The sequence below is a fragment of the Epinephelus lanceolatus genome, chromosome 17, assembly GCF_041903045.1.
Source record: "Epinephelus lanceolatus isolate andai-2023 chromosome 17, ASM4190304v1, whole genome shotgun sequence".
NCBI lineage: Eukaryota > Metazoa > Chordata > Actinopteri > Perciformes > Serranidae > Epinephelus > Epinephelus lanceolatus.
In genome coordinates, this window is record NC_135750.1 from 1,437,168 (window position 1) to 1,581,346 (window position 144,179).

Consider the following 144,179-nt stretch of genomic DNA (forward strand, 5'->3'; position numbering starts at 1 on the left):
AGGAGCAGGAGGACAGAGAGGAGCAGGAAGACAGAGAGGTGCAGGAGGACAGAGAGGAGCAGGAGGAGGAGGAGGACAGATTGGAGCAGGAGGAGGAGGAGGACAGATTGGAGCAGGAGGAGCAGGAGGACAGAGAGGAGCAGGAGGAGCAGGAGGACAGAGAGGAGCAGAAGGAGCAGGAGGACAGAGAGGAGCAGGAAAACAGAGAGGTGCAGGAGGAGGAGGACAGAGAGGAGGAGGAGTAAGAAGAAGGAGAACCATTATATCTAATGAGATTCGGGCCACTGTGATAGACCATGTGCTGAACCATGGTTTGAGCATGAGGGAGGCTGGTTTGAGGGTCCAGCCCAATCTCAGCCGATTCACAGTTGGTGCCATCATAAGAACATTCAGGATGGAGAACAGGTACTAGTTTATACTTTACTATAAATCTATTTGTCTTGTGTACTGTAAAACAATACAGCATTTGTGTACTATGTATTTGTGTACTGTATACATTGTGTACTGTATATACTGTGTACTGTAATACAATACTGCATTTCAATATAATACAGTGTGCTCACAGTAGTTATATTTTGCAGGACCGAAAGACAACCTCACAGTGGGGGAAAAAGACGTGTTTTCACACCAGAGCAGGAGACCCTAATTGTGTACATGGTTCGTGAAAACAATGCAATTACCCTAAGACAAATTAAACAGAAGATCCTAGCAGATAATGCAGCTTTTAATATGATCCAGAATGTCAGCCTGTCTACACTGGACCGTGTCCTCAAGAGGAATTCATTAGCTATGAAACAGGTCTACAGGGTCCCGTTCGAAAGAAACACAGACCATGTGAAGGAGCTACGGCGCGACTTTGTGCTTGTAAGTCCCATACATTACAGTAAGCACTGACATACAGGTAATGTAGCCTACCTGTGATGTACAGCAATATATTTTGTTTTCCTTTTCTACAGTGTCTTTTGACCTCTCTGTCCATACAGTAACTTGCATTCTCTCTGTTTTTGTTTCAGCGAATCCAGGAGCTTGATACGGCGAATGAACTATATGAATATATTTTCATAGATGAGGCTGGGTTTAATCTGGCCAAGAGAAGGCGCAGGGGAAGAAATATCATAGGCCAGCGGGCCATTGTTGGGGTCCCCGGCCAGCGTGGTGGGAACATAACCATGTGTGCAGCAATAAATCACCATGGTGTCCTGCACCGCCATGTACATCTTGGTGCCTATAACACAGACTTGCTGCTGGCCTTCCTTGATGACCTCCACGAACAACTTGTTCCACCAGATCACACTGATGATCCACAAAGAATTAATTATGTTGTCATCTGGGACAATGTGAGTTTCCACCAGGCTCTGCTTGTACGTCAGTGGTTCCAGGCCCACCCACATTTTACGGTGTTATTCCTCCCGCCGTACTCTCCATTCCTCAACCCCATAGAGGAGTTCTTCTCTGCTTGGAGGTGGAAGGTGTATGAGCGAAACCCCCAGACCCAGGTCCCACTCGTCCAGGCCATGGAAGAAGCCTGTGGTGACGTCAGCCTCGAGTCCATTCAGGGATTCATGCGCCACTCAAGGCGGTTCTTCCAGAGATGTCTAGATAGGGAGAACATCGCCTGTGATGTGGACGAGGCCCTCTGGCCTGACAGAAACCGAAGGCATGATGATGCTTGATCATGATGATTCCTCAATCATGTACAATAAAAAGACATTTTTGGCTGCATATTTGTGTGCTGTTTTACAGTAAGTTTGTTTTATGAAAAAAGTAGGCTACACTGAGTCATTTTTACAAAAGGAGAAATATCTTATTTTCCAGAGTCATTGTCATTCATATGGTGTGTTCCATTTTACAATAGTGTTTTCAATTTTGCACTACAATGTGCTGTAAATGCTTGGTAGTGTGCAGCAAAAGCTTAGTTGTGTGTGCTCAATGAATGGTATGTGTCATTGGAAAATACGACTGTGTGTAGCAAATGAAAACATGAGTTCCATTTTGTGAACACAATGTAGAGATTTGATGGCAAGAGTCTTCTTGCAAAGGGAGTGTCATGTTTAGCATTTTGTGTGTGCAGTTTTCAGTTTTGTGTGTGCAGTATTGAGAAAGCCGTTATTGTATTGAGAAACGTGTGTTGACAATCAAGAAAAACTGTAGGGTGAGGAGGGTTACATGACGGATGAATTCACTTCGTCTTTTGTCTTCTGATTCATATTCTCATTTCACCAAACAGCATGAACTGAGTAATGAACTAACTGTAACCTGCCCTGGGTTACATAACATCAATCATCTGTAATAATCAAATACAAAACAGAAAATGTAATAATAATAATAATGAGACGAATTTTTGAAAAGACCTGTGCAAGCATATTGTAGGCAGACCAGTGGTGTAAGGTAGATAAGACAGGCTCAAATGCACACTAGTTTCTAGTTATAGGACACACACACACACACACACACACACACACACACACACACACACACACGTTTTCCTTCTGTTCGTTGACTGATCACTGGACCTGCAGATGTGCTCATCTTGTCAGACTTGACAGTTTTTGTGCATAAACCAGTGCCTGTATCAGATCATCTGGTCACATGATCAAATAGAGACTTGACATTAGACAACATTGACGCACATATTACCCAACAATTTCCATTGCATACCTCTGTATGACAAACATACCAAATACCAAATACATACCTCAGCTACACCTGTGTTTATTAAAAAACTCACATTAAATAAATAAAAAGGTGCTATTTGCTATGCAAACCCATCTCTGTCAGAACTTACTTTTCTTTTCTTCTTTGAGTAAAATGCTTGAAATGCTTATCTTACAGAACTATAAAAACTCTGAATAAACTAAATATCTTATGCTCTGCACCCAGTTTTAATTAATCGAAAATACCCTCTTTTTTATGTTTTTACCTCTTTAGCTTTTCTCAAACTGCTTTTTTGTCTTTGTTACACAGTCACACTTAAATTTCTCACATTTTAAGGTAAAAGAGTGAAAAAAAAAAAACATAATCGTTTTAAACAGTTTTTTGCCCAAAGTTCATTTTCACGACCGTTTGCAGTTCTTTTGTCTTTTTGTGGTTACTAATCTGTTCATATTAAAAAAAGTAATGTCACGAATTTACCTTTGAAAGCTGCAACGCCCGACCTGAATGAGTTTCCCACACCAGCATGTGAAGTTTTGTCCTGTGCATACAAACAGTTTACAGTAAATGTGGTGGTGACGTCATGCAGTTGGTTTATAGTAACTCACACCTCCTCTTCTCAGGAAGAGGCAGAAAAGGGCCAAGAATAAATATGTATGACGCCCTGTTACACAGTGTGATTGTTACCAGGGCTGCAATTTCTTACTCAATGGTTATTATGCAATTTCCACTTTGCTTACATGTATGTGCCTATTTATGTTTAGAACTGCAGTCATGTGCACCCTGCCAAGAGCGTCAGGAGTGCCCCTAACAGATTTCTGGTAATTTGGTGGCCAGGCTGCTACAGGGTGAAATGGGACAGGATGCATTATTGTAGGTGCGTGCATTGAAAGATGTGATAGTCCTAGCAAATGACGTTGACTGCTTTCACAAGTCCTCAGTTCCTCTTTTGAGTAGTTGTTAATGTAGAAATCTTCCTTTTCTCAGAATGAAGCCTGTTGTCAAAGAGAACAGGTTTTATAGAGGGAACATGTTGTGTGATATCCGATATCTGCCTTTTTGATTTTGGATGAGGAGGTTTACATGACTGACGAACCATCTGTATTATTTACCAACATTTAATAGTGAAAACGACTGAGGGCCCTTTGTTGCATGTCACGCTCACCTCTGTCTTTCCTCATGTCCTTCCTTTTTACCCTCTCCTTACAAACAAAATCAGCTTGAACAGAGTTATTATTTTTAGATCTGACTGAGATACACTTGTATGTTCTTATTACACACTAAAACATCACTAACTGAATCGGTTACATAACTGTGTATAGGTTCAGAACAACACACATATTCATAAAAACAATAATAATATTAATAACAACAACAATGGTAATAATGACGAGAAGAGGAATGTTTGTAAGCATTTTCCAGATATATAGACTGATATTTCTGCACATTAACACCACCATCATCTTCTTCCTTACTTTACCTCATGTTCTTCATTCCACATATTATATCGTTAAAAATGTGTTTGTTATCAGCTATTTTCTCAAGTTTTATTCTCTGCTACATGCACAATATTGGATTTTTCCCTGGTATCCGATATGCTGATATCACAACTCATTTGGCCGATAAACAATACCGATATATCCATATATTATGGAAATTTACACAACTTTCTTCCCCGAATTTTCTGACTGAATATACCTCTTTATCTGTGTGCCTGTACTCTGATTTATCTTTATTTTTATATGTATTTTTATTTATTTACTTATGTAATACCCTGGTGTCAGACCGTGTTTGCATTGTGTAGTAATATTATCTGATTTATCTGCATTCATAAAGAACCTCTCCTTTAAGATTTGAGAAGCCCTGAGGAAAATAACAATTTGCAGCCGTTCGTTTTCTCATGGAGTTGTATTACTTTGTGGTGGATTGAGAAATTTATAAAACAGAATTTACTTTGTAGAGTTCAAGTCAAATAGGTGGTTTCTTTAGAAAGAGAAGGAGGAGAATACTGGCAAATAATAAAAGGCCTGTTGGCAGAGTCGGCCCCTAAAAAAGAGTATAATTACATATAACTATGAAAAGGAAGAGAAAAAAAAACATTTAAAACAAAACACTGCAAATTTACATATATATATATAAGATAAAGGAATACCAAACCCACAAGATGATTATTTGTACATGAATTACTCATCATATGTTCACCCTGAAGGCATATGAGAAAAACAGAGAACAAACTACATCAAAACATCCCAATACAAACTCTCAAACAACTCATGTAGAACAATCCAAGTCCAATATATCCAGTGGGACGCTCAGTACTTTACAAACACATGACTTTTCAATAAAACCTTACCATGTAAAACATTTCTGCAGGGCAAGCAACTGCGGGGTGAGTAATTATTACACAAATGGTCATTTTGTGGTGAAAGTGATCATTTAACGAAAGAAAGGAAGAGAAAAAAACAAGCAAATGAAGTAACAGCAGTCCACTGTGCGCCCTCAGTTCAAATAAATTATGTCAGAAAATGTACCTTTGACAGCTCCGAGACCACAGTGACCTGGATCACCCTGCTCCAAGTTGGGATCCAAACAGTCTACAGCAAATACGGTGGTAGTTTCCTGATCATTTACTGTACACGTTCTTCTAAAGAAAAAGGTAGGCAGGAAAGAACACATTTTACGGAAAGTTAGTCAGAGGGGCAGATTTCATCAACAGGAAAGACACATATGTACTCCTTTGATTAACATCTGCCTGTTCATATTCTCTGTGTGCAGCAGTGACAGTTTATTCCATCCGCTCATCACTTCTGTTTTTATTTCTGACGGTCATCCTACATGAGTCCAGTTTGAGTCATCCCTGCTCGCCATCAGAGCTCAACGGTCATCTGCATCTTGTCCCTAATTCTAATCTGGACGTGACCCAATCCTTTGATTTAAGACAGGTGACTCCATTCTAGGGCCCCTTGTTTTTACCAACACACACAACCTTGTCACATCAGGACGTTTGGTCATTGACTTTCTACATCAAGATATGACGTGCAAGGTACTCTGGATGCGTTGGTCACAGGAAATGTACAGTTTGCATACAGTCTCTTTCAAAATAAACATACTACGTTGGTACGACACAGTTAATTGATGTTTTTTTTTCCTTCAACAACACACACACGTGGTGGGTTCAGGAAAAAAGAACATGGTTTACAGTCATACAGGAAGTGAACACCGGCCTCCTAATTGAAGGTCAGTGGTTGTTGGATCCATCCACCACCCCTCCTGGCCATCTCACTTGGACCTCCGCTGCCTTAACTTATGTTGTTGTCCCGCTGCATTTCCTCCTGATGCTGCCAGTCGCAGTTAAATAGTAACCAATAAAACACCAAAACAATAAAAAAAAACAAACAAAAAAAAACAAATAGTATGCAATTTAGTTTATTACCTGCTGAAAATAGTTACAACAGAGAAGAGTAAACAACCTCATTAAAATGAATATGAGAGAAGATGATGTCTTTAATACGATAATTAGAGCAAAAAGAGGCACTGAGGAGACAGAGAGCAGGAAGGACCCAGACCACGACACAGACCAGCATAGAGATCTTGATGGTTCGTCTGAAGCGGTACCACAGTGGGCAGGTGATGACCAAATACCTGAAATACAAGAGACACAGCTTCAGAATTCTGCAGTCCAACAAAGGTCAGACAGAAGGAGCTCCACACATACTGGACAGACAGACAGTTACCTTTCCAGGGCGACACACACCATGAAGCCAACACTGGCCCCCACACAATAGATGTAAATTAGAGTGAAGATAGTGTCTGTTGTTGAATCCTCAGGTTGCACCACCTCAACGATCATGCAGCAGAACTGAATAAGGTCCAAAATGAGAAGGTTGATGATGTAGATCGGAGCAACATGATCATTTCTCACCTGCAGGAGAAAGGAAAGTAAACAAGCAGCTGTAAACATGTTCTGAACTCCACCTCCTCTAAAATCTCTCTCTTGTGCTGTCAGAAATATCACATACAAACTGACAAACTGGCCAATCACAATAGTAACAAGACTTATGCCTTGTTCACACTATGAGCAACACAGCTGCAGTATGGCTAGCTGCATTGCCGCCAAGTCACAATTGAAGTGTTGATCAACGCACTGGTTAAAGTAGTTGATACAGCATGAGAGCTAATAATGAAATTTTGGCTCATGGCAAGGAAGATTTTCTTTCAGATAGAACAGAACAGAGTTATGGAAGAAAAAGAGGAACCCAAAATGATGAAACAAAAACATATGATCTGTTGATGCTTCACCGTAGTATTAGAGTGCTGAAACAAATGAGGCCAGCTTGACTTTGATTTGTAGTGCATCATGCTGGTCATTTGGTGACAAGTGTCTGGCATCAGTTTATAGTTTCATAATGCTTTGTCACTGTTAGTGTGAACACAACATAAGAACCAGATTTACTGCAGCTTTTTTTTCCAGACAAAGACATGATGCATTCTGGACCAAACACATGTTGTATTTATCCAACAGATGCTCCAGACTGGACTCACAGTTTGAGTGACATGGTTGTATTTGTAAGGTGAACCTCTCTCCTTATTACACGTAAATTTCAGGGAGGATTGCGCAGATACAGGAAGGAGACATGTTACCAGGGCAACCTGGTCTCACTCTGAAGCCACTGAATACCAACGCTTGGTCAGTGACCTCTGTTGTTGGAAACTGAAAAAAAAAGACGTCCTTTCATGTTGGCATGATACCCGGCTGGACAATAACGGTGGCCGTCGGGATCGGAGGAAATGTGACGGGACAACAGCGCAAGTTAAGGGGACAGAAGACCAATTAGGGTGTTCCCTTCCTGCAAGATAAAGCCAAACCCTCTTTTTTTCTAAACCCAGCCACATGTGTTGTTGAAGGATAAAAACATCAGTTGGTGGTGTTGTACCGACGTGGTGCTTTTATTTTGAAAGAGACTGTATGCAAACTGTTCATTTCCTGTGAAAACAGAAGTGTATTTTGAAAACAGACAATGCATGTAACAGGGTGAAGTTGACACAGCATCCCAGAACATCAACAACCAACACACCCAGGGTACCTTGGACATCATATGTGGACGTGGAAAGTCCATGACCAAACATGGACCAGCTCATCCTCACTGTGACGAGGTCACAGTAAGGATGAGTTGGTCAGAGATGAACAGGAAAGTGAGCTTCATTCTCTGGGGACCATGAATATCTACAGAATTTCACACATTCTTAGTTGTTCTTAAATAAAAAACCTACTAAAACTTTTTTCCTGGAGTAATTAAGTGTAAAGTTGTGACATGAACCTCTACAGGTTAAGAGATGGATGGGATGGAGTCACGAGTGAGCTGCATGTGTTTGGAGTCCAATCAGTTTCATGTACATTTAAGTCATGCAGTGAATTATTGCTGTAAAGTTATAACAAGATCGCAGCCCCCTGACACTTGGCCCCCAACACAGATCAAGGTCCTTTACAGCCCAGACACACCAAATAAACATCAAAGAAGTAGTGTAGACACATGCAGACCACTGTGTTGTTCACAGTGACTTTGTCTTGGCTAAAATGTTGCTCTTGAACACACTGCGAAGACTACAACCAATGGCCAACTAACACATATGTCCTGTGGTGGTCTGTATTCATCATTCAAGAAGGGAAACTGGGAGACTGACAGGACAGATTCAAGACGCTACTTGGACAGTTACCACATTGACAACACAACCTGATTTTGAAAGAACAAAGGATTTTTACCATGTGCGAGTGAAAAGTAACAAAGTCCATTACAAACCATTCTGCTGATGGGCTTAATAGCTCCCTCTTGACTTTAGCTGTTTGTTTACTTTCCTCACTTTTGCTTTTTTTGTGTGTGCACCAATTAGAGGGATTTTAATTTTCAGATTTTCTCTGGTATCTCAGACGCTGATTCAACATGCCAAATTGGTTGAAAAACAGCCGTCAATAACCGACGAGCACCAACAGTGTACACACCGCAAAAACTAGAGCTACAGACAGCCAGCCTACTACGGCCCTAACAGAGTGACACATGACACAAAGCGTAAATGGATAAGTCTCAGTTGTAATGTTCATACCTGCGAATAAAGAGCGTAGATGGCCATGAGCGTTAAAGGAAGGCCGATACTTATGAATATGCATGTAAAGACTTTAATAATGAATCCTGCTTCTACACGGTAATCATTGTAGCCAAAGATGATGTTGCTGTAGTAGTCGCTGTTGTCCTGTGAAGTGTTGTTAATGTGTAAATCTTCCATTCTTCAGCGTGAAACCAGTAGTTGAAGAGATCAGGTTATAGAAAGGCAGCATGTTGTTTAATCTCTACCTGACATCGTTCAGTGACATCACCAAAGCTGTGAGCTGCAACTTCACACACACACACACACACACACACACACACACACGCACATGCATAAACATTATACCCACATTCAAATCAAATCAAATCATCTGCTGATGATGTTTGATCAAATTATACATTTTCAGATAATATAACAAGTCCTGGTGACGTACGTGCTGCTGTGAGGTCTTTACTGCAGTCACAGAACATCGTCATGTTGTTTCAGTAATTCATTGTAATGTTTAATATTAATGTACGTTGGTTTGGGATGTGTTGTCTGTCTTCTGTACTCGATGCCTCACTACTTGTTGAATGAACCTCTGCCCTCTGATTAAGGATGAGGAGGGTTACATGACGGATGAATTCACTTTATGTTTTGTGTACTGATTCATATTCTTGCATTAACTTAATAATGACCTGACTGTAACAAGTCCTGGGTTACATGATATTAATCATGAATAATCATATTGTTATTAAGTACAAGACAGAACAATGTATAATAATAATAATAATAATAATAATAATAATAATAATAATAATAATAATAATAATAATAATAATACATAAGAATAATGACAAGAATTTGTAAGAACGTCTGCATGTTGTCGTCAGACTGCACTCCTGAAGTATCTACACACAGTAGTAAGACTGTTTTATTTTTTAATTTAATTTAATTTTTAATTTTATATACTTTATTAATCCCCGAGGGGAAATTCAATTTTTTCACTCTGTTGTCAATTACACACAGGTCCGAACACACACATGCACAAACTGGACCTATACATGCACTAAGTGGAGAGATGTCAGAGTGGGCTGCCCATGACAGGCGCTCCGAGCGGTTGGGGGGTTCGGCGCCTTGCTCAGGGGCACCTCGGCAGTGCCCAGGAGGTGAACTGGCACCTCTCCAGCTACCAGTCCATGCTCCATATTTACTGTCTTTACCCAATTTTACAACATTCAAAATACTGCATAGTCTTTTTCATGTTTTTGTCTCTTTATCTTTTTTCATATTGCTTTTTTGTTCTTGTTACACAATTACACTTAATATTCTCACATTTCAAGGAAAAAGAGAAAAAAATCAAATAAAATAAAACATTAATGTTTTAGTCACAGTATTCTGTAGAGTTACAGTCCCAAACTGTACCTTTCTTACAGTTTATTCATTTTGATGACCGTTTGCAGTTCTTTTGTCCTTGTTACTAATCTATCATCTATCATTTGAGAAAGAGAGAAAAGGTCCGACATAAATATGTATGACCATTAGACTCACGCAGTTTCTTATAGATTATTTTTATTTTTATTTTTATTTGTGTTTGTGTGTGTGTGTGTGTGTGAGGGGGGGTGCCTTTTATCGACAGAACAGTGTAAAGTGTGAAAGGGGGAACATCATGCAGCAAAGCTGAGTAACAGCCAGAAATGTTTTTTGTTGTTGTTGTTTTTCACAAAATTATGATGTCACACTGAAGTTGACCTTTAACCCTTTTGCTATTTTTTTTTAAAATTTTGTCCTAATTTTCATATGAATTCTTGTGTTATGGCCCGGCATGTTTTGTGAGGTCATAGTGCCCTTGACCTTTGCCCACCAAATTCTAATTAGTTTATTCTACAGTCCCAGTGAACGTTTTTGCCAAATTTAAGTCAATTCCCTCAAGGTGTTCTTGACCAACCACTTCTATAAATAGGCTACATACCAGTAACAATATAGTACTCTCTCCTGCTACTTGTAGTCTCTGGCTCTGGTTAGCAGAAGGCTAAACTATTATCAACATTTTCTCTCCATCTCTGAAATGCTTTGCCATTACTGACACACATTTCCTTTTGTTTATCAGACTGTCTTTTAGGTGCTTTTTAACCCCCCCCCCGTCTATCTTTTTTGGGTTGCTTTGCAGTGTAGGCAGTTCGATCAAGAGAGACTCATTCTGAGAAAAAAGAATATTTATTTACACATAACTTTGAGAAATATAAAGTCTTTGGCAAGTAGACCCCAGTTTGATGTATTATTATTCCAGGAGGAGGGTAACGACGTAGTAGACAATGGGTGGTTATAGAAACATTGTGAAAGCCAGAAATATAACAAATATTGTGACTGGCTGGCACTCCGTCTCTCTTTGACTCCAGGTATTTGGTCATTGCCTGTCTGCTGTGGTACCGCTTCAGGTGGAGCATCAAGCTCGCTGTATTGGTCTCCATTATGGTCTGGGCCTTATCTTTTATCAACTCTCTTATTGCACTGCTAACATCTGACTTGCATCCACTCATTTTCTGCTCTGTCTTCCTCCTTATCCCATTTCCCTTATTCATCTTCCTCCAAGTATTATGATCATTTCCATACTTTGGTATGTGTTTCCAAATTTTGAACACTGTCAAAAAGTTTCATGAATCATCCCCGTACTGCTGACTGGCAGCAGAACAGCAGAAGTAAAAGCTGATTTATAGACATGGTATAATGAGATGTGTTGGTGGGCTGGTGTCGACAAAGTTCTCAAGAAAAGCTAGTGACACTCAGACATGAAAGAAGCAGACATTCATTGAAGTTATTATTTATAACTAGTGTCAACTTCTGTGACTGTGACAAGTACAACACGTGTGTATATAAGATCAAGAAGATATGATGCATTGACGTGTAAGTGTAAGACTCTACACATAAAATGTTTAGTTTGATGTTTTATCAATACGTAATGTTCTTTTAACTGGCCATATCAAGACACTTTTTCTTTTTTAATATTTCTTTGATGCAAATATAACAGGCATGCACATTTTAACGAGCCTACTGTATGTTTCTCAGAGCTGATTTATAGACATGGTATAATGAGATGTGTTGGTGGACCGGTGTCGACAAAGTTCTCAAGACACCATTGGCACCCAGAGAGGAAGTGTCTGGTGTGAACTTCCTTTTGGTCACATTCACTCAGTTAGTTTGTGACAAGAATAACTTGTGTGTACAAGGGCAAGAAGATACATAGATGTGTAAGACACTAGTTAGAAATGAGTCTGATGCAAATGCAACTATGTTTCTAGCAGGTGCAGCATTTGTATTCAGACACTAGCTAATCTGAACAGTATCACTGATATGCTGTTTGAACAATGGTTGGCAAGTAAAATAGACGTCCTTAAAACAAGTATTTAATCTATCCTGTGACACATCTGCATATCTTTTCATGTGCAAATCACCAAAACACCCAGCTTCATTTTCAATCCTGCTTTTTTTAAAATAAAACCTAATTGATTAAAGAAAACCTTGCTCAATGTTCCTGTTTTATAACCTCAATATCAAACTTAATCTTACACACCACTGTGTGAATAAAACACACAAACCATGTCCTCAAAGACATGCGAGATCTGATGTGTGCTGTGTAATGTAACACACATAAAAGTGATGCTTGGTGCTCACTGGATGTGATGAGAAAATGTATGGTTGATAAATACAGTGATTAACAGTCTTTATCTTTATGGACAGAGGAGAGCTGAAACAAAGGACACTGACAACAAGGTGCATTATTACTTTGACATGATGAACTATACTCCTCTTCAATATTGTGTACAATATTTTCTCAACATCATGTCAAATATTACTTTTCAGTGTCATAATCACTTGTCAATATCATGTTTTTTTTGTTTTTTTTCCCCGTTAAAGGGTTTTTGGGGAGTATTTCCTTATCCGCTGTGAGGGTCATAAGGACAGAGGGATGTCGTATGCTGTAAAGCCCTGTGAGGCAAATTGTGATTTGTGATATTGGGCTTTATTAATAAAATTGATTGATTGATTGATGTGCAATTCTATTTCTCATTGTTATATACACAATATGATGTTGATCCCTCCATTTCAGTTCAGTTTTAGTTTATTCTTGTGCATAACTTAACTTTTGTTTCTCCTTAAACACTTAATATCTTATATATTTTGAATATTCATATTAAATACACTACTGTTTAAAAAACTAGGCCCAGAGTGTGACCCTGACCCACTGGTTGTTACTGGTTTGTGAATGTTAGTGTTGTTACTGTAATTTGTGTTACTGTAGTCTGAAGCATTCTTTAGCACGAGAATTTCCTTTGGGGTAAATTAAGTTGGATTGAATTGAATTGGAAGTTTCAAGATATATTCATTGTGGTTGTTTTTCCCCTGTAATTGCACAGGACCAAACAATTTTCATTCACCTTTTTCTACTGGTAAATGTAACAGTTTTTATTTGCGACAGCTGAAGTTAGGACAGTTTCTATGTGTATAGTGTGTTTCAATGTGCTTTACGTTGCTATTACTTGAGACTAGTCGTAGAAGGGTGTTATTCATGCACAAGTTTAACTGCAGGCTCTCAGGGGTGCAGTCAGACGTGTCCATGAGACAGCAGCTGCAGTGGCAGCTCAGAGCCACAGGGCAGTTGACAGTCTGATCTGTAACCACCTGGTACAAAACTGGGATTCAGGGAAACACAAAACACCAAGAACAGTTTATCAAATCCAAATCTTTACTTAGGAGGTCAGGGGTCAAACACGTGAACGCAGTCAGCAAAGGCAGAAAAGTCCATTCACACAAACTAATCACACAAAAAGCAAAGTCCATAAATCTGAGCAGAGTCAAAAACCAAGAACTCAAACAAGAGGAAAGGACTGGGAAGCATGAACACACCAGGGCGACAGTGACAAGCTAGCATCTGACTGGGGGAAACACTGGGCTTTAAATACACAAGGGCTGATCACTAATTACACACAGGTGAGTGGAACAAGACACAGGTGAAATGCATGGGGTCATTAACAAAGGCGGGAAAACTCAGGAAGTAAAAGAAACACTAAACACAATGAGAACACATTTCAAAATAAAACAGGAAGTGGACACAAACACATGAACATAAACTTAACAGAATATCACATGGTCCACAGTGGGAAGACAGTCAGGAAGGTCAGATGTCTTGTGGTATATGTCCCTGTACGTGCAGACATGCTGGTACATTTTGCTGAAGGGTGTCTTGATGAGAGGGTTCTGGAGGGGAGCAAAAAGAACAAGGTGTGTTCATTTCTAGCACAGTATGTTGTTATTTAAATAACTTCACTGACTTTTGGTTTCACATGGAAACTGTGTGTTCCCAGGTGAAAGTCTGGAGGTTGTTTGACCCATCCATCACCCTCCCCTCCCACACTATATGGACTTTCACATTCTTTATATGACAGTAATTAACAGTGGTGTTACAAACTGCTGCTGGCTGGTGTGTCTCATACCGCTGCGAAGGGTGCCTCTGTGCGGCGGCGTCCACTTACAAAGTGGCGGTATTTGATGAGGTGGGTTGTTGCCCACTGTATCAACAACTGTCGCCACCTGGTGCGTATCATGTCAAGACACCTGATGACCAGTTTTACTCTTTCAGTGTTTTGAGATTTTCCCATGACACTTTGGTGACCAACAGGTACCTGTCTCTGTGAGAACCTCGGAAATTAACCTTGATACTGGGCAACATTATAAAGGTTTCCCTTTAACTGTGTTGCTACCGTCTTATAAAATATATACACAGACATGTCATGTATAATTCATTTCAATAGACGAAAGTTAAATTTGAACCAGAACAACCTCAATATTCAAAAAACTGTCGCACCTGCACAAAAGTAAGTAAGTAAATAAGATTTTAAAATATTTTTATTTTGTACATTTTGGGTCACCTCAGGAGAAGTCATCAAATGTCAGGCTAAAAGAATGGCATTAAGGGTGTTTTTACTGCTGTCAAATGTCAAAACTGCTCAGATTTGACATGAACAGTATGAAAGGGTTAATATTCCGAAAAGGAACAAAGCTTTGTCTGTATAATGGTACTCAAACTGGAGCATCTGATACCAGATAACTACCATCGTGGAGACAAAGTTAACTGGCATAAGAACAACTGAAAGCACAGGAGAACAAAGCTGACGGGACATTTGCAACATCAAAACACATGAATAATAGCTGCCACAAGATGTCAGCAGAGCTTCATGTTTCTTCACACTGACATCACACACGACGAGGGTTTCATCAACAAATGAGGACTTCTACTTCTTAATACTTGTTGAATGCCCCTCAGGACTTCTTGTGTTTAACGCCAACAGTGTCACTATGATCATATATGATCCTGAAGAGCCATAATACATGTGTACATGTTTCAGAGTGTGACAGTGTGGAGAAATGAAAGCAGCTCACACACCAGTGTCCATGTTGGGAAGTTTTCTCCCTCATTTACAAAATGTTACACAAACACAGGACTTTCACTCAGGAGACCACTGCTGGTGTCCTGTGTGACACTAAGAGTTAAAAGTATTTCCATCCTTTTTGTGGAAGAATATAAACCCAGTGGAACCCTTAGATCTTATCTTAAAGTACCTCAGCTGTAACTACTTCAATAAATCCGTCCAGTTCAGTTAAGTTCATAAACAACTGTGGCAGCAGCTCTTCTGTTTGTTCAAAATAGAAGAAAATAAACAAAAACACACACAGTCAACTTCAATAAAATTAGAAACACTCTGAATTAACATCAAGTGAAGTGACGCAGTATACAGTCAGGTCCATAATTATTTGGACAATGATACAGTTGTCGTCATTTTGGCTCTGTACACCACCACAATGGGTTTTAAATGAAACAATGAATACCTGCTTAAAGTGCAGACTCTCAGCTTTCATTTAAGGCTTTTTTCAAAAATGTAGTATGAACCGTGTAGGAATGACAACCATTTCTTCACACAGTCCCCCGACTTTAAGGGCTCATAAGTATTTGGACAAACTAACATAATCATCAATTAAACAGTCAGTTTTAATACTTGGTTGCAAATCCTTTACAGTCAATGACTGCCTGAAGTGTTGGACACATAGGCATCATCAGATGCTGGGTTTCTTCCCTGGTGATGCTCTGCCAGCCCTTTACTGTAGCTGTCTGCACTTCCTGCTTGTGTTTTGGGTGTTTTGCCCTCAGTTTTGGCTTCAGCAAGAGAAACGCATGCTCAGTTGGATTCAGGTCAGATGATATGACTTGGCCATTGCAGAACATTCCACTTCTTTGCCTTAAAAATGTCTTTGGTTGCTTTTGCAGTATGCTTCAGGTCACTGTCCAACTGCACTGTGAAGCATCGTCCAATGAGTTTTGAAGCATTTGGTTGAATCTGGGCAGATAATGTAGCCCCAAACACTTCAGCTTTCATCCTGCTGCTCTTGTCAGCAGTCACATCATCAATAAATACAAGAGAACCAGTTCCACTGGCAGCCATACATGGCCATGACATAACAGTACCTCCACCATGCTTCACTGATGAGGTGGTGTGCTTTGGATCATGAGCAGTTCCTTCCCTTCTTCCTTCTCTTGTCTTCCCATCATTCTGGTAGTTGATCTTTGTTTTATCTGTCCATAGTATGCTGTTCCACAACTGTACAGGCTTTTAGATGGTTTTTGACAAACTCTAATCTGGCCTTCCATTTTTAAGGCTAACCAATGGTTTGCATCTTGTGATAAACCCTCTGTATTTATTCTAGTGAAGTCTTGTCTTGCTTACAAGAGCAGCAGGATGAAAGCTGAAGTGTTTGGGGCACCATTATCTGCTCAGATTCAATTAAATGCTTCAAAACTCATTGGATGATGCTTCACAGTGCAGTTGGACATTGACCTGAAGCATACTGCAAAAGCAACCAAAGACATTTTTAACACAAAGAAGTGGAATGTTCTGCAATGGCCAAGTCATATCATCTGACCTGAATCCAACTGAGCATGCGTTTCTCTTGCTGAAGCCAAAACTGAGGGCAAAACACCCAAAACACAAGCAGGAAGTGCAGACGGCTGCAGTAAAGGGCTGGCAGAGCATCACCAGGGAAGAAACCCAGCATCTGATGATGCCTATGTGTCCAACACTTCAGGCAGTCATTGACTGTAAAGGATTTGCAACCAAGTATTAAAACTGACTGTTTAATTGATGATTATGTTAGTTTGTCCAAATACTTATGAGCCCTTAAAGTCGGGGGACTGTGTGAAGAAATGGTTGTCATTCCTACACGGTTCATACTACATTTTTGAAAAAAGCCTTAAATGAAAGCTGAGAGTCTGCACTTTAAGCAGGTATTCATTGTTTCATTTAAAACCCATTGTGGTGGTGTACAGAACCAAAATGACGACAACTGTATCATTGTCCAAATAATTGTGGACCTGACTGTATCTCAATATACTCACTCCATTCTGTCTTTCTGCACTAACTCAGGTACACATGTGGTAATGGCAGTGGCAGCAGTCATCAACCTCATACAGTACTACATGATGAAAATAAACATCATTTTTGGGCACTATACACACAATGAACATTCTCGAGCATGAACGATAACAAAATAGATGTCTGTAAAATAAACTTTCAATACTCTGAGGAAGTAGGAACACTGCAGTCCTCTCATGAATTACTCTGCTGCATATGGAAACAATCTGTAAACAATGGACGGCCTAAATCACCATCTGCAGCACATAATACACTTGGTTCTTCTGTTCAATCATACTGATGCACATCTTTCGATTGTTTTGCACAGAGATAACATTTCAAACATATTTACCTACTGGAGGAATAGCAAAATTCCCCAGAGGACAACAGGTGGGTCACAAGAAGGAAAGTTCTTCACTTCCTGTTTTCCTCTTGCAGTATTTCCTCCAGATCCTCTCTCATTTTAGGGACACCCAAAGGGACATTGTATTTTCCACTGGGCTACATTCATAACCACATTCACATCTGAAGTCTAAAAACTCAGCTGTTCTCCTGTGCCTTCAATTGATCTGTGTCTCTGCTGCACCTATATTTCCTTTGTTGAATTTGAGGCAACTTATTACAGCACTGTAACTGTGTTTCTGGTAAATCCATCTATATTGTAATTAATTTCATCTAATTCAAATTGGATATTATCTCAAATGATTTTGTTCTGTTTTTTTTTATCACTTATTGTTTTATGTGTTATTCTGATGTTTTGTTGCCTTTTTAAAGGACTGTGATTTGCCTCCTTGTTTGGGATGTGCACGCTATTTAAATAAAGCTACCATGCCTTCATGCAGTGAGTTAGCCAAAGCAAGGCATTTACAGTACAGTTTTGCAAAACCATGATATAATATTTAATCCATATTGCCAATCAGTCAACAGCTGGTGCCTAATCACTGCTCTGAATCACACCCTAAAAACAAGCCCACCTTCGACTAAAACACAAAAATAAACCTAACATTATATAAAGAAAACAAACATTATGTTGTTCAGTTTAGGATCAGTACCAAATCTAACAAAAAGCCAATTAAACACAGTTTTGGACAGATATACATGAGTTTAAACTGGATAAAACAGAAAAAAATATATATAAACTAATTAAAATGTGTATGAGGGACCAAATAAGGAATCTTGTTAAGATGTTCTTTCTGTATAACATCTGGTTTGTTTCTGTGATTAAAAAATAATAATGACAGACATCAACTTACAACTAACCAATTAATAAAACATACGCTTGTTGAAGGCATCACAGTGGACCAGAGCAAGTTTACCAAAACATTTCCCAGCAAACAGAACTCCCACAGCAGAGTCAAAGACAAAGCTTCCTTGTCTCTTTTTAAAACTTTCTTCACACATTCAAGGATCGCAGGATGAGTAATTAATAAACAAATGGTCATTTTGTGGGTAGAGTAATCTTTTAGAGTAAGACATACAGACAAAAAAAAAGTTAATTAGTAAAATTTAACCAGTGTAAACTGTACACACCTGGTTCAAGATGCTGCACAATCTTCACATTAATTCACTCAATCATCTTTAAGTCTGTTTGCAATCTGTTTTCCTTACACAAATCATTGCATTTTGTTTTATTTTAATTTATTTTTTTTATTGTTTTAAATTTTTTTTATGACTTACGTTTTTATGTTTATGTGCAGCACTTTGTTTCAGCTGTTGTTGTTTTTAAAGTGCTCTATGAATAAAGTTGAGTTGAGTTGAGTTGAGTACACTCTTCATACTGTACATACATACAGCTGCGACATATAAATGTGTGAGTGGATGCTGGCTTGGGAAAATTAAACCAAAAACAGTGTTTCTTGTTTTACATGTTTTGGAATGATCTTTAGAATGTTGCTGCACAGATGTCACAATGTCCTTGAAAGACTCATGTCACATATTGATCTAGAAAATGAATGACCTATTAACTTGTGCTTTTATCAAATTGTGTGCATTCTCAATCCAAAACAAGTGTTGCACATAAGGTGAACCACACTGCTGAAATTCCACAAGATAAAAGTAGTCCAGTAATATTTTTCCTGTGAGGGAGACATGAGTATTTCCATAAAAAACAATGTCATTTAAAATCAATCATCCTTGCCACAGTGACAGCAAAATGGTCCAACAGTTCAAACCTCTCCTCCCATTCTAAATCTTCAGCTGTCTGTATTCTACCTTCCTGCTTTAAAATGCTAAGGAGAAGACTTGTCCAACACAAAGCTGCAGAAGAAAATGAACACAACCACGTAGTGACTCTAAGCTGACACAAGCTAATAGGTCACGCTGTACTCCCTGCCAAAAAGCTTGGGTACCTCTAATACACCTAAAAAATGGAATCGATCATAAAACAAACCTTTTTTCAATAGATTTCTCATCTTTCAACAAATCAACTGTCGCAGGTCTGAAACCTGCTTGTCCTTTCCATGAGGCTATAAAAACATTGAAAACAACTTGTTGGACCTCGATACTGTACTGAGCATTAAAGATGTATTCTACATTCTGTGCAAATCTAAAAGAGGTTAACATACCAGGATAATGTTAATCTCTGCTGCCTATATTCGTGGTTGGTAGTATTTCCTTTTGGAAACAAAACAGGGAAGCATTTAGCTTTGTTGGAAGTTTCTGACAGCAGTTTCACAGGGCTTTTTCCCTCTGCTGGAGCCAGCTTGATTGTACTATCAAAATACTGATCTAACACTTCCTTACCAAGATCAACAGGCATCAGACAAGCCTTGAAACATGCAATGAGTAATGACACACAGAGGCCACAACCTTGTCTATACTCTGTTTCCTCATGAAAACATGCATCTTTCTGTAGTTTTGTGTCTTGATTGTATTGTGTCTCGCTGTGGCAATTCTGTCTTTTTTAGATAATTTGTTTCTCCTTGAAGTAATTTTTTGTCTTTTGTGGTCATTTTGTGTCACTTTGTGTCACTTTGTGTCTCCTTGCAGTTGTTTTGACCATTTAAGAATTTATGTTGTGTCTCTTTGCAGTTCAGGGAGAAGGTCAGTGAGCCTCTTGAAACCTTGGGCCCCTGGGCCTGTGCCCAGTTGGCCCTTTCAGTAATCCATCAATGAGTACACAGTACAACCTCACAGAGACCACTAGATATATTAACTTATATATGGCTACATGAATAAATCGAAAACAGAGGGTGCTACAAGAATATGTATTAGATAGTAATTTAAGACAGTAGTACACAAAAAACTTTCAGCAACTCCAATCTTTGACTAAACCATATGAACAGATTCACATGAAAGGCTGAAAGAGACTAAAGCAGAGGTTAGTTAAATTAGCCAACAACAATAAGATCCCTCACCTTCCCTCTGTAAAGAGACTAAAGCTGTCAGGTAAATGTAGTGCAGTAAAAGTACAACATGTACCTCTGAGATGTAGTGCAGTAAAAGTACATGTATCTCTGAGATGTAGTGCAGTAAAAGTACAACATGTACCTCTGAGATGTAGTGCAGTAAAAGTACATGTTCCTCTGAGATGTAGTGCAGTAAAAGTACAACATGTACCTCTGAGATGTAGTGTAGTAAAAGTATCAAGTAAATGACTCACTGGAACTCAGACAGGAAGTCGAACACTTTATTCTGAAAGGATTCACAGGAAATGCCAGTATGCAGTTGTGTGTATGAATATGAACAGTGTTGTATGGAGAGAGCTGCAGTTACTCACTCTGACCACTGGAGGAAAACTTTGGAGGGAGAATGAAGAGAAATTAAAAGTTTACACAAAAATCATCAATAAAAACAGTCGAGCAGAAAACGAATCATCTGTGGAGTCCAGAGTGTTTTCTTTAGCGCCACCCTCAGGACAAACTCACATCCTACACACATTCTCTGAACTACCATCAGCTGTGTGTGATCCTGTACACACTGAACTATCTGTTCAGCGGTGAGAAAGTTTCTCTAACAGGAGGAGACTCTCCCTCCTGCAGAGAACACAGAGACACTGAGGAACCAGGTGACAGGAGCCTGAACCCAAACCCAGGATAAAGAGGTTCAGTGAATGTGGTGTTGAAGGTGTGGAGGTGGATCAGTGTGTCAGAGGAGACTCTGAAGAAGGACAGAGTGCCAGCAGGACAGTCCACATACACTGCTACTCTACCAGAGGAGGAGGAGGAGGAGGAGGAGGAGGAGGAGGAGGAGGAGGAGGAGATGATGGATGTTCCTCTCTTATTGTGCCACACAGTGTAACCACCATCAGAGCATTTCAGACTCCAGGACTGATCATTCCTTCCAAACCCACAGTCATCACTGTCTCCTCTCCTCCTGATTCCTCTGTAACTCACTGATATATAAACTCTTCCTCGCCACTCGACCTCCCAGTAACAGTGACCAGTCAGACCAGTTCTACACAGCAGCTGAGGCCAGTGGTCAAATCTGTCTGGATGATCAGGATATGACTGATCCTCCTCCACATGTGTCACCTTCCTGTTGTTGTCAGACAGTTTGATCTTTCTGTTCACTGTGTTTGTGTCGATTGTGAGTTCACAGGAATCTGATGGAGAGAAGAAGACACAATACAGCTGCAGTTATTCATCTATCATCACTCTGATGATGACATCAGAGATTTGAATGAGTGATGTCACAGTTTGAAGATGAAATGAAAAACACACTTACACTTCCTCAGACCTGGTGTCAACCATCGGACTCCAGCAGGCTCCACCCTGAAAGGAGGAGGGGGGTCAGAGCAGCACTTCCTCTTTCACCATGGAAACATGGACATTACATCACTCTCATACACACAGCTTTGTTATTGTCTCCACATGGACTGACATGTTCATCACTTATTATTAATCAGCTGATATTGTTTTAGTTCAGTGTACCTGAGCAGGTGGTGTTTCAACAGTTTACTGTGGGTTCATCACCACCACACAACACTTGACCATTACAGTCAGCTGATCCATTGTCAATATACAAGTATTGATTATTGGAGCTTTGAAACCACCTGTTTTACTCCTGATGAGTGACCTCCTTTGTTTGTGTCATAATGACTGTTGTCTGTCACAAGTAAAGGAGACACAACCTCTGATGGAGGAGGTCGGGGTGGATGGTTGGATGGGTTAGGGTTGCTGTTCACATCCTGTCTCCTAGCAACAGTCAGCACTGGTTTTTATCATCTGTAATCTGGAGCTGAAAATATGACAGCAGTAGTAGTACAGTAGTTTCTGTGGTCAGTCCCACAACCAGTCGACTCTTCTCAGCCAGGGAACTCTCTGTCATTATTTGATATGAGCCCACAAACCAGAGGGTTGCACCACGAAGCCAGTTCAACAGAACCAGTCTCTCTTTGTCTGAGCTGACTCAACAAACCCTAAAGTCTCAGTCAGAGATAACAGACACCATGAAGGTGGTTGTCAACTGTCTGTTAACTCAGGCTTTCTTCTTCAGGCTCTGCATGTTCACATAAAACAAGTCAAATGATGCGTTCAGCGCATCAACTGAACTTGAAAAGTAAAACAGTAAAAAGCAACACTGTGGCTTCAGTTACAGCCAGAGAGGAGTGTTTGCATTAATATGACGAACTGTGTGAACTCATATGTGAATTTATTTATGTGACCTCTCTGTTTATTTCTAACGTGACAGCTGCTCTTTCTACAGCTCTGAAACTTTAAACTTGATGCAGCAGATTTAAAGCTTTTACTCAAGAACTGCATTTACTGTCCCTTAATGAAGGAGACACGGACATCACTAAAGTTTGGGGGCAAATTAAAATGAAATGAATTTGACTAATTGAATATTATCTGTGATAAATACCAAGGGAATAATTAATGTTCTATCAGCTGTAATATACCAGCAGTGTAAACAGACTTGAGCTAATCAGGAGCAAACATAAAACCTAATCCACAGTGGTAACGTTATGGTGGTCTGAAGGAATTATATCACATGTCATGTGACAGTAAACATCATCCTGATTAATAATATAGTCACCTGTCTGCTACCTGTGATTTTAAAGAAGCTTTTTTCAGAGCCAGCGTGGACAGATGGACCAGAGGACACAAATATATTCAGTAATTCAGTGAGAGCAACAACAACCTTACAGATAAAATAAAACAATGTTACTCAGATTTTCAGCATCACTGATGGACTCTAGGTTCCTGTGTTAAAATAAAGTGACCTGACAGAGACAGTAAACACTACTGTAATCACACAGCTTCGTGCGGGGACATGTCTGTAACGTTACGGCTCAACAAGTTGGATAAAGTGCATTTATAACGTTTTCCTGCAGCTGACAATCTGCATCGCTCATATATTCACAGTGATTATAGAGTGACGCTACTCAAAGGAGCAGTGAAAGGTGCTTTTTAGATGATTTTAAGGTGAAACACGGAGCATAAACTCGTCCCAACCAGGTTAGGTTTGTAGCATAAGTTACCATGGCGATCTAGCCAGGTTGAAAGAGCCTCCTTCGTAGCACAGAAAACCCTGGCTTTAGACTCAACATATCTGGTTAAGCCACTGATCTTGCTTCGTGGTACAGCCCTCTGCAGCGTGATGATGTTGATGAATGCCAACCCACCATGAACCTCCAACGTGTCAGGATACACCACTGTCCTATTATCCAATGGTGAAACAAGACAAGGCTCCAGAAACATTTCATCACCTTCCCTCCCTGTTTTGGCCCATCCTGGCTACTGTTCCCTGACTACTTGTGTCTGTATTGATGGTCTGATGTGGGACACAAACAGTTTGATGAGTCAGTGTTTATCAGCTGTGGTTGTTTGAGGTCAGCTTGGTGTGTCAGGGTCATATGAGCCAGGCTGACAGTGTGACAGAGACAAAGTTTCCAACTCTACCTCCTCTATCAGACTGAGTGTGTGTGGCTGCAGCAGGCCTCTTCATACCTGAGAGTGTCCAGTCTCCAGTGTGGATCCTTCAGTCCAGCCGACAGCAGCTTCACCCCTGAGTCTCCTGGATGATTGTAGCTCAGGTCCAGCTCTCTCAGATGGGAGGGGTTGGAGCTCAGAGCTGAGGCCAGAGAAACACAGCCTTCCTCTGTGATCAGACAGCCTGACACACTGCAAACACACAAAACAACACACATGTCACATAATGTGAGGGTGGGTACCACAGTACTGCCATACTGTCGCCTACTGTGGGGTTACATCAACATTATTACTGACTTTTTTCTAGTCCCAACCAAACACCCACTAATGTCCACCAACTATCTGACAACATTACTGATTCCTCTCTGATATTTCAAGTTCCAACAACAGAGAAAAAAACAAGATAAAACATGTTGATGGAAAGAGACTGAAACACAAAAGACAACTGGTTTGAAATCATATCAGCAGAGACAATCCTGTGATGGTTATGAGTTTATCAACTAATGTAAATCAGGATTTAAGTGGCCATCAGTTGAACATGTTGATGAATCCTGACCTGAGAGTTTCCAGTGTACAGTGTGAACTCTTCAGTCCATCAGACAGAAGCTTCACTCCTGAATCCTTCAGGTGGTTGTTACTCAGGTCCAGGTGTCTCAGACTGGAGGACTGGGAGCTGAGAACTGAGGACAGAGCTTCACAGCTTCTCTCTGAGAGGTTACAACCATTCAGCCTACAGAGACAACAATAGAGAAAAAAAAAACAAGCAATAGGTTGAAAAGACAACAGAGCATTAAAGTTATGATATATGAATCCAACTTAGGGCTGGGCGATATCGCTGAAAAATGTATCACAATATAAGTGTTTCAAATCAGTCGAAATCAATAATTATTGAATTTTTTAAAACCTATTTGAAATAAGGACCAGAAGAAAAAAATGTTAAATTTAAACACTTTTATTTTAAATGTAACCTTTCCTCAGTCATGAACAAATGAACACAGGGGAAAAAGAGGTTAACATAACCATGAAAAACAGTTAAATAAATAAATATCCTGGTTAATTATAAAATCCGAAGTACTGCCAAACTGGCAAAGTGACTTTTCCTAGACAGAGTCTACTGTATATTAACACTTAAAATAACATGTGTACAGATGTGAAGCCATGGCTGTATCTGACTGAGCCTTAATGAAAGCTGTTGTCTTGTATTTTTTTTCCTCTGAAAATATTAACCTTATAGTCAAACACAGTGTATTCAGCCTGTGTAGCTGAGGGGACGGGTCAAACTGATATGATGCTGATTTACAGGAGAATTCATATCAAATGGAGGTTAAACCATGAGCATAAACTACAGATCACCTGTAAAGCATTTAATAAATTAATCTATCATAATTAAAACAACTGAAGACTGAAAACAAACTGAAATACGGGTCTGATCACTTTTTTAATGAATTGACATCATTCCAGACAGGATGTAAGTGTGTCTGTGACTTCCTGTATGGACTGAAGGCTGCTGGAAACTGTCCGACTTCACCGCGGCTTTTTGTCACCGCCCCCCGCTGCGGCGGCCTGCTCTCGTCTACTTTCCAGGCGAGGCGCAGTTCATCTCGAACGAGCCTATTTTCTCCTTTCACTGTTTTGTTATGAGTTGCAGACACGAGGCACGACGGCGCAACCAAACATGAAACTGCTAGTGTGCGTCTCACTCAACAGGTTACAAGCAGTGAGTGAGTGAGTTTGTTCATGCAACCAAACTTGCTTAGCTGGGCTGGGAGCGCCGGGAGAGGCTGAAGCCCTCGCTGGAACTGCATCCCCCAGAATGCCTTGCGGTTCAGGACGGTGATTTTCTTCCTGTTTTATTAGACGTTTTATCGAACGTACAGTACAGGCCAAAAGTTTGGACACACCTTCTCATTCAATGCGTTTTCTTTATTTTCATGACTTTTTACATTGTAGATTCTCACTGAAGGCATCAAAACTATGAATGAACACATGTGGAGTTATGTACTTAACAAAAAAAGGTGAAGTAACTGAAAACATGTTTTATATTCTAGTTTCTTCAAAATAGCCACCCTTTGCTCTGATTACTGCTTTGCACACTCTTGGCATTCTCTCCATGAGCTTCAAGAGGTAGTCACCTGAAATGGTTTCCACTTCACAGGTGTGCCTTATCAGGGTTAATTAGTGGAATTTCTTGCTTTATCAATGGGGTTGGGACCATCAGTTGTGTTGTGCAGAAGTCAGGTTAATACACAGCCGACAGCCCTATTGGACAACTGTTAAAATTCATATTATGGCAAGAACCAATCAGCTAACTAAAGAAAAACGAGTGGCCATCATTACTTTAAGAAATTAAGGTCAGTCAGTCCGGAAAATTGCAAAAACTTTAAATGTGTCCCCAAGTGGAGTCGCAAAAACCATCAAGCGCTACAACGAAACTGGCACACATGAGGACCGACCCAGGAAAGGAAGACCAAGAGTCACCTCTGCTTCTGAGGATAAGTTCATCCGAGTCACCAGCCTCAGAAACCGCAAGTTAACAGCAGCTCAGATCAGAGACCAGATGAATGCCACACAGAGTTCTAGCAGCAGACCCATCTCTAGAACAACTGTTAAGAGGAGACTGCGCCAATCAGGCCTTCATGGTCAAATAGCTGCTAGGAAACCACTGCTAAGGAGAGGCAACAAGCAGAAGAGATTTGTTTGGGCCAAGAAACACAAGGAATGGACATTAGACCAGTGGAAATCTGTGCTTTGGTCTGATGAGTCCAAATTTGAGATCTTTGGTTCCAACCGCCGTGTCTTTGTGAGACGCAGAAAAGGTGAACGGATGGATTCCACATGCCTGGTTCCCACTGTGAAGCATGGAGGAGGAGGTGTGATGGTGTGGGGGTGTTTTGCTGGTGACACTGTTGGGGATTTATTCAAAATTGAAGGCAAACTGAACCAGCATGGCTACCACAGCATCCTGCAGCGACATGCCATCCCATCCGGTTTGCGTTTAGTTGGACGATCATTTATTTTTCAACAGGACAATGACCCCAAACACACCTCCAGGCTGTGTAAGGGCTATTTGACCAAGAAGGAGAGTGATGGAGTGCTGCGGCAGATGACCTGGCCTCCACAGTCACCGGACCTGAACCCAATCGAGATGGTTTGGGGTGAGCTGGACCGCAGAGTGAAGGCAAAGGGGCCAACAAGTGCTAAACACCTCTGGGAACTCCTTCAAGACTGTTGGAAAACCATTTCAGGTGACTACCTCTTGAAGCTCATGGAGAGAATGCCAAGAGTGTGCAAAGCAGTAATCAGAGCAAAGGGTGGCTATTTTGAAGAAACTAGAATATAAAACATGTTTTCAGTTATTTCACCTTTTTTTGTTAAGTACATAACTCCACATGTGTTCATTCATAGTTTTGATGCCTTCAGTGAGAATCTACAATGTAAATAGTCATGAAAATAAAGAAAACGCATTGAATGAGAAGGTGTGTCCAAACTTTTGGCCTGTACTGTATTTTCTATTGATATCGATCACGTGTCTATCGCGATAGACATCGCTATCGTTTTATCACCCAGCCCTAATCTAACTGTCTCTGTACTTACAGAGCTTTGTTGGAGGCTTTGACCACTGGCAGCAGCCTCAGAAGAGCCTCCTCTGAAGCAGAGTATTTCTTCAGGTCAAACACGTCCAGATCTTCTTCTGATGACAGTAAGATGAAGACCAGAGCTGACCACTGAGCAGGAGACAGTTTATCTGTGGAGAGACTTCCTGAACTCAGGGACTGTTGGATCTCCTCCACTAGAGAACGATCATTCAGTTCATTCAGACAGTGGAACAGATTGATGCTTCTCTCTGCAGACAGATCCTGGTTGATCTTCTTCTTGATGTACTGGACTGTTTCCTGATTGGTCTGTGAGCTACTTCCTGTCTGTGTCAGCAGACCTTGAAGGTGTTTCTGATTGGTCTGCAGTGAGAGACCCAGGAGGAAGCGGAGGAACAAGTCCAGGTGTCCATTTGGACTCTGTAAGGCCTTGTCCACAGCACTCTGGTGGAGATACTTCAGATTCGGTTTGTTTCTGAGGACTTCAGACCTTTGGGATGTTGTTTGTTGTTCTTCCATCAGATTGACTCCAGAGATGATGAAGGTCAGATGGACATGAAGAGCAGCCAGAAACTCCTGAACACTCAGATGGACGAAGCAGAACACCTTGTCCTGGTACAGTCCTCTCTCCTCTTTAAAGATCTGTGTGAACACTCCTGAGTACACTGAGGCTGCTCTGATATCGATGCCACACTCTGTCAGGTCTGATTCATAGAAGATCAGGTTGCCTTTCTGCAGCTGATCAAAAGCCAGTTTTCCCAGAGACTCAATCATCTTCCTGCTCTCTGGACTCCAGTGATGATCTGTCTCAGCTCCTCCATCATACTTGATGTTCTTCACTTTGGTCTGAACCACCAGGAAGTGGATGTACAGATCAGTCAGGGTCTTGGGCAGCTCTCCTTCCTCTCTGGTCTTCATCACATCCTCCAGAACTGTAGCAGTGATCCAGCAGAAGACTGGGATGTGGCACATGATGTGGAGGCTTCGTGATGTCTTGATGTGGGAGATGATTCTGCTGGCCTGCTCCTCATCTCTGAATCTCTTCCTGAAGTACTCCTCCTTCTGTGGGTCAGTGAACCCTCTGACCTCTGTCACCATGTCAACACAGTCAGGAGGGATCTGACTGGCTGCTGCAGGTCGTGTGGTTATCCAGAGGCGAGCAGAGGGAAGCAGTTTCCCCCTGATGAGGTTTGTCAGCAGCACATCCACTGAGGTGGACTCTGTAACATCAGTCAGGATCTCATTGTTGTGGAAGTCCAGAGGAAGTCGACACTCATCCAGACCGTCAAAGATGAACACAACCTGGAACTCTTCAAACCTGCAGATTCCTGCTTCTTTGGTTTCAGTAAAGAAGTGATGAACAAGTTCCACCAAGCTGTACTTTTTCTCTTTCAGCACATTCAGCTCTCTGAAAGTGAATGGAAATGTGAACTGTATGTCCTGGTTGGCTTTGTCTTCAGCCCAGTCCAGAGTGAACTTCTGTGTTAAGACTGTTTTCCCAATGCCAGCCACTCCCTTTGTCATCACTGTTCTGATTGGTTCATCTCTTCCAGGTGAGGCTTTAAAGATGTCTTCTTGTCTGATGGTTGTTTCTGGTCTGTCTAGTTTCCTGGATGCTGTTTCAATCTGTCTGACCTCATGTTCAACATTGACCTCTGCAGTCCCTCCCTCTGTGATGTAGAGCTCTGTGTAGATCTGATTCAGAAGGGTTGGGTTTCCTGCTTTAGCGATCCCCTCAAACACACACTGGAACTTCTTCTGCAGGTTAGATTTCAGTTTACGCTGACAGACTGCAGAATAACTTCCTGAATGAACACAACAAAGAAGATCAGTAAGACAAAGAAAATATTTCAACATGTCATTTCCTCAAAGAATGAGTATATGAATATATTTTGGTCCGTCTCTTGAGACATTAGTAAACGTCCCATTTATCCATCATGTTAAATCTTTATAGAAATCCTCTTACCGCTCTGCAGACAGTCAGCCAGCTCCTCCTGCTTCATTCTCCTCAGGAAGTTCAGTGTGATCTTCAGAAATGCCTCTCTGCTGCTCCTCCTCTGCTCCTCATCCTCACCCTCCAACACCTCCTCATCCTCCCTCTGACTCTCTAAGCATTCTGGGTAATGTGAACTCAGAACCTTCTGGATCTTCTTCAGCTCGTTCTTCACAAAAGTGAGGATGTTCTCCTCCAGCAGCTGGAACAGAATATTATATGAATGACACACTCAAACATCAGATCCATGTTGGACACACTGACAATCCACTGGTGTAAAAAGTGCAGCATGGAGATGATTGTGAACAGAATAGATGTCAAAGTAGTTGTTGTACATGTACAGACCATAAATATGGAGTCCAGGTGTGTTTGATGCTGCTGGGCAGACTGACCACTGGGAACCTCTGAGCTCTCCTGGTCCACTCTGTGGAGGAATCATCAACAGTGAGCTCACATGGTGTTTGCACCAGGAGACTGTAGAACTTATATCATTTACAAAAACACACACAGACCAGTTAGTTAAAGACATGTTCTGTCATGATTGATCAGAATGAAAACCAGATGTAAACAACACTGTAAATGATGGACACCTGATTCTGTGTCTCATGACTGAGGATCACAACACTTACTTCATCTGTTTCAATCAGCAGTTTCATTCACTTACAGCAGGTCAGAAGAAGGACGTCCATCTTTGAAGGTAATCAGACCACCCATAGACCGATCACTCTTCATGGACACACAGCTGGGTACAGGGGACTTTTCTCTCTGCTGCTGGAAACTGATAGAAACACTGACATTTACTAAACATACAGGATTTCTGTCTCTGATTTCAAAGGTTTTATTGGACAGTAACAGTTATTTTATTTGCCATTTAATCATGTCTTTGTGATAAGTCTTGTTTGTCATTGTCAAATATCAAGTCTGCCAATTATATTCTTGAATAACAGATTCACGTACAAATGTGCTAAGACTTAACACTGTTGACCTGCCACAGCACTTCAAACTCAGGTTTAGTTTGCGCTAAAAGAACATGTAAACATCAGAGAGGAGCATGGAGACCTTTGAAAACTTAAAGTTATCTCTCACACATTCAGTCTCTCTTTCAAACTCAGTGTAGATCAATTTGGATCGATGTTTGAGCACTGCTTGGGTGGAGAAAGACAGTATTTCGTGATGGAAGTGAAGGGACCTCGTCCTTAATATTAAGAAGTCACAGTCAGACCCTACATTCCTCCTCTACCTCTGGACGTTTGTCCACCCTGTCCCTCAGAGGACCCTGTGGTCTCTCATTTCAGTCAAGACTCCTCTCTGTTCTGGTCCCACACTGGTGGAATGAACTTCCTGCTGAAGTCAGGACAGCAGAGTCACTGAACATCTTCCACCTCAATCTGAAAACCATCTTTCACTCTACATCTTCACACACCTGACAAGTTCTTACAAACATCTCAATTCTGTTAAAATAAAAACCTTCATCACTTGAACTGTAGCTCTCTGACACATGTTCAGTTGTTTATTTATTTTCTGATGACATCGACCTGATGCTGTTCAGTTTGATTTAACCTGTTGTCAGTCACTGTGGACTGTAATGTCCTCTGTCCCTCACTGATTGCCTGTATTCATACAGACTGTGATGACTGTAGTTTGGACACATATCAGATCATAGAATCTCTTCATGTTTTATCCAGGAAGTGACTGATGACCTGACATGTAGTTTTAGTTTGACTCTATGGTCCTTTTCACCCAACAGGACAAAATATCAGCAGCCTCCACTGCCCACTTTTCTTTATGGAGAACTCAAATATCAGCAGTAGGAGACCAGTTATACTGGGAAGCTGTCAGCTTCATTTGACATTTAATGTCAGCTTACTGTGCAGCAGAGAGTTTTTGTCTTTTAACATCAATGCCATGTTCATGTGACGGGTCAGACTTGGGGGACACACGTCTGGGGTCAGGGTCAGGGTCATGTTCAGGTTCTGGTCCAGGTGAGTCTGGTCTCTGATGGATCCTAGTACACAGAGAGGAAGACCAGCAGGGAGGGAAATTCAGTTTTTAGTCTTCAGCCTCAGCAGCTGCCGGAGAAACTATCAGCTATCAACAGGAAAAGGATCAACACACCAACGTTTAAGTAGAACTGAATTTACTTACAGCAGGTCAGAAGAAGGACGTCCATCTTTGAAGGTAATCAGACCACCCATAGACCGATCACTCTTCATGGACACACAGCTGGGTACAGGGGACTTTTCTCTCTGCTTTTGGAAACTGATAGAAACACTGACATTTACTAAACATACAGGATTTCTGTGGCTGATTTCAAAGGTTTAATTGGACAGTAAAATTTATTTTATTTGCCATTTAATCATGTTTTTGCAGTAAGTCTTGTTTGTCATTGTCAAATATCAAGTCTGCCAATTATATTCTTGAATAACAGATTCATGTACAAATGTGCAAATGTGCTAAGACGAATCACTGTTAACCTGCCACAGCTCTTGACACCTAAGTTTGGTTTGGGCCACAGCACACCTGGGAGTAAGGTCAGTTTCTGTCAGTGATAAACCTTTGTCTTAGTCATTTGTTCGTGAGTCCTGCACTAATTTCCCTGACTGTGGTTGTGATCGGCAATCTGGGGCTTTGGCTTTAATCAGAGGGTGTTTCTGCAAAACCAAAGCCCAGTTACCACCAAAGGCTGAGAGGCTGATCACTCTTCATGGACACACAGCTGGGTACAGGGGACTTTTCTCTCTGCTGCTGGAAACTGATAGAAACACTGACATTTACTGAACATACAAGATTCCTACCTCAAAGGCTTTATTGGACAGTAAAATTTATTTTATTTGCCATTTAATCATGTCTTTGCAGTAAGTCTTGTTTGTCATTGTCAAATGTCTATGAATCTGCCAATTATATTCTTGAATAACAGATTCACGTACAAATGTGCTAAGACTGAACACTGTTGACCTGCCACAGCACTTCAAACTAAGGTTTAGTTTGCGCTAAAAGAACATGTAAACATCAGAGAGGAGCATGGAGACCTTTGAAAACTTAAAGTTATCTCTCACACGTTCAGTCTCTCTTTCAAACTCAGTGTAGATCAATTTGGATCGATGTTTGAGCACTGCTTGGGTGGAGACAGACAGTATTTCGTGATGGAAGTGAAGGGACCTTGTCCTTAATACTAAGAAGCCACAGTCAGACCCTCCATTCCTCCTCTACCTCTGGACGTTTGTCCGTCCTGTCCCTCAGAGGACCCTGTGGTCTCTCATTTCAGTCAAGACTCTTCTCTGTTCTGGTCCCACACTGGTGGAATGAACTTCCTGCTGAAGTCAGGACAGCAGAGTCACTGAACATCTTCCACCTCAATCTGAAAACCATCTTTCACTCTACATCTTCACACACCTGACAAGTTCTTACAAACATCTCAATTCTGTTAAAATAAAAACCTTCATCACTTGAACTGCAGCTCTCTGACACATGTTCAGTTGTTTATTTGAGAGGGATGCACTTTTATTTTCTGATGACATCGACCTGATGCTGTTCAGTTTGATTGAACCTGTTGTCAGTCACTGTGGACTGTAATGTCCTCTGTCCCTCACTGATTGCCTGTATTCATACAGACTGTGATGACTGTAGTTTGGACACATATCAGATCATAGAATCTCTTCATGTTTTATCCAGGAAGTGACTGATGACCTGACATGTAGTTTTAGTCTGACTCTATGGTCCTTTTCACCCAACAGGACAAAATATCAGCAGCCTCCACTGCCCACTTTTCTTTATGGAGAACTCAAATATCAGCAGTAGGAGACCAGTTATACTGGGAAGCTGTCAGCTTCATTTGACATTTAATGTCAGCTTACTGTGCAGCAGAGACTTTTCGTCCTTTAACATCGATGCCATGTTCATGTGACGGGTCAGACTTGGGGGACACACAGTTGGGGTCAGGGTCAGGTTCAGGTTCAGGTCCAGGTGAGTCTGGTCTCTGATGGATCCTAGCACACAGAGAGGAAGAGCAGCAGGGAGGGAAATTCAGTTTTTAGTCTTCAGCCTCAGCAGCTGCTGGAGAAACTATCAGCTATCAACAGGAAAAGGATCAACACAGCAACGTTTAACTAGAACTGAATTTACTGAAGAAAATGTGTGTGAGTGCTGACAGCTGAAGATTATGGTTTAACAAGATGGAGTTATGTGTCACATAAGGGGAACTCAACACTATATTTTCTGTCACAGCTGGGATTTGAACTGATAACATTTAATCAGTGAGGTGCACACTGCACCAAGGAAGCTAATGTCTGACACAGAGATACATGTATACTTGTCTTTATGCTGCAACACATGATTAATTCATTGTCAATGAATCTGCAGATGATATTCTCCAAAAACAGTCTAATGTACAAATGAAAAAAAAAGATATTCAGTTGATGAACATGTTGAAGGTGAAACAGGATCAAATGTGATGTCAAGTGTTGAGTGTGATACCTTTTCATGTTGGTGATAACCTGCAGCCTCCTGATGAAGACAGACAGACAGACAGACAGACAGACAGGTTCATCATTAGACTTTAAAGTGTTTGTTGTCAGATAAACTTTGTGCTGTGGAGTCTGGATCAAAGACAGGAGGTGAACACATGAACCAACAGACACACATTAGAGACTGGAATCAATCAAAGGTCCACTTACTCAGTTTCTTCTCATGGACTTCATCACTCTGCAGCTCTCTGCTGTCTGGACCAGGTCTGTGGACACAAAGAGTTTTCTGTTGATCTGAGTAGGACCATGTGCTCCATCAGGACTCAGACTGGAGGCAGACTGGCTCTTTTAAGCCCTCTTCAGACAGGAAATATGTGACACTGCTGCCGTCATGGATTTGTTAAAGTGATATTTGCTCATTGAGACAGAGGAGACGTTTACACTGATGTTTCTTACAGCTTCATTCACACATGGCAGCACATTTATGGACAGAGACTCCATGAGAGAGAGAACAACAGTGAGTGAAATGATGTGAAGGAAGAAGAAGGTTTTCTCAGCCTCTGTTAGAGTTCATAATGTGTCCTCTTCTACACCACAGGGACACACTTCATGTTGCTTTGTCTTTGTCTGTCTTTGGGGATGACCTCACTTTTCACTTGTGTTTGAGCGACTCTGAAAAGCTCTTCAACATTTCAAATGTTCCAATGTGCTCGTCACATCATCCAAAATCAATCCCATCAGCTCCCAGAGACTTTCTACCTTCATCTGTAGAGGAAACACTGAGAGCATCAGTCCAATCATTGATCAGCACGTCATCACTCATTCATCCTTCACATCATTTCTCCTGGACTCAACCTCCTGATTATCACTGATGGACTCTGAGTCACGTGACGTCCACCACTAATGTCTCCTCTCAGTCAGGCTGTTGGTGGATCTGTGGCCCTCTGGTGGCACAAAGGGAAACTGCAGCATGTCACTTTGAGCTGACACACTCAGTTCACCCAAAATAATAACAGCCATCATTATTTCTGTGCTGATTGAATATGGCTGATGTGCTTTGAACACCTTCTTTATGCAGACGCTCACTTACAAACATAAAACCAGTTTCTCTCTAAATGTCATCGACCAGTAAAAACTTTCATGTCCTGATGGATCATCACCAGGATCACGTTTCTGTCTCAACATGAAGATTAAAGAGGGAAATTAATCATTTTAAAACTGAACTCAACTTTAAAATAAAGTCAGAAACACCAACATGATAAAAACTAGATCAAATATTAAATTCTACTGTGGGTGGATTCGTGGCTCAGATCACCTCAATACTTCATACAGTCACGTGACAGTGTCCATGGCAGAGTAGACATGTTGTTGCTCAGACTTAAGAACTATGTGACCTACTGAGGGCCTTTTCTCATTAGTTTATTACATTTTTATAAACCCAACACAGAAAACCGATCAGTACATGTATCAATAGTGATTTGTTATTGGACAGAGAAGATGTTTGTTTTTATTGGTCAGTGGTGAGGACAAATCAGAGCAGAGGAAGCTGCCATCAGCCGCTCTACTTCTATCAGTCCACTGGATGGCCTCATGGAGCTGATGGGGAGGATTTTACTGTTTCATGGGAATCAAAACTAAATGTCACTTTTTGTGGCGGCCATCTTTGATCCTGATGTTTGAATAATTAATTTAATCCTTAACCATAACCCTCTTTTATTTAAAGAGATGAAAAAAAGTTAGTGAGAAACCAGATAACCTGCAGTTATCAGCTGGATGTGGTGTAGTTACTCACTGTAACCACTGGAGGTCATTACTTTAAATATTCTACTCCTCTCTTCTCCCTCCCCCTCCTTTTCTCCTCCTCTCCTCAGACCTGAAAACTGGTTTTCCTTCGTTCCACAGCTGACTGAAGAAATCAAGCCTTTTGTTATACTAAACAGAGCAGCTTGGTTTGAGTTGTTTTAAGACTCAAAGCAGATGAAGATATTTTCAAAATGGCTTCTCTCCTGCTCAGCTCATCTTTTTTTATTTTTTTTTTATTCGTTTATTTTTTTTATCAGGGACCATGTACAGAGAACATTGGACTCAACAGAGTAAAGATGCACTGCACCAGATTATAGCTTTTTAGCTAGTTTCCATCTGCAGTCCCTGAGGCAGGCAAAAGAAGAAATAACAAAAGAAAAATTAAAATATTATAAAGAGACATATATAAAGACAGACTGAAACAGTACAAGAAAATAGAGTGTATTGAAATCCATAGGACAACGCACACACAGCGTCCAAAGTGCAAGTGCTCACAGTTCCAGAAAACAGTCATACAAGGTGCACACGCCCATACAGAGCGCACAGTGCAACACAAGCCCCTTTTACACTGCCAGATTTTCCGCGAATGTTGGGCCATTTTGCGGCAAGCTGCAAGCGTTTTAGACACACAGAGCCAGATTGGCGAGTTGATCCAAGGTGCCCAATTTTCCGCCTCGTAGGGTAGACATATTGGCGGAACCTTTTTGGTTTAAAAAGACCGAGGCGGCCTTCTGCAACGGGAGGGGCTGGTGGTGACTTGTGGGAGGAGCTGTTGATGACGCCGCACGTGTGACCCACTGGCGGTGGATAAACAGGAAACAGCTGATAGCAGGAATTAGCGAGCAGCTAGTAGCAAGAGGGAAACACAAATCTGACAGACACTGTAAAGATGAGCAACTGGGGAGACAAGGAATTGCGCATCCTCCTTGTCCTCATAAACGAAGAGGCCATTAACCGTCAGATGACGGGGACGGTGAAGGACGGGCCGACTTACAAGAGAATCGCCGAAGGACTGACCAGCCGCGGCTTCCCTCCCACGTCACTGTTTACGTCACACGCTGAGCTACACGTTTTGTTACGTGCTCACGCCCCCCATTGCCCCGAAAAAGGCACATTCTGTATAAACAAAAGTAGGTAGGCAGCATTTTGCTGCACTCCCCGATTTTGTTTTTATACTGCCAATGCTGAAAAAAGACTGATTGGGCTTTCCTGCAAATTTGCACAATTTCTATCTACAAAGGGCTACAGAGAAGCCTGAAGAGAAAAAAAAACCTCCCTCCAAAGGCCTACTCCCCTCTTCTTCATTACGTCCTCATTACGTCTATGATAGACATAGGCGTTGGCAAGGCAACGTTAGACACATGGAAGAGGAGAGCAAGTGTAACACGCTAAAAGAAGAGTGGAAGAGAAGAGGAGTAAAACACGCTGCTGACTGGCAACAAACAAGGGAGATAACACAGAGGCTCATGCTACGTTAGGCTACAGTAGGTTAAGTGTTAGCAACTGGATGCTGTGTTTTCATATATAACGTTATAGCCTATGTTACATTAGAGGCAAACTAAAAAGACCTGTCCAGCAGAAACTCTGCGACCATCTCGTCCCTTTTTAGCTCAGGATGAAGCTGCATCAGTCTTCGCCATTGCTCAAAAGCAGAGCTGATGTTGACCCAAGTTTTGGCTTTAGCTACGGCTAAAGAAGAGCTGCAAGCATCCATCTGATCTGTTGTACATGAATGCATCTGCACATTGTTTGCATGTGTTAGATACTGAATATTATAGTGCACTGAGATTTGTCACAAATTGTAGAGCACACACTCATCACTGTACGCGTCCAAGGCTGGCTGGCCATCTTTGACCTTTCGTTTGGTATTTGTTCATTTATAAAGCCATACTGGATAAACTCCCTTCATACAGTTGTACTTTGATTGAGCAGAGATCTGACTGCAGCTACAGTCTGAGATCTCAAGACTTGGTTGTGTTGTCTGTTCCTGGTGCTCTGACTGAGCTTGGAAAAAAGCTTTTAGGAGCTTTGCTCCTCTCACTTGGAATAGTCTTCAAAAAGAGTTGAAGCAACATCAACTGGTCTCTGCCTGTTTTTAAAGCTCTCATAAGTACAAGGATGAATGCGTCAGGTGGTTTTTGTCATTGTGCGAAGGTGTTGTAATATTTCTGCATATAACTGTATATCTTTTATGTTTTTTTATTGTGTTGTTGTTTGTCTGTAACTGTTTCTTACGCTGCTGTCTTGGCCAGGTCTTTCTTGAAAAACAGTAGCTACAGTCTGAGATCTTAAGACTTAGTTGTGTTGTCTGTTCCTGGTGCTCTGACTGAGCTGGGAAACAAAGTCTTGGCCATGTCTTCCTTGAAAAAGAGATTGCTGATGTCAGCAGGACTTACCTGGTTAAATATGGGTTAAATAAAAGTAAGCTCTGATCTATGTTCATATAGGTAACATTACTTAGAAATTGATGCAGCTGCCTAAATAAGCTTTGATTTATGGTTAAACAGGTCACTTTACTTATCGCTTAGTATTTGATACAATTATCTAAATGTGCCTCGATTTATGTTTTTATGGGTGACTTAACTTATTACTGAGTACTTGATACAATTAGCCAGATGAGCTTTGGTTGATGGAATTGCCTTAGTAAGCTTTGATTTATGGTTATACAGATTACATTAATTATTACTCAGATTTTGACACAATTGATTAAGTGAACCCAGATGTATGTCAACATTACTTATTACACAATATTCACAACCCATTCCCATTCCAAAGTCGTAAAATACTGCTGCTTTGTAAGTGATTTGGGCATCAGCCACCTTTCAGGGCGGTATGATGCCAGGTCGCGTCAGTTTGTAAAGTGGTCCAGTGGAACCTGTGGTGGTGTTATGATACGCCACCAGTTGGCAGGATGGCACCTGTGGTGGTGGTATTATGATAAACTGCTGGTCACAACATTATATAAGTCGCAAAAAAATCCTGATAGGCTGTGCTGGAGGTTTGGTGGATGGGTCCAACAAACTGAGGACTTTCACCCAGTAGGCTGGTGTTCTCTTCCCTTAGAGCCAAACCATGACTTTTTTTTTAAAAAACCTAACCAAGAAGTGCATGTTTGATTAGACCCCCAAGTCTATGGCTATGATACAAAAGCAGCAACACACAAAATGTAATGAAATACAGATGATATTCTTCTGAACATGATGAAACTGCAAACTAATATATCAGCAATTTTTGAAAAAAAAAAAATTATCTGTTTCAGGATACAGTATTAACTGGAATAAAGGCGTATTGATGCTGGTCATTTTACCTCTCCTTTTGGAAAACTCTCCTCATCTCCCTAATCAGCACAATAAACTCCATTAAGATGATCATTTTACCTCAAATATTAAACCTAATTCAAAATTTCCTTTTTTTTTGACAATGGCATTCTTTGAGAGATAACACTCCATCACAATCTCCCTCTTGTGGAATTACAAAACCAATAGGATAAGTAGGAAACTTCTACACTAATACAATTCTAAAGGAGGACTAACTCTTTCAAATTCCATGTTATACTATTGGACCTCTGTTATTAAGCCCTTTAAGGTTTTGCTAGATACATCAATCTCTCAGCCTAACTGGTTAAAAACAGAGCAAGAAGATTGTTTTCCCCGCTCCATTGGTGATATACTCCTCGCTCTCACTCCCATTGATCAATTAATCTTCAATTACAATCCTATCATACATAATTTAATACATATATGGAAGCAGATCAAATCCCACTTCAGTCTTAAGCCAATTTATCTCGTTCTTCCCATTGCAGAAAAACCCACTTTCATCCCATTCATTCTAGATAAAACCTTCTGGAGCGACTTAGGAATCCATAGTATCAAGGATCTATGTATAGATGGTACATTTGCCATCTTTGGACGAAAGAAATTCAATCTTCCAAACATCATATTTGCAGACATTTACAAATCAGAGGTTACGAAAACATTTAAAATGATTTGAAATTGAGAGGCAATCAACAATAGACAACTGTCCTAAAATGTCACCATATCAAGACTATTTCATCTCCTACCTACATGACACGCTGCTATCATCAGCATCTCCAACTTCTGAAAGATATAAAGCCAGTTGGATGAAACAAATATGTATTCAAATACCAGATGACATATGGGATGAAAGCCTTAGACACATACACAAATGTTCACTGTCTCCATAATCACCATTACTCCAAGGTAAAAATACACAACATATATCTAAACATGTCACCAACTTGTGACAAATGTCATTCCTCAGAGGCAACTCTTTCTCGTAGATTTGTTTTGTGGCCCAAGGTTGCATCTTTTTGTTCTGATGTCTTAAACAAAATCTCAGAAATTATTAATATTTCACCAGAATCACAGCCTATATTAATCATTTTGGGTGTATCTGAAGCATTAAGACAGCTGTCCACTGCACAACAAAAGTTCCTCTCTGACTGTATCATTACAGCAAAAAAAAAAAAAAAACCCCTACTACTCATACAATGGAAAGGAACAACAGTTCCTACCTACAATATGTGGCTAAATGATCTAACCAGCACACTACATTTAGAAAATCTAAGATACATCTTAAAAGGCAAACTCCAACCATATATCACAATCTGGAAACCTCTCATATTACCTCTTGCACAAAGTACAGTTCCTGAGTTGTAACACATCCTTTAACAGTATCCCATTTTGAGTTTGAGTTAATGAGTGACACAAGGAAAAGGGATAGGGGAACAGAAGAGGTTAAGTCCTGTACTTTGACTTTGGTCTATTTCATGTTTCCTCCCTTTATTTAGTTTATGCACATTTATTGTGTTTTGTTTTGTTTTGTTTTTACAACAATTTCCTACATCTGTAAACGCATTATTTGGGAGCTCTAGCAAGTAATTTGAAATGAGCACTGACATTACAATATGATATATGTAATTCCATCTTTGGCTCATTAAACACACTTGGAAAAAACTGATGAAGAAATGAGCATTAAAGGACTGAGAGCAGACAGAGTTCATCCTCCGTTTCTCAGGTGTGTTTTACCAGGTGAGCGCTCTGATCCCTGCTGGGTCCTAGTGCTCATCCACCTCCTACCTTCAGATCAGACTGAACTCATCCTCTCATTCAGAGCAACACTTCATCTGAACTTCAAACTTAACACAGTTTCTCTCTGCCCGCTCACACAGGCGGCCATCTTGTTTCACAGCTTTAAATAATGACGGGTTCACCATCAATTCAACTGTTTCTCTAACCACAACAATCAATGACATCATGAAAACCAATCATTCCTCCACTTACTGAACTTTCAGACATGAACTTCATCAGTGTTCAGCTCTCCTCTGTCCTCAGCAGGTCTGAGTGTCACTTCAACTTCAACTCCGATCAGTCCGTGTGAATCCTTCATCAGAGTGTGAGTTCTGACTTCACTGTGAAAGTATGCAGTCTAACTAGTTGGACTGAGTCTCAACGTGAGCTGCGTTCACATGATTAAATGTTAGTGTGAACATAAACCTCCTCACAGCAACAACAAGAGTCTTTCAGGATCAAATTCAGTATCTGTGCAAAAGTCATGATGACTTGTAAAGAGCTGCTTTGACAGCAGATAGTTTAGAGGATCCATGCACGGCGCTCTTTGTCACTTTGTGCTCTTGTATATGTAGATGAATGGGGAACAGATGATGATGCAGAAACCTTTGCAGACACTGTTGTGTAGAGTTTAGCTTGCTGAACACAACTTGAATAAAAACAGTAGGCTTGTTTGAGATGAATTGCACCTCGCCTGGAAAGTGAACAAGATCAGGTGGCTGCAGCAAGAGGCGGTGACAAAAAGTTGCAATGAGGTCAAACAGTTTCCCAACAGTTTCCAGCCGTCTTCAGTCCGCACAGCAAGTCACAGAAACACAAATCCTGTCACCAACCTCAACCTTCATTTTACATGAATTCTCATGTAAATCAGCACCATATCAGTTTGCTGCCATATACATATCCACTGAGCAGACCTGTCCCCTCAACTACATAAGTAAATTAAAAACATCAGCCTAACATTCAAACACTGAGGAAAGAAATACAAGACAGATTCCTCACATCCCACTGACCACAAGTCTCTGTGATGCTAAATATGTCAATAATTAAAATAATCCAGCGTAAAAATACAACAGACTCTGTACAGTTTATGATGAATGTATTTTGTTTCTGACGACTAAACATCACCATCAGTCACATAACATGTTTTCTGTTCACAGAGTAAACCTTCAAATCTGACAAATAACATCTGAAACTCTAAAATTCAGCAAAAAGGAAAAGTTTATATTAAACATCATCTTGTTGAGTCAACATCTAAACCAATCAGCCATTAGATCAGGTGAGAGCCAGGCATTTCCCATCATGCCCTGGGTCTTGCAGTTAGTGGAGAGCCGCTGCAGTGTGTTGTTTCTTGATGTGTTGATGAAAATAAGTGACCACCTCTGACACATATTAAAAAATACTTTATTACAAAAAGAACAGTGTCAAAAACCAGCCGAATCGGAGAGTCTCTGGTGCTGAATGTGAGCTCTCTCTCTCTTTCGGCCCAAACTACTTTCCTTATATATGATTTCTTATCTCCTACTCCTAGACAGAGAGGCATCCCTGTCCAGGTGGTCAGTCAGACATCACCTAAGGCTACATTAACCTTTGACCTAAGAAAAAACATATTCACATTCCACAGAACATCAGAACATCACATTCCACAAGCCAGGAGAGGACAAGATACTTCAACTGCCTGGCTCTGAAAGCATGGCTGTCTTGATCTTGTGAGAATATCGTTGTCCACTTTTGCATGACATCAGAGTAAGTCGGGATGAAGTCGGACACAAATCTTACTGTCATGCATTGCACGGTAATCACCAGAGATTGAATCTGCGCAAGCCTGGCTCATCTCGAATGAGCCTCTTTATTCAGACAGCACAGACTGACCTGAGAGACCCAGTCATTTGTGCACACAAATTCCCAGTACAGCTGTGTGGCTGTGAAGAGACTTTACTCTGTAAAGTAACTGAAGCTGTCAGATAAATGTAGTGCAGTAAAAGTATAACATGTTCCTCTGAGATTTATTCTTCTTGGCCCCAAACAACTCAGAGACTCTTTATCTGATGACATAGTGTCTCTGGATGGCACTGCTCTGGCCTTGAGCACAACCGTAAGAAACCTCGGAGTAACATTTGACCAAGATTTGTCTTTTAATTCCAATTTAAAACAAACCTCACCAACTGTATTTTTTCATCTACGTAATATTGTGAAAATTAGGCCTATCCTGACCTGAAAAGACGCAGAAAGATTGGTCCACGCTTTTGTTACCTCAAGGCTGGATTACTGTAACTCTCTATTATCAGGTAGCTCTAATAAGTCTTTAAAAACTCTCCAGCTAATTCAGAATGCAGCAGCACGTGTACTAACAGGAACTAAGAGGCAAGAACACAATTCTCCTGTTTTAGCTTCTCTGCACTGGCTCCCTGTAGAATCTAGAATTTAAAATCCTACTCCTAACTTATAAAACTCTAAATGGTCAAGCTCCATCATATCTTAGAGAGCTCATAGTGCCATATTATCCCACCAGAACACTGCGCTCTGAGAACGCAGGGTTACTCGTGGTCCCTAAAGTCTCCAAAAGCAGATCAGGAGCCAGAGCCTTCAGCTATCAGGCTCCTCTCCTGTGGAATCATCTTCCTGTTACGGTCCGGGAGGCAGACACCGTCTCCACATTTAAGACTAGACTTAAGACTTTCCTCTTTGATGAAGCTTATAGTTAGGGCTGGCTCAGGCTTGCCCTGTACCAGCCCCTAGTTAGGCTGACTTAGGCCTAGTCTGCCGGAGGACCCCCCTATAATACACTGGGCACCTTCTCTCCTTCTCTCTCTCTCTCTCTCTCTCCTTTGCTAACACTCATGTCCTGTTACTGCATCCCGCTAACTTGGCTCTACTGCATGTCACTAACTCGGCCATATTGCATGTCACTAACTCGGCTTCTTCTCTGGAGCCTTTGTGTTCCACTATCTCGCAGATTAACTTATATCGCAGCGATGCCTGGATCGTATGACGTGGTTGTGCTCCTGCCTGATGCCTCCTACTGTCACATATGTATATTATCATATATTAGTATATACTTTCAACATATTGTACCACAATAGCCATAATTATGATTATAATATTATTACTTTCATTAATGTTGTTGTAAGCTACTGTCGTTACCATCTGTCCTGCATCTCTCTTTCTGTCTTATTGTGTCATATGGATAACTGTTGATCTGTTCTGTACAACATCTATTGCACGTCTGTCTGTCCTGAAGAGGGATCCCTCCTCAGTTGCTCTTCCTGATGTTTCTACCATTTTACCAGGATGCCGGCCTGGGAAAACTGAACCAACAAAATGTGTTTATTTTTTACATGTTTTGGAATGTCTTTTATAATGTTGTTGCACAGATGTCAAAATGTCCTTTAAAAGCTCATCTTGTGATGGTAATTCTCAAGTCATATATTAAATATGATCAATAAAACGAATAACCTCACCTGTGTATTTTTATCAATATGTGCTGCATTCTCAATTCAAAACAAGCAATGCACATAAGGTGAACCACATTGTTGAAATTCCACATTATAAAAGTAGTCCAATATTTTGGAGACATGAGTACTTTCCTCAAAAAACAATGCCATCAAAAATCAAACATCCTTCCCTTTATGACGGGGTTATGGCGCAACAGTTCACACCTGTCTGCCCATTCTAAATCAGTGGTCTGTATTCTACCTTCCTGTTTTGAAATACTAAGGAAATGTGTTTGTGTTGGGATCCAACACAAAACTGCAAAAGAATCTATGAAGAACACCAAGCTGGCAGACACAAGCTAAGAGGTCAAACTGTGCTCCTTGCCAAAAAGCTGGGGTACCTCTAATAGTTATCTAAAAGACGGAACCCATCACCAGACGGAAACACTTATTTAAAAGATTCCTCATCTGTCAACATCAGTTGTCACAGATCTGGAATCTGCATTTCCTTTCCATAATCTTATAGACACATTCAACACAACTTGTTGAACCTCTGATACTGTGCTGTGCATAAAGATGTATCCTACATTCTGCGCAAATCTACTTTATGCATGTTAAAGTCTAAGGTTTGATAATGTTGATCTCTGCTGCCTATAATCAGGTATTATGTCCTTTTGGAAACAATGCAGGAAAGCATTTAGCTTTGTTGGAAATATCTGACAGCAGTTTCACAGTATGATTTCCCTCTGCTGGAGCCAGATTCATTGTACTGTCAAAATACTGATCTAACACTCCCTTACCAAGATCAGCAAGACCATGAAAACATAGAACTAAGCCTGCATGATGACAAATCCTTAGAAATACAGACAGGTTACTGAGGATATTGTTATTTCTAGCTCCCTCTGTCAGGGATCAAATGATGCTGGGCAGGAATAACAGTGTGTAAATAGCATCAATTCCCACAATTCATTGTTGTTGTTTTTTTGTCAGAGGGAACTGAGATGGATGCAGAAAGTGCTTTCAGGGTCCCACCCAGGAAGAATATGAGGTGGAAGGTGTTCTGTCCTCTGTTTGAGTGCACATATAATATTTAAGTAGTTTTTTTGTGTACTGCAATGCCCCCTTCTGGTCACTCAACAGCAGCAGCAGTCAAGCAGAGAATTTCCCTCAAAGTTAATGAGCTAGAGTTGAGAGCACATGGCGACCATTTCTCCTGCTGCAGTTTGTCTTCAGCATTGTTGCCTTGGACACTAATTGTCTGTGAGTATTTTGGTTTAACATTTTATAAATACATGGGTAATATGTTTTCTGTATGTTTGTTTTGCTGCAAATTCAGCTAAAGTGAGATAATTTATAGTTAGTATAGCTGTAACCTGTTAGCATACTTGCTTTGTATTGTCACTTGGTATGTTTTATCTCATATACAGTTGTGTCAGTGTGATAAGTATTATTCATATTCTGATTTGTGTTTGCATTTTATATTTTTGTTGCAGTTTTACAGTTAACTGTGGCTCTCCATTAAATATTCAAGAAAGGTTACACCTTGTGTTTATTGGAGAACATGGAAGACTGTTCGTTAACTGTCTATCTTTGAATAAGGACACACTGTGAGCACAGTATAGGAGGAGAAGGAGAAAAAAGATGGCAGAGATTTTTATTTTTCAAAAAGCATGCAGGCTAACTTCACGGCTTTTCCCTCTTTAACATGAGTTTTCAAGCAAGACAGAAAAATTTGGATTGAACAAATGTGCACATTAGCATTATAGTATGTTTATAGGAGGCAATGCACACACAGGCTGATTATGAGACAATGGGCCCCTGGGCACAGATATGCAAAAGGCCCCATCACCTCTCCTACATATAAGCAAGACAGACTTTGTGGTGGCTTTGCTTCTTTTTGTAGGCATTCAGCATCTTTTGGTTGATGGTTGATAAATACAGTGATTAACAGTCTTTATCTTTATGGACAGAGGAGAGCTGAAACAAGGGACACTGACAACAAGGTGCATTATTACTTTGACATGATGAACTCTTCAATATTGTGTGCAATATTTTCTCAACATCATGTGAAATATTAATTTTCAGTGTCATAATCACTTGTCAATATCATGTGCAATTCTATTTCTCATTGTTATATACAATATAATGTTGATCCCTCCATTTCAGTTCAGTTTTAGTTTACTCTTGTACATAACTTTTGTTCCTCCTTAAACACTTAATATCTTGTATGTTTTGAATATTCATATTAAATATGCTATTGTTTAAAAAACTAGGCCCAGAGTGTGACCTTGACCCACTGGTTGTTACTGGTTTGTGACTGTTAGTGTTGTTACTGTAATTTGTGTTACTGTAATCTGAAGCATTCTTTAGCACGAGAATTTCCTTTGGGGTAAATTAAATTGGATTGAATTGAATTGGAAGTTTCAAGATATATTCATTGTGGTTGTTTTTCCCCTGTAATTGCACAGGACAAAACAATTTTCATTCACCTTTTTCTACTGGTAAATGTAACAGTTTTTTATTTGTGACAGCTGAAGTTAGGACAGTTTCTATGTGTATAGTGTGTTTCAATGTGCTTTACATTGCTATTACTTGAGACTAGTCGTAGAAGGGTGTCATTGATGCACAAGTTTAACTGCAGGCTCTCAGGGGTGCAGTCAGACGTGTCCATGAGACAGCAGCTGCAGTGGCAGCTCAGAGCCACAGGGTAGTTGACAGTCTGATCTGTAACCACCTGGTACAAAACTGGGATTCAGGGAAACACATAACACCAAGAACAGTTTATCAAATCCAAATCTTTACTTAGGAGGTCAGGGTTCAAACACGTGAACGCAGTCAGCAAAGGCAGAAAAGTCCATTCACACAAACTAATCACACAAAAAGCAAAGTCTAAAAATCTGAGCAGAGTCAAAAACCAAGAACTCAAACAAGAGGAAAGGACTGGGAAGCATGAGCACACCAGCATGACAGTGACCAGCTGGCATCTGATTGGGGGAAACACTGGACTTTAAATACACAAGGGCTGATCAAAGAGCATGGATACCAAGAGGCGAAGCTCTGTTGAATTTTTGCCAACAGCCACTAGGGGTGCTGCCGCCATTTTGGACTTGGAGCTTGGACTGTTGCGCCCAGACAACATGCAAGATGTCAAGGAGAGAGGAGAAAAATATATATATATATATATGTGTAGCTATATGGCCTCTTGGACCATTTATATCAGAACTGAGTAGTGCTTTAGCATTAAAATATATCATATTAAAATAGCCTATATATTATTATTATTATTATTATTACTGTCCCCTTACTGTACAAACTGTAAATAAATCTTTATTCCTGACTATGTGACTTAATGTGTTTCTAGTTAAAATATTTTTAAATTTTTTGAGAGATTGGCTTATGGGGTGATTTTGAAGGAGTAATTAAGTTAATCTTCTCATAAGTGGATGTAATATGTAGAGATGCCATCTAGGCCGTTTTTCTTCGTTTTTTTTTTTAAAGTCTATATTTTGCTTTACAAAAATGTGAAAAAGGAGCTGTGACCAAGCTATCACGAGGTGAGTAGCATTGTAAGCATAATTAATAGCGATATACTTTTGTATGCAAGCGGGTCTGCTGCGGTCTGCTGACAGTCCAAAATGGCGGCGGTAGGACGAAACCATGGGCGAGTCTGTTGCTATGGGGCGTTCTATTGAGCTTCGCCTCTTGGTATCCATGCTCTTTGGGCTGATCACTAACTACACACAGGTGAGTGGAACAAGACACAGGTGAAATGCATGGGGTCATTAACAAAGGTGGGAAAACTCAGGAAGTAAAAGAAACACTAAACACAATGAGAACACATTTCAAAATAAAACAGAAAGTGGACACAAACACATGAACATAAACGTAACAGAATATCACATGGTCCACAGTGGGAAGACAGTCAGGAAGGTCAGATGTCTTGTGGTATATGTCCCTGTACGTGCAGACATGCTGGTACATTTTGCTGAAGGGTGTCTTGATGAGAGGGTTCTGGAGGGGAGCAAAAAGAACAAGGTGTGTTCATTTCTAGCACAGTATGTTGTTATTTATTTAATAACTTCACTGACTTTTGGTTTCACATGGAAACCGTGTGTTCCCGGGTGAAAGTCTGAGAAGTTGTTTGACCCATCCATCACCCTCCCCTCCCACACTATATGGACTTTCACATTCTTTATATGACAGTAATTAACAGTGGTGTTACAAACTGCTGCTGGCTGGTGTGTCTCATACCGCTGCGAAGGGTGCCTCTGTGCGGCGGCGTCCACTTACAAAGTGGCGGTATTTGATGAGGTGGGTTGTTGCCTACTGTATCAACAACTGTTGCCACCTGGTGCGTATCATGTCAAGACACCTGATGACCAGTTTTACTCTCACTGTTTTGAGATTTTCCCATGACACTTTGGTGACCAACAGGTACCTGTCTCTGTGAGAACCTCGGAAATTAACCTTGATACTGGGCAACATTATAAAGGTTCCCCTTGAACTCTGTTGCTACCGTCTTATAAAATATATACACAGACATGTCATATATAATTCATTTCAATAGATGAAAGTTAAATTTGACCCAGAACAACCTCAATATACAAAAAACTGTAGCACCTGCACAAAAGTAAGTAAGTAAATAAGATTTTAAAATATTTTTATTTTGTACATTTTGGGTCACCTCAGGAGAAGTCATCAAATGTCAGGCTAAAAGAATGGCATTTAGGGTGTTTTTACTGCTGTCAAATGTCAAAACTGCTCAGATTTGACATGAACAGTATGAAAGGGTTAATATTCCGAAAAGGAACAAAGCTTTGTCTGTATAATGGTACTCAAACTGGAGCATCTGATACCAGATAACTACCATCGTGGAGACAAAGTTAACTGGCATAAGAACAACTGAAAGCACAGGAGAACAAAGCTGACGGGACATTTGCAACATCAAAACACATGAATAATAGCTGCCACAAGATGTCAGCAGAGCTTCATGTTTCTTCACACTGACATCACACACGACGAGGGTTTCATCAGCAAATGAGAACTTCTACTTCTTAATACTTGTTGAATGCCCCTCAGGACTTCTTGTTTAACACCAACAGTGTCAGTATGATCATATATGATCCTGAAGAGCCATAATACATGTGTACATGTTTCAGAGTGTGACAGTGTGGAGAAATGAAGGCAGCTCACACACCAGTGTCCATGTTGGGAAGTTTTCTCCCTCATTTACAAAATGTTACACAAACACAGGACTTTCACTCAGAAGACCACTGCTGGCGTCCTGTGTGAAACTAAAAGTTAAAAGTATTTCCATCCTTTTTGTGGAAGAATATAAACCCAGTGGAACCCTTAGATCTTATCTTAAAGTACCTCAACTGTAACTACTTCAATAAATCTGTCCAGTTCAGTTCAGTTCATAAACAATTGTGTCAGCAGCTCTTCTGTTTGTTCAAAATAGAAGAAAATAAATAAAAACACACAGTGAACTTCAATAAAATAAGATACATTCTGTGAATTAACATCAAGTGAAGTGACGCAGTATATCTCAATATACTCACTCCATTCTGTCTTTCTGCACTAACTCAGGTACACATGTGGTAATGGCAGTGGCAGCAGTCATCAACCTCATACAGCACTATATGATGAAAATAAACATCATTTTCAGGTACTGTTCACACAATGAACATTCTCAAGCATGAACGATAACAAAATATAGGTCTGTAAAATGAATTTTCAATACTCTGAGGAAGTAGGAACACTGCAGTCCTCTCATGAATTACTCTGCTGCATATGGAAACAATCTGTAAACATTGGACGGCCTAAATCACCATCTGCAGCACATAATACATTTGGTACTTCTGTTCAATCATATTCATGCACATCTTTCGATTGTTTTGCACAGAGATAACATTTCAAACATATTTACCTACTGGAGGAATAGCAAAATTCCCCAGAGGACAACAGGTGGGTCACAAGAAGGAAAGTTCTTCACTTCCTGTTTTCCTCTCGCAGTATTTGCCTCAAGATCTTCTCTCATTTTAGGGACACCCAAAGGGACATTGTATTTTCCACTGGGCTACATTCATAACCTCTTTCACATATGAAGTCTAAAAACTCAGCTGTTCTCCTGTGCCTTCAATTGATCTGTGTCTCTGCTGCACCTATATTTCCTTTGTTGAATTTTAAGGCAACTTATTACAGCACTGTAACTGTGTTTCTGGTAAATCCATCTAAATTGTAATTAATTTCATCTAATTCAAATTGGATATTATCTCAAATGATTTTGTTCTCTTTCTGTATAACTTATTGTTTTATGTGTTATTCTGATGTTTTGTTGCCATTTTAAAGCACTGTGATTTGCCTCCTTGTTTGGGATCTGCACGCTATTTAAATAAAGCTACCATGCCTTCATGCAGTGAGCTAGCCAAAGCAAGGCATTTACAGTACAGTTTTGCAAAACCATGATATAATATTTAATCCATATTGCCAATCAGTCAACAGCTGGTGCCTAATAGCTGTTCTGAATCACACCCTAAAAACAAGCCCACCTTCCACTAAAACACAAAAATAAACCTAACATTAGATAAAGAAAACAAACATTATGTTGTTCAGTTTAGGGTCAGTACCAAATCTAACAAAAAAGCCAATTAAACACAGTTTTGGATAGATATACATGAGTTATAACTGGATAAAACAGATAAATAAATATATAAACTAATTAAAATGTGTATGAGGAACCAAATAAGGAATCTTGTTAAGATGCTCTTTCTGTGTAACATCTGGTTTGTTTCTATGATTAAAGGATAATAATGACAGACATCAACTTACAACTAAACAATTAATAAAACATACGCTTGTTGAAGGCATCACAGTGGACCAGAGCAAGTTTAACAAAACATTTCTCAGCAAATAGAACTCCCACAACAGAGTCAAAGACAAAGCTTCCTTGTGTCTTTTGAAAACTTTCTTCACACATTCAAGGTAACACAGGATGAGTAATTAATAAACAAATGGTCATTTTGTGGGTAAAGTAATCTTTTAGAGTAAGACATACAGACAAAAAAAGTTAGTTAGTAAAATTTAACCATTGTAAACTGTACATACCCGGTTCAAGCTGCTGCACAATCTGCATGTTAATTCACTCAATCAATTGTAAGACTGTTTGCAATCTGTTTTCCTTACACAAATCACTGCATTTTGCTTTATTTTATTTTATTTTATTGTTTTAGTGTTTTAAATTTTTTTTGTCTTACGTTTTTATGTTTATGTACAGCACTTTGTTTCGGCTGTTTTTGTTTTTAAAGTGCTCTATGAATAAAGTTGAGTTGAGCTGAGTTTAGTCTCTATATACAGACTCCCTGAATTCACTGAATGTAGAGTCTGTAGGCAAACCCCGGAGATATTGCCTCTGGAAGAAGAGCGGAAGAGCCCTGGTTTCCGGTTGTAGGTTGTTTGTAGTCCGCGTATTGACCAATCACGTTTGAGCCTGCTGCAGTGGGGGGAAGTTGGAAGTTGGAAACGGAAATTCGCCTCCTCCAAACCGGATTGCCAAAAAATCTGGGGTCTGCCCCCAGAGGCTGTATCGCCATCTGCTGGAAGTCAGACGCCGAATACAGCCGATGGGTCCCGAGAATGAGTTGAGTACACTCTTCATTACAGCTGCAATATATAAACGTGTGAGTGGATGCTGGCTTGGGATAATTAAACCAAAAACAGTGTTTCTTGTTTTACATGTTTTGGAATCATCTTTAGAATGTTGCTGCACAGATGTCACAATGTCCTTGAAAGACTCATGTCACATATTGATCTAGAAAATGAATGACCTATTAACTTATGCTTTTATCAATTTGTGGTGCATTCTCAATCCAAAACAAGCGACGCACATAAGGTGAACCACACTGCTGAAATTCCACAAGATAAAAGTAGTCAAGTAATATTTTTCCTGTGAGGGAGACATAAGTATTTCTGTAAAAAACAATGTAATTTAAAATCAATCATCCTTGCCACAGTGACATCAAAATGATCCAACAGTTCAAACCTCTCCTCCCATTCTAAATCTTCAGCTGTCTGTATTCTACCTTCCTGCTTTAAAATGCTAAGGAGAAGACTTGTCCAACACAAAACTGCAGAAGAAAATGAACACAACCACGTAGTGACTCAAAGCTGACACAAGCTAAGAGGTCACGCTGTGCTCCCTGCCAAAAAGCTTGGGTACCTCTAATACACCTAAAAAAATGGAATCGATCATAAAACAAACCTTTTTTAATAGATTTCTCATCTTTCAACAGATCAACTGTCGCAGGTCTGAAACCTGCTTGTCCTTTCCATGAGGCTATAAAAACATTGAAAACAACTTGTTGGACCTCGATACTGTACTGAGCATTAAAGATGTATTCTACATTCTTTGCAAATCTAAAAGAGGTTAACATACCAGGATAATGTTAATCTCTGCTGCCTATATTCGTGGTTGGTAGTATTTTCTTTTGGAAACAATTAGGGATGGGTACTGGAATTTGGTACTTTTATTGGTAACCACCAAATTCGGCCGGGAATCCCGAGTATCGATTCACGTAAAATCAAACGGTGCCACATTTCGGTACCTGAAAGCATCCTCAGGACTTCGAGAGTGGAGGAGTGACATTTTCGCTGCCTACCGCGAACGCAGCATTGTATGCACGAGAGTGTGATCACATCAGTGGCAGCTATCAACAATGCAGCATGGCTGAGAGAATGAGGTCGAAGGTGTGGCTCCATTTCTCAAAGTTTGATGCAGACTACGCTCGCTGCAATATTTGCGAAGCAAAATGCAAGGCCAGCTACAGAAATTGCTCAAACCTGAGGAAGCACCTAGTCAAGCACAAGGTGTTTTTAAAGGCTGATGACTGCACAGTATTTGATAGCTAGCGAGCTAGCGGCTCGTCGTCACCTGCAGCCAGCATCTGGGCAGAAGAAGTGGGATTAACGTTCGATGATGACGACGGTGATTTAAGGGGGGCATCAGCTTCATCGGTTCCAGGTAATTAATAAGCTTAGTGTTTAAGATGATTGGGCTTTGTTCTGGTCTCTCTAACGTTAGCTTTGCATTTTAACTTGCCTTAGTTATCATTATCAGCTCGGTTCCTCATATTCTCTAACTTTAACGTTACACTCCCCCACACACATTTTTCCCAGGGGGAAAGAGGAGGAACAGGAGATAGTAGGAGTGGGTTTATTTTGTGCAATAAAAAGAACTGCTGCATAGTCAATTATATACCTTTTGATATTATGTTACAGTGTTAGATGTTGTTCTATCATGTTTGATATTGAGAAATAAATGTTAGTTTTGCCAAAAAAAATTCTAAATGAAAAAAAATCTTTGCAGTTCAAGGAGAAGGTCAGGGGCCTCTTGAAACCTTGGGCCCCTGGGTCTGTGCCCAGTTGGCCCTTTCAGTAATCCATCAATGAGTACACAGTACAACCTCACAGAGACCACTAGATATAACTTATATATGGCTACATGAATAAATCAAAAACAGAGGGTGCTACAAGAATATGTATTAGATAGTAATTTAAGACAGTAGTACACAAAAAAACTTTCAGCAACTCCAATCTTGGACTAAACCATATGAACAGATTCACATGAAAGGCTGAAAGAGACGAAAGCTGTCAGATAAATGTAGTGCAGTAAAAGTACAACATGTACCTCTGAGATGTAGTGCAGTAAAAGTACAACATGTACCTCTGAGATGTAGTGCAGTAAAAGTACCACATGTACCTCTGAGATGTAGTGCAGTAAAAGTACCACATGTACAGTACAGGCCAAAAGTTTGGACACACCTTCTCATTCAATGCGTTTTCTTTATTTTCATGACTATTTACATTGTAGATTCTCACTGAAGGCATCAAAACTATGAATGAACACATGTGGAGTTATGTACTTAACAAAAAAAGGTGAAATAACTGAAAACATGTTTTATATTCTAGTTTCTTCAAAATAGCCACCCTTTGCTCTGATTACTGCTTTGCACACTCTTGGCATTCTCTCCATGAGCTTCAAGAGGTAGTCACCTGAAATGGTTTCCACTTCACAGGTGTGCCTTATCAGGGTTAATTAGTGGAATTTCTTGCTTTATCAATGGGGTTGGGATCATCAGTTGTGTTGTGCAGAAGTCAGGTTAATACACAGCCGACAGCCCTATTGGACAACTGTTAAAATTCATATTATGGCAAGAACCGCGAATCAGCTAACTAAAGAAAAACGAGTGGCCATCATTACTTTAAGAAATGAAGGTCAGTCAGTCCAGAAAATTGCAAAAACTTTAAATGTGTCCCCAAGTGGAGTCGCAAAAACCATCAAGCGCTACAAGGAAACTGGCACACATGAGGACCGACCCAGGAAAGGAAGACCAAGAGTCACCTCTGCTTCTGAGGATAAGTTCATCCGAGTCACCAGCCTCAGAAATGGCAAGTTAACAGCAGCTCAGATCAGAGACCAGATGAATGCCACACAGAGTTCTAGCAGCAGACCCATCTCTAGAACAACTGTTAAGAGGAGACTGCGCCAATCAGGCCTTCATGGTCAAATAGCTGCTAGGAAACCACTGCTAAGGAGAGGCAACAAGCAGAAGAGATTTGTTTGGGCCAAGAAACACAAGGAATGGACATTAGACCAGTGGAAATCTGTGCTTTGGTCTGATGAGTCCAAATTTGAGATCTTTGGTTGCAACCGCCGTGTCTTTGTGAGACACAGAAAAGGTGAACGGATGGATTCCACATGCCTGGTTCCCACTGTGAAGCATGGAGGAGGAGGTGTGATGGTGTGGGGGTGTTTTGCTGGTGACACTCAAAATTGAAGGCACACTGAACCAGCATGGCTACCACAGCATCCTGCAGCGACATGCCATCCCATCCGGTTTGCGTTTAGTTGGACGATCATTTATTTTTCAACAGGACAATGACCCCAAACACACCTCCAGGCTGTGTAAGGGCTATTTGACCAAGAAGGAGAGTGATGGAGTGCTGCGGCAGATGACCTGGCTTCCACAGTCACCGGACCTGAACCCAATCGAGATGGTTTGGGGTGAGCTGGACCGCAGAGTGAAGGCAAAGGGGCCAACAAGTGCTAAACACCTCTGGGAACTCCTCCAAGACTGTTGGAAAACCATTTCAGGTGACTACCTCTTGAAGCTCATGGAGAGAATGCCAAGAGTGTGCAAAGCAGTAATCAGAGCAAAGGGTGGCTATTTTGAAGAAACTAGAATATAAAACATGTTTTCAGTTATTTCACCTTTTTTTGTTAAGTACATAACTCCACATGTGTTCATTCATAGTTTTGATGCCTTCAGTGAGAATCTACAATGTAAATAGTCATGAAAATAAAGAAAACGCATTGAATGAGAAGGTGTGTCCAAACTTTTGGCCTGTACTGTACCTCTGAGATGTAGTGCAGTAAAAGTATCAAATAGCACAACATGGAAATACTGCAGTGTAGACCAAGTATGTGATAAATGTAGAAGAGTAAATGACTCATTCGAACACAGACAGGAAGTCGAACACTTTATTCTAAAAGTATTCACAGGAAATGCTAGTATGCAGTTGTGTGTATGAATATGAACAGTGTTGTATGGAGAGAGCTGCAGTTACTCACTCTGACCACTGGAGGAAAACTTTGGAGGGAGAATGAAGAGAAATTAAAAGTTTACACAAACATCATCAATAAAAACAGTCGAGCAGAAAACGAATCATCTGTGGAGTCCAGAGTGTTTTCATTAGCACCACCCTCAGGACAAACTCACATCCTACACACATTCTCTGAACTACCATCAGCTGTGTGTGATCCTGTACACACTGAACTATCTGTTCAGCAGTGAGAAAGTTTCTCTAACAGGAGGAGACTCTCCCTCCTACAGAGAACACAGAGACACTGAGGAACCAGGCAAGAGCCTAAACCCAAACCCAGGATAAAGAGGTTCAGTGAATATGGTGTTGAAGGTGTGGAGGTGGATCAGTGTGTTAGAGCAGACTCTGAAGAAGGACAGAGTGCCAGCAGGACAGTCCACATACACTGCTACTCTACCAGAGGAGGAAGAGGAGGAGATGAATGTTTCTCTGTTATTGTACCACACAGAGTAAAATCCACCATCAGAGCAGCTCAGACTCCAGGACTGATCATTACATCCAAACAAACAGTCAATTCTGTCTCCTCTCCTCCTGATTCCTCTGTAACTCACTGATATATAAACCCATCCTCTCCACTCGACCTCCCAGTAACAGCGACCAGTCAGACCAGTTCTACACAGCAGCTGAGGCCAGTGGTCAAATCTGTCTGGATGATCAGGATATGACTGATCCTCCTCCACATGTGTCACCTTCCTGTTGTTGTCAGACAGTTTGAGGTGTCTGTTCACTGTGTTTGTGTCGATTGTGAGTTCACAGGAATCTGATGGAGAGAAGAAGACACAATACAGCTGCAGTTATTCATCTATCATCACTCTGATGATGACATCAGAGATTTGAATGAGTGATGTCACAGTTTGAAGATCAAATGAAAAACACACTTACACTTCCTCAGACCTGGTGTCAACCATCGGACTCCAGCAGGCTCCACCCTGAAAGGAGGAGGGGGGGTCAGAGCAGAATACACTGACGAAGAGCTTCGTGAAATTGAAGAACGGAGGAGGAGAGAGAGAGAGGCGCAACAGGTAGAGGACGAGAGAGGAGGAATGGCTGCTGCAAGGCTGCATAGCTCTGGAGATTGGTGGTGTACCTGTGAATGCTGTGCCCCAGTGCCCACAAAAAAGCTTGCTTAGTGGACTAACTTTGCACTTGAAGGTTGCCCGTTCACTTACGTTTTAACAGGTCTGACACTACTATGCGCCCCGGCTGTATCTCGGCTAACGGCTAACATGCTAACTATTATTTTTATGTCACTAGTCACTTGAAACAAATTTAGGACGATAGGAGACAGGTTAAAATAAACCGAAATTTCCCTTTAAGGGCAACACACACTGGTGGCAGATGATGAGCATCAACACATCCTGCAGTATTATTTGATATGAGCCCACAAACCAGAGTGTTGCACCACGAAGCCAGTTCAACAGAACCAGTCTCTCTTTGTCTGAGCTGACTCAACAAATCCTAAAGTTTCAGTCAGAGATAACAGACACCATGAAGGTGGTTGTCAACTGTTAACTCAGGCTTTCTTCTTCAGGCTCTGCATGTTCACATAAAACAAGTCAAATGATGCGTTCAGCGCATCAACTGACTCTTAAAACTGATCCATCACGTGCCGCCTACTTCCACCTTTGAAGAATCTTGAAAAGTAAAACAGTAAAAAGCAACACTGTGGCTTCAGTTACAGCCAGAGAGGAGTGTTTGCATTAATATGACTAACTGTGTGAACTCATATGTGAATATATTTATGTGACCTCTCTGTTTATTTCTAACGTGACAGCTGCTCTTTCTACAGCTCTGAAACTTTAAACTTGGTGCAGCAGATTTAAACCTTTTACTCAAGAACTGCATTTACTGTCCCTTAATGAAGGAGACACGGACATCACTAAAGTTTGGGGGCAAATTAAAATGAAATGAATTTGACTGATTGAATATTATCTGTGATAAATACCAAGGGAATAATTAATGTTCTAATCAGTGTTTTATCAGCTGTAATATACCAGCAGTGTAAACAGACTTGAGCTAATCAGGAGCAAACATAAAACCTAATCCACAATGGTAACATTATGGTGGTCTGAAGGAATTATATCACATGTCATATGACAGTAAACATCATCCTGATTAATAATATAGTCACCTGTTTGCTACCTGTGATTTTAAAGAAGCTTTTTTTTAGAGCCAGTGTGGACAGATGGACCAGAGGACACAAATATATTCAGTAATTCAGAGCAACAACAACCTTACAGATAAAATAAAACAATGTTACTCAGATTTTCAGCATCACTGATGGACTCTAGGTTCCTGTGTTAAAATAAAGTGACCTGATAGATACAGTAAACACTACTGTAATCACAAAGCTTCGTGCAGGGACATGTCTGTAAAGTTACGGCTCAACAAGTTGGATAAAGTGCATTTAAAACGTTTTCCCTCAGCTAACAATCTGCATTGCTCATATATTCACAGCCTTACTACAACCAAAATTAGCTACAGCCAACATAGGGAAAATACCCCAAGAGTCAGCGAGAGCAGGGGTGGAAGATGACTCACAGATGGATTACACGGTAACAGACATTGGAACAGACATGACTATGACTTGGATCTGTGACTCAGTGAAGGATAGGGGCACGGGCCTATCCACCAGGGATAGAATTAGCAGCACTCAGGGCAAGGCGAGCGCATCTGTAGAGGATAAAAGTTGCACAGTTGAGAACAAGATGCTTCAGGTTTGTCCTTGTGGCTGGCAGAAAATAACATCAGTGAAAGGCCTCAGAACTCATCAGGGAAAGAAGAAGTGTGTGGCAAAGAAAGGGCAGAGTAGCCGCATTGATCAGTACTTCCTAAGAAGTCAGTCGAGTCAGTCGGATGAAGTCCAGCGGCACGTAGAAAACCACAGTTCGCAGGATATCAGTAACGCTGCCACTGAGGAGGAGGGGGTAGCAAGAGAGGATGCAGGTGACACTGAGGCCAGTATGCCAGTCAGAGAGAGAACCATGGAGCAAAAGGTTAGAGTTAGATGGCCTAGGGCAAATGACAGTAAAGAATGGGAGAGAGTTAATAGAGATTTGTCAGTAATCTTGAGTAGGCTTAGAGGAAATGCAATAGAAAGGTTAGAAAAGATGGGAGAAATAATTTACTAATATGGTGTAGAGAGGTTTGGGGTGCATGAGAGAAAGAGGAGTGAGAGGGTACAGTCAGGTAAATCTAGGCGGCAAAGAGAAATAGAGAAGTTAGTCAAGGAAAGGAGACAGTTAAGAAAGCAGTGGAAAAAGGCTACAGAAGAAGAAAGGAAGGGGATTAATGTGTTGCAAGAGGAGTTGAGAAGCAGGCTAGCAGTTCTTAGAAGGGCAGAGCATCTCAGGAAAAAGAGGAGGAAGAAGGAACATGTAAGGACAGGTTTTTTCAGGGACCTTTTTAAGTTTGTTAAAGGATTGTTCAGCCAGGAAAAGGGAGGGCAACTTAAAGCAGAAAGGGTAGAGGTTGAAGAATATTTGAGAAACACATATTCAGATTTAGAGAAGAATAGGATAGTAGGTTTCCCACCCAATATCCCTCCACTAGAAGGGATAGAGCATGAGATGGATGTCAGGCCACCTAGGTGGAAGGAAGTTCAGGAGGTGGTCAGGCGTGCAAAGGCTTCTTCGGCCCCAGGGCCTAATGGAGTCCCCTACCGGGTTTATAAAAGTGCACCTGATATGCTTACATTTTTGTAGAAACAGCTAAGAATAGTTTGGGAAAAACAAATTATACCAAGAGCATGGCGTAGGGCAGGGGGTGTCCTCATTCCTAAGGAGAAGGAGTCTGTGGACCTTAGCCAGTTCCGGATGATTTCTCTCTTGAATGTGGAGGGGAAGATTTTCTTTAGTGTAGCTACGCAGAGATTAGCTAGCTACTTAGAAAGGAATAGCTTAATAGATACCATGGTGCAGAAGGCAGGAATACCGGGTTTTTCAGGGTGTTTAGAGCATACTAGCATGATATGGCACCAGATTCAGGCAGCGAAGATTAACAAAAGGGACCTACATGTAATATTTTTAGATCTTGCAAATGTGTTTGGTTCAGTACCGCATAGCCTCATTTGGAGTGCGTTTGACTATTTCAGAGTGCCACAGGTAGTTGTCAACTTAGTCAAAGCATACTTTGAGGATATTAGGTTTTGTCTAAGTACAGCAGGTTTCACAACAGGTTGGCAGAGGCTAGAAATAGGCATCATGGCAGGGTGTACAATTTCTCCATTAGCATTTACTATGGCGATGGAAGTAATCATCAGGGCTTCTAAGTGGGTGGTAGGTGGAGAGAGACGGCAGAATGGGTTGCATCTTCCACCACTTAGGGCTTACATGGATGACATGACACTGGTGACCACAACAATGCCATGTACAAAGAGGCTATTAGAGAAGGTAAATAAGAACCTCAAGTGGGCCAGCATGAAGATGAAGTTCAAGTGAAGTTGAGTGATAGGAAGTTTGTCATAGATGATGAGGAAATCCCAACAATTAGGGAAAAGTCAGTAAAGAGCTTAGGTAGGTGGTACAATGTAGAGTTGAATGATAAGGAACAGGTGGTGAAATTTAGAATAGATGTGGCTGAAGGATTGGATAGAATAGATAAATCAGAACTTCCAGGAAAGTTGAAGTTGTGGTGTTTGCAATTTGGGCTATATCCTAGGTTAATGTGGCCATTGTAAATTTATGAAATTCCAATATCTGTTGTGGAGAGATTTGAAAGGTCGGTTAGCTCCTATATTAGGAAGTGGCTGGGCGCTCCTAGGTGCCTAAGTAGTGTTGCATTGTATGGAAAAGGGATACTTCAGCTGCCAGTATCTAGTTTAACAGAGGAATTTAAATGTACCAAGGTCAGGACAGAGCTCTTGTTATCTGGGAGTAAGGACGTGGTAGTTAGGAGTGTGGTTCCAAATCCAACCAAGGGGAGGAAGTGGAACCCAAGATCGGCAGTTCAGGAGGCAGAGACAGCTCTTAGACATGCAGAGATTGGAGGTAATGTTCAGTTTGGCCGGGGAGGCCTGGGGCTTGGCTCAGGCAAACCGGTATGGGATAAAGCAGGTCTCAAAGATAAAAGAAAGCTGGCTGTGGAACAGATACATAGACAGAAGGAGATAGTAAGGGGTGCAAAGGTAGTGGCCCAGGCTAAACAGGGACAGTGGTTGAATTGGGAAAGTGTAGAGAAGAGGAAGCTTAGTTCGAGGGACCTGTGGAGTATGGAGGAGAATTGTATTAGATTCCTGGTAGGGGCTACATACGATGTGTTACCAACCCCCCAGAACCTAAAACTGTGTGTAAATGAGGACCCATCATGCCCATTGTGTTCACGTACCGCAACCTTAAAGCATATTTTGTCAGGCTGTAAAGTTAGCTTGTCACAAGGCCGATATACATGGCGACATGACCAGGTGTTGAAATGTTTAGCTGCAGGAATCGAAGGGAAACGAAGACAGGTGAATTCAGAAGGTGTTAAGGATAGGAGTTTAGCAATTCAGTTTGTCTGTGAGGGAGAGAAACACAGAAGGGATAAGTTAGTAAGGAGGCAGGGGTGTGGCCGTCTAGAAGGTGCTTGTGATTGGGAAATGCAAATAGATTTAGGGGGAAAGCTTGTTGTTCCCCAGGAAATAGTTTGTACCAGGCAGAGGCCTGACATAGTGTTGTGGTCAGTGAGTCAACGGACAGTTTATTTCATTGAGCTGACAGTTCCTTGGGAAGACTCAGTGGAAGAAGCCTATGAAAGAAAAAAGCTAAGATATGCAGACTTAGGAGCAGAAGCTGAGCAGCAAGGATGGAAAACTAGGATTTGTCCAGTGGAAATGGGGTGTAGGGGATTCATAGCAAGATCAGCTGTCTCGCTCTTGGGGGAACTCAGAGTGCGGGGACAGAGTTTGAGGAAGACAGTGAGGGAAATGTCAGATGAAGCAGCAAGAACCAGCCAGTTTATCTATAAGAGAAGAAATAATGTCAGTTGGGGGCCAGCAGGGGGAACTACTAAGCAGGGTACATAACTCCTTGAGATCAGGTGGAGAGATCCACCTCCTCTCAGGAGGAAGAGGAAGGTTATTTAAGTGTGGGAGTGGCCTATATGAATCCATTTTGTTTGAGGCCATGCTGCAAGGTGAGTGTGTTTGCTGATCCTGTGAGTTTATTTATCTCCTTTAACTTTAGCTTATATTGTAGTTATGCTATGTAGCATGTGAAATAGAGTATGGTGAATGTGCTAGGAAAGGTAGTATCAGCCCTGCTTCTACCTAGAGCTCGCATGTACGGAGCCTGGGTTTGGTTGAAGGTGGCAGTGCTGTTTGGGCTGAGAAAGCCATGTGTAAGTAAGGTAAAGGAGGTTATTGGGTTGGTGCGGGGAGCAGTGAGACCTGGCATTAGGGGAGTGTCTCTGGGATGCCAGAGATCACTGTCTAGCCTCCTGGAGGTGTTGTGGGACCAACTAGACGAAACATCGGTGAAAGGAGGTTCCCACCCGATGGCCCCAAAGACATGTTAGTTATCACTGCTCACTGGTCTGTATAGTTAACCCTATGGGCCCGAACGACGCGTAGTGCGTCCAAATTCACACCTGTTCTTCTCTGTGGATTTTCTCCGCGACCGTGCGTCATAGCGAGAAGCCACGCATATCACGTGAAACAGCAGAACTGTAGATTTCCGAGAAGGCCAAGCACTTGTCAGTAGTCTAATGTGTTCACAGCGAAAAAAATGATAAAGTTACACTAAAATGATGTATAACAGAGCTTTCATATAGCTTTGCACACACATTACTTTTGGATGGATTACTCGCGAATGCAGGCTCGCACAGACATGCCACACATATCACATGAAAGCGCAGGAGCAGAGCTTTCCAGGGATACCACACACATCACTGTGCTGTTATCCCATCACGCTATAAATACAGATTGATTGTCTACAAAATAAAAACTTGACGAATTTCTTTACAATCCATTATACAGATCTTGTTATCAGTCACTTCATATAGTGAGGAATATCGTATCTTACCACGTCTTAGGCTTGTGTGTGTTTCTCCCTGTCTATCCACATTTGTAGTCCGGCTTTCAAGATGCAAATATCTCCATATTGTCCAGTTGACACTCCATCAAACTTTGTATGACAAGACCAGCGCGCTTCACCTTTGCGCACCCAGACAACTGCAGCCTAATTATGCATGCTGACAGGGCCGTAGTCACCATATACATTGAGGGGGACACGTGCCCCCCCCACCAATGCCCAAAATGTTCCCCCAGTATATAACTGAAAGTGAAAAACAAATATTATCTTGGAGGACATCATTGCACTTGGGTGACTATTTTTCTATGATCTTAGATGTAAATATTGCATGTTTCTTTCAGATAAAACACATTTTTGACTTGTGAATGAGTCAATGGAATTTCTTGCAATAATGAAAAAATGCTGGCAATCATGTCCGCCTGGCACAAACCACATGTTTTGGACAACTGTGAAGTGACAGAATGTCCCACCATCATGGTTCTTATATTGCCAGATTCCAGAGAGTCTCCCCTCTTCATATATGGTAGAATATGTCTACTTCCAACTTGCTATGGTGAGATACATGTAAAAATGTAAGAATTTAGTCACACGGATTTGTTTTTTTCATTGATATAAAATCAATATAAACTATAGGCACATAGAAGGACATGAAATGATGGCAAATCTGGTTAGCCCAGATTGTCCTGAAAAAAACAAGATATAGCATGTGTATGTAGCCTTTATAATGACTGTGATATGAGCTTAAAAGTAAAGGCAGTAAAAATAGCCCAAAAACGCCTAGGGCCCAAAGGGTTAAACCTTGCCATAATAGCTTATCATAGGGCTTAGGAGGTTATTCATGAGTGCTGATCCTTTCTCTAGAGCACAAACTTCTTGTGTTTATTTGAATTCACAGTGATTATAGAGTGACGCTACTCAAAGGAGCAGTGAAAGATGCTTTGTAGACGATTTTAAGCTGAAAGTCGGAGCATAAACTCGTCCCAACCAGGTTAGGTTTGCAGCATAAGTTACCATGGCAATCTAGCCAGGTTGAAAGAGCCTCCTTCGTAGTACAGAAAACCCTGGCTTTAGACTCAACTCAACATACCTGGCTAACAGACAAGGCTCCAGAAACATTTCATCACCTTCCCTCCCTGTTTTGGCCCATCCTGGCTACTGTTCCCTGACTACTTGTGTCTGTATTGATGGTCTGATGTGGGACACAAACAGTTTGATGAGTCAGTGTTTATCAGCTGTGGTTGTTTGAGGTCAGCTTGGTGTGTCAGGGTCATATGAGCCAGGCTGACAGTGTGACAGAGACAAAGTTTCCAGCTCTACCTCCTCTATCAGACTGAGTGTGTGTGGCTGCAGCAGGCCTCTTCATACCTGAGAGTGTCTAGTCTCCAGTGTGGATCCTTCAGTCCAGCCGACAGCAGCTTCACCCCTGAGTCTCCTGGATGATTGTAGCTCAGGTCCAGCTCTCTCAGATGGGAGGGGTTGGAGCTCAGAGCTGAGGCCAGAGAAGCACAGCCTTCCTCTGTGATCAGACAGCCTGACACACTGCAAACACACAAAACAACACACATGTCACATAATGTGAGGGTGGGTACCACAGTACTGCCATACTGTCGCCTACTGTGGGGTTACATCAACATTATTACTGACTTTTTTCTAGTCCCAACCAAACACCCACTAATGTCCACCAACTATCTGACAACATTACTGATTCCTCTCTGATATTTCAAGTTCCAACAACAGAGAAAAAAACAAGATAAAACATGTTGATGGAAAGAGACTGAAACACAAAACACAACTGGTTTGAAATCATATCAGCAGAGACAATCCTGTGATGGTTATGAGTTTATCAACTAATGTAAATCAGGATTTATGTGGCCATCAGTTGAACATGTTGATGAATCCTGACCTGAGAGTTTCCAGTGTACAGTGTGAACTCTTCAGTCCATCAGACAGAAGCTTCACTCCTGAATCCTTCAGGTGGTTGTTACTCAGGTCCAGGTGTCTCAGACTGGAGGACTGGGAGCTGAGAACTGAGGACAGAGCTTCACAGCTTCTCTCTGAGAGGTTACAACCACTCAGTCTGAAGAGACGATAAATTAAAGAAATAAAAAGACAGTAAGTTGAAAAGACAACAGAGCATTTAAGTTATGATATATGAATCCAACTGTCTCTGTACTTACAGAGCTTTGTTGGAGGCTTTGACCACTGGCAGCAGCCTCAGAAGAGCCTCCTCTGAAGCAGAGTATTTCTTCAGGTCAAACACGTCCAGATCTTCTTCTGATGACAGTAAGATGAAGACCAGAGCTGACCACTGAGCAGGAGACAGTTTATCTGTGGAGAGACTTCCTGAACTCAGGGACTGTTGGATCTCCTCCACTAGAGAACGATCATTCAGTTCATTCAGACAGTGGAACAGATTGATGCTTCTCTCTGCAGACAGATCCTGGTTGATCTTCTTCTTGATGTACTGGACTGTTTCCTGATTGGTCTGTGAGCTACTTCCTGTCTGTGTCAGCAGACCTCGTAGGATCGTCTGATTGGTCTGCAGTGAGAGACCGAGGAGGAAGCGGAGGAACAAGTCCAGGTGTCCATGTGGACTCTGTAAGGCCTTGTCCACAGCACTCTGGTGGAGATACTTCAGATTCTGTTTGTCTCTGAATACTTCAGACCTCTGGGATGCTGTTTGTTGTTCTTCCATCAGATTGACTCCAGAGTTGATGAAGGTCAGATGGACATGAAGAGCAGCCAGAAACTCCTGAACACTCAGATGGACGAAGCAGAACACCTTGTCCTGGTACAGTCCTCTCTCCTCTTTAAAGATCTGTGTGAACACTCCTGAGTACACTGAGGCTGCTCTGATATCGATGCCACACTCTGTCAGGTCTGATTCATAGAAGATCAGGTTGCCTTTCTGCAGCTGATCAAAAGCCAGTTTTCCCAGAGACTCAATCATATTCCTGCTCTCTGGACTCCAGTGATGATCTGTCTCAGCTCCTCCATCATACTTGATGTTCTTCACTTTGGTCTGAACCACCAGGAAGTGGATGTACATCTCAGTCAGGGTCTTGGGCAGCTCTCCTTCCTCTCTGGTCTTCATCACATCCTCCAGAACTGTAGCAGTGATCCAGCAGAAGACTGGGATGTGGCACATGATGTGGAGGCTTGGTGATGTCTTGATGTGGGAGATGATTCTGCTGGCCTGCTCCTCATCTCTGAATCTCTTCCTGAAGTACTCCTCTTTCTGTGGGTCAGTGAACCCTCTGACCTCTGTCACCATGTCAACACAGTCAGGAGGGATCTGATTGGCTGCTGCAGGTCGTGTGGTTATCCAGAGGCGAGCAGAGGGAAGCAGTTTCCCCCTGATGAGGTTTGTCAGCAGCACATCCACTGAGGTGGACTCTGTAACATCAGTCAGGATCTCATTGTTGTGGAAGTCCAGAGGAAGTCGACACTCATCCAGACCGTCAAAGATGAACACAACCTGGAACTCTTCAAACCTGCAGATTCCTGCTTCTTTGGTTTCAGTAAAGAAGTGATGAACAAGTTCCACCAAGCTGTACTTTTTCTCTTTCAGCACATTCAGCTCTCTGAAAGTGAATGGAAATGTCAACTGTATGTCCTGGTTGGCTTTGTCTTCAGCCCAGTCCAGAGTGAACTTCTGTGTTAAGACTGTTTTCCCAATGCCAGCCACTCCCTTTGTCATCACTGTTCTGATTGGTTCATCTCTTCCAGGTGAGGCTTTAAAGATGTCTTCTTGTCTGATGGTTGTTTCTGGTGTGTGTGGTTTCCTGGATGCTGTTTCAATCTGTCTGACCTCATGTTCATCATTGACCTCTGCAGTCCCTCCCTCTGTGATGTAGAGCTCTGTGTAGATCTGATTCAGAAGGGTTGGGTTTCCTGCTTTAGCGATCCCCTCAAACACACACTGGAACTTCTCCTGCAGGTTAGATTTCAGTTTACGGACTGCAGTGATAACTAACATGACAGACTGCAGAATAACTTCCTGAATGAACACAACAAAGAAGATCAGTAAGACAAAGAAAATATTTCAACATGTCATTTCCTCAAAGAATGAGTATATGAATATATTTTGGTCCGTCTCTTGAGACATTAGTAAACGTCCCATTTATCCATCATGTTAAATCTTTATAGAAATCCTCTTACTGCTCTGCAGACAGTCAGCCAGCTCCTCCTGCTTCATTCTCCTCAGGAAGTTCAGTGTGATCTTCAGAAATGCCTCTCTGCTGCTCCTCCTCTGCTCCTCATCCTCACCCTCCAACACCTCCTCATCCTCCCTCTGACTCTCTAAGCATTCTGGGTAATGTGAACTCAGAACCTTCTGGATCTTCTTCAGCTCGTTCTTCACAAAAGTGAGGATGTTCTCCTCCAGCAGCTGGAACAGAATATTATATGAATGACACACTCAAACATCAGATCCATGTTGGACACACTGACAATCCACTGGTGTAAAAAGTGCAGCATGGAGATGATTGTGAACAGAATAGATGTCAAAGTAGTTGTTGTACATGTACAGACCATAAATATGGAGTCCAGGTGTGTTTGATGCTGCTGGGCAGACTGACCACTGGGAACCTCTGAGCTCTCCTGGTCCACTCTGTGGAGGAACCATCAACAGTGAGCTCACATGATGTTTGCACCAGGAGACTGTAGAACTTATATCATTTCCAAAAACACACACAGACCAGTTAGTTAAAGACGTGTTCTGTCATGATTGATCAGAATGAAAACCAGATGTAAACAACACTGTAAATGATGGACACCTGATTCTGTGTCTCATGACTGAGGATCACAACAGTTAGTTCATCTGTTTCAATCAACAATTTTATTTACTTACAGCAGGTCAGAAGAAGGACGTCCATCTTTGAAGTAAATCAGATGACCCTTAGACCGATCACTCTTCATGGACACACAGCTGGGTACAGGGGACTTTTCTCTCTGCTGCTGGAAACTGATAGAAACACTGACATTTACTGAACATACAGGATTTCTATGTCTGATTTCAAAGGTTTTATTGGACAGTAACAGTTATTTTATTTGCCATTTAATCATGTCTTTGTGATAGGTCTTGTTGTCATTGTCAAATATCAAGTCTGCCAATTATATTCTTGAATAACAGATTCATGTACAAATGTACAAATGTGCTAAGACGAATCACTGTTGACCTGCTACAGCTCTTGACACCTAGGTTTGGTTTGGGCCACAGCACACCTGGGACTAGGGTCAGTTTCTGTCAGTGATAAACCTTTGTCTTGGTCATTTGTGGGTGAGTCCTGCACTAATTTCCCTGGCTGTGGTTGTGATCAGCAATCTGGGACTTTGGCTTTAATCAGATGGCGTTTCTGCAAAACCAAAGCCAAGTTACCACCAAAGGCTGAGGCACATATGGGTGACCCTCCAACAGGAAATTCTTAAAAGCCTCCAGACCTCTACAAGTGGTCCCCAGATTTCTGTAGTTAGTGCATAGACCTCTGGAGCTAGTTCCCAAGCATCTGCTGCAAGTCTCCATAGCTTTACAACTTGTTGACAGGGCTCTGAAAGTAGTCCCAATGCCCTGTAGCATGTCCTTAGACCTCTGCATCTACTTTTTAGTTTTCTGAAATTACTCCCCATATCACCACAGCTAGTCCCCAAGCCTCTGCACCTCTTCTCCTGTCCTTTGCAGCGAGTCCCCGGACCACTGCATTGTATACATACAGTTTTCTCAAACTACTGGCCATACTGCTGCAGTTAATCCCCAAAATTCTGGAACTAGTCCCTAGACCACTTCAGCTAGTCCCAAAGCCTCGACAAAAATCTGCAGCTGTCTGAAAATATGAGCTCTCTTGGTCCACTCTGACAGAATAAGCCTACATTATGTTCGCACTGTAGACCATTTAGCGTTAATGATTCTCGCACACACACACGCACACGCACACGCACGCGCACACGCACGCGCACACGCACACACACACACACACACACACACACACACACAGACCAGTTAGTTAAAGATGTGTTCTGTCATAATTGATCAGAATGAAAACCAGATGTAAACAACACTGTAAATGATGGACACCTGATTCTGTGTCTCATGACTGAGGATCACAACAGTTAGTTCATCTGTTTCAATCAACAATTTTATTTACTTACAGCAGGTCAGAAGAAGGACGTCCATCTTTGAAGTCAACCCAAAACTCTTTTGACCGATCACTCTTCATGGACACACAGCTGGGTACAGGGGACTTTTCTCTCTGCTGCTGGAAACTGATAGAAACACTGACATTTACTAAACATACAGGATTTCTGTCTCTGATTTCAAAGGTTTTATTGGACAGTAACAGTTATTTTATTTGCCATTTAATCATGTCTTTGTGATAAGTCTTGTTTGTCATTGTCAAATATCAAGTCTGCCAATTATATTCTTGAATAACAGATTCACGTACAAATGTGCTAAGACTTAACACTGTTGACCTGCCACAGCACTTCAAACTAAGGTTTAGTTTGCGCTAAAAGAACATGTAAACATCAGAGAGGAGCATGGAGACCTTTGAAAACTTAAAGTTATCTCTCACACATTCAGTCTCTCTTTCAAACTCAGTGTAGATCAATTTGGATCGATGTTTGAGCACTGCTTGGGTGGAGAAAGACAGTATTTCGTGATGGAAGTGAAGGGACCTCGTCCTTAATATTAAGAAGTCACAGTCAGACCCTACATTCCTCCTCTACCTCTGGACGTTTGTCCACCCTGTCCCTCAGAGGACCCTGTGGTCTCTCATTTCAGTCAAGACTCCTCTCTGTTCTGGTCCCACACTGGTGGAATGAACTTCCTGCTGAAGTCAGGACAGCAGAGTCACTGAACATCTTCCACCTCAATCTGAAAACCATCTTTCACTCTACATCTTCACACACCTGACAAGTTCTTACAAACATCTCAATGCTGTTAAAATAAAAACCTTCATCACTTGAACTGTAGCTCTCTGACACATGTTCAGTTGTTTATTTGAGAGGGATGCACTTTTATTTTCTGATGACATCGACCTGATGCTGTTCAGTTTGATTGAACCTGTTGTCAGTCACTGTGGACTGTAATGTCCTCTGTCCCTCACTGATTGCCTGTATTCATACAGACTGTGATGACTGTAGTTTGGACACATATCAGATCATAGAATCTCTTCATGTTTTATCCAGGAAGTGACTGATGACCTGACATGTAGTTTTAGTTTGACTCTCTGGTCCTTTTCACCCAACAGGACAAAATATCAGCAGCCTCCACTGCCCACTTTTCTTTATGGAGAACTCAAATATCAGCAGTAGGAGACCAGTTATACTGGGAAGCTGTCAGCTTCATTTGACATTTAATGTCAGCTTACTGTGCAGCAGAGACTTTTCGTCCTTTAACATCAATGCCATGTTCATGTGACGGGTCAGACTTGGGGGACACACAGTTGGGGTCAGGGTCAGGGTCAGGTTCAGGTCCAGGTGAGTCTGGTCTCTGATGGATCCTAGCACACAGAGAGGAAGACCAGCAGGGAGGGAAATTCAGTTTTTAGTCTTCAGCCTCAGCAGCTGCTGGAGAAACTATCAGCTATCAACAGGAAAAGGATCAACACACCAACGTTTAACTAGAACTGAATTTACTGAAGAAAATGTGTGTGAGTGCTGACAGCTGAAGATTATGGTTTAACAAGATGGAGTTATGTGTCACATAAGGGGAACTCAACACTATATTTTCTGTCACAGCTGGGATTTGAACTGATAACGTTTAATCAGTGAGGTGCACACTGCACCAAGGAAGCTAATGTCTGACACAGAGATACATGTATACTTGTCTTTATGCTGCAACACATGATTAATTCACTGTCAATGAATCTGCAGATGATATTCTCCGAAAACAGTTTGATGTACAAATGAAAAAAAAAAGTAAAATATTATCAAGTACTGTCAATTAGAGCCAAAGATGATGTCTTCAAATTGTCCAAACCCCAAAAATAATCCATTCAAATTTGAAAAAGTCAAGTGACCAACAAAGGTTAGGATAAACAGGGGCAACGCTTTGACAGCCAACTCTCTGACACTACTGACTCTTCATCAAACTGAGGTCTGTCACCAAACCTCTGCAGCTGAGCTACAAACATCTACCATGAGTCCCCAAACCTTTACAACTTGTTCCCAGAGCTCTGAAGCTTCCTCACAAACCTCTGACACTAGTCCCAAAACTCTGGAGCTGCTCCCCAGACCTCTGCAGCAATCCCATCCTGTGGACTCTAGTAGAATCCTACAGGATGACAGCAGACTGACAGGAACACTGAGAGCAGCTGTAAACCTCACTGACCACCAGGGGGAGCTCACAATCCAAACCTCCACCCTGTGGACCTGCACACTGAGCCCCCCCACACTTCACTCACTCTGTCATGTGTTTAAATTCTCACTGTTAACACTGACACTGCTGAGTCCACAGGGTTAACATGAGGAATACAGTCATTGCCATGGATACAGCATGACATATGACAAACAGTTGAACCTGTGATTAATCTCAGAGTTTGTCTCCAACAGTTTTTGTATCAACAGTTTGTGCAACATGTGTTCAGTCTGCTGCTTCAGACACTTTAACAGAGACACATCATGTAACGTTCACTATATATACACACAACACAAATACATACATACAAAGAATAAAGTGTGAACACGGCTCATATTATTCTGACATGAAACCGTCGGCTGATCGTCCTCACACTCACAGATGCTCTCATTTGTTTCTGTTGGATTCACTTTGAAAACTTTTGTCTCTGTGACTGCAGATAACACACAAATCCAGATGATCAGAGTTCAAAGCTCAGATCATGTAAAATAACTACAGTGGTCCTTCCTTCATAGACTGGTTATTTCATCATAATAAAACATTGTTATTGAGTTGATTCAGTTATTAATTAACAGAGTAGAAATGATCCTCTGATCGATGAGAGCACTTTGACCAACAGAGGCCTCAATAAACATGAAATATGAGCCTTGATAAAATAATTCAAGTATCAGAGTCCAAACTGAAGTCCAGTATCAACTGTATGTGTTTTATACAACGTGTGGAAATGACTTTTGTTTGATATTTAAATGAAGTTATATTGACACGTTGTGGCTCTTTGAGTACATTTACAGGTTTATTATGAGTCAGTGTTGAGGTGAGAGAGCAGAGAAACAGGAAACAGAGAGCTGATGAACATGTTGAAGGTGAAACAGGATCAAATGTGATGTCAAGTGTTGAGTGTGATACCTTTTCATGTTGGTGATAACCTGCAGCCTCCTGATGAAGACAGACAGACAGACAGACACACAGACACAGACAAACAGGTTCATCATTAGACTTTAAAGTGTTTGTTGTCAGATAAACTTTGTGCTGTGGAGTCTGGATCAAAGACAGGAGGTGAACACATGAACCAACAGAGACTGGAATCAATCAAAGGTCCACTTACTCAGTTTCTTCTCATGGACTTCATCACTCTGCAGCTCTCTGCTGTCTGGACCAGGTCTGTGGACACAAAGAGTTTTCTGTTGTCCTCCATCAGGATTCAGTCCTCGATGGCTGCAGGCTGCTGTCACACTCAAACACTGTAATGAACCAACCTGCAGCGCTCAGTTCAAAGTTCAGCTGCTGCGTCTTTATATGACTTTATATGATACATGTTAAAGTTTAACCCACAGCAGCAACACACACTGACAACTACTATTTTACAAAAGAAGACATGAATTCACCTCCAGGGCTGAAAATGAAACAGGAATGTTGCATACTGTTGATCTGTCAGAGATAAAAACCATCAGCAGTTCTGGTCCATTTAAACCACATGGACCAGACTGGGACCAAGCAAACAGAACAGCTGGGTTTGTTTGCACTTGTTTTTAGACTCAAATCAGATGAGGAAATGTAGATTCAAAATGGCTTCTCTCCTGCTCAGCTCCTGTTTAACACAGAAAAGCCTGAAAAGAAAACCACAATAGAAAACGTGGCTCAGACAGTTGAATTAAGAAAAAGTTGACTCCAACCTGCTGATTCATGTGCACTGTGAAAAATAAATCTTAAAAAACTTGTAAAACATGTAGTTGTCAAACAGTTCCCATTAAATGACAGTGAAATAGAAAATATTCTTCCACAATAAAACACCATCAAATACAGACACTGGCTGTAACTTCACTGTAATTTTAGTTTCTCGTAAAGTTTTTCATAGGAAACATGTAAAAATGTGAAGAGAATAGAAACACCTTTGAATTTTACTGTTTGAACTTTTAAATCACAAGAAACTTTTACTTCATAAAATGATTCAGTTTGTCTTTGTGTTGCTTAATAATTCAGTAATTAAAACAGTCCAATTTTACGATAGACTATAGTTTATGATAAATGTATTTAGTCTGATGGACTACTAAACATCTCCTCTGAGAATCGCCACCTTAACGTGGCGGAGGGGTTTGAGTGTCCCGGTGAACCTGGGAGCTGTGTTGTCCGGGGCTCACAAGCCCGCGGCTGAACACCACCCTATTGGGGTTCTCCCCAGAGAATGAGAGGATCGTCTCAATGCAACTGCAAGCCGAAAAGAGAAGGTCTCTGACTGTTGTTTGTGCTCATGCACCGAACGGCAGTGCTGAGTACCCAGCCTTCTTAGAGTCTCTTGGCGGCATCCTGCAAGGAGTGCCAGCTGAAGACTCCATAGTTCTCCTGGGGGACTTCAACTCTCACATGGGCAATGATGGAGAAACCTGGAGGGGGGTGATTGGGAGGAACGATCTTCCACTTTTTAATCAATCAATCTGTTACGCACCCGTCTAGGGCTCGGGAAGTGTAACATAAAAATGAGCCAACACAAGATGATGCACGACAAAAAAGGTGAGTTTATTCATCATCACACAGATAGCAGCACAATTTTATAAATAAGGAAGCTTTTCTTCAGGGTGAGCCCAGGCCAAAACAACAAATAAAACAAACTATCTTTCCCAAAGTACTAACTAAACCCTATGTGAAAGAAAAGAAACAAAAATACAATCACTAAACCTAACTTCCTAAACTAAACAAAAACAGGAGAAAACAGTTCAACATAAATGGCAGCTCACCCCTACTGCTTAGTGCTATATACAAATATTTACAAGTGACGTGCAAGTGACAATGAAAATGCTTTTTAACGCTGCAACGGGTCGGCTGCAGACAAATGGCTCACTGCTCGTAGCGACAGGATACAAACAAAAATCTAACAGTTCAGCTAATGCTCACCGCTCTCCAGTCAGAAATCACAACAGATTCAGTTTACGAAGGCACAGGCAGGTTTGGAGTCGGGACGAGGAGGAACGCTGCTGTCAAAATGACTCTCCAATTTTGACAGATTGCTGGGGGTTTAAAAAGGCCAAGCCCCCGTGGCAGCCAATCAGCAGCAGCCACGACCAGCCAGAACCCACCACTCAGAGAAGGAGACGAAGGCGGCACCTGGCACAGATCCTCATAAAAAGAAGAGGTCTTACTCTCACATAAAAAAAAAACAATATACATGCAATAAATGTTAAAATATACGGCCGCAGCCGTAACTCAATCAATCAATCAATCAATCAATCAATCAATCAATCAATCAATCATTTATAAAGCCTAATATCACAAATCAAAATTTGCCTCACAGGGCTTTACAGCATACAACATCCCTCTGTCCTTATGACCCTCACAGCTGATCAGGAAAAACTCCCCAAAAAAACCCTTTAATGGGGAAAAAAAAAATGGTAGAAACCTCAGGAAGAGCAACTGAGGAGGGATCCCTCTTCCAGGACGGACAGACGTGCAATAGATGTCGTACAGAACAGCCTTTTGGCCTCTTTGATCCATGTTTGCAAATAGCAGCACAGAGGTGGCATCTTTTATAGGTGGATAAGGACTGATTGCTTATTGAGGAGCTGTGCAAAGTAGTTTCACACAGGTGCATTAGAGATTTCTAATTATGCAAGTAATTATGATCAGATACGAATAGATGGTTTTCCTTTTGTTTAACACTGTTAATCCAAAAGTGCTTTGGGTCTTTCTATGAGATCTGTATTAACTGTGTTGAAAAGGGGTGTGACCTCAGCTGCGCTAAGAAGGTGATGATGAAGTATCTGTCTCAAAACATTGATTTACAAACTCTCACACAACTCCTGTAGTATAATCAAAGTCTCATTTATCCGGCCATATGCTCAGTATTTCACAAACACATGCATTTTCACCAAAACATTACTGATGTGTGCCTCGGCAAGCAACATTGGAGGCATGCGAGGAAAAAAAAATTCTTCACAAACTCAAGGTCACGTGGGGTGTGTAACTAATAAACAAATGATCATTTTGTTTTTCAGTAATGCTGAATAGCAAAAGCTCGAGACAACAGCAAATTAGTATAATTTAACAACAGTAAACTGTACGCACTCAGTTCAAGCTACTGCATAATCTGCATATTAATTAATTCAATCATTTTGAAGACTGTTTGCAATCTGTTTTCCTCACACAAATCGTTACATATAAAAAGAGACAAAGTTACGTAAAAAAATACAGGTTTTGCAGCTCCAAGACTTCAATGACCTGGATGAGTTCACTACGTAAAGTTTGCTGTTTTGCCCCTTGCAGCAAACCAGTGTATAGTAAATATAATCCCATTTCCTTTTCTGCTTTTGAAATGTATAAAATGATATCCAATTCAAAAGAGCCAGTTTCATGGCTGTCATAATCTTTACTGCCCTCTCACCTTGCATTTTATGAGCTACACTGTCCTTTTTATCTACATCCCTCTTCACTGCTGCAAAATATAAATGTGTGAGTGGATGCTGGCCCTGGAAAACTGAACCAACAAACTGTTTTATTTTTCTTGCATGTTTTGGGATGTCCTTTAGAATATTGTTGCACAAATGTCACAATGTCCTTAACAGGCTCATTGTGTGAGGGTAAAAAGAATGACCTATCAATTTGTGGTGCATTCTCAATCCAAAACAAGCAATGCACATAAGGTAAACCACATTGTAGAAATTCCACGTGATACAAATAATCCAATATTTTTCCTCTGATGGAGACATGATTACTTCAATGGCAAAAAAACAACAAATTAGTGCTATCTAAAATCAAACATCCTTGCATTAAAGTCAAAGTCAACTTTGTCAATATCCCGTATGCACTGGACATATGGACAATTTAAATTCTGTTACTCTCAGACCCGTATTGCAGCGAAGTACACATAAATCTAAAACTAAAAATAATTAAAATATATACAATACAGTTCCAAAATATATACAATATAGATCTAAGTAAGCTATACAGACAAAAAAGAAAAAAAAAGTCCAGAGAGAACTACAAATTTAAATAATAGAAAAATAAAGATAAAATGCAAAATGCAAAGAATGCAGAGACATGAGGCACGCAACTGATAAGTTGCCCAAATATATCTTTGGTATGACAATAGTGCAAAAAGAAATATAACAGTAGTGCAAAGACAGAGACAGAAGTATCTTATTCATCTGCCTAGTGACAGGATTAGGGCGCAATAGTTCGTACCTGTCTGCCCACTATAAATCTTCAGCTGTCTGTATTCTACCTCCCTGTATTAAAATGCTAAAGAAAAGACTTGTCCAACACAAAACTGCAAAATAAAATGAACAGAACTAGGAAGAAGACAAAACTGGCAGACACAAGTTAAGAGGTCAAGCTGTGCTCCCTGCCAACAAGCTGGGGTACCTCTAATAGCTCTAAAAGAACGAAACCCATCACAACACTGAAACAATAATTGAAAAAGGTTCCACGTCTGTCAACAATTGTCACAGATGTTAAATCTACTTTTCCTTTCCATAAGGCTATAGAAACATTTAAAACAACTTGTTAACCCTGTGATACTGTACTGTGCATAAAAGATATACTTTACATTATGTGCAAATCTACCATCTGCATTCAAAAGTCTGAGGTTTACATATCAGGATAATGTTAACTTCTGCTGCCTATAATCAGGTATTATGTCCTTTTTGGAAACAATACAGGGAAGCATTTAGCTTTGTTGGAAATATCTGACAGCAGTTTCACAGGACCATTTCCCCCTGCTGGAGCCAGCTTCATTGTAAATACTGATCAAACTATTCCTTACCAAGGCCAACAGGCATCAGACACATGCCTTGAAACAAGCAATGAGCAATAACACACAGAGGCCAGAACCTTGCTTTTAGTCACATACAGAACGATGTCTGCAAGAGGACTCAACCTAAGAAACACGAAGGACAAGTTGCTGAGGATATTGTTGTTTCTGGCTCCCTCTGACAGGGACCAAATGATGCTGGGCAGGAACAACAGTGTCTAAATAGCATCATGACTGAAATGCCCACAATTCATTGTTTTTTGTCAGAGGGAACTGAGATGGATGCAGACAGTCATTTGAAGGTCCGACCCATGAAGAATATGAGCAGTGGGAGGGGAAGGAGGAAAAAATTATGGGGATGTGTGGTATAAAGGTAGACTTAAAGGAAATGGCCTCTTTAGAATGAAAATAAAGACAGTATTTACTGCTAGCCGGAATAACAGCTACACTTGAAGTGCATGGAACCCACATTTTGAAAAATGTAATAAAACTCCACTAATGCATTTCAAAATCGTCAGAACGGCTCGTCCGTCGTAATCCAAGTCTCGAGCGGGAGACTAGCTGATGGCTAGTGGTGGTGCTAGTTCTCGGATCTCGCGCGAGTAACACAGCATGCCTGCAGGGCAGGGTAACTGACCACGGTGAGAAATGATGCTATAAAAGTGGAGTAAATTACATCTTTAAGTCAATTTTGCATGCCATGGCTTCAGGGCACTTGGATTACGACGGACAAGCCCTTCTGACATTTTTGAAATGCATTAGCAGAGTTTTATTACATTTTCAAAATGTGGGTTCCATGCACTTCAAGTGTACTGTAGCTATTATTCCAGCTAGCTGTTATCCTCCGATACCCCGAACGAGTTTTGTGGATTAAAAAACTACACTGGACTTCTTGTCGGCATGAGGGTCAGTAAGAACTGTCTGTATTCTAAAGTGGCCATTTCCTTTAACTGTAAAACTCTCTTTAAATATTTTTTTTGTTACTGGGGTAATTTTGAGTCTCCTTGTGCTTGTTTTGTCTATTTTAGAAGTTATTTTGAGTCTCTTGGCAGTTCCAGGGAAAGGCCAAGGTGCTCCCTGACACTATGGGCCTCTGGGCCTGTGCCCACAAGGCCCTTTCAGTAATCCATCTATGAGTAAACAGTAAACCTCACAGAGACCACAAAGTATATTAACTTTAATTTGGCTACATCAATCTAAAACAGAAGTTGCTAAGTAACTATGTACCCCCCCCCCCCCCCCCCCCCCCCCAAAGTCAAAATAAAGGTTAAGAAATAACAGTGAGGCAGCTCAGTGACTCAGAAAATAATACCTGGTTTGCATCTGAGATGAAAGAATAATAATGATAGACATCAACTTACAGCCAAATTTATTTTAAAAAAAAAAAACCCACACATTTGATTTACATTTGTTGAAGCCATCACAGTGAACAAGAGCATGTTGTTTAAACATTTCCCAGTAAGCAGAACTCCTACAACAGAGTCAAGACAAGGCTTCCTTGTATCTATAGTAAGGTGTCTTATTGGAAATCATATCAGTAGATGACAGAATCTGTCTTGACTCTTTCCTGTTGTTGTCATCATTCATAATGCTGCTGTTTTCTCCTCTGTCTCCATCTCTGTGTCCCTCTGTTCCTGCCTACATGAAACTGACTGTAGACATGTTGTCATCATCGATACTGCTGGACTGCTGATATCATTGCTGTCCATTCTACAACAACACACAGTGGCCAAAAGTTTATCTATAGCCCCTTTTTTCATGAAAACATACAGAACTAAGTCTGCAAGAGGACTCAACTTGACAAACGTAAACGACATTTTGGTGAGGAAGTTGTTCATTCTTGCTCCCTTTGTCACAAGCCAAATGATCATGGGCAGGAACAGCAGCGTGTAAATCAGCAGCACCAGGACCAACATTCCTACAATTCGTCGTTTTTCGTCAGATGGGACCGAGATGGAGGCAGACAGAGCTCTGAGGGTCCCACACAGGAAGAATATGAGCAGCGGGAAAGGAAGAAGGCAAAATATGGCAAAGGTGATGTCTCTGATGCGATAATTAGAGCAAAAAGAGACACTGAGGAGACAGAGAGCAGGAATGACCCAGACCACGACACAGACCAGCACAGAAATCTTGATGGTTCGTTTGAAGCGGTACCACAGTGGGCAGGCGATGACCAAATACCTGAAATACAAGACAGACACAGCTTCAGAATTCTGCAGTCCAACAAAAGGTCAGACAGAAGGAGCTCCACACATACTGGACAGACAGACAGTTACCTTTCCAAGGAGACACACACCATGAAGCCAACACTGGCCCCCAGACTATAGGTATAAATTTGAAAGACAATCTTAATCTTCTTTTCCTCAGTCTGTGCCACCTCACCGATCATGCAGCAGAACTGAATGAGGTCCAAAATGAGAAGGTTGATGACGTAGATCGGAGCAACATGATCATTTCTCACCTGCAGACAAAAGAAAAGTAAACAAGCAGCTGTAAACATGTTCTGAACTCCACCTCTCCTTTGTGCTGTCAGAAATATCAGATATGACAAACTGGGGGGTCACAGTAGTAACAAGATTTATGCCCTGTTCACACTATGAGCAACACAGCTGCAGTATGGCTAGCTGCATTGTCACCAAGTGGCAACTGAAGTGTTGAGAAAGTGCTGGTTGGTGAAGTTAAGTGAATGTAGCATTAGAGCTAATTAGTGGTTTTCTTTCATTTTTCAGATGTCAGAGTCAGGAAACTTTATTTATCCTGCAGTGGGGCAATTCTGTTTATAGTTCACAACAACATGTAGCACAACAAACACACATAACACATTCCCAGCAACAAGATTACAATAAAAGAAAATTACATTCAGGCTGTCAGTGGCATTGGCTCTACATTCATAGTTGTTTGCTGTTTAGCAATGTAATGGCTGAAAGAAAGAAGGAGTTTGAGTATCTGTTTGTTTTCCTCAGAGGGGCATAATAGCACCGCCCTGAGGGCAATAACACAAAATTCTGAGAAAGGATGTGGTCAGGATGTCCAATAATGCTTTTTGCTTTCCTGACCACCTGCTTCTTCCACAATGAGGCCAAGTCAATCAACTGGACTCTCATAATCTTGAAGCAGATCTTCACGATTCTGTGCAAACTATTTTTATCTCTCAGAGGCAACCCATTAAACCAACATATAAAAAGAGAAAGTCAAGACTTTCAATAAAAGAATCATAAAAGACTCACAAAATATTCCTAGAAACCTTAAAAGAGTTCAACCTCTGCAATAAGTGGATCCTCTGCTGCCCCCTCTTGACAAGAGACTCAGTGTTACAGGAGATAGAGTTGGGAGTCCAAGACTGTACCTAAATACTTGTATGACTCCACTATCTGGACTTCCTGGCTCTGTATAGTGCTTCCCCTTGGTTCCGGCCTGTTCCTCCTGAAGTCAGTGATCAATTCTTTAGTCTTTGAGGCATTCAGGTCGAGATAGTTGTCCTCACACCACTGTATAAAAGGTAGATAAGGCACAGCCATGATCTGACTGTGAACCATGCAAAAGTGTCAATAGTGCTGTATCATCCGAGAATTTGACAAGGAAACTGTCTGACTGGGATGACCTGCAGCTATCAGTATACATGATAAAAAGTAGCAGGGACAAAACACAGCCCTGTGGGGAACCAGTGTTGGTAACAATGGTGTGGCATGTTTGCTCATTTACAGAGACCCACTGAGCCCTGTCGGTTAAAAAGTTTAAAATCAGGAGTAAGATCTGATCTGGTAAGTTACGAAGAGAAGCCTGTCAATTAAGATATGAGGCTACATCTTATGAAAAGCAGAGGAAAATCGGCAAATAAAAGTCTTATGTGGCTGTTTGGATTTTCAAGGTGCTTGTACGCTTTATCTAAAATAAAAAGCATTGTGTCATCAACACCTTTGCCAGTGAATATGCAAACTGTAGTGGATCAAGTTTGCCATGAATTAAGGAGACCACCTCATCTCTCAAGATCTTTTCCAAGTTTTTCATCACAAGGTATGTAAGTGCTACAGGTCTAAAATCTTTCAGATCGCTTGGGTTTTTATTTTTAGGAGCAGGTATTATTGCTGATAATTTCCATAATCTGGGTAGCTGACAAGTTTCAACACAGACCTGAAAAACTGATGTAAAAACTCCACTAAGCTGGTCAGCACAGTGTTGTAGTGTGCTTCCACAGATTCCGTCAGGCCCAGCAGCCTTCCTAATATTCACCCTCTTGAATAGCTTAGTCACCTGTTCCTGGGATATTGTGATGTCACTCTGAAGGACAAGAGACTTCTTCAAGGAGTAAATATTACCCAAGAAGTTTGACTTTTCAAAATGTGAAAAAAAGAGGAATTAAAAGCATTTTGCAGATCATTATCATCCACTCCTTTTACAGTTATATGTTGCCTACTGGTGCCCAGTGTCTGATTTAATGATGCCATTAGCTTTATACCCTGCCAGGCTGTTCTAAGGTTACTGCTAGTATACTGCTCCTCAATCTTGTTCTTATTCTTCTTTCGCCTTCCTTAGCTCTCTGAAGGGCTGTTTATTTATCAGACAATCACCAGTGTAAAATGCCCTTTTCTTATTATTTAAGCAGTTCTGAGTTCTTTAGTTTAGTTTGTTATTTGGGTACGTACTGTTTGTATTATCTCAGTGTTTTCCTCAGATCACACATTTTGAAATCCCCAAGAATGAATTTCAGTGCATCCAGGCATGTAGAATCTAATCTGCATGTGACGTCATCAATCAACTAAGTAGCAGCCGACACATTGGCACGTGAGTGTATGTAAACAACTGTGAAGAGCAGCTGCTGAAATTCACGTGGCAGATAGAGCGGACGGAGTGAGACTGTCAACAGTTCCAAGACAGCAGTGTATATCTTCTCTCTCACTACTACAGTCTTGCAATAATTTTCGTCGACATAAAAACACACTCCGCCACCTCGACTCTTTCCGGTGATCTCCTGTGATCTGTCCAGGTGTATTGGGGTTCCAAAGCCGCTCAGCTCCATGTCCTCGTCCTGGTCTCGATCCTCACTGAGCCAGGTCTCAGTGAAAGCAAGAAGCAAGTTTCCCGAAGTTTGCGTTTAAGTTTCTAGCTCACCCACCTTATTCCGGAGAGACTGTACATTTGACAACAGCACAGTCGGGAGAGGAGGCAGCTTGCAGCGGTTGTCCAGCCAGAGGGTTTTAATCCTGCGGTGAAGGCCGCCTCTCCTCCCTCTTTTCCGGGTCTTCCTGATGGGCTTACACGGCTCCTTTGGGATACTGTGCGGTACCACACCGGAAGTTGAAGTCCGCAGGGAAAGAATAAACTCTCGACTGTGGATGGCCCTTTCACCCTCCATTAGAAGGCCGGAGGGGAAGGCCATCAGCAGCGTTGCCACATAAGAGTAAAAAAAGCTGAACAAATATACCAATAAGAAGCATCACTACAATCCTCTGACAGTCCTGTTTCACACTTGCGCACAGAGCACAAAAGGAGGTTGATCAACCACCTAAAAACATTCAAAAAACATTAAAACCTCGCAAATAAACGCTAAGTGAACCGACGGGTCACACCCGCGAGCGCCCCCAGTGGCCAATGGAGCCGAACGTGAGTTATAGAAGAGAGAAAGGGACCCAAAATAATGAAACAAAAACATATGATTTCTTGATGCTTTACTGCGTAATTAGAGTGCTGAAAAAGTTAAGGGCGGCTCAACTTTGATTTGTAATGCATCATGCCCAACACGAAGAGTATTTGCTGTATTTATCGAACAGATGGAGTCACATTTTGAGTGACATGGGGCTCCTTAATCCATGTGCATTTCAGGGAGGATTGCGCATAGGAGAAGGAGACATGTTATCAGAGTCTGATTATGTATTCTACTTCATCCTCTGGGGACCATGAAAAGATATACAATTTCACACATTACTTGACTGATCCTAACTAAATGGTGGCAGTAACCTCTACAGTTTAAAAGAAAGATGGGAAAGAGTCACACATGTGAACTGCATGTGTTTAGAGCCCAATCAGCTTATTGTAGCTTTTAGTTATGGAGTGCATTATTGCTGTAAGGTTATAACACTTCATCCCAGCCCCTGACACTTGGCCCCCAACCTAGATCAAGATCCTTTGAGGCCCAGACACACCAGGACAGACGCAAGATGCTAGTTACCCGGTTAGCACATTAGCAACATGACCTGGCGTTGAAAGAACAAATGTTACCATGCACCAGTGAACATTAAAAATAATCAATTATGAATTGTTTCTGCTAACAAACCAAATGGCTAAATTAAATAATCTTACCTTATATAACAAGTTTGTTCTGATCTCACCCCCTTTTGACTTCACCTATTTTTTATTTTTTTTTACTGTCCTCACTTCTGTTTCTCATTCTGCACTGAGCTGAACTCTCAAAATTATTTCTTTCACCAACAGGCTCCACTGACACACAGGCCAATTCAACATGCTGAATCCACCAACAGTCAACAAGGGCTGACTACCACCACAAAAACTAGTGTTGCCCTGGTGCATTAGGGCCTTAACAGAAAGACATGTAACACCACATCCATCCATCCATTTTCTAACCACTTATCCTCTCGAAGGTCACGGGGCGGGGGGGTTGGAGCCTATCCCAGCTGACACTGGGTGAGAGGCAGGGTTCACTCTGGACAGGTCACCAGACTATCACAGGACTGACACAGAGACAGACAACCATTCACACTCAGAGGCCGTTTACACGTTGCCGGCTATTTTCATAAACGGACATTTCACCGTCTCCGTTTTCAAAAAGATCTTCGTTTACACTTACCCCTGTATATATACACACAAGAGCATGCCAAACCTGTAGGTGGCAGTGTAACAAGAAGCTCAAGCCTTCCATGTATCCATTGTCACCATAGCAACATAGGTCGCACTTTTGACACAGGCGCAAGTTCCGGCGCATACTGTGACGTCGGCTGCCTATAACTGCATTTATCTCCGTTTATCTCAGTTTACATGCAAACGCGCAACCGGAGTTTTCCAAAATCTCCACTCTGGCTGGAGTTTTTAGAAAGACTCGTTTTCAAAGGAGAAATCTCCGTTTGCGTGTAAACGAAGGGCACAAACGAAGGAAGATGTCTCCGTTTATCAAAATCACCATGTACGTGTAAACGGCCTCTCACATTCACACCTACGGACAATTTAGAGTCACCAGTTAACCTGCATTTCTTTGGACTGTGGGAGGAAGCTGGAGCACCTGGAGGAAACCCACACTGACACGGTGTGAACATGCAAACTACACACAGAAGGGTTCCCACACCAGGGATCAAACCAGGAACCCTCTTGCTGTGAGGCAACAGTGCTAACCACCTCATGAATTAATCACAGTCATTATGTTCATACCAGAGAAAAAAGAGCATAGATGGCAGTGAGAGTCAAAGGAAGTCCGATACAAATGATGATGCATGTCATCACTTTGAAGATGAATCCAGCTTCTCCATTGTAAACACTATCATTGAATTTGAAGATGCTGTGATCGCCGCTGTTGGCCTGTGAAGTGCTGTTAATGTAGAAATCTTCCATTCTTCAGAGTGAAACCTGCAATTTAAAAGATCATGTGGTTACACTGTAACCTGCGAGTGAAAATACTATCTCCCCATTCAGTTACATATTCCATATGTATGGTGGAATGATCCCCCAGCAGTCAGTACATGGACACACTGGCTTACCTGGCCATGGCATATGGTTCTATAAAGCAGCAGTGCTGGCATTAAATCACTGATAGTTTGATTGGAACCGTCTCCAAGCTGCCTAAGAGCTGGAAAGATGGTGTCTTAACTCAGAGAACCAGGGTTACAATGTAACCACAAGTTCTCTATCATATTGAGACTCTCTCTCCACACTGTTACATATTTCATATGTGATGGGCAACTTTAAAACACCCAGTGAGGAGACTAGGCTGCCCACAGTACAGTCTGTGCACACTATTGATACACAAGCTAGGACAAGGCTTCCAAGATGCAGGGCCAAGAATGAAGGGCAGAGGGGCTGCTAAGGTCAATCTGCAAATCATAAGACTGACCCACGAAACTCAGAGCATATTGCTGTTCAAAGGCCTAATCTATGAATGGAGTGGCCACTCAGGTTAGCCCATAGGTAGCTATTCTGACCATGGGAGACAACAACCCAGTGGAAAATAATATGTAGCCAACAAGGTTTTTTGATGAATCACACCCAGCTTGTGCTTGCAAATGATGGACTGGCTGACACATACAGTAGAACCTTGAAAATGTGGCCTGAAAGGACCACCTGGTTACTGCACATAAGTAACAAGGAAGGTTCCCTCTCCCAAGGCCCACAAGGTACTGTGCCTGAACCCCAGGTGGGGCAGGCACACCCGAACATGTATGCCCACTGAGTAGTGTCAACAACCCAGTAGGGACAGCCTGGACTTAGCAGGGGCCTGCCCAGATGACTGGATTTGAAGCAGACAAACACCTGATTAGTCTTGCTGAGATTCTGTGTGTGCCCAATGCATATTGCCATGGCCTCGAGAAGTCATAGCATAAACTGGAGCTACTTGACCTTCTGTCCTCTTGTGAAGAGTGACCACAGCTTACTGACTAGGTTGGTGGGGCCTGGATGAAGCCATAGGCAGGAATGCTACGCTGGGGCGGAAGGTTAGACCCAAACGAGTCTGACAAGAACCTGCAGCACTCACTGTGAAACTGTGTTTGGAGCTCATTTTAAGATAGAATAATTTCAAAGAGGCAGCCCAAAGGGGGTCAAAGCGGAATGCTGGAGTACACCAAGGACCATGTCCAAGTCCCATAGAGAGACTGAAGGTCCAGACCTGCAGGCTCTCAGCCTCAGAACACCTGTGCAACCAGGAAATTAAGGATCATTCTCATTTAGTGTGTATCTAGCCACATTAATAGCCTTGACTGCTGCCATGATCCTTTGTAGGGTTAGAGCAGACACCAGCCTCACCCTGTACACCTGAGCCCTGACACCTGAAGGTCTGCATGTTGTCGTCAGACTGCACTCCTGAAGTATCTACACAGTAGTAAGACTGTTTTACTGTCTTTACCCAATTTTACAACATTCAAAATACTGCATAGTCTTTTTCATGTTTTTGTCTCTTTATCTTTTTTCATATTGCTTTTTTGTTCTTGTTACACAATTACACTTCATATTCTCACATTTCAAGGAAAAAGGAGAAAAAAATCAAATAAAATAAAACATTAATGTTTTAGTCACAGTATTCTGTAGAGTAACAGTCCCAAACTGTACCTTTCTTACAGTTTATTCATTTTCATGACCGTTTGCAGTTCTTTTGTCCTTGCTACTAATCTATCTGTACAAGATAAAGTAACATCAAATTTACCTTCGAAAGCTGCAAGACCCAACCTGATTGATTCCCCTACACCAGTGTCTGATGATTTGTCCTCTGCGAACCACTAGTCTACAGTAAATAAAATGTTTGCATGCAGTATGTTGATAATAATCTGCACCTCCTCTTCTGAGGAAGAGAGAAAAAAAAACAGTCAGGCATGAATATGCATGGGCACCTAATTGCACAATGTGTTTGTTACCAGGGCTGCAAATTCTCACTCACTGACCATCAGACTCACACAGTGCCCACTTTTTAGAATGGATATGTACATGCACACAACAGCTAACATGCACATGCCTATTAATGTTAAGAATCACAGTTGGGTGCACCCTGCTGAGTATGTTGGGAGCCTGTCAAATGCACTTTTGGTCATTTGGTGGCCAGGCTCCCTTGGTGCACCTGTGGAACACTGGGCCTCAGGCTGGAATCAGAGAGAGGGTTATAGGTCGGTGCATTAAAGGCTGTGACAATCCAACCCATTTTCATTCCAAAATTGTCACATATCGCCGCTTTGTCAGTCACCTTTCACGTCTATATATTACAAACTAGGCGTCCTTCTGCCTCTGCTGTTTATATTACAGGACTCTGCAACCAACGCTGCTATGTCAACAAAAGTGCATGGTTAGGTTTAGACAACAAAAGCACGTGGTTAGGTTTTGGAGAAACATCACGGCGTGGCTCTACATTCATACAGGAAAGAAATCATGGCTTCCCATGTGAAAATCTCGGGTTTGTTGGACCTATCCACCACTCATCCCACTTACCCTATAAGGCATTTTCAACTCCTTATATTGTGTTGTTACTTGCAGCATTTCTGCTGTTCACTAGGGTATCATACAGCCTTGACAGGTGCAGTCCAGCCAACTGGTGGCATATCATACCACTGCGAATGGTAGCTTTTGGCGTTGTGTCTGACACTGAAATCACTAATAAAGTGGTGGTATTTGATGACTACAGAATGATAATGGGCTGGACAAATATGGCTAATCACATTCACAGCACTTCGTCACTGAGCTCTCCCCGTTATGACACACTGACAGTTTAGGAATCCTGTCGAGAGGTTTCCTCAGAGGAAACTTGTTGTCTGGGACTTGGGATGGAGACTTTTAAGTCTTGCTGTGAACCTGAACAATCTGTCTGATGTCACACATCTACCTGTGCTAAGATTAAAAATATGCAGCAGTGGATCTGCTGTGTTTAATTGTGGCTTGACAGTGCACATCACTCCAGTGAGGGACTGCAGATGGAAAAGATGGCTGTAAAGGCAGTCACCAGTGTAAAGGAAAGGTCTTTAGTATAGTACAGACAGAGCTTTATTCTGCTTGGCTGACATTAATCCCATCACTGCTGGTTGGAAATTAGCATTGTTATGTTGAGTAAATACCAGTGTAAAAATGGAGGGCACCAACCACTTCAATAGATAGTTACATACCAGGAACACTACAGTACTCCCTCCTGCTACTTGCAGCCTTTGGCTCAAGTTAGCAGAAGGCTAAAGTATTAGCAGCATTTTCTCTAAAGCTCTGAAACGTCTTCCGCCTTATCATATTTCCTCTGTTCTTTCACATACTTTCTAATCTGTTTCCAAATTTTGAACACAAGTTTTAGGAATCATCTCTGCACTGCTGGCTGACAGCAGAAATAGGATCTCATTTACTGACATGGTTTAATGAGGTGTTGGTGGGCTGGTGTTAACAAATTTCTTCAGAAAAGCCAGTGACACCCAGAGAGGAAGGGCATATTTATATCTGGTGTGAACTTCCTTTTCGGCACATTTAGTCAGTTTGTGACAAGTGTATTTTGTATATATGAAGGTAAGATGCATAGATGTGTAAGACTCTACACATAATGTTTAGTTTTATGTTTTTCTTAATGCTTAATGTTCTTTTAATTGGCCATAACTAAAGAGACACTCTTTTCTTTTTAACTTTCTTGATGCAAATGTAACAGGCACACACAACTATGTTTCTAGCAGATGCAGCATTTGTATTCAGACACTATTCTAAACAGCAGATCACACTTCTGAAATAATGGTCATGTAAAATAAATAGATGTCCTTATTTAATCTATCATTTGAGACATCTACACATCTTTTCATGTGCAAATCACCAAAGCACCCATCTTAATTTTCAATCCTGCTTTTTTAAATAAAAACTAATGTCTGAAAACCACTGTCAGTGTTCCTGTTTTATAACCATAATAACCAAATTAATCTTACACACCACTGTCTAAATAAAATATACAAACCATGTCCTCAAAGACAGGTCACATCTGACATGTATTGCACAATGTAACACACACAAGAGCGACACTTGGTGCTTGCTGGATGTGGCAGGAAACGTGTGGCTGATAATCTCGTTGATTAACAGTCTTTATCTTTATGGAAGTTTCATAAATGTTCAGTGTGGGTATTTTTCTTGTGTAATTGCACAGGCGATAGAAACATAATATTTATTGATCTTTTGTGCTGGTAAATACAGTTAATGCTAGTTGATGCCATTACTTAAAACTAGTTAGAGAGGTATTTATTCATGCAGAAGTCGGGCTGCAGACTCTCAGAGGTGCAGTCATGCGTCTCCATGAGACAGTAGCTGCAGTAGAAGCTCAAAGCCACAGGGTAGTTGACAGGAGGGTCCACACCAGGAGGACAGTCAGACACATGTTGAAAGGTGTCTTGATGAGAGGATCCTGCAGGGGAGCAAAAAATACAAGGTGTGTTCATTTCTACAGGGCACAAGTCAGAGGTTGCACAGCTGATGGACACAATCACAGAATCAACTGAACCCACTTAATCTAATCTGGCCCTCACTTAAATAACTTCTCTCAATGTAAATGTATTGACTTGATGTTGTTGAATATGTTTATTATTGTGATTTGGGGAAAAAAGTTCTGACTTCCTGTCAGTCAGTTTGCTCTCACTGTGTGTTTGGCTTTTGATAATTTTTCTGGATTTTCGACCACTGATTTCTGATTAAGGACATTGGACTGATCGCTGAGACCCTCAGAATGACCCCTGCCTGGTTTACAACTTTGATTGGGATTACAGACTGGGATTACAGACTGAATACAAATGTAGTTGCGAGTTGTCGGCTCGTAAACTCACTGCGAAGGTAACAGCTGACAGGCTGACAGTCAGTCAGTCAAAGTAACCAAGCTATGGGGCAGAGGAAGATCCCGGCGTCTGAGGAAGTCGAGGACATTAAAAAGTCGCTCGATTTCCTGACGGAGGAAGTTTCTGCTGTCAGGCTGCAGCAGAAAAACATTTTGGACCTGGTCGAGGAGGTGAAAGTGCTGCGGCTACAGAACGCAGAGAAGGACAAGCAGCTCGCCTACCTGGAAAGTCACAGTTTCTTGTCTTTTGACCACAAAACAGTGGTCATACGCACGGGTGGTGGCCGCTGCCAACGGGGGAGAGCCTAATGAACAGGATACTAACTCCACGGAGCAACAAGTGGCTGCTTTTCCAAGGTCCAAAGGCATTAATCTGGACTGTAACGACATCGAGGCATGCCACCCTCTGCCCAGGAGGAACGCCAGCAACAAACCGGCCATCATCACGAGGTTTGTCAATAGAAAACACAAGACTGTGCTACTAAAACAAGGAAGAAAGGAACAAACGTCTTCATTAACGAGCACCTAACCAAGTACAACGCAATCAATGACCACAATGAACTGGACAATAAGGTAACCATCAAGGACACGTACAACCATGGCACACACTCAATATACATCTGGAGACAAGAGACACATAACTCTGGAAATAAGTGAACGTGACAAACTGGAAATGAAAATATTTGAATACACCGATCATAATTTACAGGATTTGGAACATGATATAGACCCAGACAATAATTTCTTTTCCACCATCAACAACAACTGCTGCTACTACGCTGAGGAACAATACAACCAGAACATTAAATCAAGGGACAAATGATCAATTATCCACATCAACAGCAGAAGCCTCTATACAAACTTCAATAACATCAAAGAATATTTACACAAATTCACACAGCCATTTAGCATAATTGCAATATCTGAAACCTGGATCAACATGGTAAAAAGGAACGGACTGTGAGCTGGATGGCTATGAACTGAAGTGTAACAACAGACAAAACAAGGGTGGAAGAGGAGTAGCCATATAGATAAAACACTGGATTTTAAGGTTTTGGATCACATGACAGCTGTGGTGGATAATTTACTAGAATGCTTAACAATTGAAATCTGAAAAAAAAAAACATAAGGATATCATTATTAGCTGTATATATAGAGCACCAGGCTCGAGCATAGAGAACTTCAAGGACTGGATGGAGGGCATGTTTTCAAAAAAGGGTAACAAAGCAGTTTTCATATGTGGAGATTTCAATATTGACCTGTCAAATCCAAATAATCACAAAACTACAGATGAATTTATCAATACAATGTACAGTATGAGCCTTTTTCCAAAAATCACCAGACCAAGCAGAATCACATCCCACTGTGCCACTCTAATTGATAACATCTTCCGTAATGACATTGATAATAGGATAATAAGTGGTTTATTAATTAATGATATCAGTGACCACCTGCCTGTTTTCACAGTCTTTGTAAGCATTGACAGGAAAAATAAACAAGTTAAACAAATTGAATACAGAAGAATGAGGTCTGACAAATCCATCAATGCACTAAAAGATGACTTAATGGCACAGAATTGGGATATGATATATCAAGAAAGAGACATTGATAATGCATATGAAACATTCTTAGAAATATTTAAATCATTAAGAATATAACAGAAAACTAAAATATACTAACTGTCCATGGGTCACAAAGGGATTACATAACGCATGTAAAAAGAAAAATACACTTTACAGAGATTTCCTAAGAAAGAACTAAAGAGGCAGAAAATAGATATAAAACATATAAAAATAAGTTAACTCATATTATAAGGACAAGCAAAAAAGATTATTATAAGAAGATGAAAACAAAAACAATAGTAAAGAAATATGGAATATACTAAACAGTATTATAAGAAACAGCTCCAGACAATCAAATTATCCTTCGTATTTCATTGACAAGGATAAGGAAAATTACATTTTGGAGGATGTAGCTAACAGCTTTAATCATTTTTTTGTAAATGTTGGACCTGAAAAATCCCAGACGCAGGAACACCTGAAGAGGATCCATGGACAGAGAGTAATCCCAGCTCAATGTTTCTCAAAGCAGTGAGTGAGAGAGAGAAATATTGGATATAGTTAAAAATGCAAAAACAAAAAGTCTACGGATTGTAATGATATTGATATGACTTTATTAAAAAAGTCATTGAGGGGATTTCAAAACCATTTACATATATCTGTAACTTATCATTTCAAACAGGTTTATTTCCAAACAAAATGAAAATAGCCAAAGTCATACCTTTGTACAAAACTGGGAACAAACACAACTTCACGAACTACAGACCTGTCTCGTTACAGCCACAATTCTCCAAAATATTAGAAAAACTGTACAACAACAGATTGGACTCATTCATAGATAAACACAAATTACTTACTGAAAGTCAGTATGGTTTCAGAACAAACAGATCAACAGCAACAGCAATTATGGAATCAATTGAGGAAATCACTAACACAATACAACAGAAGAAACATGCACTTGGGATATTCATTGACCTCAAAAAAGCTTTAGACACAATAAAATCATGACATTAATCAATAAACTAGAATGGTATTGGATAAGGGGTATTGCACTGAGCTGGATTAAAAGCTACTTAAGAGAAAGACAGCAGTTTGTGAGGTTGGGTTCTTTTAGTTCAATATGTTTGGACATGGCTTGTGGTGTCCCCCAGGGGTCAGTGTTGGGACCTAAACCATTTATCCTTTATATAAATGACATCTGTAAAGTATCCAAACTATTTAAGCTAGTGCTATTTGCAGATGATACAAATACACTGCCTGGCCAAAAAAAAAGTCACCACCAAAAAAAAAGGTCATACACTCTAATATTTCGTTGGACCGCCTTTAGCTTTGATTACGGCACGCATTCGCTGTGGCATTGTTTCAATAAGCTTCTGCAGTGTCACAAGATTTATTTCCATCCAGTGTTGCATTAATTTTTCACCAAGATCTTGCATTGATGATGGTAGAGTCTGACCGCTGCGCAAAGCCTTCTCCAGCACATCCCAAAGATTCTCAATGGGGTTAAGGTCTGGACTCTGTGGTGGCCAATCCATGTGTGAAAATGATGTCTCATGCTCCCTGAACCAGTCTTTCACAATTTGAGCCCGATGAATCCTGGCATTGTCATCTTGGAATATGCCCGTGCCATCAGGGAAGAAAAAATCCATTGATGGAATAACCTGGTCATTCAGTATATTCAGGTAGTCAGCTGACCTCATTCTTTGAGCACATACTGTTGCTGAACCTAGACCTGACCAACTGCAGCAACCCCAGATCATAACACTGCCCCCACAGGCTTGTACAGTAGGCACTAGGCATGATGGGTGCATCACTTCATCTGCCTCTCTTCTTACCCTGATGCGCCCATCACTCTGGAACAGGGTAAATCTGGACTCAGACCACATGACCTTCTTCCATTGCTCCAGAGTCCAATCTTTATGCTCCCTAGCAAATTGAAGCCTTTTTTTCCAGTTAGCCTCACTGATTAGTGGTTTTCTTAAGGCTACACAGCTGTTCAGTCCCAATCCCTTGAGTTCCCTTCGCATTGTGCGTGTGGAAATGCTCTTACTTTCACTATTAAACATAGCCCTGAGTTCTACTGTTGTTTTTCTTCGATTTGATCTCACCAAACGTTTAAGTGATCGCCGATCACGATCATTGAGGATTTTTTTCCGGCCACATTTCTTCCTCGAAGACGATGGGTCCCCACTATCCTTCCAGTTTTTAATAATGTGTTGGACAGTTCTTAACCCAATTTTAGTAGTTTCTGCAATCTCCTTAGATGTTTTCTCTGCTTGATGCATGCCAATGATTTGACCCTTCTCAAACAGACTAACATCTTTTCCACAACCACGGGATGTGTCTTTCGACATGGTTGTTTAGGAAATGAGAAGCAACTCATTGCACCAGTTGGGGTTAAATAACTTGTTGCCAGCTGAAAGATAATCGCCCATGCAGTAATTATCCAATAGGAGGCTTGTACCTATTTGCTTAGTTAAATCCAGGTGGCGACTTTTTTTTTTGGCCAGGCAGTGTATTTTCTGTTCTGGGGACAATTTAAAACAACTACTGGAGAATGTTACTAGAGAAATGAGCAAATTAAAAGTATGGTTTAACAGGAACAAATTATCATTAAACTTAAACAACAAAACTAATGTTATCTGATAACTCTAGAATGAAAGCACAAGTTCAGATACAGATAGATGGAGTCAAAATTGAACAAGTTCACGAAAATAAATTTCTAGGGGTAACAATAGATGAAAAACTCAACTGGAAATCACATATTCAACACGTACACAAAATGTCAAGAAGTATCTCAGTATTATATAAAGCAAAGCAGGTTCTTAATCACAAGTCACTCCACATTATATACTGTTCCCTCATCTTACCATATTTAACTTACTGTGCAGAGATCTGGGGCAATAAGAGTTCACTACACTCACTGTCTATTCTGCAAAAAAAGAGTAATAAGAATCACTCACAATGCTGGATATCTGGAACACACCAACTCCTTATTCCTACAGTCCAAATTATTAAAATTCAAAGATCTGGTTGTTTATCAAACAGTACAAATAATGTTCAAGGCTAAAAATAAAACACTACCAGAAAACATCCAGACATTGTTCAGTGAAAGGCAGGAGGGTTTTATATATACAGAATGAAATGGGGTGGGTGTGTGTGTGTGTGTGTGTGTGTGTGTGTGTGTGTGTGTGTGTGTGTGTGTGTGTGTGTGTGTGTGACCCTTTTGCGTGTTTCCCACATTTGCATCCAGTTGTTTTTCCACTCCTTCAGTCACTGAAATGTCAGCTCAGGTACCTTTATCGTCTTATGACCCTCCAGCCTCTCTTATGATCTCTGATAGTTAGAGGGGATTTGGTTGGTTTTTATTTGTTTATTTTGAGGTTACCTTGTTACATTGCAGGTGCAGATCTCGCCAGTGTCAGGGCAACCAATGACCTCTGTACCTCATGTGCACCGTGATCAAGTGTATGTAGTTTCTCTCACTGTTTTGAGATTCTGCCATGACATTTGATGACCAACAGGCGCCTGTTTCTGTGGGAACCTGGATTAATGTGGTGAGAACTCAGACATCAAAGCTCCCCTTAAACTCTATGACCACTGTCCTGTAAAAATGTACACAGACACGTCGTACAGAGTTTCAAGATTCCTTAAAACCACTTTTTTTCTGACACTGGTCGACCTAAAATACATTTCAGTAGAATTGGGTCAAATATGACCTGAAGCAGAGTCATGTTTAAAAATGTTACAGCACCTGAAGAAAAGTATAAGATTTTAAAATATAATTTTTGTACATTTTGGGTCACTTCAGGAGAAGTAATCAAATGTCAGGCTAAAAGAATGGCATTTAGGGTGTTTTTACTGCTGTCAAATGTCAAAACTGCTCAGATTTGACATGAACAGTATGAAAGAGTTAATACTCTGAAAAGGAACAAAGCTTTGTCTGTATAATGGTACTCAAAGTGGAGCATCTGATACCAGATAACTACCATCGTGGAGACAAAGTTAACTGGCATAAGAACAACTGAAAGCACAGGAGAACAAAGCTGACGGGACATTTGCTACATCAAAACACATGAATAATAGCTGCCACAAGATGTCAGCAGAGCTTCATGTTTCTTCACACTGACATCACACACGACGAGGGTTTCATCAACAAATGAGAACTTCTACTTCTTAATACTTGTTGAATGCCCCTCAGGACTTCTTGTGTTTGACACCAACAGTGTCAGTATGATCATATATGATCCTGAAGAGCCATAATACATGTGTACATGTGTCAGAGTGTGACAGTGTGGAGAAATGAAAGCAGCTCACACACCAGTGTCCATGTTGGGAAGTTTTCTCCCTCATTTACAAAATGTTACACAAACACAGGACTTTCACTCAGGAGACCACTGTTGGTGTCCTGTGTGACACTAAAAGTTACATATTTCAGTTCTTCACTTGGAAGAATACAAACCCAGTGGGGCCCTTAGATCTTCAGGAAGCAGTCAACTGGTAGAACCTCGAGTCAGAACCAAACAAGGTGAAGCTGCTGGAAGCAACTTCATAACCACGTTCACATCTGAAGTCTGAAAACTCAGCTGTTCTCCTGTGCCTTCAATTGATCTGTGTCTCTGCTGCACCTATATTTCCTTTGTTGAATTTGAGGCAACTTATTACAGCACTGTAACTGTGTTTCTGGTAAATCCATCTATATTGTAATTAACTTCATCCAATTTAAATATTCACTGTATTTGAACTTATGTTTTTCTGATTTTATTACGTATTGCTGATGCTTTTCTGAGTCTTTGTAAAGGACTGTGAATTGCCTCTGTAATTAAGATGTGCTTTATAGATAAAGTTGCAGTGTTTTAATGCAGTGAGTGAGCCAAATGCAGACATTCACAATTCTGTCAAGAACCAAATTCTTTTATTTGAATTTTCAGAAAATAAACTATTTTAAACATTAGATAAAATGTGATATAATATTTTATCCATATTGACAATCAGTCAACAGCTGCAAAATATCTGCTCTGAATCAAATCCTAAAAACAAGCATGCGTCCCACTGAGACGCCCCCAAATAAAACTTAGATCAGATAAAGAAAACAAACTATCATTTATGATCTCTACAAAATATAACAAAAAAGCAAATCAAACCCAGTCTGGGATAAACATACATGAGTGACAACTGAAAATGTAGTAAACAGTCTAATTAAAATGAATGAGAGACTAAAGCAGTAAAAAGTCCAGCAGACTTGTTAAGATGCTCTTTCTGTGTTAAAGTCTAAATAAAGGTTTAGTTTAAGACAGTGTGGCGGCTTTAATGAGTTCAGTGAATCAAAAATAATATCTGGTTTGTTTCTGTGATTAATGATAATAATGATAGACATCAACTTACAGCTAAACTTATGGAAAACATATTTGATTAACATTTGTCGAAGCCATCACAAATTTCCCAGCGAGCAGAACTCCCACAGCAGAGTCAGGACAAGACTTCCTGGTATTTACAGTTAGGTGTCTTACTTGAAATCATATCAGTAGAGGACAGAATCTGTTGTGTCTCTGTCCTTCCTGTCTGCCTACATGTCTTCTGTTCCCTCCTCTATCTCTGTCTCTGTGTCCCTCTGTCTCTGCCTACTTGAAGCTGACTGTGGATGTGTTGTCACCACTGATACTGCCATACTCCTGGTTTCATTGCTGTCCATTCTGCAACAACACACAGCGGCCAAAACCCTGTCTATGGCACCTTTCCTCATGAAAACATACAGAACTAAGTCTGCAAGAGGACTCAACCTACGAAACACATGCAACAGGATGTAGAGAATAGAATTCACTTGTTTCTGTGCCAGGGACCAAATGATGCTGGGCAGGAACAGCAGCATGTAAATCAGCAGCACCAGGACCAACATTCCTACAATTCGTCGTTTTTCATCAGATGGGACCGAGTTGGAGGCAGACAGAGCTCTGAGGGTCCCACCCAGGAAGAATGTGAGCAGTGGGAGGGGAAGAAGGCGAAATATGGCAAAGGTGATGTCTCTGATACGATCATCTGAGCAAAAAGAGACAGTGAGGAAACAGAGAGCAGGAAGGAGCCAGACCACGACACAGACCAGCACGGAGATCTCGATGGTTCGTCTGAAGCGGTACCACAGTGGGCAGGCGATGACCAAATACCTGAAATACAAGACAGACACAGCTTCAGAATTCTGCAGTCCAACAAAGGTCAGACAGAAGGAGCTCCACACATACTGGACAGACAGACAGTTACCTTTCCAGGGCGACACACACCATGAAGCCAACACTGGCCCCCAGACAATAGCGATGCAAATTCTTGAAGATGTCAATTACCCCTTTTTCAGGTTTTGCCACCGCAACGATCATGCAACAGAACTGAATGATGTCAGAGATGAGAAGGTTGATGATGTAGATCGGAGCAACATGATCATTTCTCACCTGCAGGAAAAAGAAAAGTAAACAAGCAGCTGTCAACATGTTCTGAACTCCACCTCCTCCAAAATATGTCATCGTCCTCTGCCCAGCAGCTGCAGTCAGAGCCATTTATAAATGTCAGTCTTGTTACTACAGTGATTGGCCAGTGTGTCAAATCCAAGGACCAGATGTGCTGCAGCTTTTGCAGCTGTTTTTCAGACACAGATATGATGCAGTCTGTCTCAAACACATGTGCTGTGTTTATCAAACAGAGGGTCCAGACTGGAGTCTGTTTGTCATGTTTGTGTTTGCAAGGTAAAACTCCCTCTTCATTATATATATGCATTTGATATAACCCTCTGAGGCCCGCAGTTGCAAAATTAAAAAAGAAAAAACACACAACAGAGTCAGTGGCTCCTACTGTTTATCCTTCCACTGCTATTGGACTGCTATAAATGTGATTATAGGTCCGGCCATGTGGTCATGAGCTCACACAATCTGCGGACTTTCAAGCTCATCTCTGTTTCATTAGAGCAGATTTGTCAAGATTCAAGTTAATAAAGTGCATTGAGCATTTTTGTGATTATTACATTTATTTATTTAATGTATATTTGTACAAGTATGTAGTACACATACATGCCACACACCACAGCATTTATAGCCTAAGTTAATTTGCAACACCCGTCCCTAGCTGTGTCTGAAGATACAAAAGACTCAGTAACAAGAACACAACAGTGCAAAGTGTAAACATCAATAAAAATACAGACAGAACAATACCTGACACAAACTGTAAAAAATAACTAGCACCATAGAATAGAAAGCACCAAATTAGTCGTGACTGCATAAATGATTCAATTTCAAAAACTGTTTCGGTTTGAGTTAAAAGTCATCGGTATGAGGATCCAACTTGACTTCTGTACGTAAAGAATTCCACGCAATTTCCACCAGAAGTTCTAAGTGGAACCACAAAGTCACCGAGCCTGATTATGTATGCATTTATGGATGAGTTTGAAATTGGCAAAATTAATGAAATTATCAAAACTTAGTATATTTAGTTTCTGCTTCTCGAATTTTAGCTGTGAATCTAATATGAAGCCGAGGTATCTTACCTCTGAGACCTGTTTGATATGTTGTCCATTTATTTTTAGATTTAAGTCATTAGCTTCTGTTAATGAGTGAGCCCTGGCAGAAAAGCAAACTGACAATGTTTTGTTATTACGTGAGAGACGTAACTTTTCAAACCATGCTGCTATGGCCTGTAAGTGACATGACAGCTGTTTGGGAGCTGCCAGAGCAGTTTTTGCAGATACATATACGATTGTATCATCTGCATACATCTAAAAAACCTGCTCCAACGCATGATTGTGGTGAGTCATTAATGTATAAGCTAAATAGAGGCAGACCAAGAACAGAACCTAGAGGTACTGCTGTTCTAGTCTGTAAAAAAGAAGATCTATCATCATTAATTATAACACTGTTCTCAGTCAGACAGATAAGACTGAAACCACTGTAACGTTTGGTTGAATGAGGAAATTATGATTTAAAGTATCAACAGCTTTTTTAAGGCCAGAAAGGGGATGTAGATAATTGTTTCTGCATTTATCAGATTTGATTTTCAGCTTGTTATGTCTTTGTTGCAATTTTACAACACTGGGTCAGAGTGGTAGTCAATAGGGAACTGCCCATTGTTCCGACCATATTAAACCCATTGTTCCGAAGTCCCATTGTTCTGAAATCATCATGATGCCCTGTGGTTAAGGTCTGGTTAGATTTAGGCACAAAAACCACTTGGTTAGGGTCAGGAAAAGATCATGGTGTGCGTTAAAATGAAAAAGAAAGTGGCAAACACATAAGCCGTGAGCCTGCTTTGCCTCAAGCCTTTCCCAGCTGACCCAGAGCCGGTCGCGGTGCACCATCAAGGCAGAAATACGCCCACCGGGAGCCGTTAAGCACCGCGGACTGTCGGACTAATGGGATGTCGGACCAATGACATGGACCCAGTCAATATAGCATTTGCAACGTACACATACAGTACAGGCCAAAAGTTTGGACACACCTTCTCATTCAATGCGTTTTCTTTATTTTCATGACTATTTACATTGTAGATTCTCACTGAAGGCATCAAAACTATGAATGAACACATGTGGAGTTATGTACTTAACAAAAAAAGGTGAAATAACTGAAAACATGTTTTATATTCTAGTTTCTTCAAAATAGCCACCCTTTGCTCTGATTACTGCTTTGCACACTCTTGGCATTCTCTCCATGAGCTTCAAGAGGTAGTCACCTGAAATGGTTTTCCAACAGTCTTGAAGGAGTTCCCAGAGGTGTTTAGCACTTGTTGGCCCCTTTGCCTTCACTCTGCGGTCCAGCTCACCCCAAACCATCTGGATTGGGTTCAGGTCCGGTGACTGTGGAGGCCAGGTCATCTGCCGCAGCACTCCATCACTCTCCTTCTTGGTCAAATAGCCCTTACACAGCCTGGAGGTGTGTTTGGGGTCATTGTCCTGTTGAAAAATAAATGATCGTCCAACTAAACGCAAACCGGATGGGATGGCATGTCGCTGCAGGATGCTGTGGTAGCCATGCTGGTTCAGTGTGCCTTCAATTTTGAATAAATCCCCAACAGTGTCACCAGCAAAACACCCCCACACCATCACACCTCCTCCTCCATGCTTCACAGTGGGAACCAGGCATGTGGAATCCATCCGTTCACCTTTTCTGCGTCTCACAAAGACACGGCGGTTGGAACCAAAGATCTCAAATTTGGACTCATCAGACCAAAGCACAGATTTCCACTGGTCTAATGTCCATTCCTTGTGTTTCTTGGCCCAAACAAATCTCTTCTGCTTGTTGCCTCTCCTTAGCAGTGGTTTCCTAGCAGCTATTTGACCATGAAGGCCTGATTGGCGCAGTCTCCTCTTAACAGTTGTTCTAGAGATGGGTCTGCTGCTAGAACTCTGTGTGGCATTCATCTGGTCTCTGATCTGAGCTGCTGTTAACTTGCCATTTCTGAGGCTGGTGACTCGGATGAACTTATCCTCAGAAGCAGAGGTGACTCTTGGTCTTCCTTTCCTGGGTCGGTCCTCATGTGTGCCAGTTTCGTTGTAGCGCTTGATGGTTTTTGCGACTCCACTTGGGGACACATTTAAAGTTTTTGCAATTTTCCGGACTGACTGACCTTCATTTCTTAAAGTAATGATGGCCACTGGTTTTTCTTTAGTTAGCTGATTGGTTCTTGCCATAATATGAATTTTAACAGTTGTCCAATAGGGCTGTCGGCTGTGTATTAACCTGACTTCTGCACAACACAACTGATGGTCCCAACCCCATTGATAAAGCAAGAAATTCCACTAATTAACCCTGATAAGGCACACCTGTGAAGTGGAAACCATTTCAGGTGACTACCTCTTGAAGCTCATGGAGAGAATGCCAAGAGTGTGCAAAGCAGTAATCAGAGCAAAGGGTGGCTATTTTGAAGAAACTAGAATATAAAACATGTTTTCAGTTATTTCACCTTTTTTTGTTAAGTACATAACTCCACATGTGTTCATTCATAGTTTTGATGCCTTCAGTGAGAATCTACAATGTAAATAGTCATGAAAATAAAGAAAACGCATTGAATGAGAAGGTGTGTCCAAACTTTTGGCCTGTACTGTACATGTGGACACTGCACCCTTTGTGTTTACTTATAGAAAAAGCATCAGCTTCTGGCATCAGGCAGAAACATGGGTGTTCTCAAATATCTTGTGGGATGCTTGTTGCATTGTTCAGGGACAGGTGAGAATGTTCCTGAATGTGAGGATGTAAGTTCCTATGTATGATAGGCAGAGAGCACAACAGGTTAGTCAGACGCTGTTGTTTGCATCCAGTGATATGTGTAAATAGGGTTAGGGTTAATTTGCATTTGAATTATTCCGCATGGAAAATACTTCATTCTTTTAATTCTTCATATTCTTTTTAAAATTAATAAATTACCATAAAAATGATTGTTGTGTGATTATTATTCATGATTTATACTGTTATGGTGCTGAATAAGCAATCAACCCTGCAAGGGAACCTTTAGTTGTTCTGTACATTTGTTCAGACAATGTTCTTACAAATACAGGCATTTTGTTCCCAACTCAGGCAAACATTTCAATTTTACATTTTCCTAAAAAGTTACTGAAAAGTAAAACATTTAAAACCCTTTTGTTATCAGAGGCCTCCAACAACATCTGGATGAAAAATGTTTTGCTCATTTTTGCTCTTGAGGTGTCTGTTCATTAGATGTACATTGATGCTGATTATTTTTAGTATGCTGGCTGACTGTAGTGTTAGTGGCTGCTGTCCACCCATATTGCTGCTCTTGAATGTAAGGATGAATCCATCATTCTAACTGTGTTGTAGAGCCTACAGCTCTAAGATGTAAAGAGGAATCCATGAGTCTGTCAAGATACAAGGGGTTATCTACAGGATACCTATGTAACAGAGTTAAAAATGCACCTTATTAATTATTATCTATTTGTGTTTGTGAATTTTGTCTCATTGAGATGATTTTGTTTATTGCTATTTCATTTTGGAAACAACCTTATGCCTTTTGTACCTCCTGAGTTTCTGTAGCTCCCGACTTTCGGCAGCTCCTCCCCTCTTTCAGTGTTGCCAACTTAGCGACTTTGTCGCTATATTTAGCGACTTTTCAGACCCCTCTAGCGACTCTTTTTCAAAAAAGCGACTAGCGACAAATCTAGCGACTTTTTCTGATGTTATTGAAGACTTCTGGAGACTCTGTTGTGAGAGCACGTATCATTCTTAGTCTTCTCAACGGGCAGCGGATGCTGCCGTGAGCTCTCTCGCCCCAAAGCACTCACAGACGGCCCAGTCCTCCCTCCCAGCTGCAGTCAGAGCAGGAGACGTTAACCCCTCCACATCCAGACTGCAAGTGAATCGCACATGCGCGGAACCGCCGCTGGCTGATCTATCGCTCTGATCCCGACCTGGTTTACAGTCAGGGCGGGATGTAAATGTAAAATTTTCTTTGTCTAATATAAATCACTGAAAAAAGGTTCATTTGTAGTTCTAAACATATTCAGGGTGTTTTTTTACTCAGTTTTTGTCTCTCTCACGACGTTGTTCCTCTCTCCTACAGCAGCCATTACAATTACATGCATATGGACAATTATGCAAATTAGGCGATGACGTCATTTAGCGAGTTCTAGCGACTTTTAGGACAGCCAATAGCTACTTTTCTTACTGAGGAGTTGGCAACAGTGCCCTCTTTCCCTCACTTTGCTGTCTTGCGATGCTGAGGGTGAGTGTGTGGAAAAACGCTGTTGTACTATTTTATTGTTTTCTGTGGAAAATTGAACCATTTACATAGTAACCTTGATGTACATTTACCATAAGTGCTGTGGTGTTACCCAGCTGGTTTTATGTTGTTTTGACCGCTATTTTAGTAGGGTTTTTTTTATGTTTTCATGAAACTTTCTTGGCGCTATTTGTGCTGTAGGCTGCCATCTTGTGCCCGGTGACTAACATAGCGCTGCAGAGATTTAGCATTGATTTCCAAGTGTAAATCTCTCCATTTTGTATGTTTAGGGAGCAGATAGATGCAGGAGAGAGGCCAGAAGACAATTAATGTGTGAATATTGTCCTTTGCAGGTATGTGGTTTTCCTCTAAGCTGTGTAATTTTTTTTTGATTGTGTTTCACTCAAACCCCTTTGCACTTTTTTATTTTGACCACAAGGTGGCACTGTTGTTCAAACTACAATGTTTTTCATAGTTTAAGTTTGGAAAGAAAAACATGTTTCCTGCTGTTTTAATAGCTCTTGCTCAGAAATGTAGTGTATCAGGAAAACTGACCACGTCCGTTACACATACATATATGGTAACTGTATGGCACATTTGTCATGGGAGACTAAAGGTCAACTGCGCTGCTTCCCGTAAGGAACATTGAGAGGTTCCTGCTCCCTTTTGTAAAGATTCACGGGTGGTTTACTGTGAAGAGTAACCCGACTGGTGTCAGTTTTGTTATTATGCAGAGAATTTACGTTGAGAAAGCTACATGAAGAAACTAAAGGAATGTTATCAGTTTGTTCTGCACGGACAGAACTTCCTGAAACTGGAGAAAGGAATGACCACTTTTGGTTAGGAGGATGGCTTTGTATCTCATTATGTTAGCAGAGATGAGCTAATATTATGAATATGAATGAGAATGTCTTACAGGATTTAAAATGAGGAGTTTGGGTGGACAACAACAGAGTTTCTATTTTCGGCTGAACCTCTCAAGCTACTGCAGAAGCTTGATCTGATACTGGCTTACTAAAATAAAGTTCTCTTGGTCCAAACAAGCTTGTATCAGCGGAGTCTTTCCTTCACCATCATCTCACCATCTTTTATCCTTGCAAAAAGAAAGGCCTGATAAACTACACTCTCAATGGGTCTGTCATTAGTTTAGCAGTTATTTAGTCATGAACCAAAGCATTAATTAAATCAATTTTTGACCTGATGATGGCGCTAAATGAAAATTTAATCACAAAAGTTGTGTTAAAGTTATTCAACCTAGTAAGTTATTGCTGTAAAGTTCTTACAACACTTCATCCCAGCCCCCTGACACCTAACACCCAACCCAGATCAAAATCCTTTACAGAGAGACACATACAGGAAACACATGACACAAACAGGAAATAAAACTCAGTCTTTAAGTTCATACCTGAGAGTAGAGAGCATAGATGGCCATGAGGGTCAAAGGCAGGCCGATACTTAAGATTACGCATGTCACCACATTTATGATGAATTCAGCTTCTGCAGCGTGACCAAAGGTGTCAAACGAGGGAAAGACACTGTAATAGTCATAGAAGTCACTGTAATAGTCATAGAGGTCACTGTAATAGTCATAGAGGTCACTGTAATAGTCACTGAAATAGTCATGGAAGTCACTGAAATTAAAGTGGTCAAAGATGATGTTGCTGTAGTAGTCGCTGTTGTCCTGTGAAGTGTTGTTAATGTGTAAATCTTCCATTCTTCAGAGTGAAACCTGTAGTTGAAGAGATCAGGTTATAGAAAGGCAGCATGTTGTTTAATCTCTGCCTGACATTGGTCAGTGACATCACCAAAGCTGTGAGCTGCAACCACACGCACGCATGCGTGCGCGCACACACGCGCACACTTTATATTAATGTACATTTGTTTAGGACGTGTTGTGTCTTCTGTACTCGATGCCTCACTACTTGTTGAATGATCCTCTGCCCTCTGATTAAGGATGAGGAGGGTTACATGACAGATGAATTCACTTTATGAACCATCTGTATTATCTTTTGTGTACAGATGCTGCCTCTGACTTGTGACGTCTACCAACATTTATTATGAATATGTTTCAGGGACCCTTTATTGCATGTCATGTCCACCAGACGTCACCAGACACTTTTCACCGGGACACATGCCTTGGTAAACATACGCTGTACCCCTGTAAAAAATCCCAATTAAATTTCATAAATAAGCCCATTTTTGTTATTACTGAATATCCGTATTCATTACTGAATATCCGTAGGGCTACGCTACGACAATAGCATGGGCACAAACCACGGAGTAAGGCCGGCACTGCATATCAAAGAGTGGAGAGGCTGCACTTGTAGGCATTGGGTGCGTCTGTGCATATTCAGTGAATGGAGCGCACATGAAGCCTAGTGTTGACAGCTGCTCACACATGTCAAGTAAAGCTGAGGGGTAGTATATAATACCACTACACACTGATGGATTACCGTCATCATGGACATAAGGAAATTCTTTTTGCAGAACAGAGGAGGCAGGGACAGACAGGGAAGCAGCAAGGAGAGATGAGAATGAGGGAAGATCATCTGGTGAAAAGTCTAGTGGTTCAAACTGTCTGTTGTGTTGATGCCAAAAACATCAATCTCGCAAATCGCGACCCCAAATTAAACTATGGCTAGTTTAGGTTCACTTTAGATACAGTCGGAAATGCCATTTTATTGGCAAAGGGAAAGACACCTAGCATAAGCCTACTGTCCATTAGGGCTGTCATGTGTTTGCTTGCTCGTGCACTGCGCCAGACGTTTGTGGAAATTGGACCAGGTGGGCTGTGGGCGGGCTAGTTTAAAAAGCTAGCCATCAGGGGAATACCTTTTCAGACCATATCAGGTACTCTTAATTTAAGATTTTGACTTTTCTGGGTAATATTCCCTCTTGTAGAAGAATTTCTTTATTACATTTATTGTGCTACAGTAAGACTGAAAAGTTCAGTAGCTGGACTGAAATGTTATTATTTGCATATACGTTCTTTATTTTGTACCTGTTGATTTGTAAGATTGTAAGACTGTGTAAATCATTTATTTTGGTAATATTCCCTCTTGTAGAAGGCTTACTTGATTATGTTTGGTGTGCTACAGAAGGAGGAATTGAAAGGTTCAGTGGCTGAGCTCCAGTGTTTTAATTTGCTTACAGATAAAGCTCTGTTAAACCTGTTGAGGTTCATGCAAATATAATCAAATGTTCTCATACATCCAGTACAGGCTGACTTTCTGTACGTCATACATCTTACCATAGCGCTTCTGCAAGTTTTGTATGTTTGAGTGGCATTTATATTTAGTAAGTATTGTAAATCTTATGTGTGTTTGTGTGTGTGGAAGAGGGGAGTCGGCTTCTGACTGTGCCCCTGCATAGCTGTGTGCCTAGCAACGCCCCTGATGTCCACCTCTCTCTGTCCTTATGTCCTGTCTGTCTCTGCTGTCTCCTCCCAATAAATGTTCTTATTTTGCACTTAAAGAAGCAACAGACAGCATATTTTCCTAAATATATCATGATGAAAATAATGTGGGTTGCACAGGGTAGTGTCCACAGTAAAATCAGACTATCAGTGTTTACATAGGTTACTGTGCAATCTTTGCAATAAGCTTCTGCCACCGGTGCTGAAATTTCATGGAAAAAATCTGCTTTACGGCAGGAAACGCGTCGTGTATTGTGAAACTGGTCGGTCAGCCAATCAGGGACTGGAGCTGGTCCTTATGAGGAGTTGGGCATGAGATAGTTGAGTCACGAGCACAATGGCAGACGGACAAAGTTTGGAGACAAGTGAAAAACGGCCTAGCAAAAGAAAAGGAGCTCCTCTGTGTGAGGAGGCAAAGAAGAGCAAAAAGGAGAGTGATAAAAGAAGAGGAAAAACAAGAGTAAACCTCAGTCAGGCGTTCAAGAGATGGAGGGAGCTCCGTGACCAAAGAGGCTTCAAAACCCATGTCCAGCTAGCTTTCTTTCTAATGGATCAGTAAGTAACACGGCTAAATGTTAGCTAGACCAGAGAGGACTGTACTGTACTGGCTGCTAGTTCATTCCTAGCTGGCCAGCATCGCAAATCGCCGCAACCAGGGAGCGGGTAGCGAGTGTTGGTCGGCTGACATCCTGGTTGCCATTCTACGGCAGCCCTCGGACAGTGATACCCCCCTCCCTTCCTTCTGTTCTCTTCTCACGGAGGCAGCTATCCACGGACATCGCCCAGCTAAGTTACGCCCAGCTAAGTGAACACTGGACTTTGTTTCCCATTCAATTTGAGCTCCAACCGGCCGCATGGTTTCCATACGGTAGCGTTTATTCTAGAATGGGGACTGTTTACATGTGCATATTGGTATAATTCCACTGTGTCTACTGTTGTTTGTACTGATACTGTACATATTGGTATCATTTACTGTGAGCTGTTTGTACTGGTACTGTGCATTCTGCTATAATTATTTGCATTATTATTTGTTTTTTCTTCAGATTAATCTGATAATTGTTGCTCGGTCTCTTTACTCATTTATTCAGTAGAGTGTCCACACACCTTCTCATTCTACATATACATAGAGGTATACTGGTGGCTTTACAGCCTACATTTTATTCATTATCTCTGATCCCCACGCTCAATTTGGTCGTTGCCACAGTGCGACGCAACACCACTGACGCTAGGTGGCGCCAAGCTTAAAAAAAAATGAATCCTATCTGTTGCCTCTTTAAATATCATGAATGACTGCAGTTTCTTGGGTTCCTGACATGTCCTCAACAAACATACTGTCACAACACACAAGTCTTTTGCATATCATATCTTTCCTATCATTTCCCGGAAAACTGCAAACATCATTGAAACTACCTCTCTGGTTTTTAGTAAACATTTTCTAAATATACAGATTCCATTCCTGAAATGTAGATAGATTTTTCTCTTCATTTCACATACTGTATCTTTTATAAATGTGTTTATTTCCAGCTATTTTCTAAAGTTGGTTTAATTCTCTGCTGTCTCTTTGTCACACACACACACACACACACACACACACACACACACACACACACACACACACACACACACACACACACACACACACACACACCTTTACGTTTCTTAAATGTCCAAATGATATGTAAAAGGACTTCTTCACCCACAAAATGACCATTTGTATATCAGTCACTTGCAGCATGTCATGTTTAATTCTTGACGAAAACCTGTTTTTGGAGTCTGTTCACTGTGGAGACGTGTGAGAGAAACAGAATAATCTTAGTGATTTAAAGTCATGGGGGTCTGTGATTAACAACGCTTAACTCCTGCAGTCTAATCCAAGTCTCATTTATCCAGCCTTACACATGCATTTTTACTAAAATGTTACAAGTTAAAACACTAATGGATAAACAGTCTCATGCACACCTGGGCAGGTAACACTGGAGGCATGTCAGAAACTCTCTTTACAATTTCAAGGTAACACAGGGTGAGTAATTATACAAAGGGTCATCTTGTGGAGAAAGTAATTGTTTAACAGGTGAGAAAAGACAGATTAAGTAAAATGTAACAGCAGTAAACCACACTCTTGGTTAAAAGCTGCATATTAATCTTTAAGACTGTTTACAATCTGTACAATCTGCACAAATTTTAGATGAAACAAAGTGATGTAAGAAAATGTACCTTTGACAGCTCTGAGACCATAGTGACCTGGATGAGTTCCCTTCGCCAAGTTTGCTGTTTTGTCCCTCGCATCCAAACAGTCTACAGTCTATATGGTGGATGGTGGCGTGACTAACAATTTCATGATAATCTACATCTGCTTCCACAAATAAAAGATGGGCAGGCATGAACACCGTGCATCATGCAAAGTACACGAGAGGGGCAGGTTTAATTAACAAGAGAGACACACGTATACTCCTGATAACATCAGCCAGTTCATAACATCTGTTCATAGTAACGATAATTCTACTAATCCCATGCTCGTTTCTCTCTCTCCATTTACACATCCTTCTTCTTCACCTAATCTTTGCTGTTTTATTCATGTTTCTCACACTTCAGATTTGAATTTAAGGGAAGCAAGAGGAGGGACTTACTGTAACCAGCTGGTATGCAGAACAGTTTGCATGTTCATTTGCATTGCTGCTCTCTTCGTTTTGTATCAATGCATTTATTGTTTTTATGTATTACATTATTTATAGAATGAGAGAAATAATAAAACATGCTGCAGGACCACAGCCTTAATGAGCTTCCTTCACCAGAGGAAGGACAGTGTGTCAGCAGGAGGTTCCACAAGTTGTACTTTGTGATATTTAAGACTGTTGTGGGTGGCACTCTTGCTATAAGTTATGAGGCTGCATGATTTCTGAATGCTTATGTCTTCCTCCATAAGTTTTCGGTGTTGTTGTTGTTACTGCTGTAGAACTGCTGGACACAATCTTTCCTCCATCCATCCCTTTTCATCCGCTTATCTGGGACCGGGTCTCGGGGGCAGCAGACCAAACAAAGCACTCCAGACGCCTCTATCCTCAGCAACGCTTTCCAGTTCCTCCTGGGGGATCCCAAGGCATTCCCAGGCCAGATGAGATATGTAACAATAAATGTCTTCTACAGTTCACAGCCTCTCAAAAGTGCCCCTAAACTATTACTGCAATATTATGGGAAACCATTTTGGATTTTATGAATCACAGCCTCTCAGCTACTGCCAGTGTGGCCTGAGTGGAAACAAGACACAACATAGACAAAGTAATAGAATCCTCTGAAAGGCACATACCTTTGTCTGTATAATAGCAGTTAAACAGGTCCATGATGGGTAAAGTAAAGTTAGCTGGCATAAGAACTGAAGAACAAAGCTGACGGGGCATTTTCAACATTTACTGTAAAAACATGAATAATAGCTGCCACAAGATGTCAGCAGAGCTTCATGTTTCTTCACACTGACATCACACGACGAGGGTCTCATCAAGAAATGAGGACTTCTGCTTCTTAATACTTGTTGAATGCCCCTCAGGACTTCTTGTGTTTGACACCAACAGTGTCAGTATGATCACACAAGAGCCGGGATAAAGTGTGACAGTGTGGAGACATGAAAGCAGCTCATACACCACTTTCCAACATGGACACCAGTGTCCATGTTGGAAAGTGTTCCTTCATTAACCAAATGTTAGACTGTTTTAATTTGTTCTGTTAAACACCAGATAGCCCGAACACTGAGGCCCCTCAGTTGTTTCACAGGTTCATGTTAGTGTGTTAGAATGAACAAACAGAGCTCCTGAAAGAATGTTGGAGCATATTTAACATTTATTAAAAGGATAAACCTCAAATAACTTGTTCTTCTTCCATTGGTGTGATTGTGAGTAAGCATGGTTATCTCCTTTTTAGCTAATTATGCCATTCCCTTCTTTGTGTGTGGAAAAGTCCAGTGTAATGCTTATTTTTATTATTATTTTTATTATTTTTATTATTATTTTTATTATTATTATTATTATTATTTTTATTTTTATTATTATTTTTATTATTATTATTATTTTTATTATTATTTTTTATTATTATTTTTATTATTATTTTTTTATTATTATTATTTTTTTTTATTATTTTTTTATTATTATTATTTTTTTTTTATTATTTTTTTTTATTATTTTTTTATTATTATTATTATTTTTATTATTATTATTATTATTATTATTATTATTATTATTATTATTATTATTATTATTATTATTATTATTATTATTATTATTATTATTATTATTATTATTATCTAGGTGATTTCTCAGCAGGCATGTTTGCATGTTGAATCTTGCTCTTCACTGGTTCGCATTCATTTTTGCTTGGCATAGAGCACTGTAGAGCCCAGTTGAGAAGAGGCAGCAGTGTGAGCAGGTGCCAATGGAATAAAAAAAAAAAGTTAAAACTGAGGGCCAGGCCCATTTCATACTTTTACACCTCGTTTCGAGTGCCCCTCTGCCACTCAGAAGAGAGTTACAAGAGACAGTGGTTGAAAACTTCCCCTATGAAATGGAACAACCCTTCAAGACCCTGATATGTCATCAGTATGCTGGAATGGGATTTACATAAACAGGCATACCAACAAACCCCAGACTTTCACCCATCCTGTGTGAATGTAGAGCCAAACCATGATGGCTTTTTTGATGTGCGTTTGTTGCACAAGGAAATTATTGGGACCTCAGCCACAAGAGAGAGGCCTTCACAAATCCAGTCCAGTAACTGTCAAAGGTGTAAATCACTTCCAAAATTCAAACTCTTGCTCCCTACTGGGCGACAGCGGCCAGATCCAGGTGGAGTCAGGCAGAATTCCCTCTGGCGTCACCAAGACTTTAATTGCCACCGCACCATTGCCTCCCACTATCCCCCTGTGTGACGAGCTGCTGGAAGGGCGCCAAGGCTTTCTGTGTGCAAGTTACTGCTAGGGAGCACTTCAAATGTGTGAATTTAACCGACCTAGGCCGCCCTTTTTCTTGACTCGGATGAAGAAAGACACCTTTTTCTTTTTCTTTAAACACCCCGCGGTTCAACATCTGCAGTTTGGAGAAAGTTTGAAGAAACCCCCACCAAGGCCCCACTTCTTCAAACAAGTGGACTCCGCTGATCCCTCTTTTGCCCCTATCATCCTGCTGTAGAATGCTACAGCTCTCCCTTATTCTCCCTTACACACACACACACCCCACACACACAGTTTGATCTCGCTGGACGCCATCTTGTGCGCACTTTAAAGGAGCGCATGAGGTCAGTGGTATGACCCATTGTCGTTGCTCTAATCTCCTGCCTCACGCTTATCAGTACTTGGTAACGTGTTCCACTTGCATGTTGCTGCTCCTAGTTAGCTAGTTATAGTGTAGTATGTCTATTAATCCGAGAGCTTATTGTTTAATTGTTAATTGTTTTAATAAACATTTGTGACTTTACTAGAGAAGTCCTCTGTGGTTCTTTGTGCATTGATTATTGTATCAACAGGTGGTTGTAACGGTCAGTGCTCTGGTTCACACCTTCTAGGTTATCTGATTGTTAATATTCACATACATTACCAAACTGAGACGAGGACTTCCTCTATTTGACTAAATGCTGGTTGGTCATTGATCCCTGCATCTAGGGTGGTGCCTCGGAATCATTAATTTACATTAATAATTTATTTTCTTAATTACAATTAGTAATTAATAATCAATAACCAACCTGCCTTTAGCAAATCCCAACAAAATAAACTTAAACTAATAAGGTGTTATACCAACATGAAATAGACTGTATGCATCTAACGAGCAGAAACTACATTTCCTGTGAAAACAGAAGTGTATTTATAAAAGACACTACACATGTAACAGACGTAAATTTACATGGCGTCCCAGAATGTCAACAGATGCACCCAGGGTGCCTTGCACAGCCCATTCTCATTCCGAAGTCTTCAAATATCGCTGCTTTGTCAGTGGTTTTGGTGTCGGACACCAATGCCAAAAGCCACCTTTTTGGCAATATGATGGGTGGAATTTCACCCTGGAGCCCAGTGTTCATTTCCTGTGTGAATGTAGAGCCAAACTATGATGTTTTTTCTAAACCTAACCATGTGGGAGTGACAATGTGTTGCTTTAACAGAATGGTATTTACTGCAGATCCGTTTTACCTTTCACCTCCACATTGTTATGTCCCCAATCAAGGAGATCCTAGATGTACATTAAGTGTGACTCCCCACTCTCATTGCCACAAAAGGCCAGCTACACTGAAATATGTCAGAGACAGCAGCTCATTTAAAACTTTAGATATGCCAGGCCATGATGTTTTTGTAAAACCTAACTACGTGCTTTTGTTGCTAAAACCTGAGGAAATAAACCTTTCAATTAAGTGTTTTACCTGCATTGTAAATTTATTTTGAAAAGACACAATGTAAGTGCAAACTGACATGCTGTCCATTGCGTCCAAAAGAGATGCAGTAGGGTATATTGTGTGTCATATTTTGATGTATAGGTCCACAAAGCGGCCATATTTGACAAGTTGAGATGAGAACGTGTTGTCTTGCGCTTTTTATACTACAGTAATTGTCCGGAGCATCACAGAATGCAGCCACCTGGTGCATCTCATGTCAGTGAGTGTGGGCCAGTGATCAAGCGTTGGTGAGTGATGAGCCAGGCATTGGTGTTTCTGTGCACGGGACGAGTGAAATATTCTTTTCTGATATGTGATCAGTTTTCCATTTGTACTGGGCCAAAAACGTCCTTGCTCAAACTCTAAACCTGAAAATGGGCCTCACAGAGATACAAGTACAAAAGCAAACACACAGGACAATCCAGAGCTTGACCTTGGAGTTTCCCAGGAGCAAGACAGAGCACAAGAGAAGATTAGAGGCAGTTTAATAAACTCTATTAAGACTCTGCTGATTGGCAGTCATGTTGCTACTCTGTCCATCTTTAAAGTAGTGCTCAGCTTTCATCTGGCCCAGGCACAGTCCCGTCCCGCAGACCTCTTCTCCCTCCTACCTGTCAATCACCTCCGGCTCTGGTCGCGGCTCCAGCTGTCTGACCCTCCACTGCCTCAGCTTACCCATCACCTCGCCTCAGGCAGCAAAACCAATTAGTGTCTGATAGTAAAGCAGAGACCTGCTCCCTAAACTTCTCAGCTCTGTTTTTATTTCCTCCTCTCTGTGGCCACAAAACAATCTCCACCACTGACCCACGGCACCACAGGTCAAGTGGAGAGATTTCTGGAGATACAATAATGTTTTTGTGCTTCACTGTTCATGGAAAGTGAAAAATAATTTTCCAGTTAATGTTATCAAAATTCTGTTTTGTCCTTCTGTGCATTTGAGGTATTTTGATATTTACTGACTACACTTTCAGGGCCTGGATGTATTAACATGACAAATCGTTTTTTCCAGCCCTCTAAATGGAGATGAAACCAAATAATAACGGTCCTTTTGAATCTGTTTGTTTGCTTCATCGGCATTTATTTGTGTCAAAATGGGCTCTTTTGTTTCCTGATGAGTCACTGTGTGGTTTTGCATTTGGCTGACAGAACAAGATGAGCTGCTGCGATTGTTTCCATTGGACAAAACCCAACACGGCGAGTAACAAAAACAATAACACCATCCTCTAATGTTTCTGTCTGAATCATCTCATCAAAAGTTCCCACTCCTATTAACGTTACAGAAGCCAGCAATTAAGGCCAATCTCACCGCTTTGTGGGAACATTTAAATTTCAAAAGGCTGAGTGGAAGTTTTGCTCACCTGCACTGATAACTTTGTTTTTCCTCTTTCTGTCTGACTGACAGCTGAGCAGCTTCAGGAGAAGACAGACCGTCGTTGCTCTGAGATAAAGAGGCCTGCAGGTCATTCAGATTGTCTGGAAGTAAATTATATCAGCTGTGATGTCTATATCATTTAGACAGCACCATGGTGATGAGTGGTAAGGAAAGGTTCATGGTTATAGTGTGTGATAATTCAGTGCAGGAGGTGAGAGGTCAGGCTCAGTACAAAGCAGAGACTCTGCGGTTGAAGGGATTGAATATCAAGCTGAATGGTACTTTCACACAGGTCAGATTCTTGACGTCCTTTCTGTCAGCAAGATACGCAGCCGGTTGCCATTAGGGGTTATGGGGGCACAGAGCATGTGAGCAGAGCGGACCAGGTGAAAATTTCCACTCCTCGCTTGCAGACCTGTCACTTTGCGCCGGTCGTCAGCTCCGCTTGGTTCTGCGCATTCTTCGCTCCTGCAATCTTCTATTCACAAATAAAACATGAGCTTGGTAGATTCTCCGGGGAAGCCCTCTCTGCAGTTAGGGACCGTTCTCCACGGTACCGCTGTCGGCAGGGTGGAAATAAGTCAAAGTGTGGAGGAGACGGACCAGGTTAAGCGGCCGCTGCTTCTCTTCTCAGTTTCTTTTCTGAAGTACACAGTAAACTCCATAGTTTTGAAAGAAAATATTGCGCAGGTGCAAAGATGCATTCTGGGTGGGGCATGAGCAACCGGAGCGAAATTGGAGCGAGATATAAGGCTCCGCTCCACCTTTTAAAAAAAATAGCCGCTCCTCGGTCAACACAAAATCCTCCCGCTCCCCGCTCAGCTCCGCTCACATGCTCTGTGGGGGCAGAAGTCTAACTAGGGCAGATGGGAGGGGTAGATGGTCCAACAACCACAGACTTTCCCTAGACCCAACCACATGCGTGTGTTGGCCAAACATAACCATGTGCAATTGTCATTGAAGTTAAAAAACATCAGTTGGTGGTGTTGTACCAACATAGTGCTTTTATTTTGAAAGAGACTGTATGCAAACTGTACATTTCCTGTGAAAACAGAAGTGTATTTTTGAAAACAGACAATGCATGTAACAGGCTGAAGTTGACACGGCGTCCCAGAACGTCAACAACCAACACACCCAGGGTACCTTGGACGTCATATGTGGACGTGGAAAGTCCATGACCAAACGTGGACATGTGACGAGGTCACAGCAAGCATGGGTTGCAAAAATTGTATCAGTGCATTTTGGCTTTGCTGCCTATGATCACTTGACATTAACCACTGTTGCTCCATTTCACTCATGTTGGGAACCGAGCTATGCAAAATAAACTTCACATCATGGCCACAATAACTGCCTGCTGTTGGGTCATAAAGGCCGGGGTACGTACTTGTGCAGCAGGGACTACAGTAGGATTTCCAACATGTTTTCCAGCAGTTTCAGTTCAGTTTTTTATAGGTCCATCAACAGAAATGGTCTGACAACATGGCAGAGAAGTATGTGGCGGACAGATAAACAAAAGATGTTACTCCTTCAGGCTGTGACAACTCCACCAACAGAACCTCATACCTGTGTGTCTGAAAATATGACAGCTTTGCTTCTTTTTGTTTCCCCCATTAGAGAAGAGCACAGTGACAGTGAAGTTGTTTTAGGATTTGAATAAATAAAGCGTGAGGGAAGCCTCATCATGGTCTGTGGGTCATCACTAAACAGGAAGTGAGTGGCAGCCAATGGAGCCTGATGACAGGGTGCAGGCAACATCTTATAAAGAGTAATGTACTGTATGTCTCTGTGTCAGTCAGACTGGTTGAAATGTTTCACCTTTACATCACTGGCTGGCTGCACCATTGCTGCTCCCACTCTGCGGTCACCTGATAGTTTGTTAGTGACAGAGTGGTCTACAGAAGGTTCATTATTGCACTCTCATTGCTTTGCTGTGACGTTATGTACGTACATTTAAATGGGAGGCTGAAGATCACTGTTGTCTGCCTGTTTTGCAATACTTGATTCTTTCTTTCCATGTTCTGGAAGCAAGGCCACCAAGTCCTCTTTACACTGGAAAACTTTAAATCAAGTCTTCAGTCAAGGCGCCCATTCAGAATAGCTGTGTGATCCATTTACGTTGCTAGGAGCGGTGAGACTCAAGATGATGTTGTAAAATGTCGGAACTTCCTGTTTAAATTGGCGGTACGTGTCCCCGTTTCCACCATTTAAAAAGCAGACGTTGCTACTGCAGACAGTTTGCTTTCACCTCGAACGTAGCAAGCCTTTATTATTAGCAACACTGCTAGCTACTTTCACCAACACCAACTGATAAAACACATACGACATTCCACGCACAGCAACACATCATAAAGCATTCCCATAATGCATTACAATGTGTACGAGTCATTAAAATGAGACTCAATTTTGACTCAGTTTTGCTAAACAGTAAAAATAAGAGTAAAGAGCAGAGCCACTTATGGTAAATATAGGGCGCAGCCATCTTTGCTTTTGTCAGTCTTTCGGAACTCGTAGTCCTCTGAGTTCATACAAGACCGCTACTGGTAGAACCGCCTCAAAGAGGCGTGTCATGACGTATCGCTGCATAATTTTGCACAGCTTCCCGTCTTTTCTACTAGCGGTAAGATCTATATGGAACAGCCCATAATAAAAAGGTCCAGTGTGTCAGATTTCAGTAATCCTCTCCTGTAATGACATCTATGTTTAAATCCCGTGACAGTTTTTTTTATCAGTCACTGTCCTGTGACATTTATATAACTTTGCAACCGAAATAAAGTCACGGTCCTTCTGCCTGCTCTAAGATTAAAAAAAAACAAAAAAAACACGTCATCTCATTTTAAGCAGCATTTCCATTTTGTTTTCTTCAAATATTACTTTATAATTCTCGTTCTGTTTTTTATTGTACTACTTGTCTGGGCTCCTAGTTGATACTTCAAAGTTGTTTCATGTCATATACATCTTTCAGTCTCCCTGCTGGGAGCCTGCCTACAGCTTTGGTTTTGTTCATTGCCGCCATTCATGTCGTGTTATATGTGCTGCTCTATGGCCCTGAACATCAGAGTTGTCTTCACAAGTCTTGATTGTAAAATTATGTGATCTGTGCTCAGTATTTCAGGTCTGCATTTTCTGAGCCTCTTTTAGGAAGTCAAGTCAACTTTATTTATGGAGCACATTTAAAAACAACAATCGTTGATCAATGTGCTTTACAATGGACACAATTATGCACAACCAAGAAAAATAACCAGACAGTAGAGTTCGCCTTGAACAAATTCAATGAAAAAGATGAATATCAATCAAAATGTTCCCAAAAGCTAAGGCAAAGAGATGGGTTTTTAGCCGGGCTTTGAATATATTTATAGAGGGTGAGGATCTAACTGTTTGTGGCAGGCTGTTCCACAGTTTCAGACCAACAACTGAAAAAGCTCTGTCACCTCTGGTTTTTAACTTTGTAAGTGGGATAGAAAGCAGTGATTTGTCAGTGAGGGGACGAGAGGTGGAATAGGGAGCGAGGAGTTCTGAAATATAATCTGGTGCTGGTCCATGCAGTGCTTTGAAAACAAATAAGTCTTAAAATCAATCCTATACTTTACAGGTAACCAGTGAAGCGAGGCCAATACAGGGGAAATGTGATCACTTCTCCTGGTACCAGTAATGAGTCTTACTGCTGCATTCTGAACGAGCTGCAAGCGTGACAGAGCTGACTGGTTGATGCCGGTGTAGAGGGAATTACAATAATCTAATCAGGAGGAGATGAAAGCATGAACCAGAATTTCTAAATCTTTTATGGACAGAAATGACCATGACAACTGAGTTGATCTGTTTATCAAATTTAAAGCCAGAGTCAAAGATGACACAAAGATTCTTTACATCAGATTTTAAATGGGAAAACAGAGGGCCAAGAGCACTGGTAACAGAGGCAGAAATGTCTGTAAGGCCAAAGATGAGGACCTCAGTTTTGTCATGGTTCAGCTGGTGAAAGCTTCGTGCCATCCAAGATTTTGTCATTAATACAGAGTAGTAGTGAATTTATGCTGCAAGGATCTGATGGTTTCAAAAGGGAGGTACAACTGGGAATCATCTGCATAACAGTGATAAGATATTGTATTTCCTTAGTATAGAGCCTAATGGAAGCATGTATAATGAAAATAAAAGTGGGCCTAAAATGGTGCCTTGGGGAACACCATAGGAGATGGGAGCAGAGGAGGAGTACACATTACCGATTTGGACAGAGGCTGAGCGGCTTTGGAGGTAGAAAGCAAACCATTGAAGAGCCAGTCCCTGAAACATCCCTCTGGAGTATCAAACATTTAAAAGGTATAAAGCAGCCTGAAAATGAGACAGACAGAGAGAGAAGGAAATTAACATTATAAGATTACAGTCTGAATTTTTGTTGTAGATTATTGTAACACACACACACACACACACACACACACACACACACACACACACACACAAACAAACAATAGTGAACGAGGGTTTGCAGCATGTCCTCAGCAGCGAAACAAAATGCAGGTAATTTCAAGAGAATCAGGTGGCTGAATCACCACCAGGGAATCTCTCTGTGGTGAACTGAAAACAAAGAGGAAGGAACGATGGAGAGGAAGAGGCAGACAGACGGTGACAGAGAGAGAGGGAGATCAGAGTTGTCAAGGTAGACAAAGGAAAATAAGAACAAACTAACTTTTCTTCTTTCACCTTTACTGTCTGTCTCTGTCCTTCTCATCACAGCTCCCTTTCTTCTGAGATCATGAAAACGCTGATGCTTCTTTCAAAAGGTGCCAAAAATATATTCTGCTGTTTCAACCCGAGCTAATCGTTAGATTTCTGATGTCTGAAGGACTTAGGGTCAAAATATGAAACATTTCTATGTAGGATCACATTTATTCTTTTGGTTGTTTTGATTCATTTGTAATATGTGTCAGTGAGATAAGTGTTCATCTCTTCTACTGGCTCTCCTTCCTTCTGTCAGCTCTGTCTATCTTCATACTGCCTCTCATTCATTCTTCAGCCTGCAGGATGATCAGCACAGTCTTTCAGATGCATCATAACATTTCCAAAGTGATGTACCTGAGATTACATGTATATGAGCGGAGTTTCTCATCAGAAGGTGGAGGTGATGATGGATGGCGTCACACCAACAAAAAGCGAGACGTTTTATAGAGGAGTTCGGGAAACTTTCAGTCCTGTTGGTAACAACAAAATGTTTGTTTTTTTACAACAAGGAGTCAAGACACTTCCAGCAGTGTTCATAGTGATGAAAACAGGTATTTTCTAATAAGAGTTTGGGACATTTCAAGCCGTGTTTGTAGCAACAAAATCAGGTATTTTTTGTAATGACAGTTTGTGACGTTTCCAGCCCTGTTTGCAGAGACATAAGTGGGTATATTTTAACACATGTTCAGGACACTTCAGCATGTTTGTAGCATCAGAGTCTGTGTTTTTAATGAGAGATATGGATATTTCCAGGCATGTTTGTAGTGACAGGCATATTTTTATTTTTTATTTAATAAGAGATCAACATTTCCAGCCGTGCTTGCAGAGACAAAAGTGGGTATGTTTTATGAGAAGTATGAATTATTCCAGGTGTTTAACAAGAGTGCATTTTATAGCAACCAAACCAGGTATATTTAGTCAAAACATGGTTTTCCTAACCTTAGCCAAGTGGTGTCATTTTTACCTTCCATGGTCCATGATCAAATGTCGGCATGTGACAAGGTCGGAGTGAGAATATGTTGTTTGGTTAGACTCTTTGATGCAGTTTGGTTGATAGACAACTTTATTACTTAACTATTAACAGGAACGTAAACTAAATTGTTGAAGCTAAACTGAACTAAATTATTTAGCATAGGGGCAGCACGGTGATGTAGTGGTTAGCACTGTCGCCTCACAGCAAGAGGGTTCCTGGTTCGGGAGCCCTGTTGTGCGGAGCTTGCATGTTCTGCCCGTGTCACCGTGGGTTTTCTCCGGGTGCTCCAGCTTCCTCCCACAGTCCAAAGACATGCAGGTTGGGGATAGGTCAATGGGTGACTCTAAATTGTCCTTAGATGTGAGTGTGAATGGTTGTCTGTCTCTATAGCCCCTTTTACACTGCCAGATTTTCGTCGAATGTTGGGCCGTTTTGCCAGCCAGCTGCGAGTGTTTAGACACACAGAGCCGGATTGGCGAGTTGATCCGAGGTGCCCAACTTTCCACCTCGTAGGGTAGACATATTGGTGGAACCCTTTTAGTTTAAACAAATCGAGGCGGCCTTCTGCAACAGGAGGGGCTGTTGGTGACTTGTGGGAGGAGCTGTTGATGACGCCACACGTGCGGGTCACTGGCGGTGGATAAACAGGAAACAGCTGATAGCAGGAATTAGCGAGCAGCTAGTAGCAAGAGAGAAACACAAACCTGACAGACACTGTAAAGATGAGCAACTGGGGAGACAAGGAATTGTGCGCCCTCCTTGTCCTCGCAAACGAAGAGGCCATTAACCGTCAGATGACGGGGACGGTGAAGAACGGGCCGACTTATGAGAGAATCACCGAAGGACTGACCAGCCACGGCTTCCCTCCCACGTCACTGTTTACGTCACACGCTGAGCTACACGTTTTGTTACTTGCTCACGCCCCCCATTGCCCCGAAAAAGGCACATTCTGTATAAACAAAAGTAGGTAGGCGGCATTTTGCTGCACTCCCCGATTTTGTTTTTATACTGCCAATGCTGAAAAAAGACTGATTGGGCTTTCCTGCAAATTTGCACAACTCCTATCTAAAAAGGGCTTATGTGTCAGCCCTGTGATAGTCTGATGACCTGTCCAGGGTGAACCTTGCCTCTCGCCCAATGTCAGCTGGGATAGGCTGCAGCCCCCCGTGACCCTCAAGAGGATAAGCAGTTACAGAAATGAATGAATGATTAGCATATCGATTTAAACATTTTTATTCCTCATTTCTGCCACTGTCATAATTGAACATACAAGCAGACCAGCTGGTAGATTTTATTTACTGAGAAAGTAAATATGTGGCATCAACCCAATGATCACAGTAAGTAAAAAAAAACAACTTTGTTACCAGCTTCCTGTGGCCCTCAGCTTAGTATTTTGGAAGGATAATGAGGCCGGTTGCTTGACTTCCTTTTGAGACATGTACTTTATAACTGTTTAGAAGGATGAGTTGAATCTTTATTTATTCCTCTTGCACTTGTGGAAAACCAGCATTCTGGTACAGAGCAGATGCACAGCATTACATTCATGTACCTTTGTGCAGAAATAAGCATACAGTAGTTTTTTCAGTTTATGTAACACAGCAGGAAAATATTAGAAGGCTATCTTCCACGTCCAAGAATTCAAAGACGTCCTGGGAATGAGATAAAATGAAATTAAGTGTGTGTGCACGTGTCTGTTTATATGAATGTTGCCAGTGTGTGTTCAGATAATGTTTGTGTGAGTGTGTAGCACAAGCAGACACACGCTTAAACAGTTATGGCTCATACTGTAGACAAGCGTCACACAGAGAGGAAGCAGTGTGTTTCCCCAGAGCCTCACTAACACCACATTACTCCAAACTAATCAGCCGTTCACTTACTCATATCCCCACTGGAGGAACAGCTCTCAGATGATTAATGGGATGCTGCGGTTTTAACTTGGTGATGTCTTTACAAAGGACGAGATGCAATTCAGTGGAAGAGAAAGAGGACCAGTGATCAACTCATCACCATCAATTACAGTCATTCACCTCAGTTAGCCTGTCATACCCGACACGGACAAACTGAGAACAGAACGTGTTTGCATAGGTACAGATTAGAGATGGTATGTTGGCTCAAGAGATGGTGGTGTTCTTTCACCCACATTTGATGTGTGTGGTTCAGTGTAATGAGCTCACTCAAAGTTAAATTCAATCAGATTACAATTAATAGGTTCATGTTAATTACACCCTATTTCTCGTCCAAGGCTTCAACTTCGTTTCAAATTCGCTGTTGATGTGGCTGACATTTTTTTTCTGTTGGAATTTGCACTGATTTGATCACAAAAAGTATTTCAAAAAAGTGATGCAGGTGCTGCGCCGGACCGTCGTGGTGAAAGGCGAAGCTTTCGATATACTGGTCCATCTATGTCCCAACCCTCACCTATGGTCATGAGCTCTGGTAGTGACTGAAAGAATGAGCCCAGGCACCCCTCCATTAGGTGGCTGGGCTTAGCCTTAGAGGTACGATAAGGAGCTCAGACATCCGGAGGGAGCTCTGAGTAGAGCCACTGCTTCTTCGTGTCGAGAGGGGTCAGTTAAGGAGGTTCGGGCATCTGATCAGGATGCTCCTGGACGCCTCCCGTTGGAGGTGTTCTGGGCACATCCTTCTGGCAGGAGGTCCCGGGGCAGACCCAGTACACACTGAGGGATTACATATCCCATCTGGTCTGGGAATGCCCTGGGGTCCTCCAGGAGGAGCTGGAAAGTGTTACTGGGGAGAGGGATTGTCTGAGGTGCCTTGCTTGGCCTGCTGCCCCCGCAAGCCAGCCCTGGATATGTGGATGAAAATGGATGTATGGAATTCTTTCAAAAATTTACATGAACTGACTTTAGCAGTATCGGTGCATTGTCTAAATTGTGAGGTGCACTAACTGTGCAGGAGTTGCTTTGAAGTGTTCAAAACATCGTCACATAGATGTTTGGCTCAAACATCGATCCAAATTAGTCCGTCCCAAGTTTGAAAGAGAGACTGAATAAGTGAAACCAACACATCCTCACTGTGACCTCGTCGTTTGGTCATGGACTTTCCACGTCCACATATGACGTCCAAGGTACCCTGGGTGTGTTGGTTGTTGACGTTCTGGGACGCCGTGTCAACTTCAGCCTGTTACATGCATTGTCTGTTTTCAAAATACACTTCTGTTTTCACAGGAAATGTACAGTTTGATACAGTCTCTTTCAAAATAAAACCATTACGTCGGTACAACACCACAAATTGCTGTTTTTTGCCTTCAACACGTGCAGGTTCAGGCGACAAAAGCATATGGTCAGGTTTATAAAAAAGAACAGGGTTTAACTTCATAATCTTATGGGAGGTGAACACCGCTCTCCCAGATGAAGGTTGGTGTTTGTTGGACCCGTCCACCACCCCTCCCACCTGCCCTACTGACTTTCATCGCCTTAACTTTAGTTTGTGTGCCGCTGTGTTTCCCGACACTGCCGTGTGCCACTAAACAATAACAACAATAACTAAAGGCAACCAGCCGTGTATCATGCTAATGAAAAAGGACAGCTTTTTTGTTGTTGTCGTCTGATGCTGCAAGTCTTTGCCCAAGCCCTGGATTTCAAGGACTTCAGAATCAGACTGAGTTATGTGTGCACAGCTCTGCTCTACTGACAGTGGGAAAGGAGTGTAATGCTTGTTTTTAGCAGGTTTACCCGTGTTTAAAAAAACCTGCATACACACTTTTAATTCCCTTTCAGCCTCCTTAATGTCTTCAACAGTCTCCACCAGCATCACATTCATGGAGGAAAACACAAGCAGCTCATGACATATGGCCCTTTAACACATAACCATAAATCCCACTTTAGCAATAACAATCTCAGCAGAGTGCTTTGAAATTTAGGGGGGGTAACAAAAAACAGCTATTTGAGCTGCTCTGTGTGGCTGAACAATCAAATCAGGGACAACAGATGGAAATTAGCCTTTGAGGCTAACTACACAGATCTGTGGATGACACTGGCAAACAGTGTGTTTCCAGGCTTTCAGTGGAAATCAGTCACTTTATTGTTAAAACCATCACCTGTGATTCAAACACCGGCTTCATGAGTTCAAACACACACAGTCTTCACACGCCCCCAACATTTATTATAACATCTTTTACCATAGTTCAGCTAATTTAGAATTAAATTTACTAAATATTATTTATGTACTTATTTATTATCTCCAGAGACCCTGGGTGACTGGGGCATTATTAATAAATAATAAGGTTCCTGTTGCCCCACATGTTCAGCAGCCCAGTAAACCCTACATTTTATCCAACATTGTAAACTATTGTCATGTTTATTTGGGCTCTTTTAATCCCTATCAGGGCCTATACAAGGAGATATTTTTATGCTGCCAGTACCAAGAGCCCATGCCCCTCGGAGCACTCTTTTCAGAGTGCTGAGTTTTAACCCTAACATTACCTAAACTTAACTGTAACCTGAATCCTAAAACCAGTTCAGTTCGAATTGTTTCTGTTCCCACAATGAAAGTTGTGGATGGTCCCAACAGAAGCGTTCCTTAGCGTCCCCATGTTTGGTCCCCCCTCTGTTGGGGTACCTAGCACACAGATCTGGTACTAAAAGGTGGAGCTAGAAACCCTGCAGTCTGATTGGTCAGTAGAGGACGCTCACTCTGGTTTTATGTAACCTCTGTTCATACATCAGTAAACTACAACTATAAAATGAAAGAGAAAAAAATAACTTCATTCACTGGGCCGACTGCCGGCAACTTTTAAGGTGGAACGTTAACTTGTAATGTTACTCAATGCATGAGTTGATGACGTGAATCCATCAGCACACCTTAAATTTCACTGTGACAACTTTGACTGTTACATTAGTTTTTATTGTCTCTTGGATGACAGGCACTTTTAGTAATGACTGGATGAAACACCTTTTCAATTTGCAGCCAGCAGGCCACATCCAGTCTAGAAGCAACCTCTGAGTGGCCCTGCTAGAGATGGTCACCGGGACTTGGTATTAAACAGCCTGGGGCCGACATGATTGGCTCTTATATCGTTACGTAAGTTTTGGTTTCTTGTAACGTATTGCTGCTGCCTGTCCCTTGCCGTCTGGTTAGATTACTTTAGTTGACAACTACGCTTGTTACTGTCAGTAAGTGCAATAAAACCTCTGCCAGTAAAAAGCCAAAACTTAAGCAGTGTGTGTTCAGCATGTAGAAAGCCATATTTCAATCTGTTCTATCAACAGTCTCTCATTCACAGCTGTTATGGTTTACGATCGCTGATTAAACAAGCACATCGCGCTCACGGTGCTAACAGCAAAGTGTTAAAGACAAACTAAAATCAAAGCTGTCTGTATGTAGGCACACAATTTATTTTGAAATGTACCTGAGGCAGCTGACCTGCAGACAGTGAGTGTCCTCAGTCGAGGAGGGACAGAGAGCAGGATGATACTGATGTCTGTGTTCTTCATGCTGAGATAACGTTACTGTCTTCACTCAGTATTGTGATGTCAGGAGTAATTTATTTTATTGATGTTAGATTTGTTTCTTCCATCTGTGTCATGAGGAAATACAGCGAGTGCTGGACGGAGCAGTGAGTGACAACAACCCCGCCCACATTTAAGAGGACTGTCTGAACACACCGAGGGTCTAGGTACCATGTCTGAAGGGTCACTGCTGGTTCCAGAGGTGCTGGACTGAAAGGGTTTGGTGGAGACGGGGCTCAACAGGCCTTAGTAGAAATGAGGACAGTCCTTTTTTTTGGGGTCCTTACTATGTAGCATGTACACACACAAACACACACACGCACCTGCTGAAAGTTAATGTTACTGTTTAGTGCAGTTTAGCGTGGTAATTAAAAGGTAATTAAAAAGGGGATCAGAGCAATCAGGTGTGTGACACATCTGTGGGGAATCCAGCCTTTATATTAGTTTCTCATCATTTCCAGGCACAAATCCAAATTAATACAACTTCCTGTATTTTAGTTTTTAAATTCAGCATCAGAGAGGAGAGTGAAGACGAAATTATGTTTCAGATAAAAGAACACACACACACACACACACACACACACACACACACACACACACACACACACACACACACACACACACACACACACACACACACACACACACCAAAACAAAGTGAAAACAGCTGCAGAGAATTAAGAGCTTGTCTAAACTGTGTGTGTGTGCACATGTACCCACACAGGAGGCATCTGTTTGTGTAAATGTGTGTGTTTGAGAATGTGCAACATTCAAAGTGTGTCTCTGTGCGTTTTTCACAGGGATTCATAATGTGTTTGATCTGAGGGAAGCGAGGCGTGAAAATGATAAAGGAAGCTCTGCGGCCGGCTCAAACAGCAGCGTGTGTTTGATGGCCGGCCTCGGCTGCCAGATCTATTGATCAGATCAATGTATCAGTTCTGAGAGCCACACAGGCAGCCGTTACAGGATCCTTCTGATTTCAACTCTGTGTGTTAAAATCAGCTCTGGAGCTTTTGTAGAGATTATCCAGCATATCGTTGAGTCGTCAGCAGTATTTCTTCACACTTTCTAAAATGTAATGTAGTTCAGATAGTTATATTCACTAATCTGCTGCTAATTGCAACACTTCAGACGGACGGCGCTCTGCTCAGAGATACTCTGCTAGTTCACGTCAGGCTGCTCAGATTCATTTGCAGTCAGAGCAGCAAAGTGACACAGCTCCTGCTCCTGCAGCTGGCGTAGACATGCTCGGGATAATGGAAAGCGCTGATTTGATTCTTCTGCTTTAATATGTGAGAGATGTTGACAGCGGCTGTTATGCCAAAAACTGAATTGTGGCCCTCACAGCTCCATGTGCTCTGTGCCTGCCCTGTCAGCCTCCAGGTCTTCTGATTGGAGCCATGTGCTTCTTTCCAGCAAAGCACTACTTCACACTGATTCACTTCACACATTCACACACAGCAGATGTCAAGTGTAACAAGTGCCTGGTCACACCGCAGAGCAGCTCCGTAATTTAAGTCATGCGTGCTTGTGAAACAGGTGCTGCTGGCTGTTGGTGATGTAGTCACTTGTTGTTGGGTCACGTAGTGGTTTCTGTCGCGAGTTTCATTTGTGATAAAGAGGAAAGCTTTAGCAGTGTTTTTTATTTATGCTGCAGAGCAGTTCAGTAACATGTAGACAGGGCGACACAGTAAATATGAAAAATGTTCCCTCACAAGGTGAGAGCTTTAATTTGTTTGACCTGTACTGGATTGAAACTGACTGCCTAAATGTATGCAAAGGTGTTTACAGGAAATAATATATCATCTATTCTTGTGTTACCATTTACCGTTCTCCTAACGTATAGGCCACACTACCTGCATGAGCAGCACAAGATGGCCACCTCGCTGAACTGCTGCTGCTCCCACAAGTGCAGTGTTCACACAAACAGCGTCACTGCTGCAGAGCTGCCTGCTGCTATGACTACTGTATTTCCACAATCCAAAGCCCGTACTCCACTCATTTATGGAGCCATGTGATCCACTCGCCACACAGTCCTACAAATATTTCATGATAAAAAGGCTCATGTTAACATATCGAGGGATTCTGTCCACAGAAACATTGTCAAAGGGATTTTATTTTGAAATAGAAACAGGAAGTGTTGATTTACAAATTAATATCTAGATTTTATCATGTCACTGTCGGATATAAACAATGAAAAGGTAGCAAAATGTGGTAAGATGTTAGTGTGATTATTAACACCATTTTTACTGTCCTGCTGAAAACTGTGTGCATTACATGGAAAAACATTAGGCAAGACTCCTATTCTCTGGATGCAGCTGACTCGTGATGCTCACGTGGGCAGTGTGGCTGTCTAACAGTGCAGTTCTAACCACTTCGCCTAAACTTGCATCTGCCCTGCACCGCTTGTTGCCTGTGATTGCAGCTGATTGGCTGTCTTGATGTGAGCACCATTTGAATTTTTCAAATTGTCACACCTTCTCGTTGCTCTGCCAGCTTGGTCTGTATGGCAGGTATCCCAGCATGCTATGTGCAATGAATCAGCTGCTTTTAAAATACAATAAATGGAAGCAAATTTCTGGTTGTGTAAAGTCACATGCAGTAGGCATGCACGTGTTAACATGGGCGCTGAAAATGAAAAATAGAAATAAAAAAAATAAAAAGGAATTCTGCAATGCACACATGCTGCTCCCACAGGCAGTGTGGCTCGCTGTGACACATTACAGCAGCTTAAGAGTCAGAAGCAAGAGCAAGAAAAAACAAAAAAAAAAGAAGGTGACTGATGAAAAGGGATAGAAATATTACAAAAACACAAATTAGATACGATAAAATTAAAATATCTTACTATATAATGACAAAAACTCTGTGTTCAATCCATGTGAAATTTGGCACAGTGGTAGAGGGTCATGGGAGGATGCCAATGAAGCAATATTACATCAACTGGCCAAAGGGGGGCGCTATAGCAACCCATTGAAATGTCAAACTTTGAATGGGCATATCTCATGCCCCGTATGTGGTAGAGACATGAAACTTTGCACAGAGATGCCTCTCCTCATGAGGAACACATTTGCCTCAAGAACCCATAACTTCCGCTTATATAGATTTTCCACCATTTTGAATTTTTTGAAAAACACTTCAAATGGATCTTTTCCTAGGAAGTTTGAGCGATCTGCATGAAACTGGGTGAACATAATCTAGGGACCAATATCTAAAGTTCCCTCTTGGCAAAAGTTGGAAAACTTACTAAAACTGAGCTTCTATAAGGCAATGAATATTGCGGAGGGCGTGGCTCATCACATAAAGGTGTATAACATCTCAAGGGTTTCACCCATCACCACGCAACTTTGTAGGCATATGACCACACATAATCTGAGGGGACCCCTCCATTATTGACCCCATCAAACAAAATGGGGGCGCTAGAGAGCTCATTTCTTATCTAGGCCTAACCGCCATATGGATTTTTACTAAACTTGGTAGATATGTAGAACAGGACGCCTCAAGGTGACTGGAGAAATTTAACTCTAATTGGCAACTGGGTGGCGCTATAACAACAGAAAAATGCTTCAAAATGGCTAAAATGCGAACGATCGCTGTGGCTCCCCCTGTGGACCAATGTTGGTGTTGTTTCTAATGTTTGGTATGACTAAGTCATGGTATGGTATGCTGTACATAATCACGGAAACTGTCAGTGTGTCATTCTGTCAGTCAGTCAGTCAGTCATTCTGTCTGTCCCACGTTTTTCTACTCACTGACGTGGTCAATCTATGTTTCCATCACAGTAAACATGAAGCCCTAATTAGTTGGGTGGTTTTTTAGTGTCAGTCACCTGACATCACCACACACACACACACACACACACACACACACACACACACACACACACACACACACACACCCACACACACACACACCCACACACACGTTTTCTTATGTGTACTCTGTGAGCTGCAACACTTCACACAAACATGTCTTAAAAAGTGCGTAAATTGTGTGTGGATGGAAACTCGGACACACAGCAGAAATCAGTGTAAACTGGATGTAGGGACAATCAAACGTACTTATAGGTTACACTGATATTTGCATCTAAAGGAAATATTTCACTAACACGTGCTGTGAACTTGTTTCTGTGTGAATTAGTGAAATACTTGAGGGACTACGAAGAAAGTGATGCAAAGGACTGATCGCAAATTTGCATTCTTTGTGCGAGTTTGATGAGAAGATTGATATTAATATTTTTGCACGGGATGGCACCGGAGCCAGGAGGCGATTAGCTTAGCTTAGCATTAAGATGAGACAGAGTGTGGTTCTTTCCAGCCCATTCGCATTCCAAACTCACTCCAAATATCAGCGATGTCAGCGATTTCGGCGTTAGACACTGACACCAAAAGACGCCTTTCATGGCAGTGTGATACGTGGACGGGCGATGTCAGTTCATAATGCTGCTGGACCTCATCTATCGCAGCAGAATGATACGCTGCTGGATGGCAGCAGGTTGAAACGCTGCCACTATGTCCGTGGAGGGTGGCTGGGAGGGGAGGTGGATGGTTCTAACCCTCCCCAAATTTGACCCGAGAGCCCGCTGTTTGCTTCCTGTATGAATGTAGAGTCAAACCATGATATGACGGCTTCTAATGAGCAGAAATGATATATCCTGTGAAAGCAGAAGTGTGTTTTGAAAAGACACAATGCATGTATCGGCATAGATTGACAAGGCATCCCTGCACCTCAGATGTAGGAGGATACCTAGCACGTCATATGTAGACGGCACTGACAAAGTGACTCAAGTATTTGTCAAGATGGGATGAGAACATGTTGTTCCAGAGGACGGTGTGGATGTGAGAACGCAGTCAGTTAAAGTGGGTTGGGGCATCTGGATCCTCCTGGATGGTTACATGTGTGTAACAGGTGTTCTGGGCACATCTCACTGGCAGACCCAGAACACACTGGAGAGACCACATATAACATCTGTCCTGGGAATGCCTCGGGGTCCTCCAGGAGGAGCTGGAAAACGTTGCTGAGGGGAGGGACGTCTGGTGTACTTTGCGTAGCATGCTGCCCCCGTGAATCGGTCCCGGAAATGAATGAAAAATTGGATGGATGGAGGACTTGAAACTCAAAGTTTAGGACTTGGGACTTGCCTCTTGCAAAACAATGACTTGGTCCCATCTCTGGCACCTCCATGATATCAAGTACTATCTGATCGCCCAAAATGCATTTATATGGAAGCTGTAAAGGGGTTGCATGTTGGATCTGCATCCATATCGTCATCAAAATACAGTGATAGACAAATGTAAAAGTTCAGGATCAAATGTTCAGATGTGTCCCGCTGAAATCCTTTAAAATATTCCTGAATTTGCACCAAGAAATTTGACTTAAAGCTGAACTTTCCAACAAATATCATTAAAATCTGTTCACAAGTTTGAGATTTCCTGCTAACAAACAAACAAACAAACAGAACAACTGGGACTCAGCTTGGGATTGAAAACATAACCTCCTCTGTGGAAGTAATAACCGTTAAGTGTGAAACTGAGAAAATGGCTTTATGGGTTGTTTCTTTGTGAGAACGTGTTGATTTGCTGACCGAGCCCACAGAGGTTATTATTTATCCTTCATCCCCCTGTGTCCTCAACACACTGATTAACAAACACAACAAAACTCATTCCTGACTAAAAATGAAGCTGCTGCTTTTTCTTTCCAAAAAAAGTAATGAAATAAGTTTTTCAGCATAATGAAAAGCCCCAGTGCTCTCTGGATGAGAGTAAACAACCAAACGATGCTCACATGAATCGATTCAGATCTTGTCGTAGCTGCAGGTGCCGTCTTTCAGCCCAGAGTGAATTTATTCCCACTAATTAGGATGTTGTTGTGCTCTCAGAGGGAAACACATGATATATTTAATTAGGGTTACTCATTTGGTGAGGACTGGTGTTATCACTGAACATGAAATGTGGCCATATGGTGGATATAAAAAGGGACAAAGTGAAGGTAATTCACAGACTGGATTGGATGCGTATGTGCTGGATTGCACAGTATTTGTCTCCATGCAGAGAGAATAAATCCTCTCCAAAGAAGCCAATAAAAATGAAGAATTCTTGTGATGCAGCAGACTTATAAAATCTTTGCTGAGTGCAACTTTTCCACATCGGATCTCTGAGTCTTGTTTTAAAACTAACCTGTTCACCCATAAAATAAAAAAAGCAGGCTGTACTGAAGCCCGGCAGTCCTCCGCCTCTGATCTGCAGCACTTTAATGTTCATATCAAGCCGTCTTGATGTTGTGGAAGCCCTGCGGAGTTCTGGGTTGCGCTCACTAGAACCCTGGAGACTGGAGTGAGAAAAAACAAAAAAAAACAAAATCAAGAAAATCAAGCCACAGCACAAAGTGTGTGTGTGATGCTGTTTGTTGGTGTAACACATTCAGTGTGCTCAGGCTCAACTGTGAATGAACAAAAAAAACCCTCCAGCAAAAAACAAAGTGTTGCTTTCTGCTCAGTGTGAAACCAAAAGGGAGTTCCCCTGCTCTGTTTCCAGTCACAGTGAGAACAGTTTATTGTTTAAAGACAAACAGGAACCACAGATTAAACTATATGATGAAGGATGGTGTCTTCACTTCACAATATGAGACAGAAACTGGTGATAGATGTGAAATGAAGAAAATCTCCAGACTTGTATTCAAAACTGAATTCAGCCAACTTTAGCATAAAGCAGCTGACAGTGACTATAACACCATAAAAACTTTATATTTCTAAAGTTTGATCTACAACTGGAGCAGCTTCCTGTGTGGGCACAGATGTGTTAAACTGTGAAATTAAAGCGTTCTTATGGAAATTATTTTGTTGATTAGCTTACCAAACATATCATCTCATGTTAACAATTTAATGTCCGTCACACTGACCAGAGGTTGTGATGTCAGGTGACCAAACATACATGTCAGGATGTCATCTTATGAAGGGCAGGACAGTAGTGCAGTGGTAAGCACTGTTGCCTCCTCCAGGTGCTCCCACATGTTCTCCCCGTGTCAGTGTGGGTTTCCTCCAGGTGCTCCCACATGTTCTCCCCGTGTCAGCGTGGGTTTCCTCCAGGTGCTCTGACATGTTCTCCCTGTGTCAGTGTGGGTTTCCTCCAGGTGCTCCCACATGTTCTCCCCGTGTCAGCGTGGGTTTCCTCCAGGTGCTCTGACATGTTCTCCCCGTGTCAGCGTGGGTTTCCTCCAGGTGCTCCCACATGTTCTCCCTGTGTCAGCGTGGGTTTCCTCCAGGTGCTCCGACATGTTCTCCCCGTGTCAGCGTGGGTTTCCTCCAGGTGCTCTGACATGTTCTCCCCGTGTCAGCGTGGGTTTCCTCCAGGTGCTCTGACATGTTCTCCCCGTGTCAGCGTGGGTTTCCTCCAGGTGCTCCCACATGTTCTCCCCGTGTCAGCGTGGGTTTCCTCCAGGTGCTCCGACATGTTCTCCCCGTGTCAGCGTGGGTTTCCTCCAGGTGCTCCCACATGTTCTCCCCGTGTCAGCGTGGGTTTCCTCCAGGTGCTCCCACATGTTCTTCCCGTGTCAGCGTGGGTTTCCTCCAGGTGCTCCCACATGTTCTCCCCGTGTCAGCGTGGGTTTCCTCCAGGTGCTCCCACATGTTCTCCCCGTGTCAGCGTGGGTTTCCTCCAGGTGCTCTGACATGTTCTCCCCGTGTCAGCGTGGGTTTCCTCCAGGTGCTCCCACATGTTCTCCCCGTGTCAGTGTGGGTTTCCTCCAGGTGCTCTGACATGTTCTCCCTGTGTCAGCGTGGGTTTCCTCCAGGTGCTCCGACATGTTCTCCCCGTGTCAGCGTGGGTTTCCTCCAGGTGCTCTGACATGTTCTCCCTGTGTCAGCGTGGGTTTCCTCCAGGTGCTCCCACATGTTCTCCCCGTGTCAGCGTGGGTTTCCTCCAGGTGCTCCGACATGTTCTCCCCGTGTCAGCGTGGGTTTCCTCCAGGTGCTCCGACATGTTCTCCCCGTGTCAGCGTGGGTTTCCTCCAGGTGCTCTGACATGTTCTCCCCGTGTCAGCGTGGGTTTCCTCCAGGTGCTCTGACATGTTCTCCCTGTGTCAGCGTGGGTTTCCTCCAGGTGCTCCGACATGTTCTCCCCGTGTCAGCGTGGGTTTCCTCCAGGTGCTCTGACATGTTCTCCCTGTGTCAGCGTGGGTTTCCTCCAGGTGCTCCGACATGTTCTCCCCGTGTCAGCGTGGGTTTCCTCCAGGTGCTCCAGCTTCCTCCCACAGTCCAAAGACATGCAGGTTAATTGGTGACTCTAAATTGTCCGTAGGTGTGAATGTGAGTGTGAATGGTTGTCTGTCTCTGTGTGTCAGTCCTGTGATAGTCTGGTGACCTGTCCAGGGTGAACCCTGCCTCTCACCCAGTGTCAGCTGGGATAGGCGTGTTTCTGTGACTTCCTGTATGGACTGAAGGCTGGTGGAAACTGTCCGACCGCAGCTTTTTATCACCTCATCTTGTCCACTTTCCAGGCGAGGCGCAGTTCATCTCGAACGAGCCCATTAACTCATAGGATGTTCTGATAATATGAACCCCTCCCAGCGTAGTCACTTTTGAAAACAGCATGACAGCCCATTCTCCATGGCAGCTAATCGTTATGTGTCTGTGGTGAAAGTGTGGAGGATGAGAGGCTGGATGTGCTGACGGCTTAAAAAAAATTAATCACCTGACTGTAAAAACAATGTAGTGATTATATATGTGAACATGTACAGGAAAGACATTAGTGCTGAGGACAGGCAGATGTGTTTACCACAAAGCAGCAACCCATTAGATGAAGCGGAGGAGGAGGAAGATGATGGTGGCTGATGTCAAGTTTTCCTCACAGTTTCCTCCATTTATCCTACAGGACGATGAGCGTCCACATCAGAGCAGGAAAACTCTGAGGCTGTTTTTTCCTCAAGGCGCTCTGAGGTGTCAATAAAGACTCAGCGACGCTGTTGCTTGATTTGCTGAAATCTGTCACTGTCCTGCAGAGTTCAAGGATCTGGAAAACAGTAATCCATCACTGCCTCGGCTCTCTGGACACTCGGCTCTGACCTTCAGCCATAAACAGCATTACTGATGTATTACAGCAACTGAGACTGAATAATTACACAGAAGAGGAGCGGACCTTTAGCACGCAGCCCGGTGCGCTCACCGCTGGCTATAAATATGGATAGGGAGCTGTGATTTGAACCGTCGCAAACCTGATTACATGCGGAGAGGAAAGCGCTGTGTGGGTGGTGGCTGTGATTGAGCTGGAACAGCAGCTCGGGTGGCTTCCATGCTGAGCTGTCACTCTGACCGCGCCCCTCCCCCCCCCATCACCCATCTGTGTTTAATGAATATGTACATGGCTGTAAATGTGATATGTAAAACACAAGAGGAGCGATGACTGTGCCGCCGTAGTGTCACAGTACAACAATGTGTACGATGCTTTGTGATGTGTGAATTATGTTTGGACCAAGGTGCTTCACCTAGGTTTACTCTCATGGACTTAACATTTAGTTTCACAGTTTTAAAGGTGAAGAGGTGAGACACTTGAGCCACCATTAGGTGACAGAAACACTCCACTGAAAGCTTTCTTCCTCCAGTGATCTGTGCTTTCCTGTAAAGTGCTGCTGTGCGCTGAACTCTGGAGCTCTGTGAAGGTTACAGCAGGACTCACACGTCCATGTACTTTGCGGCCATTCATTTTTCATTTCAAAATAACAAATTAAAACAAGGAAAACCAACCATTACCCGTTTTGTTTTGAAATGACCAAACGAAAAGGAAAAAAACAATCCGTCTCCTGTTGTTCATTTGATAATAAAAGAAAAAAAGGAAAACGAAACGTTATCCGATTTAATTTGGGAATTTAAAACACCCTGTGGGAAACTCCTCTCTCTATTTTTGTTTGTTTCTTCTGTGACCAGTAAGTTGCATTCATGTGGTCAATGAAATGTACATACAGAGCATGTACATTTCCTATAACTACTAGAATATTGCTTTATCTGACATGTTATGCTAATAAATAACTTTTCTAACTAATCTAGGTCACGCTACATGGACAGCAACTAACGGCATACCACACCACACATTACATGTCCGCAAAAACTGATATGCAATATGTGAATTAATAAAAAGTTTTATTACCATGGACCAAACGTTCCTTTTTGTCCGCCTGTTTTCTGTGAAAGTGACGTCAATTTTAGTCAAGTCGGCAGCTCCTGTTCCAAAATTATCTGGGTTGTTTTTCCGACATGGGCGGGCGTTCATGTGTATTTTCCCAGTCGGAAAGTCATTTTTCCGATTATTCCGACACCACATGAATGCAACTTACTGGTCACAGAGAAAAAACGAATAAAAAAAATAGAGAAAGGAGTTTCCCACAGGGTTTTTTTAAATTTCCAAATTAAATCGGATAACGGATAACGATTTGTTTTCGGTTTTTCTTTTCTTTATTATCAAATAAAAAAAGAGGAGAAGGATCTTTTTTTTCCCTTTTGTTTGGTCATTCCAAAACAAAAAATGGATAATGGTTGGTTTTCCGTGTTTCAATTTGTTATTTCGAAACGAAAAATGAATGGCCGCGAAGTACATTACCCTCACAACAGACATTTGGATTCATGTTGTTAAAAGGGGTTTTAAAATGTTTGTGTTTATACACCAGCGACAGGCAAAATGTCAGCCCTCTGAACTCTGCCTACATTGGTATTTTTGCATGCCTTCATGTCATTTTTCTCCAAATGCTTCAAATTCAGGTTGTTTTTTTCCCCCAGCACGTGTTTATGTTTAGCCTTCACACGCATGTGCTTGGGTTTAAGAAAAGAGAGCAGGGTTTGGCTTTATAGTGTTGCGGTAGTTGAACACCGGCCTCCTGGGTGAAAGTCAGTGATTGTTGGGCCCATCCACCACCCCACCCTCCCACCCAAATTGGACTTTTGCTGCAGTTGTTTTCTGGTTGTGTTTACCCCTGTCGAGCACCATTAAACAATGACATGTATCATGCCGATGTGAAAGGATGGCTGTTTTCATCAGTTTCTGACGCTGGAATTCACTGAACAAGCGCCAGTATTAGACGACTTCAGAGTGAGGCCAGGTTGTCACATCACATTACGTCACCTTAGTGAGAAATGTATTATACACCAAAGCAAGATTTTTTTTTCTTCTGAACCTAATCAGACTTTTGTTGGCAAAGCCTAACGGCCAAAATACGAGACACAGTTGTGGCGCAACACACGTGCCACAGCATGCCCGCAGGAGTGTATGTCCATTATCACCTGAAGCTGCTACACTGACCACAGAAACAGTGCTTACCCATGCGGGCACTGCACGGCTCAACATTATTTTTACATGGCTGGTCTATTTTTTCTTTTCTGCCTGTGGCTGTGCAGTCAGTACCTGTGAGGTTATTCTGGAGAATATTCTGGACAGTATTTGTCATGGTTTTTGATTGTTGCAATAATGATATACATGTATGTGTATAAAGCAAACATATCTGTCCACTCCCATGTTGATAAGAGTATTCAAAACTTAAATATGCCTTCAAGTTTGTGTGTAAGTGTTTAACATTTCAAATTAATGAATCAACTCAATGCCTCCTGTAATATAAATGATATAAAAACTCCACACACAGTGAAGGTGAGTCTGAGTAGCACTGAAAAATCCCGCTCTGCTCTGTCAACGTGATGTGACTGTGCATCATGTATTTCAGCCATAAGGAAGTGAACCTAATATGAAGTTTATTTTGAAAACATGCTGTACACATTTAGTGAGCAGAAACTATTTCCTGTGAAAACAGAAGTTAATTCTGAAAATAATTCATGCAAGAAGCATAAATTGAAGCGCCGTCCATGAGCATGTTGCCAGAGCATCAGTGTGAAGTGTAGGTCCACTGACCACTGACCGTCGATTTGTGACGAGTCAAAATGTGTTTTACTGCAGCATTTCACACAGGCCGTCGACAAAGACGTTCCTAGGTGGAGCCAAACATTTCAGTTACAAAAGAAACAAAGTAATCAAAGCTTTTATGTTGCATTATTTGCAATTTAGTTTTTGCACAGCCACGTTCAGATGTTAAAATGAAGTCGGTTTTTTTTGTTTGTTTTACACACTGGTGTAAAAAGAAAAATAAATATGGGGACTTTTTTCCTCCTCCTCGTTTTCAACCTCATCAGGTCCTTCTAATCTCAAATATCCAGGAGAAAGTAAAAGAGCACAGCAAACAGCTGCTCAGGTCTCAGGAGGACTGAGGTAATCAGGTGATGGCAGCCAGGTGTGTCAGCTGAGGCAGGTGAGGCGAGTTCCTCCCTGATGAGAACTAAACAATGGCTGGTTTGTGAGGCCACCTCAGACAGCTCAAGTTAAGGTTAGAGGACACCTTTAGACTTTAACGTGACACCAGTAAAATCTGATGAATTTTTGCTTAAACATTTAGAATATTTCAGCAGATTTGAGAAAGTCAAAATGTATTTTCGACACTTGAAAGTCCAAATGTATTGATTTATAAAAACTGAGAAAATAATGGAGTTTAAATGAACATTAAACTTAAGTCAAATCAGGAAAGATAAAAGTATGTTTTAAGAAGGGACTTAAGAGATCACCGACTCTGCTGACCTTACTGTTCAGAGCCTCAGGGCCCCGACAGCAAACACTCTGTCACCTTTAGTTTTCAGCCTCTGGAACAGATAAGACATCTGCTGCCCGAGGACGTCAAAGTACTTTGAGGTCAGAGATATAGCAGGGACAGAGACCATGAAGAGCCTTAAGATTACTCAGTAAAGTCTGTTCTAAAACATACTGGGAGCCGGGGTGAAGAGACTAAAACTGGAGTGACATGATCACATCTCTGGCAGCTGAATTCTGAACAGTCTGGAGTCAATTAATAGATTTTTGGTTCAAGTGAGAAATGAGATGAAGGTGTGTAAGACTGTCTTTAAACGCTGAAAGGCATTGTACTTGAAATATTTCTAAAGATGATGAAAATATGATTGTACAAACTTTGCGACGTTACTGTAAAACCAGCCTTTGATATCAGGGGACCAACCAAAGGCAGAATGTGGCGTATACATCCTGAAGGGACGATAATGATTAGTACAACACGTCCAAACGGGTGGAAAAATCAAACTGCAGCAATCAAACTTGTTCATTGGCTCGGCGGCAGCGAGCTGTCAGACCATAGGATGTGCAAAACTCATCTGGGATTCAATAAATCCATTTTTAAATACATTATTCATATTCTTCAGGTAACTTTTTAAACAAACCTTGCTCCATCTTTAATTCATTACATGAAAATATTCTCCTGCTTCTTATGAGTTCGTACGGTGTCCTCTTACAGAGTGATTTTGCATCTTTAAATACATTTTCAGAGTTGAACAACGGAGGAGAAAATGTGACAATTAATGTCAGTGTGATGTTGTGTAAATGATTCAACAAAACCTACTTTAAGACTCTTAATCTGTGCATTGAAAGCTTTAAAATAAATATTATGTAACAGGAGTTAGAAGATCATTGTCTGTTATTTCAGTCAGAACATCCACTTGTTTTTTATTTTATTATTATTTTTGACTAAATGTAAAGTTGAACTGAGTTAAATCAAAGTAAACTAACAGCAGTGTCAGAGTTTGGCTCAACATTTACACAGGAATTAGACATAGGGCTCCTGGGTGAAAGTCCAGTGTTTGTTTGACCCATCACCTCCCCTCCCTCCTGCCCACAGAGACTCTCCAGCTCTTTATATTACGTTGTTACTGGCAGCGTTTCAAACCGACGCTGTCCAGCGGCGTATCAAACTGCCACAACAGGTGCTTTCCAGCCGACCGCGGCTTATCACAACACTGCAAATGTTCCATCTGGAGGCATTACACACTGACACCAAGATGGCTTTGGCGTTGGTGTCTCACGCTGAAACCCCTGATAAAGCAGCGATCTTTGGTGACTTCAGAATGAGAATGGACTCTTATATCTACATATGATGCACGAGGTATCCTGGGCGCGTCTGCGGTTGACATTCTGTGACACACTTCAGTAAATGTGTTTCTGCTCGTTAGATGCAGACAGTCTTTAAGATAAACATATGTTGGCAAAACGCCTCATCATGTTTAGTTTTGTGCAACAAGCACACGTGGTTAGGTTTAAAAAAAAAATCATGGTTTAGCTCAACATTCACACAGGAAGTGAACAGCGGGCTCCTGCGTGAGAGTTCAGTGTTGTTGGATCCCTTCGGTCGCCCCTCCCGCCCGCTCTCAAAGAGCCTGTCCAGCTCCTTATATCACATTATTAGCAGCAGAGTTTCACACTGACACTGCCCAGTGACAAATCACACCACTGTGAGACTACAGGCTGGCAGGGTGTTGTGTATCTTGTTTATCTTTATGGATTATATAGATGCTGAATTAACAAGAACACTGTCGACATGTGACGCCTTTTATCTGGTGTTTCTACTTACATGTTTTTGCAGACCTGTGAGGAATTATTAAAATGTCATATTTCTTAAAGGGAGTTTGGTGTAATGTTTTTCACCAGCAGCAGGATGGAAATAATATCTTCGTACAATCTAACAGTGTGACTACAATTGACATCGTCTTCAGATGTGAGAGGCCGTCACACTTTCTGAAGCCTTCTAGTGTGTTGTCACTCAGTGAGCTGGGGGACCAGTTTATTTGGAGAAGACTCCTGAGGAGTGATGTGCACAGGGAGCGGCCACATGTGGGTTTGGTGTTGGACCTCAGGTAGACGGCTGCTTGGATCAGAAGCTTTTAATTCCCCACCAAAATCACCGAGGTGCTCTGCCTCTGCTGTGTTAAACAACTAAAACAAAACTGTTGTCCTGTCTAAATATCAGTTTCTCAGCAGAGCTGCGTCAGGTGAGACACGAAGCAGAGACACACTGTCAAAGGAGGTCAGTGCTGACAGAGAGGTGTATTTATAGGACTGAGGTAATCAGGTGATGGGAGTCAGGTGTGTCAGCTGAGGCAGGTGAGGTGAGTGACTCCCTGATTGAAAAACTTAATGATGGCTGGTCTGTAAAGCTGCCTCAGAGTTCAGCTTCAAAATTAAAGTCACTTCTTGACTTGTTCATTTAGTTTTTATTCCAACATTTTCCCAATAAACCCAAATAAATCTTGACTCAAAGACGAGTTTATTTCTGTGTCCAGAGCAGCTCTACATGTGAGAAATGTTTCAATAAATCTGTCTCACACTCATGAGAAGCAACATGTGGCACATCAAACATGTTCAGCCCTGACTGATGATGCTGATTTAGTCATTTATAAAAACACTGTGATCTGCTGCAGAGAGAAATCATGTGACACAGAAGGTGAGAAACTGATATGTTCATGCAGCCACTGATGACACACTCCTGGAATGATGGAGACAGAAAACTGGATGCAAACAGAGCATCAACAACAGACACACCCAGGACACCTAGTGCTTCATTTATAGACGTCAAAAGTCCACTGAACAAGCTGTAATATGTGACGACCACCTGTGTCGCCAATTTTTCCATCTCCAAAATGTTGATAAGCACGGGTCAAAGCTTCTTTTTCCATAGGAAGTGGCCGTTTTGTGCGTACACAGTGTTTATAAGTGAGACCCGGGGGTGGATGATGAGGAGGGCGCCTGATTGTAGACATTGTTTTGTTTTCTGGCACACAACATTTTTGGTTTTGGCTGTATGTACATTTGTAGTATGGATCCTACGCACTGATTTATAAATACGATCCTCAGCTTCCCCTTCATCTCATCTCATCATCACCAGCAGCATCTACACTCCACAGGAGGGGTTTCCCTAATCTACGTCTTTACCACCCTCCTGGAATATATGACATCACCATGGGGTCTGATCGACAAAGTCTTCTCACATCTCTCATACGTGCATGTGTAAATAAATATTCTTTTCTCAGGGTCTCTCCTGATTGAAATAGGATTAATGCAGCTTCACTCATGACATTATAGCTCCTACATTAGATCGTACTGAGAATGATGATGAAGAATAAACACACTCACAGGATCTGCAGTGCCATAAAAACACATGTAGCGATGTATTTACAGACTCTCTGAGATCAGAGGTGGAGCTAATCTGTTTTGAGTCTCCATCATTCCAGGAGTGTGTCATCAGTGGCTGCATGAACATATCAGTTTCTCACCTTCTGTGTCACATGATTTCTCTCTGCAGCAGATCACAGTGTTTTTATAAATGACTAAATCAGCATCATCAGTCAGGGCTGAACATGTTTGATGTGCCACATGTTGCTTCTCATGAGTGTGAGACAGATTTATTGAAACATTTCTCACATGTAGAGCTGCTCTGGACACAGAAATAAACTCGTCTTTGAGTCAAGATTTATTTGGGTTTATTGGGAAAATGTTGGAATAAAAACTAAATGAACAAGTCAAGAAGTGACTTTAAATTTTGAAGCTGAACTCTGAGGCAGCTTTACAGACCAGCCATCATTAAGTTCTTCAGTCAGGGAGTCACTCACCTCACCTGCCTCAGCTGACACACCTGACTCCCATCACCTGATTACCTCAGTCCTATAAATACACCTCTCTGTCAGCACTGACCTCCTTTGTCAGTGTGTGTCTGCTTCGTGTCTCACCTGACGCAGCTCTGCTGAGAAACAGATATTTAGACAGGACAACAGTTTTGTTTTAGTTGTTTAACACAGCAGAGGCAGAGCACCTCGGTGATTTTGGTGGGGAATTAAAAGCTTCTGATCCAAGCAGCCGTCTACCTGAGGTCCAACACCAAACCCACATGAGGCCGCTCCCTGTGCACATCACTCCTCAAGAGTCTTCTCCAAATAAACTGGTCCCCCAGCTCACTGAGTGACAACACACTAGAAGGCTTCGGAAAGTGTGACGGCCTCTCACATCTGAAGACGATGCCAGTTTGCACTGGCTCCCTGTAAAATCCAGAATTGAATTTAAAATCCTACTGTTAACTTATAAAGCTCTAAATGGTCAAGCTCCGTCATATCTTAGAGAGCTCATAGTGCCATATTATCCCACCAGAACACTGCGCTCTGAGAACGCAGGGTTACTCGTGGTCCCTAAAGTCTCCAAAAGCAGATCAGGAGCCAGAGCCTTCAGCTATCAGGCTCCTCTCCTGTGGAATCATCTTCCTGTTACGGTCCGGGAGGCAGACACCGTCTCCACATTTAAGACTAGACTTAAGACTTTCCTCTTTGATAAAGCTTATAGTTAGGGCTGGCTCAGGCTTGCCCTGTACCAGCCCCTAGTTAGGCTGACTTAGGCCTAGTCTGCCGGAGGACCCCCCTATAATACACTGGGCACCTTCTCTCCCTGTGAGGGTCATAAGGACAGAGGGATGTCGTATGCTGTAAAGCCCTGTGAGGCAAATTGTGATTTGTGATATTGGGCTTTATAAATAAAATTGATTAAAGAGAAACAGGTTGAAAATGAGGTAAATTAAAGTCGGAGGTGCAGCAAAGAGTAAAAATAAAATCTAATCTAAAGGGCGTGGTCGATAATGACGTTTCTTTTTCCTCAGTTATTTTCCAAAATGCAAAGCTCCTTTAACTGGCACATGGTCATGGTTTGACAAAGTAAGAAAGAGCAGCAGGGAGAGGAGAGGGCTGCTGTTCTGTAGGTGTGTGACCATCAGTTTCTCTCACTTTGAATTAAGGCGTATAAAAAGAATCTCCAGCTAAAACTGTGAAAACCGTTCCTGTGAATCTGGTATCATCACACATCTGCAGCCAAGAAGGAAAAAAAAGTTGTCATGAGCAAAATCTGACTCAGTGGGAGTTTCAGTTGAGCGATCCAACCTTCGGCCCGCACGCCACTGACCCCTGACGACTGTGCTGTCACAGAGGCGTCCACGTGCTGTCAGCAGGACTTTTTAACAGCACGGGCCGGCTGACAGGGGGATCGTGATTGTGACACGGCCAGCAGTGGCACGCAGCTGAGACGTCTTTTAGCATCAATGAAAGTCACATTCACATTCTGGGAGCATTACCCTGCGTGATGATGATGATGATGATGGATGTACAGGCGGAGCTGAGTCAGACGTCTGAGCTGTCGGTTAGAGTCAGGTGGTTTTTGGAGCACTTCCTGTTTGTGCTGCTGCAGTCCCAGGGGATCTCTAATCAAAGAGTGTGCATCAGCTGAGCAGAATGTGTGTGTGATCCAAACTTTATGAAATCAAGAAGGAGCTTTTAGTTTAAGCGTCCACTTTTAAATCTTCAGTGAACCAGGTGTCTGCGTCCTGACAAGGTTCTTCCATTCGTTCTTACACCAAAGTCACAGTTCAAGTGCTCCTTAACTGGTCAGGTCCGCTAGCTCCTCAAAGTCTGTTTTAGAAAACCTGCACCGGTAAATCTCTGTAGCAGAACCAACCCGTTACCTGTTATTATGTCTAAGTCAAAGCCACATCCTCCTGCACCCGTTAATAAAAGTCCTGCAACACTCACATTAAGCTGATTCTCTGTTCTGGAATTCCAAATCCAGCGGAGGAGACGTCTCTGTGACTGGATGGTGAAAACATTCAATCACACATCACAACAACTTTAAACGTCTCCACAGGGAAGGCTGACTGGAACAGCGCCCAGCAGCACTGGGGGAAACGGGCTGGACAAGAACACAAGTTTAGGGGGTGAGAGTCTGAGTAGGGTGGTGGTAGATGGGTCCAACAGCCACTGGCTTTTACCCAGAAGTGTAAGATTGTAAAGCCAAACCCTGTTCTCTTTTTCCTAAACGTTGTTGTTGTTGATGTTGTTGTTGATGTTGTTGTTGTTGTTGTTGTTGTTGTTGTTGTTGATGATGATGATGATGATGATGATGATGATGATGATGATGATGATGATGATGATGATGATGATGATGATGATGATGATGATGATGATGATGATGATGATGATGATGATGTTGTTGATGATGATGTTGTT

At 41.6% G+C, this 144,179-nt stretch overlaps 6 protein-coding genes and 2 pseudogenes across 8 annotated transcripts in view; 1 reads left to right on the forward strand and 7 right to left on the reverse strand.

Annotated features, from left to right (window-relative positions):
- LOC117259571 (uncharacterized) overlaps window positions 1–2,247 on the forward strand; it is a 2,947-nt gene extending 700 nt beyond the window's left edge. The window contains exons 1-3 of the mRNA XM_033630979.2: window positions 1–405; window positions 582–864; window positions 1,014–2,247. The exon at window positions 1–405 is cut by the window's left edge and continues 700 nt beyond it. Coding sequence (XP_033486870.2) covers window positions 1–405; window positions 582–864; window positions 1,014–1,673 — 1,348 coding nt within the window. The 3' untranslated portion in view covers window positions 1,674–2,247. The remainder of the gene's footprint in view (window positions 406–581; window positions 865–1,013) is intronic.
- LOC117247807 (uncharacterized) overlaps window positions 1–8,961 on the reverse strand; it is a 13,781-nt pseudogene extending 4,820 nt beyond the window's left edge. Inside the window, exons 1-3 of the transcript XR_013487909.1 lie at window positions 8,752–8,961; window positions 6,387–6,574; window positions 6,103–6,294 (exon numbers count right to left, since the gene is read on the reverse strand). The product of XR_013487909.1 is annotated as an uncharacterized LOC117247807 (transcript). The remainder of the gene's footprint in view (window positions 1–6,102; window positions 6,295–6,386; window positions 6,575–8,751) is intronic.
- Window positions 8,962–20,809: 11,848 nt separating this feature from the next.
- Window positions 20,810–24,486, reverse strand: LOC144458382 (stonustoxin subunit beta-like). Its single transcript, XM_078160804.1, has 3 exons — window positions 24,086–24,486; window positions 21,861–21,907; window positions 20,810–21,738 (listed from the first exon to the last, which is right to left on the reverse strand). Exons 1-3 carry the CDS (start codon window positions 24,283–24,285, stop codon window positions 21,119–21,121), a joined length of 867 nt encoding a protein of 288 aa, XP_078016930.1. The 5' UTR covers window positions 24,286–24,486; the 3' UTR covers window positions 20,810–21,118.
- A 3,171-nt stretch (window positions 24,487–27,657) lies between these two features.
- On the reverse strand, window positions 27,658–41,333 carry LOC144458381 (NLR family CARD domain-containing protein 3-like). Its single transcript, XM_078160800.1, has 10 exons — window positions 41,223–41,333; window positions 34,327–34,382; window positions 34,127–34,156; window positions 33,508–33,639; window positions 31,799–31,912; window positions 31,521–31,658; window positions 30,318–30,431; window positions 29,999–30,077; window positions 29,627–29,855; window positions 27,658–29,465 (listed from the first exon to the last, which is right to left on the reverse strand). The coding sequence occupies exons 3-10, from the start codon at window positions 34,132–34,134 to the stop codon at window positions 27,658–27,660; spliced, it is 2,622 nt and encodes an 873-aa protein (XP_078016926.1). The 5' UTR covers window positions 34,135–34,156; window positions 34,327–34,382; window positions 41,223–41,333.
- A 14,632-nt stretch (window positions 41,334–55,965) lies between these two features.
- Window positions 55,966–57,978, reverse strand: LOC117255727 (stonustoxin subunit beta-like). The gene is made up of 3 exons (XM_078160902.1): window positions 57,951–57,978; window positions 56,984–57,226; window positions 55,966–56,861 (listed from the first exon to the last, which is right to left on the reverse strand). The coding sequence occupies exons 1-3, from the start codon at window positions 57,976–57,978 to the stop codon at window positions 56,326–56,328; spliced, it is 807 nt and encodes a 268-aa protein (XP_078017028.1). The 3' UTR covers window positions 55,966–56,325.
- Window positions 57,979–65,281: 7,303 nt separating this feature from the next.
- LOC144458383 (NLR family CARD domain-containing protein 3-like) lies at window positions 65,282–72,717 on the reverse strand. The gene is made up of 7 exons (XM_078160808.1): window positions 72,570–72,717; window positions 72,371–72,400; window positions 70,476–70,607; window positions 69,256–69,369; window positions 67,642–67,720; window positions 67,282–67,498; window positions 65,282–67,104 (listed from the first exon to the last, which is right to left on the reverse strand). The coding sequence occupies exons 2-7, from the start codon at window positions 72,376–72,378 to the stop codon at window positions 65,282–65,284; spliced, it is 2,373 nt and encodes a 790-aa protein (XP_078016934.1). The 5' UTR covers window positions 72,379–72,400; window positions 72,570–72,717.
- Window positions 72,718–78,598: 5,881 nt separating this feature from the next.
- Window positions 78,599–86,630, reverse strand: LOC117248206 (G-protein coupled receptor 4-like; annotated as a pseudogene). Its single transcript, XR_013487876.1, has 4 exons — window positions 86,566–86,630; window positions 84,582–84,776; window positions 79,481–79,665; window positions 78,599–79,385 (listed from the first exon to the last, which is right to left on the reverse strand). The product of XR_013487876.1 is annotated as a G-protein coupled receptor 4-like (transcript).
- A 9,625-nt stretch (window positions 86,631–96,255) lies between these two features.
- Window positions 96,256–108,826, reverse strand: LOC117248564 (G-protein coupled receptor 4-like). The gene is made up of 4 exons (XM_078160803.1): window positions 108,577–108,826; window positions 104,353–104,676; window positions 97,500–97,684; window positions 96,256–97,405 (listed from the first exon to the last, which is right to left on the reverse strand). The coding sequence occupies exons 2-4, from the start codon at window positions 104,659–104,661 to the stop codon at window positions 96,811–96,813; spliced, it is 1,089 nt and encodes a 362-aa protein (XP_078016929.1). The 5' UTR covers window positions 104,662–104,676; window positions 108,577–108,826; the 3' UTR covers window positions 96,256–96,810.
- Window positions 108,827–144,179: the final 35,353 nt, after the last annotated feature.

What these genes read in the sequence shown, in the direction of transcription:
- LOC144458382 (XM_078160804.1), bottom strand. Translation starts at nt 24,285, where the DNA reads ATGTGTGTTGTTTTGTGTGTTTGCAGTGTGTCAGGCTGTCTGATCACA. An exon ending in TGGAGACTGGACACTCTCAG is followed by an intron (nt 21,908 to 24,085) that starts GTATGAAGAGGC and finishes TCCTCCTTTCAG; the next exon opens with GGTGGAGCCTGCTGGAGTCC. An exon ending in GACACCAGGTCTGAGGAAGT is followed by an intron (nt 21,739 to 21,860) that starts GTAAGTGTGTTT and finishes TCTCTCCATCAG; the next exon opens with ATTCCTGTGAACTCACAATC.
- LOC117255727 (XM_078160902.1), bottom strand. Translation starts at nt 57,978, where the DNA reads ATGTCCGTGTCTCCTTCATTAAGGGACA. An exon ending in GTCTCCTTCATTAAGGGACA is followed by an intron (nt 57,227 to 57,950) that starts GTAAATGCAGTT and finishes TAGTCCACTAAG; the next exon opens with CAAGCTTTTTTGTGGGCACT. An exon ending in GACACCAGGTCTGAGGAAGT is followed by an intron (nt 56,862 to 56,983) that starts GTAAGTGTGTTT and finishes TCTCTCCATCAG; the next exon opens with ATTCCTGTGAACTCACAATC.
- LOC144458383 (XM_078160808.1), bottom strand. An exon ending in ACCTGGACTCCATATTTATG is followed by an intron (nt 67,499 to 67,641) that starts GTCTGTACATGT and finishes ATTCTGTTCCAG; the next exon opens with CTGCTGGAGGAGAACATCCT. An exon ending in GCAGGAGGAGCTGGCTGACT is followed by an intron (nt 67,105 to 67,281) that starts GTCTGCAGAGCA and finishes TCATTCAGGAAG; the next exon opens with TTATTCTGCAGTCTGTCATG.
- LOC117248564 (XM_078160803.1), bottom strand. Translation starts at nt 104,661, where the DNA reads ATGGAAGATTTACACATTAACAACACTTCACAGGACAACAGCGACTAC. An exon ending in TCTATGCTCTCTACTCTCAG is followed by an intron (nt 97,685 to 104,352) that starts GTATGAACTTAA and finishes TTTTTCCTGCAG; the next exon opens with GTGAGAAATGATCATGTTGC. An exon ending in GTGTGTGTCGCCCTGGAAAG is followed by an intron (nt 97,406 to 97,499) that starts GTAACTGTCTGT and finishes CTTGTATTTCAG; the next exon opens with GTATTTGGTCATCGCCTGCC.
- LOC144458381 (XM_078160800.1), bottom strand. An exon ending in CGTCCTTCTTCTGACCTGCT is followed by an intron (nt 30,078 to 30,317) that starts GTAAGTGAATGA and finishes ATTCCTCCACAG; the next exon opens with AGTGGACCAGGAGAGCTCAG. An exon ending in ACCTGGACTCCATATTTATG is followed by an intron (nt 29,856 to 29,998) that starts GTCTGTACATGT and finishes ATTCTGTTCCAG; the next exon opens with CTGCTGGAGGAGAACATCCT.